General features: G+C 31.8%; 6 protein-coding genes and 3 long non-coding RNA genes across 12 annotated transcripts; 8 read left to right on the forward strand and 1 right to left on the reverse strand.

Annotated features, from left to right (window-relative positions):
- Positions 1 to 30,871: 30,871 nt before the first annotated feature.
- Positions 30,872 to 32,561, forward strand: LOC105804829 (transcription factor bHLH94). The gene is made up of 3 exons (XM_012637610.2): positions 30,872 to 31,603; positions 31,680 to 32,090; positions 32,177 to 32,561. The coding sequence occupies exons 1-3, from the start codon at positions 31,166 to 31,168 to the stop codon at positions 32,270 to 32,272; spliced, it is 945 nt and encodes a 314-aa protein (XP_012493064.1). The 5' UTR covers positions 30,872 to 31,165; the 3' UTR covers positions 32,273 to 32,561.
- A 10,257-nt stretch (positions 32,562 to 42,818) lies between these two features.
- Positions 42,819 to 43,505, forward strand: LOC105801259 (uncharacterized). The gene has a single exon (XM_012632579.1). The coding sequence runs from the start codon at positions 42,819 to 42,821 to the stop codon at positions 43,503 to 43,505; it is 687 nt and encodes a 228-aa protein (XP_012488033.1).
- A 4,414-nt stretch (positions 43,506 to 47,919) lies between these two features.
- On the forward strand, positions 47,920 to 51,993 carry LOC105804828 (kinesin-like protein KIN-1). Its single transcript, XM_012637607.2, has 15 exons — positions 47,920 to 48,033; positions 48,164 to 48,266; positions 48,353 to 48,396; positions 48,745 to 48,774; positions 48,865 to 48,987; positions 49,086 to 49,111; positions 49,296 to 49,377; positions 49,899 to 49,940; positions 50,020 to 50,053; positions 50,202 to 50,277; positions 50,348 to 50,567; positions 50,654 to 50,745; positions 50,870 to 50,984; positions 51,059 to 51,238; positions 51,386 to 51,993. Exons 1-15 carry the CDS (start codon positions 47,920 to 47,922, stop codon positions 51,515 to 51,517), a joined length of 1,413 nt encoding a protein of 470 aa, XP_012493061.1. The 3' UTR covers positions 51,518 to 51,993.
- Positions 51,994 to 58,515: 6,522 nt separating this feature from the next.
- On the forward strand, positions 58,516 to 59,429 carry LOC105801618 (uncharacterized). The gene is made up of 2 exons (XR_001136015.2): positions 58,516 to 58,772; positions 59,126 to 59,429. It is a non-coding gene; the product is annotated as an uncharacterized LOC105801618 (long non-coding RNA).
- A 4,243-nt stretch (positions 59,430 to 63,672) lies between these two features.
- Positions 63,673 to 67,826, forward strand: LOC105804827 (uncharacterized). Its single transcript, XR_008190957.1, has 4 exons — positions 63,673 to 64,060; positions 64,179 to 64,299; positions 64,385 to 65,094; positions 65,204 to 67,826. It is a non-coding gene; the product is annotated as an uncharacterized LOC105804827 (long non-coding RNA).
- A 9,156-nt stretch (positions 67,827 to 76,982) lies between these two features.
- LOC128034963 (uncharacterized) lies at positions 76,983 to 81,476 on the forward strand. 2 transcript variants are annotated; one of them, XR_008191335.1, is made up of 3 exons: positions 76,983 to 77,299; positions 77,400 to 77,522; positions 81,343 to 81,476. It is a non-coding gene; the product is annotated as an uncharacterized LOC128034963 (long non-coding RNA). The 2 variants fall into 2 exon arrangements; XR_008191334.1 differs by having other exon boundaries at positions 76,983 to 77,296.
- A 6,714-nt stretch (positions 81,477 to 88,190) lies between these two features.
- Positions 88,191 to 91,101, forward strand: LOC105804824 (GDSL esterase/lipase At1g54790). Of its 2 annotated transcripts, none has more exons than XM_012637603.2 (5): positions 88,191 to 88,824; positions 89,501 to 89,701; positions 89,784 to 89,950; positions 90,109 to 90,379; positions 90,559 to 91,101. In XM_012637603.2, the coding sequence occupies exons 1-5, from the start codon at positions 88,587 to 88,589 to the stop codon at positions 90,825 to 90,827; spliced, it is 1,146 nt and encodes a 381-aa protein (XP_012493057.1). In that variant the 5' UTR covers positions 88,191 to 88,586; the 3' UTR covers positions 90,828 to 91,101. The 2 variants fall into 2 exon arrangements, with proteins under 2 accessions (XP_012493057.1, XP_012493058.1); XM_012637604.2 differs by lacking the exon at positions 88,191 to 88,824 and adding an exon at positions 88,849 to 89,371.
- Positions 91,102 to 91,338: 237 nt separating this feature from the next.
- Positions 91,339 to 93,625, reverse strand: LOC105804825 (UPF0603 protein At1g54780, chloroplastic). Its single transcript, XM_012637605.2, has 3 exons — positions 93,041 to 93,625; positions 92,456 to 92,648; positions 91,339 to 91,731 (listed from the first exon to the last, which is right to left on the reverse strand). The coding sequence occupies exons 1-3, from the start codon at positions 93,485 to 93,487 to the stop codon at positions 91,484 to 91,486; spliced, it is 888 nt and encodes a 295-aa protein (XP_012493059.1). The 5' UTR covers positions 93,488 to 93,625; the 3' UTR covers positions 91,339 to 91,483.
- A 2,529-nt stretch (positions 93,626 to 96,154) lies between these two features.
- LOC105804823 (uncharacterized) lies at positions 96,155 to 98,639 on the forward strand. Of its 2 annotated transcripts, XM_012637601.2 has the most exons (8): positions 96,155 to 96,498; positions 96,908 to 96,987; positions 97,116 to 97,176; positions 97,475 to 97,532; positions 97,627 to 97,684; positions 98,049 to 98,121; positions 98,196 to 98,304; positions 98,442 to 98,639. In XM_012637601.2, exons 1-7 carry the CDS (start codon positions 96,205 to 96,207, stop codon positions 98,286 to 98,288), a joined length of 717 nt encoding a protein of 238 aa, XP_012493055.2. In that variant the 5' UTR covers positions 96,155 to 96,204; the 3' UTR covers positions 98,289 to 98,304; positions 98,442 to 98,639. The 2 variants fall into 2 exon arrangements, with proteins under 2 accessions (XP_012493055.2, XP_012493054.2); XM_012637600.2 differs by having other exon boundaries at positions 98,196 to 98,639.
- Positions 98,640 to 109,574: the final 10,935 nt, after the last annotated feature.

Raw genomic sequence — 109,574 nt, forward strand, 5'->3', positions numbered from 1 at the left:
ATTTTGAAAGAATTAAATTTCATACACCGTAAAAAAAAAGAAGACATGAATAATACCAAAGAAATTGCTTGTGAAATGAATCATGAGTAGAATGATAAAGAACTTAATATCAAATCTTTAATTTACACCAATTCCGAATCCAATCCTAAAAAAAAAAAAAAAAAAAAAAACCATTTTCTCTTTAAAAAAAGGTGCAACTAAAATTGATGTAGCTTTACGTGTGGAAATCCTAGGGGTCTGACGGCTTTGACAAATTAATCCAATTGTAATCATTTACAAACACAGCCCAATTTTAAGAACGTTGACAGATTGATGTTGCCATTTTCCATCCCTAATTAATTTGCATGCTAGTAACTAGGTTTAATTAAATTAGTCCATATTTGAATTTGGATTAAGTTGCGTAGTAATGAAGATGATTATAAATGTAAACACAAGCTGTCATCCCAGTAGACTAAATTATTTTTATAAAAAGCAATGAATGAGGCTTCAATTCAGTCTTGTCAGTAATCCAAATTGATTATGTTATAGAAGGAGTAGCTTCCATGCCAAAATATATGAATCCTCTCCTTATAAATCTACAATTTGTCTTCTTCTATACCATATAATTTTCTAATCTACTACTGAAAGTTAAAGCAATCTAGAGAAAATCCCATTCCAAAATTTTCCAGGTAAAACGTGGGAAAATTTTATTAACCAAACTGAAAATTTTCATCACCATTTTCAACAGTATTTTGTGGCATTGAGTTTTGGAAAGTAGTTAAAATCTTCAAAAAAAATTAAGAATTTTAAAAGATTGACGGTTCTAATCTGATTGTAATTTTGAGTTATTTCAATTAATTTTATGAGGTTTTCAAATTATTCATTTATTTTTAGTGGGTTACCCAAGGAAATGTTATTTTATATTAGAAATGTCAGTTTTAATCTAAAGTTGATTAATTTGAAATCAATCCTGATTTAATTATAAAATGTTAATAATTTGAAGTTGAATAAGAAATAATTTAAATTTGATATAATCTAAAATGATTCAAAATTCAAAATAATTTAAACAAAGCGAAACATCACCTAAATGATCTAAAATTAAATGAACTCGAAATGAAATGACCAAAGATGAAGTTAGGGTATTAATAATTTAATTTAAATACTTTAGGTATTTAGTTAAATGAAAGAAATATGCATTTTAACCCTCCTAAAAGTATATTTAAATTATTGCGTTTTAAATTTTATAATATTTTTTGTGTTTAAAAATTAAAAAGTTGAAATAAACTCAATCCAGATTGCCCGAATCATTGAATTGATGGGTATGATGACTATGTTGGCTTTAAAGCTAACATAAGTTTGGGCAATGATATTTAAGAAATTAATAAGCAAAGCAGCTATCTCGAATTAGAGTTGGGTAGTATGAAAAAGTTGGAGAATGATGAAAATCCCTATGATTGGTCACATTTGGAAGGCCATAGGACCCCGATTGATGTGGCTGAGGGACCCTAAACAAAAAAGGAAGCCTAAGAATAACTGTTCAAATGTTATTATTGCTTGATCATGTCTATGATCGAACCCTTGATTGCCTAGCTACTACACCCCCCAACGTATGTCAATTGTCAACGTCCATCACAATATAAACCCCCAAACACAAAGGCCAAAATTGGGCAACGAAACCACTCTGGTATTGAGGTCTTCGCCGTTGGTTTCTGGGTTTTCCATAGGAAAAAGGCTTTGGATGCCATGTGTATGGCCATGGATTGTCCATGAATGTTCCCTTTCCAAATGCATGATGACAAACTATGTTATCTTTATGTCATTTCAATCCAACAGGTGGGAGGTGTTATGTAATCAGGGCGAAGATTTTGTTTTTTCAACTATGGATTTCTTTTTGGTTTTTTTGTTGCTATACGGACTGAGAGTGGACTACTGACCACTGAAAATTTGTGAGTGATGACTAATACTAATTGTGCATGCATGCAAAGGCAGGCTATGTATGCTTTGTTTAAAGGTCTTTCCAACTTGTATTAGCTGATCGTAAGGTCCTGTGTTTAGAATGTTGTGGACAACTATATGTATTAATTAATCAAAGGGCTGAGAGAACGCAACGTGGCAGCTTCAACAGCACAAGTTCATGTCCATGGTACTTTTATGAACTTAGTTTGCCATAATTAATGATTTTAGCTGTGAAAAGAGGAAAAATACCACTTTTGAATTTTTTTAATATTATATATATATATATATATATATGTACCTTTCGGGGGAGAAACATTTAAATTTGTATCTAATCCTAAATTTCATCTCTCTATTTAAAAATATTTAAAAAGTAAATCCTTTACCTTAATTGGTTAAAATTTGCCGTTTAGGTTAAAAGTGTTAATTTGAAAATCAATAATTTGATCATTTATTTGTAAAAATTAGTAAAATTAACAGTTTAACAATTTATCTGTAGCAAATAACGAAAACTAATAGTTCATGTTCATGTGTTTATCAACAATTGAACTAATTTTTAATTTTGTGATATATAAGGACCAAATTTTAACAAATTAAAATAGAAGGATTAACTTTTAATTTTTGTAAATGGAAAAGGTGAAATTTAGAATTACACCTTAAATTTGCATTTTAAAGCGTATGGTTAAGAGCTGTTTTGGTGAATTGCATCATGAAATCAAATTAAGATATTAATGATGAAGAAACTAATGTAAATTAGATTGTGGAATACCTAAAATAAAATTATGTAACAAATATATTTATAAAATATTGATATAAAAAATTAATGGAATTTTGGTTAAAGTGATAAAAGTAAATATATTTAAAATCATAGTGTCATAAGTTCAAGTATTCTCAAATAATATTTAGTAATTACTCAACTAAGTTGATGTTCGATTGACTCATAACACCAACTCAATCAAAGGCTTAATATATAGTACAGAAACAATAATAATTAAACAAAACCATAAATATGTCATTAATGAATAAAAATAAGCTAGCGAGCGAAACCCCATACATTTTCAACCAATCAACTCAAAAAATGCTCTCATTTTCTTCACATTATCTAGAAAGAAACTAGAAAAAGAAAGAGAGATTAGCTACTATATTTATCTTTATCCCTATAGGTAACATGTGGAATTAGAGGAAAGTCTTGCAACTTAGGAAAAGGGCGAAGAATTTATTCGAGCATGTGGATGGCAAAAATACACGACCTCACCCAAATAGAAATTATTTAGTTGTTATTGTCTAGAATGCTATCAAGCTTAAAGATGACAAAGTGCATTGGCATAAGCTGGTATAGTTAAGTTTTATGTTCCTCAACAATCTATCATTACTTGGATGGTGATACAGAAAAGATTTCCAACCAAAGGCATGTTAGTTAAATTGGGCATGGATTTGGATAAAGAATTTATTCTTTGCAAAGAACATACACGAGATCTTGGACTTATGGATTCTCCAAATAACTATGGTATGGATTCTTGGACTTATGTTAACTTCAAACGAGAGCTCTCAATTGAGAAGAAAAATTGTGTTTGGGTCATATCCTAATCCAAATGCAAGGCATTAATTGTTAGAGTATACTGTATAAAGTTGGTTGTTGAACTAAATAACAATTATTAGTCTATTGAGTTGGTTGTAAAGTTGTTGATAGCAGTTGGAGAGCATCAAAGAGTACAATAAATATGTAATTCATTTCATTAGTGAATCAAGTTGGTTGATTATTCATTTTCATGATCATCATTTCTTTCAGCTTTCTATTTCTATGAATATTTTTCCATTATTTTCTTGCATACCAAGCATAAACTTTAGACTCTTATTTGCTTTCATGGTATTAGAGCGTAAATCTCTTTATTCTGGATTGTAAAAAATTATTTTTATCTTATTTTCTTTGATTGTTTCACTTAGAAGTTTCACTGAGCAAATTGTGGCACTAGTTTCTTTAGTGCAAATTATGGTTGATTCAAGTGTAGCCAATGAAACAAATGAACTTATTGCTTAGAATATGGATTGAGGTACTCAAAATATGGGCAAAGGTTTACATATTTCATATACTAAGAGTATTTCCTCACCAAAGAAGATAAATGTGATCTTGAACAATTCTAACTATCTACTACTTTTAACTATCAAAACTCATTGAATGTAAAAGTTAATTGAAAGAAATGTTAGTCCTCCATCTTAATATGTTATTAATGCTAATAGTATTGCAAGTATAAATCTTGAATTTGAAGTGTATGAGTAATAAGATTCATTCCCATCCTGATTCATTCTTCATTTAATTTGACACAACACAATCTATAGGATTTGGAACACATTGCATTAATTATATAACAATAAAACCACTTACAAACTCATGTTTTACAGAAGAATGTTGCACTCAAAAAAGAAAGGAGAATTGTTTATGAGAGAATTTTTAATGGAAGTTAAGTCTGCATATGATACTCTAGCTAGTCGTGGAGAAATTATTTCAGGACACTGAGTATATCACAACCATATTTAATAATTTTCCACTTGAGTATGATCCTATTGTCAGTCATAACATGTAACACCCTTCACCCGTTCCGGTCGCCAAAATCGTGCAATAGAATGTTACAAATCAATACCATTTAATACAAAAAATTTAATATTTAATATTTAATTTTAAACTACTATTAACACACAAATAATAAGTTATACATAATTCAGTAATTTACATATCTCTCAAACAATAAGAACCTATTTGTAATAACTTAGGCATGAAATGGGTTTAAAGAGTACAATTTCAAAGTTTAAAAGTTGGTATCGATACTGTATCGGTACCTTATGAAAAATTGATACCAATTTATGATTCTGTTTGCTATATCAAAACTTAGGTATCGATACTTATTATGTGGTACTGGTACTGTATGAAAAAAGTATCGATATTGAAATAAAAATCAATACTAATTTAGCATTCTGTTTGTTTAAAACATACCAAATGCCAAAGTAGCGTTACCTAATTTAAAAATGGTAAATTCTTCCTTTAAAAGATCCACTTTATGCCCAAAACTTGCCTAAACTTAATTGTTATACCTAGGCATAATCAAGGCATGCAATTCATCATCTAAACATACCTATTCATGTATAACCAAACATTCAATTCCATTTATAACATATACAACAAAACATTATCAACCAAATTCAATCATACCCCAAAACAATGCCTAACATATAAATTTCTCCACCACATATCATTTAGTAAATTATTAAAACCACCATTAAGCTATCAACAAATTGTTCATTGCCAAAACACATTATATAATTACATAGCTATCAAAACATCAAGATTCAAAATGCTAGCAACTTTGCTAGCAACTTTGCCACAAATATTCCAACACAAGACTCCCTAGGTACATGCCAAGAACCAAAATAGGAACATCACCAAATGTTGAGTCCGATAATTATCTTTGGATACTTAGTCAACGTACGAACCAAAAAGTGCCTAACCTACACACGAAGTTAATGCTCAACTAAAACTAGATAATGCTATGCTCCTATCAATTCAAATGTGAAATATCATACAAACATTATTTTACCTTAAACATTTTACTAATACTATTACATGGCAAACTCAATTCATACATTTCCATTTCTCTTTTGACTTCTAATACATATTTCATTTCATGTCATTTGCTATTTCAATAGCATTTTCACTTCAATAACATTTGCCATTTCAAATTCAATAATTCAAATTTACAATTTACCTTCCCTATTAACATGACTCGGACTCAGACAGATACATAAATTTAACCAACACACCAGTATGGCTGTAACACCCCGAACCCGGCCTAGACGTTATGGCCGAATTCGGAAGTGTTACGTAAATAGTTATAAATCGAAATTTCACTTTTTGGAAAGAAAAAAAAACATCATGAACCTTTGCAATTTAAAAGCCTGTTTTATTTGAAAACATTTGTTATACTTAAAAGTTAAACTGTTAATTGTTTACAATTTCTAAATACATCGATTAATTTGCAACGGAAGTTCTTAAGATGTTATATTTTGGAAAAACCTAGTTTGTTTTCTTAAAAATAGTTGACCAGAGAAACATAACTATTTTTCAAAAAACCATTTTATCAAATCTCATGCCAAAACCCTAAATAAAAGTCCAAATCCAAAAATAATCCTGAATGTCTAGAGAGTCCAAAAACGACAAAACGCTTAATCCAGAAATTTTAATTAAGTTTAATCAGTTTACGAAGGAATGAACACTACTGAGCTACCGTCGTACCGACCCGCCTAAGTATGAGGGTTACCTGAAATTATTAGACAAACAAAGAGTGGGTTTTTATAACTCAGTGTATGACTCGAAAGAAAACAGAGTTTCAGACTTAATCACATGATAGAACAAATATAGACATACACCTTATACAGTATCATATCAAAGTAGTACAAAATGCTGATATGTGTATAATCCTACCCCCATCCCCTACACACCAACTCCGACCATCTTAACACACCATGTGGGGTGCAAAAATAGAATATCGGTAATGACAATATATCACAAAGAAAAAAGAAATAAAAATAAAGAACACACAGATTTTACTTGAAAACCCTTTCGGGAAAAAACCACGGCCAGAGGAGAAGAAAATTCACTATGTCGAATTTGAATTAATTACAATAGGAGTAGACTATGTCTATTTATAGACTTGTAAAACCCTATTCTAATAGGAGTGAAACTCTTTATTCTAATCAATATCAAATAGATGGAGTTTAATAAAATTTTAAAAAACCTTATTCTAAAAGAAAATAAAAGAAGTATAATTCTATAGGGATTTTACTTTTATTTTATTTTACCACTGTATTTTATTTAAATAAAGATTCGGGTCACTTAATTCTAACAAGTTCTTCATCGCGAACCCTCAATGAACAAGTTCTTCATCGCGAACTCTCAACGAACAAGTTTTCCACCTCTTCCATAAAACCCTTTAAAGGTTTATCTTCAATAGTAAACACCAACCAAGTCTAAGCAATGCTCAAACTTGGTTATAGAAAGTGACTTAGTCATCATATCTGTAGGATTTTCATTAGTACTAATTTTGCTCACAACAATATCACCACGAGCAATAATATCACGAACAAAATGACGCCAAACATCAATGTGTTTTATTCTCTCATGAAACATTTGATCTTTTGTAAGGAAGATGGCACTCTGACTGTCACAAAATACTGTATTGATTTGAAGGTCTTCATCGGGTTCACTAAAGAGTCCCTTCAACCAAATAGCTTCTTTACAAGCCTCAGTAATCACCATGTACTCAGCTCCAGTGTTAGACAAAGCGACTGTAGTTTGCAAAGTGGCTTTTCAACTGATTGCACAACCTCCGATTATAAAGACATAACCTGTGAGAGATCTTCTTTTATCAAGGTCTTCAGCAAAATCAACATCAACATACCCAATGGCTTCATCTCTAGTTCCTCCAAACTGTAAGCAAACATCGGTAGTACTTCGTAAGTATCTTAAAACCCACTGAACTGCTTTCCAATGTTCTTTACCAGGATTCGTCATGTATCTGCTAACTAAACTAACTGCATATGATAAATCTGGACGTGAACAAACCATGGCATACATGAGAGATCCCACTGCACTAGAGTATGGAACATGTGACATGTACTCAATCTCATCATCTGGTTGTGGAGACAAAGCGATGAAAGTCTGAAATGGGCTACTAAAGGAGTACCAACAGGCTTAACATTCTACATATTGAATCTGCAAAGAACTTTCTCAATGTACCCGTTCTGACTTAGGTACAATTTACTTACTTTTATATCTCTGAGAATCTCTATACCAAGTATCTTCTTTGCTGGTCCTAAATCTTTCATCTCAAATTCTTCACTTAGTTGGACTTTGACCTTTCTTATCACTCTTTTATCTTTCGCTGCTATCAACATGTCATCAATATAAAGGAGTAGATACACAAAAGAACCATCACTGTTTTTCTTAAAGTCAACATAACTGTCAAAGCTACTTCTTTTAAAATTATGAGAAGTCATAAAGGAATCAAACCTCTTATACGACTGTCTTGGTAACTGTATCAAACCGTAAATAGACTTTTTCAGCAAGCAAACATAGCCCTCTTTTTCTGAGACTGTAAAACCCTCTGGCTGTTGCATGTAAATATCCTTCTCAAGTTCTCCATGTAAAAAATACAGTTTTTACATCTAACTGCTCAAGCTCCAAATCATGCATGGACACAATACCAAGCAAAGCTCGAATTGAACTATGCTTCACAATTGGAGAGAACACATCTGTAAAGTCCACTCTTGGAATTTGACTGTAACCTTTTGCAACAAGCCTTGATTTATATCTGGGTTCTTCAACTCTTGGAGTCCCCTCTTTCTTCTTAAACACCCATTTACAACGAACAATAGTTTTACCTTTAGAAAGTTTCACAAGATCCCATGTTTTACTTTTGTGTAGTGATTCCATCTCCTCTTGCATAGCAAACATCCACTTTTCTGAGCCTTCACAACTAACCGCCTCAGAATAATTAGATGGCTCTTAGTTTGTATTTTTATCTTCAGCCACATTTAAAGCGTAAGCAACTAGATCAGCCTCGGCGTACTTCTTTGGAGGTTTAATTTCTCTTCTAGTTCTATTTTTGGCGATAGAGTATTGTGGTGAAAAAGCAACTCTATTTTAAATTTTTGTACTGGCTTCAGTAGTCAACTCTATTGTAGATTCTGTATTAATCTGATGCTCTACCTGCCTTTGATTTTCTTTATTGGAAGAGTCTTTAAGAGATAAGTTAGGTAGCATAGCAGTTTCATCAAAAACAACATCTCTGCTAATCATAACTTTTCTATTTTTAGGACAGCATAACTTATACCCTATTACACCAGCTTTATAACCAAGAAAAACACATTTAATGGATCTCGGTTCCAATTTTCCATTATCAACATGAGCATACGCAGGACAGCCAAAGATCTTTAAATTAGAATAATCAGCAAGATTACCAGACCATACCTCTTGTAGAGTCTTTTTCTCAGTGGTAACGGATGGAGATAGGTTGATAAAAAAACCATGCACTAAAGGCTGCTTCAGCCCAAAATGACTTTGGTAAGTTGGAATTTGACAACATACATCGATCTCCATGATCATCCTGTTCATTCGTTCTGCAACACCATTTTGCTGTGGAGTATGACGAACTGTCAAGTGTCTCACGATCCCTTCTGACTTGCACTGGTCATTGTCTGTGCGGAGATATTTTATTTACTTTCCCGTCTATTTTTCAATCATGGTTTTTCAAGACTTAAATGTAGAAAACACATCACTTTTCTCCTTCAGGAAAAACGCCCATAATTTTCTAGAAAAATCATCAATAAAGTTAGCATATAATTAGCTCCACCTCTCGAAGACATTCTGGATGGCCCCCACAGATCAAAATGAATATACTTCAATGTTTCTTTCGTGTTATAGATTCCTCTAAATTTTAATATCAATTCCACTGTAAGCCAAATTTAATCCCTTAATTCTCATTTTTACCCCTAAATTTCAAAATTTTTACATTTTGGTCCCTATTTCTCGAAATCAACAATTAACTTCATAATTTAGTCCTTTTTCACTTTTAACCTAAAAATCTATCAATTTAATCACTAAAGCTATTCAACAATGGTAACATCTAAAATCTTAAGTAGTATTAAAAAAATTACAACATAGGTCGGATAGTTCTAAGTATCAAGATTCCGAAAACATAAAAATTATAAGAAATGGACTAAATTGACTAACCAATTGAAACTTGAATGCTTAAAACCCCTTGAGGCCGTTGGTTGTTTCTTTTCTTCTCCCCCCCACGGTGGCATGAACATAAATGGGAAAAGAATGTGTTTTCATTCTTTTAATCCCATTAACCAAATTATTTATTATTATTATTATTATTATTATTATTATTATTATTATTATTATTATTATTATTATTATTATTATTATAACTTAAGTTTTAACTTAAGTGTTTATAATATATAACATATAATATAACTTAACTTGCCATTATCATAACTATATATATAATGGTTTTTTTATTTATTTAGTCCTACATATTCAACTCTAATTATAATTTCTTTAATAATTAAAATTTTGACCCTTTTACAAATTAATCCCTAAACTCTAATTAAACATTATCTCACAAAAATATTTACGAATTTGATTTACAAAAACGGGGTCTTAGAATTACATTTTTTGACACCATTGATGTTTAGGTCGTTACATAACAACTGATCAAAAACCATATGATCTACAAGTTATTGTTACAATCTTGTAAGAAGCAAAAACTAGACAAGCATATTTGATGACTTGGATCAATGCATTAGCACATATTGCAATTCAACAACAAATCTATAATATGAGCAATATGAGTAATGGCATTACTGGGTATAATCGTCGTATCAACACCACATTTTCAACCTTATGTTGGTTTAGACAATAAAAGCTTGGTCGTGGTAGATATATATCATATAGACCAGAATGTCAACTTTGTGGTAAACTAGGCCATTTGGTTGATAAATGCTATTATAGATTTGGTGCAAAATTTTAAAATGTGCAATTTTATTTCAACTACGACAGATGCACCCACTCCTTATATGTACAATCTCTTTGTACAGACTTATACTGAGTGGCAACCTACTATTCACAATTATTCACTACCAAATCAAATAGCTACTTAGCAGTTTTGACAAAATCTTGGTTGATCACACATTACTAATGTCTTTATTACTACACCAAAAATTATTGACGATAATGCTTGGTATCCAAATTTATTAGCAACTCACCATTTAACTAATGATTTGAAGAACCTAAAAAGTGGTAGCAAATACATTGGTTCGGGTAAGATTGGTCAGATTTTTGTTTGGAAAGGCAATTCATTACCTATATCTAGTATTAGAGAGTCAACATTACTTACTAGACGTAGAAATTTGCTACATGTCCATACAAATACTAAAAAAATATTGTTGATTTCCTAATTTACAAAGGATAAACATGTGACTCTTAAGTTTTTCCCATGTCATTGTAAAGTCAAGGACTTCCATTCTAGAGTGGTACTGTAACGCCCCAAAACTTGAATGTTTGACCGTTAAATTCTGTCGTAATTAAGTCTTTGTATTTTTGGCTATGTGCTCTGTGTATGTGTTTGAGGTCAAAGGTTTTAGTAGTACTTTTAAGAAGTTTTGCTACTTTATTTTAAATTAACCTCTACTCTTGAGCTATTGACTTAAGTTTAATTTTGTGCAAATTTGTGTCAACGATGAGCTTAGTGGTTCAATGGATAAGCTCATGTATTATCTCTGGTCTTGTATTTGAGTCTCAGTGTATGCGTTACAAATATTTTGCTAAATGTTAAAAGTCTAATTGGTGGTTAAAATAAAAATGTAGCGACCCAATAGTTAGGTGTGTCCGAAAGTGTATTTTTGACACTTCGTTTCTTCAAACCGAACCCGTAAATATTTTTAAAAATAGTTACGAAGTCATATTAGAGACAAATTAAATTTTGGATAGGTGATGTGCATGAATTAGGAGCTGTTATGGTACAAGGACTAAATCACGTTAAAGTTAAAAGTTAAATTATAGATTGAAATAAACTAAAGGGGCTAAAGTAGTAATTATACCATTTAATAAATGGTTGTGTGTAGGTGGCCAGTCATGGGGTAAATGATATGCATGTGTATATTATATATATGTTATATATTAAATTAACTAATAATAATAATTATAATGATAATAAATAATAGTAATAAATACCAAAACTATTATATGCAAACATTAAAGGAAGAAAAGGAGAAGAAACTTACGGCAAATCTAGGGATCTTAGGGTTCAAACTTAAGTTGGTTAGTACAATTTAGTCATTTTTTTGTAATTTTTATGTTTTCAGAATCTCGGCAGTTAGAGTTACCCAACCTATGCTATAATTTTTAATATTGTTCAAGATTTTAGATGTTTCCATGGTTGAGTATTTTAAGTATTAGAGATTAAATAGATAGATTTTAAGTTAGAAGTGGAAAATGACTAAATTGTGGAATTAATTGTTGATTTTGAGCAATATGGACTAAATTGTGAAAATTTCAATATTAATGGGTAGAATTAGAATATAGGGAGCTAAATTTAGCTTAGAGTGAAATTAGTATAAAAATTTGAGGTTAAATATGGATACTAAAATTAGTCTCGGTTTAGGGACTAAATTGAGGATTAAGCAAAATGTAGTGTAACATTTGAAATTAAATGAAAATTAAGTTGTGTATTATTAATCCATTATAATTGTTTTATTTCATAGTAAATGTTACTCCGAAATCCTCGAGTAAGAAGGAAAAAGATAAGGTCAACGTCGAGTAGCTCGGAATATACGGTTTGTGTTTCTATAATCCAAACTCTTGTAAATTGTTACATTTTGAATTATTATTCATGGTAAGACATGAGGTGAGTAGTTTTATTAAAATTGGGATGAAACGGATTAAACCGAATTGATGAATGTTTATAATGATTTGAATGTGTTTATGGAGAAATGTACGTATTTGTATATATGATGAATTGAATATATGTTTTGAGAATTGTGATTATTAATGACTTGAATAAAATGCCTACATGTTACAAATGTATATATATGGAAATGAGACACTGGTTATACTGAAATGTGAAATGAAACCCTATTAAATGTTCGGGCTTAGTCGAATATAGATATCATGCCATAGGATAAGAACAATTCAGGGATTTTTTCGACCTCGATTCGATGATGCACTGGGTGTCAATTTACTTTGGTTTAACCAATGAGACACTAGCTGTCAACTTATAAAGCGATGGGCACAGTTATTACTTCAGATTTATTCGATGAGGTACTAGGTGCAAAATTGGTGTGTTGGTTAGATCCGTGTATCCTTCCGAGTCTGAGTCGTGTTAATAGGGAAAATATAAATGATAAAATCGATGTACTCAATATTGAAATTTTAATGGATGAAAATGGAAACAAGATGTGAAATAGATTATGAAATGATGAAATTGGATGTGCATATTAAAACGAAATTGTGAATTGAAAATAGATATGAACCATGCCATTACATGAGTTGAATCATCAAATGTTATATAAAATGTCAATGTTATGTACGTGAAAATGTGGAACCTAGTGAATGCAAATAAAGAATGAACAAATTTTCATTATTGATTTGATACACATGTTTATAGCATTACTTGTTACATTTATTAGATTTTAACTACTTATATCAAGTTTAAATTGTTTAGATTATAGAAATATCACTGAGTTCTACTCAGCGTTTGGTTTTGTTTCCTGTGCGCAGGTTAGGTTCTTTTCAAAATATCATCGAATTAGCATCCAACTTCAAAATCGAGCTCAAGTGTGGTGATATTTCATTTTGTAATGGCATGTACCTAGGAAGTCTTTGGTTGAAAGTTGGTTTGTCAATGTGGTGTTATTTTGGGTTGAAGTGAAATAATGATCACTTGTATATATGGTTATGGTAGAAACTAGGTTTTGGTATGTGTTTTTAACTTAAAGCTTGATAGCCTAAGTATCTAAGTGTAAGTTCAATATTGGTGAAATTTGTATGGATGAAAGTCTTTAATGGATGATACCTTGTTGATGTGTTTGAAGATATAAAATGTAGTACCAATGAGGGTACATTGGTTAGGCACTTAAGATGGTTGTTTTGGTATGATTTGAACATGTTTAATTGTGCTTTGGATAGGTTAAATGGCTAGTGAATTATTAGCTGAGTGTCCAAGTAATCACCATTTGGTAAACTTGAGTTCTAAGGTACATTTAGGTACACACAGCTTGGGACATGGTCTATCACACGGCCGTGTGACACATATAGGCATTCACACGGGCGTGTTGAAAAATAGTATATGTGTAGTTTCCACACAGGCTGACAGACGACGTGGGAGATGACCGTGTGATCCAACTTAGTGAGCTACATGGGTAGAGACACGGACTGGGACATGACCGTGTGTCTCAAGTCAGTGAGTTACACGGGCTGGGACACGACCGTGTGTCTCAAGTCAGGGAGTTACATGGGCTGGGACACGGCCGTATGTCTCAAATCAGTGAGTTACACAGGCGAAGACACGAGCTGGGACACGGCCATGTGTCCCAATTTCGAGAGTCACATGGTCTCAGGCATTTCAAACCGCCTGGCCACATGGCCGTGTGTCCCCTATTTTAAGGTATTTTTGAAAATGGCCCTAAACTTTCAAAATTGTTCCAAATTAATCCTTTCCTGTTTTTAGAATATTTTTAGGGTCTCGTACACTCGTAGTAGGGGCTGTAAGAGTAACTTTTGCTCTGAATTGAAATGAATTAGCAAACTCGAATTAGATGAAGTAGGTCATTCTACTAATATCATCGAAGGTAGTAATAGTCGGAGTATGGACCAATACTCTGATGCTAATAATTGGAATAGTCTTGTTATGTATCCACCTTCTAGCTTTCAAGAGGGGATAAATAGTGAGAAGAGTTTAGACAGTGGAAGACCAAATTTAGCATTGTATAGTATGATTCATTATTAGATTGAATAAGAGACTATTACGTAAATATTAAATTAGTATATATATTGCCTTGTATGATATAATGTTAATAGTTAGGACCTTTGATTTTGATGGAATTAAATGTTCTGATTGGTCAGTAATGCCCTTGGCCCTAATCTGACGACAAAGAGAGAGTTAGGGGTGTTACAAAAAAGTTAACGTATTCATTTCCTTTTTTATTTTCATTTCTTTTTTTCTATTTCTTCTTTTTGTATATTTTTTATTACATTAGTGAAGTGGCTATCGGAACTAATTGAGGGTTTAAGTTTTTTATTGTGTCGTTGGATGATCTCTATGTAAGTTCTGTTGTGATTTCTTGTAGTTTCGCGAAGTTTCTATTGATTTTTCATTTATGTATAGAAATGGAGTTTCTATGTTTGTTTCATTTGAATTCTCTGCTAAGTGATTGTTGATCTCTTTTCTTTAGGCGAGAATATCGAGGGAAGTGATCCTCCTCATGTTGTCTCGAGATTTTTCCGACAAGTTGTCGGTAAACGTTGGTTTTGTTGGAGGTTCGCGTCAAAGTTTCAATATAGTGTGTGTAAGGCTGGATGAGTATTAAATACTCAATTTGGTGTGTTGGGTTGTTCGGAGATGGTATGTAACGGATGAGTGTAGAAAATTTCGTCTATTCTGATCTGTTCTGTGTTTGGGAATGAGTTGACTTGTTATCTGATTGATCTATTCTGATATGTTAAATTAAACAGATTATCTTCTATATCTAATTTTGAATCTGAATTTGGGACATTATTGGTTTAACTTTAAGTCTTTTTGAATATATAATTGTTTCGTTATTGAGTTATTAATTCATTTTTTCTGTTGACTGAATTACAAGTAAACCACAGACTTGATTGGGTCGGCGGATCAGGAGCTCGGTCACACTTTTTATCAACTATTATTATTAGTTTAATTTCAATAGTTTCTAGATGTTTAACTTTCTAAATGATAATTTCTGGAGTAAATGTTATGTTTGTGAAATTTCTTTAGGTTGGAAGACTTTGAAACTAAGTTTTAGAATTTATGTTCTGAGAAATATTTGATGTGGCTCTCCAGACTAGGTCTTGTCATCTAGGACGGGTATTAGGTGTTACAAGTACTACTATAAGGTTCAAAAAGTAAATGCTTGTACAAGTTTCATCCTAAAAGGTACAATAATAGTTAGTGATGTTCATGTATTGAATCATAAGTTTCGAGGTATTTGTAATTTTTTTGTCACTAAAAATGTGTCGAAAAATTTGGCATAAAATGATTGGTCACCCAGCCACTGATACATTGACCAAAACTTGACTACATTGTAATGTTCCATTTGTAAGGAATAAACAACTAATTCTGTGCATTTCCTAATAGCTTAGAAATCATACAAACTTCATTTAAATGAGCCTTTAACAAATTATAATGTCCCTTGGAACTAGTTATTATAGACTTATGATGCCATTCATCAGTGTGCTAAGATGGTTTTACATACTATGTAGCATTTACAAATGTGTATTTAAGGTATTCTTGGGTATATTTTTAAATAAGAAAGACTAAGGTGTAGTTAGCATTTATGAGTTTTCATAACAAAACAGAAATGTCACAAGGAAAAAATTTAAGGCCTTACTGATAGATGATGGTAGAGAATTGGGTGCACTACTGCTATACCTCAAGATACATGGCATTACAAACAGATTAACACACCGCCACACATCAGGTCAAGAAGGGATAGTTGAGAGAAAACGTGGATAGGTGGTTGAAATGGGTTTCTCTTCTCACATAAGTTAGTATGCCATCAACTTACTAGGTTGATGCATTCTCTAATGTAATATTTCTCCTCAATATATTATCAACAAAGGCCCTAAAAAGTATTTCTCCTTATGAAAAGCTATTGAATACAAAGAATGTTTATGTTTTTTAAGAGAAATTTGGTTGTCTTTCTTTCCCAAACTCGTGCCCTTAAATTCACTACAAACTTCAATTTAGGTTCTATCATTGTGTATTTCGAGATATTCATCTACTTACAAGTGTTTTAGATATATTTCCAAACATGCCATTTTTGGAGAAAGTTTTTTTTTTTTTGCCTTTCCTCCCAATAGTTTAATATAAATACTAAACCTTTCAAACCTAGGAAATAAATTATAGACTAAATTCTTTCCCTGCAAATTTACTAATTCTCTAATCACAACAACATCCTATATGCATACCCACAACTAATACACATATACCATTGAGCTTTCCTTCATTAACCAAACATATAGCCACTACCGATACCATTTTCATTAAATATTCTTTTTTTTAACCAGACCTAATAACTAAAGTCCTATCACCATAGCATCAATTCAACCCTTACATTCATTACCTAATCATTCTACCATACTAGACCTCACTTCACAATCAATTTCCATATCTTTAATATCAAAACTCATAATAAGTCAAAACAATTCTAAGGTTATACATGTGTCATTACCTATAAACTATAATCCTCAAAGCATCTATTTCATTTTGCCATGGCTTTGCATGTGCCCCTACATCCTCCTCTTGGAAGGTGTTACATTCAATTCTTCATCGTCTTAACAATTCCTGCTGAAACACTTGTTGTTGTTCGAAACTAGCACTTTATTGAGCTATTTGCTCCTTCATCATCCTCAATTGCTTCTGCAAACCAAACAATTGCTATGGCGATGCTCCCTGATTAGAGGGAAATACAGTCTCTGACCAGAAGGAGTGTTGAGATCGAAAGAGTTGGATGTACCTGCATGGCTTGAATTACCTAAATTCTCTAGTCGGTCAGCAAGCCAACCAGTAAAAAGGTCTACCTCACTGGGTTGATTACAAGTGCCAAAACCTACTACCTGGCCTGATGGAAAATTAGTGGGAAAATTCTCATTAGGGTGAGTCATTTTGGTATTTTAGCAATCTAAAAATTTGAAGATCGGAAGTCTGTCCACACTCACTGCACCAAATTGTTGAGTATTTTTGGGTGTGTGTCCTCTTTAGATAGGTTGAACTATGTATTTATATGATATGGTTATTGTTCATGGATGTGATATCATAGATAGGTTATCGTGCACGTTGATACGTACCATACTTTAGCGTTAACACGTGTTTATACGAGGTGGGTTTGCCTATATTATGGTACGAAACCACATCGTGCGGTCTCATAGAAGGGTGCGGGGACCTTACATGTGAAGCCAAAGTGCGAATCGTGTAGAGTACGAGTCAGGACCCAATCGGGCAGCAGGTCAGTAATAGTGAGTAACATAACAACTCTAATTGAGCAATTAATAGAAAAAAACTTGAAGGATAAAATTTTAATATTATTTTATTTCAACCCCCGTAAATATTTATATTAATATTTATGGACACAATTTATAAAAATAGGGTTTCAAAACTGCCTTTTTCGGTACCACTAAAAATCGAGTTGTTACATCCAGTCTTGTATATTACATTGGTGTAGATTGGGCACCCTTTGTAAAAAACAAGAGGTCCACAATAAGCAATTGTGTCTAGGGAGTAATCCTAGGTGCTCGACAAAGCAACCAGGGATATCTAAATCAACCTATGAAGGTAAGTACCACAACTATACTTAACAAAAAAATATGATATATATTTATAAGGCATCTTCCACGTTTATTGTACCTTTCATGGAAACTATATCTTTTATAGTTCATGATTATCCTTTTCAACAGCATTATCTTCAAAACTCGACCCTAAGTACTTTTTGTAAAAATATAATATAATTTACTATTATAACCAACAATTAAAACAAATAATATTTTAAAATATCACTTACTTTTACTTATCCTTTTTCCTATAAACATTTCACATCAAACCAAACATTTGAAAATAGAATTCTTTATTGAATCCCTATTTCCTTATCTGCTATCTGGACACACACTCATGTCCTTGCTTGTGTGGCTCACACAGACTGGGCACATGCCCATGTCCTTGTTCGTGTGGCTCACACAGCCTAGGCACACACCCATGTCCCTGACCCTGTGGTTCTAAAGCGTAAAAAGTGAGTTACACGACCTGGACACATACCAATGTCTTTGCCCGTGTGGCTCATACGACCTGGGCACATGCCCATGTCCTTGGTTGTGTGGCATCGGTAGTCTCATTTTTTGACTATTGAAAATGCATAAAAAATTTTACGGCACCCATCTGACACGGACTCAATGTAGGAGCAACAATGATGAATTCCCGTCCCTAAACGACAAGCAAGTTCCCAACAAAACGATTGATTCTAAGTCAAATCGCTAAAAACGAACATTCCAAAATCACAATTATGTTGAAGAAATTTTAACATAAAAATTTTAAATCGAACTTACCAGTCAACGAATCGAACGAGAAAGATAAGTCAAATTTCGTACAGAATCAGCGCAACGTAACGTAACAAAAGGAACAGTCACTTTGAAAGGAAGAAACCAAAACGAAGGACTAAGTATCAGGAATGAATGACAGAAGAAATATGGCACGAAAGGAAAAGAGCAAAATGATGCAAAAACTTCACCGGAGGTTTCTGAAAGGTTTTAAATAACCAACCGACTAAATACCCCCTGCTGAAATGTAAAAATAAAACATTCCCTAATACACAAGCCAGGATTCGAACACATGACCAAACAGAATACAAAAACTTAACCAGTAAACTAGTAGGCTCATTTTTAACATTAATTGACTGAGTTTAACTTATAAACCAACATTCAAAGGTTTAAGCAAAATGACAAAACTTCCAGAAACAGGATTTGAACCCGGAACCTCACACACCTACCCAGAATACTTGACCACTGAACAAAACTAAATTACTAGTTAAGAGTTTCCAAAGTCTAAACTCAAATCGAGAGATGACCACTTTTGGTTCCAAAATGTGATTTATTCTAAGCCGATTTTTGGGATGTTACAACTTTCTACCCCTTAAAAGAATTTTGTCCCCAAAATTCCCATAATCTCATCAGTTCCTAAACTGCAAAATATATATAGTTCCTATTCTTACAAACCACTACATTGTCGCTGCGTAACTCAAATTTAATAAAAAATAAACAATATTTCTAACTACTTTTCATTTATTCACGTAAGTTATCACAATAACACATCACAAAATCACTAAGAATCCTTAGATCGTGGACTCCGATCAATGATTCTCATACTCCTCTTATAGTCCAAAGTCATTCAAACGCAGACTCTTGACCCACATATTTGAGTTAGGTCTCATCAAGCCTTGCTAATCACTGAACACAACCCGAGCACCGCAGCGCCTACATTTCTTAACTATCTCCCTTAAATTTGAGTATCCTTACAATTTTGTATATTCTCAGATTGGGCTTAGTGCCCCGAGCAGGGGACTCGACTTGAGTTGCTTGATGATTAGGACTACATATACTTAGTATACCAATCTACAGTTTGAAATATTTTATTAGTTAATTTAGGTTTATCAACAATCCTAAGTCTAAAGTTTTAGCAGAGGTTTTCATAGAGTTTTCACAATTTTAACTAGAACAGAGTAATCAAACACTACAACATATGTTAGCTCATTTAACATAGCTAAAGTGGAGATACTTACAGATCAGCGTTGAAATCTCGAATGTTCTGTTTACAGACTTGAAAATAATTAAAATCTAAACACACACGTTTTTTTTAAAACCTTATATCTCGAAGTCACTCAAAAGTTTCATTTACTTCAAACATTTTTCAGGAAGAGTTTTGAACCAAAAAACCATAGCCCGAGTTTTTCAAACTTGGCTCTGATACTACTAAATGTAACACCCTAAACTTGGCGTAGAAGTTTAAGTAGAATCTGGACGAGTTACACCAACGTAGTAAAAACGTATTCCTTTTCAGAGTTTTAACTTTAAAAATTAGAAATTTGTTTTAGTCGATTTAGATGATTTTGTAGTTTTGTTTTAGTCGTCTGATCCTAAACCAGATGTCTTCCTAACAGATAAAAGTAAGACAAATGGTGAGTTACCAAGCACCGCATATAACCAAACTCAAATACAAATAAACAGAACATAATATATAAATCATAGTAACGCAAGCATTTGATAATAGTTGTATAACCAGTATGGAACATATCTAGAGTATCATAGAGGTTTCAACGATGGTAGTACTACGGAATAAAAGAAAACAGAATAGAGCAAAACATCGCAATTCAAACAAAACAGAACTGAATAAAGCAGAATAGAACAGGATGGAACATAGTAAATCAATACTGAGCAGAGCATAACAGAATGGACTAGAGCAGGACAAAATAGAGCAGAACAGAACAAAACAGGGTAGAACAGAGTATGTATGTTTATTCAGATGCAGTATTTTTCAGGAAAACATAATGCCGACTTTTCAGAGATTTCCTACCCTGCTCCGCTACACACCGAATAGAGTTACCCAGAACTTGTCCATCCAAATCACACCAACAGACAGACATGGACAATGCCACCAGAATCACAGATACACTGTCAGAACAGATATGTGGTCAAGCCACTATAGTACAGTCGAACTGTCAGAACAGAAGTATGGAAACCACCAGATAATGCAAACCATTAAATTGCTAGAAAGTTCCTCCTTTTACTTCACCCAAGTCCCATGCAATGTGTCATGACATGCTTATGTAGAATTAGAGTAATGAGTATGTAAGTCATGCTATCTCTCAATAACAGAATCAGTAAATATGGGAGTCCATGTTTTGTAAAACAGACTTATCAAACCTTAATGGACCATATTAGATTTGCCATGAAGTCACATACACGGTTATAAATCATAATCAGTAACAATCAGTCAAACATGTTCAGATATCACATACTCTTCATCAACAGAGCAATGCAAAGGCATAACCGCTGAAATGCAAAAATAAAACATTCCCTAATGCACAAGCCAGGATTCGAACACATGACCAAATAGAATACAAAAACTTAACCAGTAAACTAGTAGGCTCATTTTTAACATTAATTGACTGAGTTTAACTTATAAACCAACATTCAAAGGTGAGGGAATAAGCAAAATGACAAAATTTCCAAAAACAGGATTCGAACCCAAAACCTCACACATATACCCAAAACACTTGACCACTGAACCAAACCAATTTACTTGTCAAGAATTTCCAAAGTCTAAACTCAAATCAAGGGATGACCTCTTTTAGTTCCAAAATGCGATTTCTTCTAAGCCGATTTTTAGGATGTTACATGATCAGAGACGTTGGGATCTCTTGTCTGACTTGCACAACAAGCCATATCGAAGGGTAGTCATTTTTTTATATATATTTTTCCTTGACCAACTGTCTTGGTCAACCTTTCTTAAATATGAGTGTTATATGTAATGATATATTTTATATATTTGATGTGATCTTCATGTTTTCTGTTGTGATTCTTTTTTACTTTACATTTTTCACATTGCTACTAACATAGTCATAAAGAGTTTTGGAAAGTATATTTCTTAAATATGAGTTGTTGTTTTTTTTTTTGGGGCGGGGGGGGATGGTGGGATCATAACTTCACAGTGCAATAGCAAAAAGGAATACATGCAATTGAAGGTTGAGACACATCGAGAGATTAATTATGATGCCGTAGCAAAAAGAAGTCATTGGTCCGCATTCATTTGAGAGATATAAAATACCCAAACAGCCTTGAGAAGAATTTGATTGGAAGTGAATGAAACATTTTTTTGGTGTTTAATGATTCATAATAATGAATCAATGCCATGGTATATTTGGGTAGGGTAGCCTTGGTAGGTAGGTAAGCATTGTGGCACACACTCTCTCTCTATATATATTGATTTTCTTTGTTTTTTTCTCTAATTGTAACGAAGATACATGTAGGAATTTGATTCAATGCAACTATCTTAATTAATTCATTTAAGAGAATTATTTTGCTAAAAAATATTTTGGAGTTTTTTGGATTATTTCATCTGGTTAAACACATAAAAAAGCTACTACAATTAAATCTATCTAGAAGTTTGAAATATTCATTACATTTTCAACTTGTCCCAACCAAACAACATGATAAGTATCATATTTTAAGAATCTAGTTCAATTCTTGATAATTAACTTAAAATAATAATATATATTATATAATATTTAATGTACTAATAATGTATAATTGGATGCATTGTTATTGAACTTGATCATCATGCATCATTACTAATTTTAAAATTAAATTCATTTTATTTTATTTTTAATAATGTATTATTATCTATCATCCATAAAATTATAGATTGTGACATCAAATCTGAATTTTTTTTCAATTGTTCTGATCTAATATAAGCAATTAAGTAGTGAAGAGAGAATAAAATTACAAATCATTGAGACCCCACAAAAAATCGAGTGGTGCTTTTTCTCTTGAAGAAAGGATTAAAAAGCAAAATGAGCCTTCATCACTCTCCATCTTCCGAATATCCTTGTGTTTTTCACATGAAGTAAAGCTAAAGCAATATCCCTTCTTCTTTCCTCTTGTCTCTAGCTAATCCCCACGACACTCATATAATATTTATATTACAAGACAGCTGGGGAGAGAATGCGTTGTGTAATCATTAACTTTTGTTGGAAACTTGAGTTTTGCACAGTATTTCAAGTAAAAAACGTTGTTTCATAAAGGAAGAGAAAGAGAGAGAGGCGGGGGACATTGGGCAGCCAAGGAAATGAAAACTTCCCATGTGTTTGCTTTTGGAATTTAATTAGATAGCTTTTCATGTATCGTTTCAAAGTTTGCCATTTAATTGATTGGGTTTTTTCTTTTATCAAATTAATTCTTTTGTTAGGTCTGCTCCCTCAAGTTTTTGAAAATATTATGTAATTAGGGGAAGAAACATTGTATTGGAAAAGTCACCAATGTGATGCTCCGAAGAGACAAATGAATCAAAAACAATTTTTTTTTAACATTCATCATATATGTTGACGTTGGATACCAACAACCAAGGAGATGCGAAAGAGGATGTAATGGTGCTAATAGAGGCCGATTTATTTAGTCTAGGTGATGAGCCAGAGGAAGTAAATGAACAAAGAGATTGGAGTTGCAAAGGAGTATGTTGAGGATAGAAAGGAGGCTTGAGTGCTCTAGGGTTGATCCTTTCTTCATCACATCGGGGTATTTTTAGAGGAAGTTACATATTTGGTGGCGTTGACGTGGTGGATCTGCTATCATACTATTGTAGGATGCATGGGAAGGATGTTTGTGATATGATGCATTTTGTCATTCCTTTTGAATCATGGTGTAGAGTAATCAAGCTCATGCAGGATTTAATGACCTAAAGAGTCGCATGTTGAACAGAAGAGCGGGTGTCAAGTGAAGACTTTCCATAGAAAGCGTGTGCCTGTCTCATAAGGATGGTCGACCAGGATCCTTTTGGGGAAGACAGAAGGTTGGTTGGAATCAGGCCGTATAGTCTATTGGTCTTTTGGTGACTAAATGACTAGTAGGAAACGGAGGGGCATTCTTCGGGTAGCTTGCGGTGTTACCATATGTCCCAGATCGAAAGGGATATAACAATATTTATTTTATAATTCATATTTAGGGTTTGAGATTACCCTTCTAATAATATTATTTTCAAAGTTAAGAAGGTACCTATACCCAAATCTTGTTGATCAAACTATTTCTTAGATAGCCTTTGCATGCTTTTAAGACTTCCAATTATATGTATGAAGGCTATTGATTCCTTTTTCAACAGTTGAAAATTTTTAGTATGGAAAAAGGAGAACTAAAGAACATATAAAATAAAATACGGTATGAAAGTCATCTCAAGGGGGGCAGCCAGGTGCACCTTAATCAAAATTTTATTTGACATAAAGTGCAATGGTGTTGGACACTGCTAATAATGCAAAAAGTAATATCAACTTTGTAGGGATCATATCATTAAAAAGTTTTCGCCTTATCTGTATCATTTTAAAACTTCAACTACCTGTCTTACAAATACTTAATTCATATGGCAATGCATGTTTTTCAAAGTTTACGGGATAGAGAGTATCAAGTAAAATTACAAGTAAGTATATCTAAATAGTTCTCACATGTATATTATTCATGCATGATTAAAAAAAAACCTAATTATGGGCTTTGTAATTTGTATCAGTTCCCAACATATATGATTACATGCTCAAATTTGGGAACAGATCACTTCCAGGCTTTTCTTCTACTCAAATATTATATATATTCTAGACCTACCAGCTAATGCATTCATTAAGAAAAATGCATGAACGCTGCTCTTTTTATAATAAAAAAAAAAACCTCTACACATGCGGCCAAGCCTAAGGGTAAGGGAATCAAATATTATATATATTTACACTACTAAGGTTGGTTTAATTAAAGGAGGATATGAGCTGTTATACAAGAGTGTCCCCTTGCTGTAATAAGTTAAATTAAGGGACAAACCCTAAAACCAGAGCTGAGAAATGGGAGGGTAAAAAATTATCTCAGGCAACAACAAAATCCAAATCCTTTGAAAAATCTGCCTCTTCTTTATTCATTTAAGCCTTGACCGGATACCGACAAAGTCGCCCGTATATCCTTTATCACTGAATCGATATATAATATGTATGCATTCATGGAACCAAATCAATGGAATGGCATTTGTTCAAACCCTAGATATGACCAAAATGGGCTAACCAATGGCCCCCAGTGATTTTAATGTCTCTTACCGACTCCCTTCGGAACGGGGCATAGTGTGTTTGAATTTGATTGAGCTTTCTCTTTCTCTTTTGCATAAAACCCTAATCTAAAGGGAAACCTTAACTGGTCCATAAATGAAATAAGAGAATTCAAAAGTTCAACCATCGTGTAATCTATTAATTCGTTTAGTTGCTATGTAGGTTGTAGATGATGCAGATATATGATTTTGACTTCGAAGAAAAAGATAACAAGTTGGACTTGATATTACATTAAATCCCCAAGTTCCATACCATGTATGCATTTGGTTTTGCCACGGTAGCAACCGGCCTAAGGTAGCCTTAACTAACTCAATGGTTGGGTACTTAGGTAAAGAGTTCAATGTTTCCTAAATATCACATCAAGTTTAAATTCTGTAAATCAAAACTCTACTAAGAGGTTTAAAATGAGTTAACTCTAAGAATGAATATTTTAAAAATGTAATGGAGTGAACGTATATATTTGGCAGCATGGAGTCATGTTTTTAGAAACTTGTCCCGGCATTGCCTGGTAATAAGGACAAGAAAATGGTCTATCAATTATGATAAGCAATTTCTATCAATAATGTTTCATTTCTTGATTTGATTTTAGTAGCACATATTAAGTTCCATCCGCTCCCTTCTTTAATTGGAGATTTTCCAGACTTTAAATTTATGGTTTTATTGTAACAAATATTTATTTTATGTTATATTGATTGAAACATGTGTTATTTTTAAAACTTATTTGTTGACAATGTACCAAGTAATTTTTATTAATAATAACAACAGTTATTTGATATACTAAGGTAGAGCTTTTTAACTTCACAAGGTACAATCTTAACTAATACGTAAAATAAACATATAAATGAGACAACTTTTTAACTCCATTGTTGTCAATGTAGGAGTGTGTTGAAACGCATTATCGTCCTATTTATGGGTTGAGAATGGGCTATGGATAGTTTTAGACATTGTGGCAAAACGCATTATCCTCCTAAACCTTGGATCTCGAACTCTAACCCCCCAATTCAAATCTTGAACTTTAAACTCAAGGTTTGGGTTTGGGTTTGGGGTTTGAGGTCCTAGATTCCGGGTATAAAAATTACCAAAATTATGTATTAATGACATGGAAAATATTACTGAAATGGCATTAAATAGTTGGAAAGGGACTAAGGATATCCATAAAATAATCTCTCCTTTTCATATTTCAATCAATTGATTTTTCATTACAAGTTTATATGAAAACAATTTAATGATTTTATTTCAAGATGAACATATACATGAGATACACTTAATAATTTTAATTAAAGTCAAATTTACTTAATTTTATAACACTTCAATATAAAATTAAAAATAGAAAAATAAATATAGATAAAAATTAATTAGTTATTTAAATAGATTTTAGATAAGATTATCTTCAAACTCGAACGTATAACCGAATATTGTTGAAATCATAAGCTTAACTTTCTTTAATTTTCTTACATAATCATTATGAGATTAATGAAAAAAACAAAGAAGAGGAGGGAATCTAGGTTTGTTTAATGCAAAGAGCCAAATTACAAGTGAGAGTGGTAGTAGGGATTAGCTAATTAAATAAACCTAATCTAAATATTGTATTGACCAACGAGGTGGATACACGAAGGCACAATATGTTGTTAGTTAAAACTTTGGTCACCATCTACTCCCTAATTAATTCATGTTGTATTGAGGACAAACACAAACTGGTTAAAGACTTAGAATAAATTAAATTAAGGTTAATCCAAATTAGGAAGATGCAATCTTCTTAAGCACTCATTTGTCAACGTATCTCTTTAACAACAAATGTTTTTTTTTTTTTTATAACACACTCAAACTAGACCCCAGTTGTGTCTAATGTTTTCTTTATTAGGTTTTCTTTTTCTTCTGTAATAAAAATAAAATTTGAAATAGTTTACCCTCTGATTAAATTAAATTTGGATGAGAATAATTTTGGAACAACATTCATCAAATTTTGATCCAATTTTTATTGTCATGAATCAAATGAAAAAGTTTGACCAGATGGGATTGTAAATTAGCAGCCATTAACACACACAAAAAAGCTTGCTTTTTAGAATTTTCAATTTTCAACATTGACTGTCTAATTTAAAATTTTGACTTTTTTTTTTTATGCATGCCTCCAATAATATTTTTGGATTTATTTTCTCTTTTTCTCTTTGATACAATCTTTTACTTTATTCTTTCATTGTAAATTTTGGTTTTAAGTTGATTTTACTTGTTTTGATTAGTAATTGCATTTAGCTGTGAGCATTTGATCGAATCGAATAAAAGAATTTCGAGTTTACGAGTTCTATTTTATCATCTTCATCTGATATGAAATTTTTTTTCGAATCGAGTCGAGTGAAATGAAATTCGAGTCGAATCAAGTGAATTTGTTAGAGTTAAATTAAAAATTAAATATGTCAAATTAAAATCTTGTTACAATATAACTAATTCCATGTTATAGCAGATAAATTTGAAACCATATATATTCGAAAACTTTTTCAAATCAAAATAATAATGATAATAAGATATTTTAGTACGTTAAACTTGAATCATTAATTAACTTATTTAGGCCCCAAAATTATTATTTTAGAAAATTTTTAAATTTATATATTCCTTAGTAGGGGTGAGCAAAACTCGATTCGACTCAAAAAAATCGAAAAAAATTTGAATTTCGAGTTAAACGAATCGAGTTATTCGAGTTAATCGAGTTATTCGAATCAACTCGAATTTTTTTTTCGAATTCGAATAACTCGAATAATTCGAATAATTCGAATATCAAACTATAATATTTTACATTTTTACCCCAAACTCCCAAACCTTTTTACTTTTCCCTCAAAACTTTTACTCCTTCCTACTTTCCCCCCAAAACTTTTATTCCCCTCCCCTCCCAACCCCCCAATCTATCCAAAATCCATTTCCCACCAAAATTTTACTCTCCCATTTATTTTTTCTCAAAATTTTACTCCCAAAAACCCTCAAAACATTTTATTTTCCCCCAAAATTTTTACTTCCTCCCACTTTTCCCCTAAAACTTTTATTCCCTTCCCATCCCACCTCCAATTTTTTTTTTAATATTTTCCCTCCAAACTATTTACTTTCCCTCAAACTTTTATTCTCCAAAACTTTTTATTTTCTCCCTAAACTTTTACTTCTCACCCTTTACTCTCAAATAAAAAATCAACATTATCCAAAAAAAATCACTAAACATAAATAGTAATAATTTTATTTATATCTACTATTTATATTATTAAATTAAATTTCACATTTTATATTATTTATATTATTAAATTGTTTAGTCATATTGAATATTTATATTAAATTGAATTATTAATTATGTCATAAAATATTCGTGTTAAAATTTTATATTGGTATCAATTTCACATTTTATTTTTAAAATAACTTTTATTAAAAATCATATTTTTACATTTAATATATTTTTAATTCTAAAATACATAGTGACAAGAATCTGAAGATAATTGAAACAACTAAGCAAGCAAAGAAGCTAATCAATATATAAAAAATTAATAAATAAATTATGAAGTGATGAAAGTTAATAAAAATTTTGATTAAGGTGGACAAATTTTATTACGATGGGTGACAATGGTTACAATGACCCAAAATTATTTTTTAAAATTTAACTCGAACAAATATATTCGATTCGATTCGATTCGAATTCCATCTCACTCGACTCGATTCGAGAAAACTTCAAATAAAGTTAGGATGATAAAATGATATTCGAAAACTCGATTAACTCGAAAATTTTTTATTCGATTTGATTCGATTCGATCGAATGCTCACCCCTATTCCTTAGATGTTTTTAGGCTTAATGACAAATTTGGCCATTAGCGTTTACATGTTTTGTCAAAATGGCCCTAATTGTATTTTTTAGCCTTTTTTGACCATCAATCTTTGTTCTTTTATTCAAATTGCCTTTTTTAACAGATTTGATGAAAGTACCGTTAAAAATGTTATCAGGTTGACGTGGAATTTCATACGTGGAATATTTCTAATGAGATATAATTTATTACTTTAGATAACCCAATAAAATAATTACATGTCGAAAATAATAAAATAAATAAATAATTTATGAAGTTAAAAAAACTCTTAATTGAAAGAAACTAAACGTGATTATTTAAAAATAGTTTCAAAATGAATGCACACATTCAAGATATTCATTTGATTTGTTAAACCTCTCAAGAAACAAACATAAGCATGCATTTTGGAGCCTTTTTTTAGATAATTATGTTTATTTTCTTTAAATTAAGAGTTTTTTTTAGTTTCATGTATGATTGATTTATTTTATTATTTTCATCTCATTGGGTTAATAAATTGCAGCTCATTAAAAATATTCCACATTATCCCCGTTAATTTTTTAAACGGAACTTTCATCAAATTTGTTAGAAAAAACAATTTGAAAAAAAAAAACAAAGGTTGATTGCCAAAAAAAGCTCAAAATTACAATTAGGGCCATTTTGACAAAACATGTAAACGTTAGTGGTCAAATTTGTCATAAAGCCATTTTTTTTATAAATATTTTGAATTTTTTTTGTAATTTTTGTCAAGAGAGATAAGTTTGCACATTTTCAAAATTATTGGGACCAAAAAATTTGTTATTCGAATTGTAAAATTCAACTCAAATAACTCGAAATTTGAATTCTTTTTTGATTTTTTTCGAATCAAACCGAGTTTTGTTCACCGCTAATTACATAATTTTATAAGATTTTTTTTAAACGCATTTGAGTATTAAAATATAATTACATTTGAATTTTTTTTAAATATATATATATAAAAGAAAAACAAGAAGCAGTTTTTTAAGAAATAAAAATCACATGTCATCTGTGACGAACAATGCCTTCTAACTTTCTAAAGAAAATTAAAATGAAGAAGGGTTAAGTGTGAGGCATTGTTCGTTGTTTTTCTAACCCTCTTTTTTCAAAATATGGCAAGAATCTCTGCAACTGTCAGCCTGTTCATTTCATTTCTTTATTATTATTTCTCTTGAATCAATGTAATTCGTACGTCCGACCGTATTATTACCAAATGACGAGGAGCAACTCCTCTCTTCCTTGTAATTCAAACCCTCTCTATCTACTCCACGCGCAACCTCATTTCGCCTCCTTCATGTTCATCACTGTTCTTAATAAGGAATAACAAAAATCAGGACTTTACCCATAAAACATTCCTTGAAAATGATGAACAAAATAGGGTTCAACTTGGGGTGGGTACTTCTGTTCATTTTATACAAGAGATTTTGTTCGAAAAAATGTCTAGAGATGTCATGGCATGGAATCGCTCCACTATAAAGATACACTCTCTATAATAGGAGGATAAAACTATGACGATTCTTAACGGGGGCGTAATCAAGAGGTAGGCAAGACCCCTCTTTACCCTCATAGCCAAATGGTAATGCAGTAAAGCCTTAAATTTTTGAGATGATAAGATTGGCTAATTTTTTCCCTAGACATGACATATTTTGTTCACACATATGAATGTGAATAGGGTGATAAGAAAAAAGATCTACTAGTTGATAGAATGTTATGAACAAAAAAGAAAAGGTGTTATCCATAATTTCTAAAAGGGGTTTTTATCCAAAAATTAATTAAATCTCCTAAATATCTTCCATCATTTTCATTATTTATTTCAAAGTGTCTTTTTCATATATTTCTTGAAAAGGATTTCTTTTCCTTGCAAAAATAATTTCCATCATTTAAGCCAATGGTAGACAAAGTATGGCTCACAAGAGGAGAGCATGTTGGCTTCATACCTACGATAAGTTCAAAAAATGAAAAATGATATTTTTTATACCCTTTTTTCCTTTGCTTTCTCTCTCTCTCTCCTATTTTTGTATGTTTTATTATTTTTCTTTTGGGGTTCATCAAATGCCTTTAAAAAGCTCATTTCTCCACCCCCAAAGTTGAACCCCTCAAGGCTAAGATCCCCAACTCTTTTTGTTTTTTTGTTCTTGTTTTGGCCTTTGGGTATCTTATTTAAACAATAATAATAAACCCTTTCTTCAGTTTTTTTTTTTTTTTTTTGACAGAGAAAGGAGAAAAGAAAAATGGCACTAGAAGCTGTTGTTTTTCAGCAAGATTTGTTTGGTTACAACAGCAAAGATCTATACAGCTTGTTGGGAGGGAATTTGAGCTATGAAGACATACATTTTCCTCATCACAATCAAAAATCTGATGAAGCTAATAATAATTTCGTTAATGGCGGAGATAGTTATTGGGTTTCTTCTTCTTCTTCACCAACTTCAATGGCTCCGCCACCACCACCTGATGAAGCTACTAATAATAATGTTAATGGATCATCATCTTCAGCTTTGGATACTTCAACTAGTCGTCCTAAGAGACGTCGACTCAAGACCCGTAAAAACAAAGAAGAGATTGAGAATCAAAGAATGACCCACATTGCTGTTGAACGTAATAGGAGAAGACAAATGAATGAATATCTTTCAGTTCTTCGTTCTCTCATGCCTGAATCTTATGTCCAAAGGGTATTTTTATTTTTTTTCTCTTTCTTAACCTTATGTTCTAAAAAGTTTTTTGCTTACCAAAAATGTTAATATTTAGGGAGATCAAGCTTCAATTATAGGAGGAGCTATCAATTTCGTGAAGGAGCTTGAGCACTGTGTTCAATTGTTAAGTGCTAAGAAAGAAACGAAGGAAAGACCAAATGGGAGTAGTAGTGGCTGTTCATCGCCTTTTGGTGAGTTCTTCACATTCCCACAGTACTCAACGAGCTCGACTCGGGGTGATAACAATTCCATCCCCATGAATGAGTCAATGGTTGAGACCCGATCTGCCATAGCTGACATAGAAGTTACCATGGTGGAGAGCCATGCAAACCTCAAAATAAGGTCGAAAAAGGGACCAGCACAGCTCTTGAAACTGGTTTCAGGGTTGAATAGTATGCGTCTCAATATCCTCCATCTCAATGTCACAACTGTTGATCAAACTGTACTCTATTCTCTCAGTGTCAAGGTTAGCAATACCATACATAGATACATACATACGCACATATATATACAGTTTGTAGACTTGTAGTAAAATTGGTTTGGAAAGTGCAGGTAGAAGATGATTGTAAGCTGACTTCAGTGGATGATATTGCAACAGCAGTAAATCAGTTGTTAGGTAGGATTCAAGAAGAAGCTGTGTTGAATTGAAAACAATTTCCATGATTTTAATTTACCATCCCACTGTAATTTGTCTTTCTTTTTTTCTTTTTAATTTCCACCTTCATATGTTACTTATATGAAAGGTTTTTCACCTTCGGGTTGTTTCCCTAAAATTGCTTAATATTTGCCACTAATCCTCTCTCTCTCCAATTTCTTTTAGTACTGTAGTTTGTTGTAGGCCAATTTACCATGAGCTGTATTAGAAAAAGCTTCTGTTGGTTTCCCCAGAATCATGTAATTTTCAAATAAACCAATTCTATTTTATATTTCCTTTTTATGCCTTTTTTTTTTTGATGTGGTTGCCAGGAATAATGAAAAAGTTTAAAAGTATTCTTTTTTATTTGATGCTTTTTGTGAGACAATAATAAGAACTAGGTATGATCCTTCCCTAATTTATAAATAGTAGGATAATATATTTTAATGTACTTAAACTCACATCTTCCTGCGTCCACTAACTGCATATAATACATCAACCATAACAAAAGGCAAGTTAATTCTAACTTTATTCTATAATACTAATAAGGAAATTATTCAATCCCATTACACTTGATGAAAAATTTGCTTATGAAATCTACAACCTCTAAAATTAATAAATAAATTTTATATGGAATAACACTTTTTATCCTTTAGTAGTAAATTTTTTTGTTATTTTCAAGCTTTATATTTAATAAGTTTCAATTAAAAATAAAAAATTATTAGTTATTTCAAGTTTGTTATTGAAGTTACAATATAATTATAATTTCAATTACAAAGAGTGTATCCGAATAACTACAACCGAATCATTATAAAAACAAGATCAGGCTGATAATCACAATATATCCATACCTATACCAAAATAAATATATACAAAGTCCACATATAGTGAGACATAAACCAAAATTGATATTAACTAAGAACCTACACATGATTTAGACAAAGTGATACTCAAACTTGGGATCTTAAAGTTCTCAAGCCTTAACCTTGACATTAGGCTAAGACCTTATTGACGGAGCCTGATGTGAAAGCATCTATCAAGTGCTTAATAAGGCAAACTATGCGGACACATAAGGTTCACCCATCAAGAAAATATTAACATTTGTTTTTGGTGGAATTTGAATCCATGTCTTATAACATATAGTATGCTTAAGGGTACTTGCACTACCACTTGGGCTAACAATGATAATTATATCTTGCTTTTATCAATCTCTTTTAGTACTTGTTTCTTGTTTTACAATTTTTTATACAAATACATGTTAAATATATAATTATTTAATTACACTATTAACTCTGGAATATTGTTTTACTTTTATATTTTAATCAAAATTTTAAGTAATTAAATTTATATAAAATAATTTAATGAGTACATCTCAAAGTTAATATATATTATATAACTGAATTGAAAATAAATACAAATTAAATTTCTATTATTTTGCAATTAAAATAATAAGGATCTACTGGTTTGCTTAGAAGAATTATAAGAAGTAAATTTACTCTTTCTTTTCTTTTCCCTACTAATAATGTATGTGTGATAGACTGATGTTGGGCAACTTAACATGGTTCCACCTTTTCATTTATTTACTTTTTGGATACAACCTTGTCAATGTCGCTAATATTGTTTCTTGTTCAATAATTTAAAGTGATTATGATTCAAAATCCACCCAATTTACAATAGCAGGTAGATAAAGGTCCCAAGGCAACTTACTAGTGTGTAATGGATACTCTTCAAAAAACACAAACGATTGATAATAAAATGACACAAGAATCAAGTTACATAATAATCATTTAATTTGGTTGGCCAGTACATTAAAGTTAAGTGGAGCATTCAAAGAACCATTGAGAGAAAAGCCTGGCTTCAAGAATTTTCTTCTCAACAGAAGTTCAAAGGAGACTATGACCACTTATGAAAGGTGAAGTACCAAGACAAAGGCTGTCATATAAACAGCTTTAGAAAGCCTATTTTCCTTTCTACTCCAACCTTGGTTTTTTTTAAAAATAAAGTAACCTTATGATGAAACACTAGACCTAGTAAATTAGAAGCCAAAATTATATATGATGAAAATTTGTTGTGAACCCAAATTTTATTAGTTTTTACCTAATTAACGATGATGGGTTATTTTTTTTCACACCAAATTTCAAATCAAAATCATTTGTGCATCGAGGGTTATCACGGCCCCGTGAAGTTTGTACGACGTTCATGGTCGAATCCCAATGCAAGAGAGAAATAAAAAGAAAAGGTGATATGTTGTGGGGTTTTGATTGTCTTTTAGACAGCAGCAGAACATAGAAATTAATAGTATAAAGCTTTTTTTGATTTTATTGGTGTCTTTCAAATCTTGCAACACAAGTGTATTTTAAGGAATGTGATTAGATGATCTAATTAATTTGAATTAAATATATATATATATATATAATCTAAGTGTGAATGCAAAAATTGGTGGTTTGGGTGTAGTAATAAACATGGACAACACTGTGATTGAAAGAAAGTAAAATGAACTAAAGAGGATGTTTTATTACTGTTTAACTTTACAGATGGACCACTAAATTAACCTATTTACAAAGTTAACCAAAAACCACTTTCAATACTAATCACTCTTCCAAAACTTTTAACTACTCATAAGCGCAAAGCAAGAAAATTTTTTTTATATATTTTTACAAAATTTTAAAAATTATTATTTTAAGGTCCTGCTGTTCCTATGAATCCACGTACTCCTACATTAATTTTGATAAATTAAACTAAGATTCAATCTTTATTGTGAAATTTTGTGAATATATGTCACTTTTTCAGTAGGGGAGTCTAAAAGTCCCATGTAGGTGAACCACAAAACCTTGTTTTGTTTATAGATTATACCATCTAATATTTATTTTTTTAAAAAGAATTCTATATTTCATATATTCCCCACTTTTCTTTTGTTTCCTTGTCGGTTTTATCTTCTTGTATTTTAGTGGGTAGAAATGATTCTAAGTTTCTCAACCCCAAATTCCTCTTTCTCTCCATTTTTGCAATTAATTGATTTTTTAAATTAAGTAAAATTAGTGCATTAAATGTAATTTAAAATTTGTAATTATATCTACCCCTTGACTAATGTTTATAGAGTATAGACACTATAGTCCACAATGGATGCTCATCCTATTTTAAATTAAGTTTAAACTTTCTTACTTTTAATTAAATTTGATAAATTTACGTTTTAACCGATTTCTAAGGAAATGCTCGATTTTTTACGTATAATTTTGGGGCATTTTTAATGGCTTAAAACTCATCCAACGAAGAGGCCATGACAAGGTGATAATCCAATCGGATAGTTTAGAGGTTGTTAAAGCCATACATGGAAGTGCTTTCAAGACTTCAAATTCTACTCTCATCAGAAGAATCCACCACATATTGTCTCAAGAAGGTCAATGGATATTAAGATTAATTCCTAGGGAGCACAATCAAAGCGAGGATTGTTTAGCGAAATTGGCCTTTGCAAAAAAAGGAGGTTTTACAACTGTTTGAGACCCTGGAAGCATTAGAATTTCTTGAAGCAGACAAGAAAAGAAGTATTCGTATCCTTCAATCTTTTTCTATGTAATTTAGTATAGTAATGTTTTTATATTAACTCAATTTTATCTCAAAAAATAACTTTTCTGGTTTCACCTCTGCTTTCAGTCATCCTAACTTTAGAAGCAAATCATTATGATTTTAGTAAACAAAGCATTACGAACTAGATTTTTTTTTTAAATCGAAAAGTAAGAGGAAATTGATAGACAAAATTTCAAATGTTGCTAAATACAAGATATGATAATATATTTTCAGAGTAAAAATACCAAAAGAATAATATACAATGGGACCAAAAAGTTGTAAAGGAAAAAACATAAAAGTTAATTATAGTGAAATCCTTCTATCAAACAGAATAAAGCAAAAGAGAAACTAATGTCACCAACAAGAGAAAAGTAAGAAATTACCAAGAAAGAGGAAATTTGAAAAGGAAACTTTTAAACAACAATATATGATCTTTGAATAGGAATGAGTCGCCGAAAGATATATAAAGAAAATGGAGATCAATATTAAGACGGGGACCAAAATAATGTCCAATGATACAATTTTTCACTTGGGAAGAAGGTTTATGAGCTTTTCTTCGTTGATATTTCTTGGTAGACATCAACAATGACTAAAAAAAGGAAAAAAGTTACCATCAACATATATAAGTTTACAAGCAAATAAAGATATATGAAGAGAAATATGAAAGCAATGTATTTGCGAAGTTGAATCAAATAATGCATGAAATCATCAAGTTGCAAAGGGAAATAAAACCGAATATTGGCTTGATTATTACCTTCTTTGTGATGAAATGATATGATATCAGAATAGGGAAGTTGTTCGCCATTAAAGATGTCAAAAAAGCTAAATCATTACATAAAAGAAGGGTCAGTAGAAAGGTTGAATCGAAATTACAGTAAACATCAAGAATCTCAATATCAGTTATCTACAAGAAAATGATAGACACATCCTTGGAACAAATAGCTGAATTTCCATTTGTCATATCCACAATGGATATTTCTTGATCTAGCAGTTTCCATTGTCATAATAATCTATAGATCTCAATTCCACTTTAGACTGCTGGCAATGTCAGGGGCACCCAAAACCATACTTCTTGCACCGATGCGTTGAATTTTATGAATAGCATTAACCCAAAACATTGAATGCTAAATAGTATCACTTCTTGAAATGCAACCCACGTATTGATGTTGATTTTTTTTATATATATATTTACGTTGTCTTTTTTTTTTTTGGTTATGACGTAACAATAATTGGAACAAGCGTTAGGGTCACGAGACGGACATGTTTGTTGTTGTTGTTGCAACTAGAGCCCATTTCAGCACTTCTCTTCTTGTCGCATTATTTCCCTGTGTCGATGTCTGAAAATGCATATCATTCGATATTCATCCGATGTCATCGGCAAGAATATTGCCCCGATCCTTTTCTGTATTCATTAGCCAAAATCGCTTAATGCCCTCCTGTTGCAAGCGAGTGAGGATTGTTTGAAATAGGCTTATTTACGTTGTTATAGTCATGCTTGAAATATTATAGCCAATGATAACTGACTTGGTCGGAATGTCAAAGTTGAGACACTGAGATTTGAGGTTTAGGTTTCAGCTGTGTAAAACATGTGCCGGTGAGTTTCTTTGTTGAGTTAATTATTCAATTCAGTGTAATACAGTATACTGCAACCATGGGACCCGACTTTCATCGTAGAGCAGGCATATCTGCACAATATGATTGTACTTTGGATTAGATTATGGAGTTTGCTACAAGTGATATACAAGAAAGCATTCTATGGGGCATTGGCAATACCATTGGTCGAGTGGTTCGGATTGACTGCAATACAGATAGTAGTGGCACTAAGGGAAGTTTGCTAAGATGGTATTTTGCATTGATTTGCGTAATCCATTGATATCATAGATTTGGATTGATAATCACTTATAACCGGTTGAATATGAGATCATGCCGTACATTTGTTTTTAACTGTGGTCGTTAGAGCCACTTGAAGGAAGGGTGCCCCGAGAGCCTAAAGGAGGTGAATAATGAAAGTAGCTTTGAGGTAGAGAAGCTACCAGATTGTCCATTATTCCGTGGATAGAGGAAAAAGACTATGGCTCCTGAATGGTGAAGAGAGGCGGCAATAAAAACGGCGAGTTAGTCAGGGAGGAGTTATCGAAAAATCAAATTTTGATGACCTAATGTCACTACAAGATGGCGATTTAACAAGGATTAACTTGCCTTTGGGGAATTCAACTTTAAATGGGAAAATTAATGGTTAGAGCAAGGTTTGTGGGCATTAAAGCTAAAGGCAAAGGTATGGAGAAGGGTAAAGCTAAAATGGGCCATAGAGTTCAAGCCCAAGTAAAAGGGACCATTACGGAAAGCATTAATAATTATACACTAGAGGTGCTCATGGGCCGGGCCGGGTTCGGGCCTGGCCCAGAAAAATTTCGGCCCGGGTCCTAGGCCCGGCCCGCCCGAATATGGGCCTAGAATTTTGCCCAGGCCCGCCCGGAAAAAATTATAAGCTGCCCGCCCGGCCCGTTTTTAAATAAATACCAAAAATTATTTTAAAATTAAAATAAAATTAAAAAAGTATTTTAAAAATATTTTAAAATTAAAAAAGTATTTTAAAAAATTTTAAAATTTAAAAAATTTAATAAAAGGTTTTAAAAGTATTTTAAAATTAAAAAAATAAAAAATAATAAAAATATTTATTATATTCGGGCCGGGCCAAAAAAGTTGTGCCCGAGGCCTGGCCCGTTTTTTAATCGGGCCTCGTTTTTTTGCCCAAGCCCATATTTCGGGCCTATATTTTTACCCAAATCCTCCCATATTTCGGGCGAGCCGTCGGGCCGCCCGGCCCATGAGCACCTCTATTATACACAAGTGATCTGTAATTAATTTTACCATGTGATTGTGGTAGTGTTATTACGCAAATAACTTTAATATGTGCTATTACTGAAAATCTTTTAAGTGATTGTTTAGGTGAATAATTATTCTTTAACCATTGTGTTGAAATCATGAGAATGTAAACTTTGATTTTTTAGTTTAGTCTCACTTATTAATTGAATATTATAGTTTGCTTAAATTGCTTCTAATTACAATTATCATGTTTTTAAAATTTAAAATTTAACTTATTATGTTTTAATTTTGCAATCATATTAACTCGATTGGCATGGGTATTGTTGCCAATACAGGAGGACGTGGGTTCGAGTACATTGAAGCACATTATCCTCCTATTTATGGATTAAGGAGGGATTATAGATAGTTCTAGATATTATGTCAAGAAGAACACATATGATCATAGATTATAATGAGATTATTCAAAAAAATTGTAATCATATTATTACCAAAATCTTAATAAATTAAAAAATTTGTATCATTTGAAATCATAACATAGAAATCACACTTGGGAGGGGTGGACAATTAGCTAGACCAGCGGGTGCTGTTGCGAAATTGATTGCAAAGGAGGGGAAATCAGCCACATTAAGATTACCTTCTGGGGAGGTCCGTTTGATATCCAAAAACTGCTCAGCAACAGTCAGATAGGTGGGGAATGTTGTGGTGAACCAAAAAAGTTTGGGTAGAGCCGGATCTAAATGTTGGCTAGGTAAGCGTCTTGTAGTAAGAGGAGTAGTTATTATACGTGCATTATTCTAGAGAAAAACTAATTTAAATAAAGGTTTAACCAACAAATTATTACCTAAATTATACCCCTTTTCCCATATGGGTACCTAAACTTTCTTTTAGTCACAACTGGTACTTAAACTACTTTTTTTCCCAAGTTAGTACCGTTAGTCATAGTATTAAGTCTATTTTAAAAAAATAACCAATTAAAAATTGGCTTGTAGCAAGAAAAGACAAAGTATTATTTTCTTTATATATTTAATAAATTATTAAAAATAAAGAAAATCAATTCAACCAATTTTTAGCTCGGTTTAACTAATTTGTGTTAGTTCATGAGTCAACTGATTCCACCCTTATCTTAGGACTGGTTTCCAGTCCAACCAGACGGTCTTAAAACACTAGTTTTGATTGACAAAATAAATTTGTTAATCCCGTTAGGTTGAGCAAGTAGGCGGTAAAATTCGAAAAGAGAATTAATCGCTAGCATCTCGACCTCGAGAGGGCCAATTTGGAGTATTGTCGACATTGTCAAACATTATAAAGGAAGAAAAAAGAGAACAACTAGAAAAAAATAAAAAGAGAGAAATAATGTAAAAGAAAAGAAAATAATTAAAAAATATTTTTTAAAAGTTTATATGATGTGGTAGTTTATTATTGACTGAATTTTTTTAACGGATATAACAGTTTGGTGTATAATGAGTAATTGAAGAATAGCTTAAGTATCACTAGTGATAAAAAAAAAGTATTTTTTAGGCACCAACTTGGAAAAAAAAGTAGTTTAGATACTACTTGTGACAAAAAAAAATTTAGGTACCAATATGAGAAAAATGACATAATTGAAGTTATAATTTATGAGTTAAGCCTTAAATAAATAATGTATGGGGTAAGCTACCCCAATATCATCTAAAATATGATTTGTTTTATTTCAGCTGTTAACACCATTTTTTTGATAAAAACGGAGTCGACTTGGATTTTGAAAACGAAAACGAAAACGGGAGTCGCCACCAATCTTTTTTGATGAGGTGTGATCGGGTCACCTCGTAAAAATGGTTATTTTAATAAACAATTTGGTTTTTTTCAAAACAACGATTTTTGGTCTACGAAATTCAGGAAAATGAGTTCGGGAGTCGGTTACGCACGAGGAAGGATTAGCATCCTCGACACGCCCAAAATTGGTACCCTGTTGATTAATTAAAGTCTTAGTGCCGAAAAATTGAAAACTTTAAAGAAATTTAAAATATGATCCTTTATCAAAATTTTGAAAAATTTAAGGAGAGAAGCATATTTTCACGTTAATCGAGAAAAAGAATTACGTCCCATAAGTTAGGACATAATATCTAAAATTCCTGATACAAGAATGAATGCCGAAAATATTCATTTATTTGGAAGAGTTTGACTATCTCGGGTTTAAAAGAGATCATATCCCGTAAGTTAGAACACGAACTTTTATTAATTCCCGAGAACATTTTAAAAAATTTTATTTGAAATGATTCATGTATTTGAATTTTTCGAGAAAGTCGAAACCCTGTAAGTTAGGGTACGACTTTCTTGAGTTTCTAAATACAAAATGCTTTATTTTGAAAATTTTCTTTTTTGAATTTGAGTAGGAATTAATGAAGTATAACGAGATCTAAGTTTAATTTATACAAATATCGTGTGAAGGCAAACAGGCATAAAAATGGGCAAGAACACGAAGAAAAAAAATGAAAATAAATACTTAGATCAACCTTTTTTACTTCTATTCTGCTTTTTTATTTCACTGGTTGTTGTTAAAAAATACAAGCATGATTTTTGCTCTCTTTTATAGCTGATTTCAACAACTTTATTACTATATTTTTTTCTTCTATTTATGTTGCTCTTTGTGTGTTTGCTCTGTTTTGCAGGGTGATTGACGAGCGGTGGCAGAGTTGGTGGCAGAGTAGGTAACGCGACGGTGGTAGAAGGTCAGGGGTTAGGTGCGGCGGTGGCTGAAGGCAGTAGGCTAGGGTTTCAGAAAACTGAAACCCTAGTTTGACTATTGGTTGGGTCTGAATTGTTAATGGGCTTATTGGGCCAATGGCATTGGGCCGTTTGGGTTAGTTTTAAGTGGGTTTGACATTTGGGCTTGTAATGGATTATTTGGGTAGGTTCAGTTTGAGGGTTTAATTGGTTTGGGTTTTGGGCCCCGGGCTAAAATTGGGCTTGTACATCAGCTCCTCTAAAATTTTTTTCTCAATTTAATCACTTTAAATAAGATAATTATTCGAGCAGGTCATTACCATTAAAAATCCATTAATTCATTAACGTATTGCTAATATGATACATTAGCAAATTGAATGACAACACTTGACTTTTGACTAAAACTTAATTAAGGGTCTGTTTGATTGCCAGTAAAATATTTTCCGTAAAATAATTTTTGGAAAATGTTTTACTTTTCTCAAAATGATTTATTGGAAAATATTTTCGGTGTTTGATTGAATCTGTAAAATATTTTCGTTGTTTATGCGATTTTTGAAAATATTTTTATATTTTAAATTATTTTTACACGATTTATTTATAATAATACTCAATTATAAAGCTACAAGATTAATCGTTATAAATTGAAAAAACTAATATCAACTAAATTATTTGTAATTGTGTTAAAAAACAAGTATTGAATAATTAAAAAACAAGTTATTGGAAAATCGATAAATGTAAGCGCTTTCTCCGGAAATGAAGGAAGGAATGAAGGAGGCGATAGAGAGGAGAACACGGAAAATGTCTTACGGAAATTGAAAGGGTAAGACATTTTCCCTAAAATGTAACTCATTTTCCCTTGTTTTGGAGTTCATTTTCCAAATGGAAAATATTTTCCGCCAATCAAACGCTGGAAAAGTTGGAAATGATTTTCCGGAAAATCAATTCCGTCAATCAAACAGACCCTAATTCTTTGTAATTATTTCAAAACCTGGTAAATACCTAATACCTAATGAACACCTTCTACACGGTGTAGTTGACCCTAATATGTAATTATTGTCAAAAATTCAGGGAGAAAAACAGCACTAGTGGGAAGGTAGTTCCTTGACCTTTTTTTCAAACATCGTACTGAGTTTGACCGAGTCCAAAATCGGCTGTTTTGGAAATTTGGACGCTTGTGAGCAGAAACACATATTTGACCAACTTTTCTGTATACTAGCTTTGATTTTTTTATATGAACTATTCATTTGACCGAGGTTGACTATAGAGCTAATAAGCTCAAATCCTTCTTGTAGTATGCTTTTGCGTCTTTCTTTGTCGTTGTAATCGACTTATGGTACCTACTACCTTTATTTTTATAGAACTCCCTTATTGCTGAACAAATATATATATATATATATACACACTTCAAACCCTTGTTTCCTCTACAATTTTATTCTAATTCCCCCATCGTTCGCCATTGTCGAAGTTATGTCATCAGCTCCAATTTGTTACTTAACTTCATGCAAAGCTTGGGACGTCGATTTGCAATGCCCGGAAGACCACTTGTGGGCATCTAAGATACTTGACATTAATGTTAAGGCAACTTTCATTGCCAGCCAGAAAACAGAACGAGAAGATGAAGAAGGAAAGAAGTCGGGCATGGCGAGAATTATCGTCCAACAGGAATCCCACAAGCTACGACTGGAGCAGTTGCTAAACGATGTCGTAACCAAAGACTGGAACGACACCAACATCTATGACGTATTGGACTCAATGCAAATCCCCATTGGTCGCTCCACGGTAGACGAAATCGTCGGCTGTGCGCTGGGCATGGTTGCGAAGGAGAGTTATAAGAACCGGAATGTGTTGAGAATGCGGGTGGAGATTGAGGTATTGGTAGACGAACAGCCAAATTTGGCGGAAGGGGATGCGTATTGTATCGATGCGGAGGCTGATGATTTTTGGGAGACGGCGGAGGCGTTTAGGAAGCTAAGGAAAGTGGTGGTGGAAGAGCCTGTTGAGAATTTATGTTCCATTTGTTTGGTTGGGTTCTTGGAGGGATCGGAGATTAGTGCTACACCATGCTCTCATGTATTCCATGATCGTTGTATTAGAGCTTGGCTAAAGAAATGCAGTAAGAAATTCTGTCCTAACTGTGTTACCAATTTGGCCTAAACTATAAAGCATTTCATAAGCCATAAGGTTTATATCGCATTTCACGTCTTGTTGAAAGCTTTGAAGGTTTCAAATGAGGTTTATATCGAGATTTTCAATGTTTTTTTTTCCCCCTTTTTGGTTGACATTTTTGGTTTCTTTGCTAAATTCTACGGAACTTTTTAATCCGAAGTAGTTTGAGTTCTTTGTACCATTTTTGGCCTTATAATAGTTGTTTGTATCTTATTTTTGCAGTGAAATATTAATAAAATTCTCCTTTGCCTAAGTAATTACAATAGTAAATTTATTTATGTAATTTTAACATTACTATAACCACATCTTTTTATTTATACTTTTTGATAAATAAATTATTTACACAATTTTAAAAATTAATTGTGAAAAATTAGATAATTCATTTTATAATTTATTGTATGTCACTAACAACTTCATGACGTATGAACGCCGAGCAGAGAATCAACACAAAATTATAAAAAATTAGAGTGGCTTAACTTCAAGTATGGCAGACCGAATGTAATATTTATGTGTTACAACGAAACACGGAGTATTCCGATGATCAAACCCAAGAGAGATCGAGTGATAAAGTGACTAACAATGAAAATGCATGCAATTATGAAGTTTAGCTAGCTACTCCCTAAGTATTATAGCACGACAAATCATCATAATAGATTAATTACACTAACTTACCCTAGGAGGACTAAATTGCAAAGCAGACAAAAGTGCATAAATATCAATTCAATGGATTAAAGTGGTCGGTTGACTTCTATGCTGCTAGTCAATTCTTGGATTAGAGATCTAAATTGTTCAAATTCCTAATTGGTTCAATTTTACCTTTTAGTCATCATTTTACCTAATTAGACGATTTAGTCTAATTTATCTCTCGATCTCACTAAACTAAATTAGGACAATCAAATTGGTTCTCAATAAGCTCTCCCCTTGGTCTCACTTATATAAGTGTTCACCTAGAGGCGTCAATTCTAGGTCTTGAAGTCTATTCAATTTAGTTCAATTTTTACGATTTAATCTCTGACCCAAAAACTAACCATACAACATTTCCATCTACCAACCGCCATAAGATTTAGTGACTACCCATCATCAACATACAAACATCAGTAAAGTTCAGGCTTAAATTGTTCATTAAGGAAAGCATAAAAAAAAAAAACAAGGTTGAGAAAATCTTAGTAACTCTAGATGGAGTCTTTGTGGAAGATGATAGCAACACCAATGGTGATGAAAGCACAACCAAAGTTGAGGTTTTTACACTTTTGCAATTTCACGAAGTTGAAATCTATTAGATGCTTTATAAGGAAATCAAAATACAAAGAAGAGTTTTTGTATCTAATTGCAAGAAAGTTAAAGCTACAATAGAACTAAAGAAACTAACAGTTATCAACTAACTAAGCTAAGAAAGGAAAAAACTCTAAACCTAAAAATGATGAAGAGAATAAAAGAGAAACTAAAAGGATGATAAAAGATGACTCATTTATGTTTGACATCAAAAGTGCCTTTAATACAGCCAAATTACAATCCTAAAGTTTGACAAAAATGTCATTAGAGTGTATGAGCTGACTTAAGTTAGTGTTGGACACAAAATTACCCTTGAAGTATTTTTCACCTCGTTAGACTTTAGTGTTGTAATACCCTCGACAGTGGCACAACGTTGGCTTTGGAGGTTCTTGATATTGCGACACAGGCTAGTTGGTGTCACAATATTCTCAATAGTGGCCCTGGCTCTTTCACTTCAACCATCAGCAGTGGAGTTGTAACCTTGAAGGCTTGACGTCGGTGACCTCAGGCTCGACAAACTGTTCCAGGTTGGCTTCTTGTTGAAGTTTTGCTCCCTTAAGATGATGGAGGCTCAATGTCGCAACATCCTAACATTAGTGTCATGATACCCACATCAGATGCAGTTTTCCTCAAGGTTTGGCTATAGTTGTCTCCCTACATAAACTCAAATACACTATTAGACTCCTAATGACACCATTTTGTCAATTTGGGTCTTAAAAGGATTAAAACTAAAACTAAAAAAACGGTCATTAATACTAAAAACTAAAAATCAACAAAAAACATAGAAAATACTCAACAAACTCATTAAGTGTTTTAGAGAGCCTAATTTGTGTGTTAAATTATGACAGATCAGTCACCAAATTTTTTTATTTAAGTTTAATTATACTTTACTGCCTAATGACTATCAATTTTTTAATGGCTTCAGGGTGCAAAAAGCCCTCAAACTTTTTTTAAAAAAAAGCAATTAAGCCCCTGCTTTTTTTTTTTTACACTCATTTGGGTACTTGAACTTTCAAAATGCATAAAAAATATCCTCAAACCTTTTTTTAAAAAAACCAATTAAGCCCCTAATTTTTTTTTGCATTCAATTGGGTACTTGAACTTTCAAAATGCATCAAAAAGACCCTTAAACTTTTTCAAAAAAAGCAATTAGGACTCCGCTTTTATTAAAAATTAGAAAAAATATAAAAATTAAAATCAATAAAAGCTATAAATTTTATTAAATTTTAATAAAAATTCAAATATTAAAATTTATTAAAAATATAAAAATATAAAAATCATAAAAAAATTGTTAAATTTTATAAAATAGTAAAAATTATAAAATATATAGAAATATACAAAAATTTAAAATTTTATAAAGTTGTAAGAAAATTATACAAAATGTAAATAAAAAAATTTTCGTAAAATTTTTTATAAAATTATCGTACCAAAAGAAACATTTTATAATTTTTCTATAACTTTTATTGATTTTATTTTTTATAATTTTTCGCCACATGTCACAATTGTGTTGTAATGACTTTAATTGAAAAAATTAGGGTCGCCATTTTTATGATTTTATAAAATTTTACAAATTTTTTATTTTTATGATTTTATGAAAAAATAAAATTTTTATATATTTTATTAAAATTTAATAATTTTGTAAAATTTATTATTTTTATAAATTTTTTCTAATTTTTAATAAGAGCAGGACTTAATTGCTTTTTTAAAAATTTTGAGGGTCTTTTTTATGTATTTTGAAAGTTCAAGTACTTAATTGAGTGAAAAAAAAAAGCAGGGGCTTAAGAATTTTGAAGGCCGTGTTTATGCATTTTGAAAGTTAAAGTGCTCAATTGCATGCAAAAAAAGAGAGAAGGGGCTTAATTGCTTTTTTTGAAAAAATTGGAGGACTTTTTACACCAATAAACCTTTTTAATTTATGTATAATTTCAATATTATTAATTCTTTTGCATGCAATTTTCCTTGTTAACTCTTAAAAGTTTATATAAAATATTAGGTGATGTTGATGAAAATATATCATAAATTCGTATAAAAGTTATCCTTTTGATTTTTTTTAAATAAACATTTATTTTTGTTATCAATTTATTAATTTTATATGCATGCAATAAATATACAGAGACGGATTGTCTCGAGATTTGAAAAATTACTAGAAAATTTCAATCATGCCTTCTAAAAATTTGAAAATTTTCATTAAACTTTCCAAAATTTTAAAATAATTTAATTTACATCTTTAAATTTTTTTCAATTATCATTCAACTTTTAAAATTTTCAAATATTTTAATTTGATCTACTAATTTTTTTTAAAATCTCATTAAATCTCTTAAATTCTTTAAAAGTTCTAATTAATCCTCTCAAATCTTAACATCGAGATCCCTAAATGCAAATATAAATATTTTTAAATATTACTTTTATCTTTTACACTTTTGACCCTTTAACTATTTTATCACTTAAATAAATGTTCAACGACTATTTAGATTTTCTATTTTGATAAATCAGCATGGTTATTTTTATATTTTATTTAAATTGAATTTTTTGGAGTATATATGAGATATTTTCTTCCTATATATATATATATGGTGCAATGGTCGATTGAATTTTAGCTCGATTGACATAAATATTGTTGTCAACGTAGGAGAATGTGTGTTCGAGTATGTTGAAGCAGATTATCTTTTTATTTATGGATTGGAGAGAGAGGTTATAGGTATTAAATTGTTTAAAAATAAATAAATATGGTGCACTGAAAATTTTATTTAAAAAAATACTATTCAAGAACTTTTTCTTTCCCGCCTTCAGTTACTATAAAACCGAAAATACTTTTGCCTCTCTCAGCTCAGCTCAGTCCCTTTCTATATCCAAACTGAAATTTCAAAAAAAAAAAAATCCTCTAATTATTAGCGTTATACTTTAATCTGTAAGATTATTTTAAAAGTTTTCGCGAGAATTCGATATACTGTTTGGATTCTCAGAAATTTGGAAAAGAAGCCCTCATTCAAAGTAGTTTTATAGCTAATTTTAATGGAAAAGTTTCATTTCTCGAATCCAAACAATCTACTTCATTATGTAGTAAATGAATTTTTAAAAGCTTTCAACTGATTTGATTTTGTTGCAGATTTGAATCAACTTTCGAGTAGAAATGTCAAACGTAACGGTCTGCGTACGCTTCAGGCCTTTGAGCTCAAAGGAGAAAAAAGATCTCGGTGACAATATCTGTATTCAAAGCATGGACTCCGAAACCGTCATCATCAAGGTTTTAATTTCTCTTAATTTTATTTTTAACTCCAATTTCTTGTTGCTTTTATTTATTTTTTTCAAAATTTTGATAGAAAAACTATAAAAAACAGCTGATCGGTTCTGTAATTTGAGTTTGTATATGATAGGATGAGAAGGAAGAAGGTTTTGCGTTTAGCTTTGATAAGGTTTTTTATGAGGAATCTAAGCAAGCCGATGTCTATGAGTTTCTTGTTCTTCCAATTGTCCGTGGTATGATTAGAAAAGTGTTCATTGATTGATTATCTTCATTTTCATGATCAACTGTTTTATGTGTTTATTCTTTTTACTGTAAACAGATACTGTCAATTCTATAAATGGAACAATCATCACTTATGGACAGGTAAAAAATCTTGCGTATTTGTGTTATTACTATTACTACATGCCAGAGCTTGCAGTACTTGATGATCTCTCACTTAACTAAATGCTGCGGTTAAGGATTAGTTTATAGTATGACTGATCACTGTTTAGAAGATAAAAAAGAACTTAATGGTGAGAGATACAATCCGAAGCTCTTCAATGAATAAGGCTAATAGGACCTTTAAATCTGATGGTTTAGGTTTCTGTTTCCCATTCATTGTTAGTAACTAGTAGATCACGCTGCTAACGCAACACATTGTCTTCACCTTTAATTAACTTATGGATATGCATAGTCTTATTTCTTTGATTAACTTTCTTCTTTTGATGACAGACTGGGGCAGGGAAGACATATAGTATGGAGGTGTGCTGATGAAAGCATAAATGTAGCTCCGTTAGTTAAATTTTATACATTAAATTGATTTCATTGATGATATGTACCTCGTTGTATCAGGGACCAAACATCTTGGAATCTGATGAAAAGAAGAAAGGGATACTTCCAAGAGTGGTGGACGGACTGTTTGCGTGTATCAAAACTTCTGCTGACTCAACAAAGTACACCGTCAAGTTGTCAATGGTATGAAAACTTATCGTATTTATTTAGGGCCCTAAATTACTTCCTTTTTTTATTATTAATGCTGTATGATTCATGAAAATTTCTGCTCTTGTCTATAGGTGGAGATCTATATGGAGAGGGTTAGGTATGTATAACCTTAAATTCTATTTGTTGTTGGACTGAGAGTTTTGATTCTCTTTGTAAATGTTTCTGATTGGCCTTTCTGTACCCATGATATTCGAAAGCTCAGGCTAATGAAATATTATAAGAGTTGCTTTTTTAACTGTTTTAGTATTTATGTTAAATTCACACGCATTTATTATCCCCAGGGACCTTTTTGATTTATCAAAGGACAATATTCAGATTAAGGAAAGCAAAACACAAGGAATAGTGTTATCCGGAGCAACAGAGGTAATCTATTTCTTACAGAAATTACTATTTCCTTTAGGCTTGACATATGTACTGGAGTAACATTTTCCATCTTTATACTTGACATCAGTCGGGTTATTTTTTGCTAGGCTTTTTTCTTTCTAGTTGAGATTAACTTTGAACTTGTTTACTTCAGACTCTCATATTTGTTGAGAATTGTTCTGTTGACCTGTTTTAATTTTCTGTTTTCCGTTGAGCATAAACTGCCTTTAATTGACATCCATTCCATGTATGCATATTTAATGCAGTGATTCTTCAAGTTCTCCATTTAATTATTTTCTCAGTAATGATGGTTTGGTCTAGTGGCATGAGTACTTCTATTTTGAACATACTCAATATTGTGTACAACTTGAATGATTTAGGTGCTAAATTCGCTTTCCCCTACAGCAAATTAAAGAGTTTCATATTATTTATGTTGGAACTATACTTTGCTTCACTTAGATATTGTTGCATGGCTCTTTCCTTAATGAAGTTTCTATTTTATGCACTGATGTTGTTCCCAGATCTCTCTTTCGGACACAGCCGAAGCATTGCAAAGCCTATCTGTAAGATTAAGACTATTTAGAACATAATCTTCCATTTTGTTCATAGGATGTTGTTTCTAATATCGGCCTTGAAATTTAGAGTGGGATAGCTAACAGAGCAATTGGAGAGACCCGTATCCCTTTCGTATTTTTCTGTTCCTATTTTTTCCACTAATTTCTTAATCATGGTAAAGTAGAACTTGTATTACAGATTTCACAGTTATCACTTTTACTTAGTTAAAGTTCTCTTTGGAATTTGTTTTGGGACTTAAACGTAGACAGAAATGAACATGGCAAGCAGCAGGAGTCATTGCGTTTACATGTTCACACTCAACCAAGAATCAATTTCAGAAAAGAGGTATAGCTTATCCCTTGACTATGTTCAAGGCTTCAAATGAACTGATTTATAAATTTCACAATGTGACCAGGGTGAAATCTGGGAAGTTGATTCTTGTGGACCTAGCCGGGTCAGAGAAAGTAGAGAAAACCGGGGCTGAAGGAAGAGTTCTTGAGGAAGCTAAAACAATCAATAAATCCCTCTCAGCGTTAGGGAATGTGATCAATGCTCTGACATGTGGTTCACCAGCAAAAGCAAACCATATTCCTTATCGTGATTCCAAGCTCACTCGAATGTTGCAGGATGCTCTTGTTCGTTCTCTAACTCCTAACTTCATCTTACAGTAATGTCATCAAATCAGTTCGATGATCTCTTGGTTTTCATATTAAATCTGCAGGGTGGGAACTCTCGCACTGCATTGCTTTGTTGTTGCTCACCAAGTCATTCAAATGCATCCGAGAGCCTGTCCACTCTTCGTTTTGGTGCAAGGTTCATGAACTGGAAATATGCTATTATACATATTAACCCGCGAAAAGAGGAAGTTTAAGCATTAAGGCCTAATATCACTCTCCATCTTTTCATTTCACTTTTTGGGTTGTAATTTTCATTGCAGGGCAAAGCATATAAAGACATCACCACTTGTTAAGGTTAGTGAAGAGAAATGTTCTAAGAAGAATGGAGATGCTTCTGGTACCAGAGATGAGTCATTTGAGAAAATTCTAGAAAAGGTTAGTTTTATGATCCGACATTTTCTTGATGAAACATTCTTTGTCACTTTCTAATATGGTTTATTCTTGTTTAGATGAGTGAGAGACTTAATGACGAAGATATAAAGTTACTTGAGGAATTATTCATTCAGGCGGGACTATTTGTAGATCCTGATTCAGAAGAAGACTTGGAATCAGCCATTCAAGATGTTGTTCAACAAACCATTTCTTCATTGATGAAAGCTGTGGAAGAGCTCAGATCTACTGTTGAGATGGTAATATTTTTCACTAAGCCATTATTATCTTCTACTAGAGAAACAAGGGTAAAAACAAAGAGGGATGGAAATTATTTTCCAAACAAATAGGAGCTGCATATCATGCAATTTTGGTTGATGCAATTGCTGAGTCTACCATCTTTGCAGCTTCAGAGAGAGAACAATGCCATGAAGGGAAGGCTTGCTGTTGCTGAAAGATGTGACGCTTTGCCTGGAGAAAATGCAGATTTTCTTCAGAAGATTTTTGGCTTTCTCAGCTCCTTTATTCCTGGAATGTAGAGATGAAACTTTATTCCACTCCATGATGCTGGTTTACAGGTATTGATAATAGAATCCAAATAAACACTATCCATATTTTGAACTACTTCAATTCCTTTGAGCAAAAATCATATCTCCATAACCAAGATAATGAGAAGGTTAGATGTAAATGCTGAGCACCTATAAGGTTTTACTGTTTCTTTAGAAGGAATGAAATCACTGTCTCCATAGAGCATGGTTTCCTGAGTGACATGCAAATTCAGAATAAATTGCCATGATATGTAGTTAGTCATGAGTTCTATCATTTAGCAGTTATAATTGTAGGTCTCATGGAATTCAAACAGAAACAGGAGAATATCGAACGCAGAGTAAGGGCCGATAGTTCCTTTTTTGTTGATATTTTGGGTAGTAACTTTTTGGTATAAGAACATTGTAAATTCGTTGATTCTTGTCTAGTAGCAATTCCTTCAGTTGAAACTGGAGAAATAGAAATGGCATTCACGAAATTTTTTATATTTGTAGTAACTCACTCAAGAGCAATTCACTATCAAACAAGTATAAATTGTGATTTAAATTCAAATCACTCATTAAATTAAATTACAATCTTATTTTTCTTTCTTTTTTTTGATAAAATGATTGGGATCTTTAAAAATAAAACCAAAAACAAACAAAGCCCAACATTTTAAGGCCCAGTGTCAAGCAAAACGAATAAAACAATCAACAGCACTAAAAGCTTCCTAAAAAATTAAAGAAAAACAGAACAATAAATGAAAAAGTAAACAAAATCAACCCCAATCAAATCTTGAGACGGCTGGCATCCATTTCTTTCGTGTAGTCAAATCTTTCTCCAGCCTTCTGACATAGACTACTCTTACTCTAAAGCTTTACTCCTAAAATTTTTAACTTAATTAATTCAATCTAGTTTCTTTACAAAATTGCACTAAAAGACAACTCTTAATTGAATAAAACAAAGTGCTCTCAAATTCATACATTTAACCTACCCAAGCCACATAATATAAAAGCAAAGTAGATTTGTTAAAATACAATCACTTATGATCACTAGTTCCTCCAAAATAGTTACTTAAAAAGGTTTTTGAATAATCTTCATATCAATAAAGATTCTCAAAATTAAACTCTTTTAAAAATTAAAATTTTTATTTAAAGATACTTTGATTGCATTGAAAGTTTAAACCCGATCCTTACTTAACTCTTTCACATAAAATATTCGTTAATATGTAATTAGTAATCCTCAAAAATTAGCAATTAAATGATTAATTATCTAAGTAAACTTAGTTAAAATATGCCAATAAAATAAAGCGAGTCTGTCAATATTTCTTTAAATTGTAATTGACGTCGTAACTGACACTAACAATCTTTCCTTTTTGACATTTTAAACAAAAACTTAATAGAGAACAAGTAAGTCACCATTCCCCTTCAATCTATACACTCAACAACGAAAATCAACTATTAATGCAAAATATTAGAAGCACTAACAATTAAAACACAATATATTAAAAGTATCATAGTAAAGAACTCTATATGATGGTTTGATGGTTAAGGGTGTTCACTATCATAGGTGTGGTCTGAGTTCGAGTCGCGTTAATCGTATTTGTTGTTTAGACTTCACCTTATTATTGTAATTCAAAAAACAATTATATCATAGTAAAGTTTATAGTCCTTTAGCATTAACAGTATGGGGAGGAATCGGTTTAAACAGTTGGTTGGATTGATTAATTCTCTTACCGATTTAATTGGCATACATCTCAAAACTTTGAATTGACTGAATTTATAGTTGAAACCGATAAAATCCAGCTGAAATTGGTTCAGTCGATTTTTTATTATCTTTTGTTTTCTTTCAGTTGTTGTCCAAAAAATAATTCATGTCATGGAAAATAGATTTGGGTAGTTGAGCAGAAGTCTGATAAAAGGAAATAACTTATATTTTTTAAGTATTAATAAAATATTTTCATATCTTTTATTTTTAAATATATACAATGTTATTATATACTCATGCGCATATAATAGCTTCTCTAATTTAATTTTAATTTTAATTTTAATTAAATTACTTAAAAGAGTTAAAATTTTGAAAATAAATATACATTATGCTCAATGTCACTAAATTATTAGTAAGTTTACATTCAGTCACTCAACTTCAAAATGTTACAAAATGATCCTTGAACTACTTTAAAATTTTTATTTAAGTCATTGGTTGTTAAATTCGTTGTTGTGTGGCATTTTCTGTTTGCATCACCTGCACTAATTGAAAACTCTCATTCTCCTTCTCTTTTACAATTCGATTTTGTTTTTTTTTTACAGTTCAGTTTTTTTTCATGAAACAACTTTAAACGTTACAAATCTGCGAACCAAAATCCAAACAACTTTCTTCTCCAATCTCCGACACTGATCGTCAAATCAACTTGGATCTAAGGTATACTCTTCTACTCGTTGATGAGTGCTGATTCACCGTATTGATTGTTGAATTGTCACTTGGAGCTCGTTATTTGAACTTATAAAAGAAAAAATTAACTTAACAACCCAGTGACTTAAATAAAAACTTTCGAAAAGTTCAGTGACTTAAATAAAAACTTTCGAAGAGTTCAGCGACTTAAATAAAAACTTTTGAATAATTCAGAGATCATTTTGTAACTTTTTGAAGTTGAATGACCAAAACGTAAACTTACTAATAGTTTAGTAGTTTAAAGAAAAACATGTTGAAACTAAAAGAAATCATAAGCAAATTAAAAGCTAGAATTAATAATAAAAAATTGAATTTTTCATAAAAATGCTTAAAAAGTTGAAAATGAATAAACAACCTAAAACTAATAATTAAAAATTAAGAAAAATTGAAGTAAAAATGTTGTTGATGAGTGGGACCAATAAGGAGGAGATAGAGAGGAGGATGTGGTGGTGCTGATGGAGGTCGATCACCCTATCTGGGTAGAGAGCTGAAGACTAGAAATAGAGTGAGATGGTGGAGGTGATTGCTGAGGGTAAACAAGTAGAGTGTAGGTAAGTATGCTGGAGAGTTGATCCCTTCTTCATTGTTTTGGGGCTATTTATAGGCGAGGTTCGCTACTAGACTGTGTTAATGTAGCGAACTCGCAATCAGGTCATCATTATAAGATGTGTTGGGTGGATGTCTTTGATGAAATAAGAATATTTGTGATGTGACATGTTATGTCATTCATTTTTATTCAAAGTACGAAATAGTTTGACCCACCTGAGGTTTGATAACCAAAAGAATTATATTCTTAAGGTAGGATGCCTGGAGGAGCGAGCGGTTAGCCTCCTTGAACAACTACCTTCCGCATGCTTGGGTGGTTGAGATGGGAAGTGAGTTCTAGTGACCTCTCGGTCTGCAATGGGTGAGGTATGCTCTAAAGGTAACTTTCTATGTTGCGACGTGTCAAGGAGGTATAACAAATATGTTAAGAAAAAAATGAGAATTGAAAAACCATACCAATGATTGTGTTATCAAACTTTGGTATTTGATTAAAAAATTCACTTAAAATAATGCGTTCCCTATCAAAGAAACTAAAAAAATAAAAATCTTATAAAATAAATAAAAGACTAATAAAATTTGAAAAGGAAAATTAAAAATAATTTAAATTATAAAAGAAAGAACACCTCTTTGTTTTTTTTTTCAAAATTTTAACTATATTTAAATAATTAAATTAAATTAGAGAAGTTATTAGATATGAATGAGTGTATAGTAACCTTTGAATTTTTTTTAATATTAATATCATTTTATGTTCGTATCATATTCATTCTTTTTGATACAATGCCTAAAACTACATATAGCCACGTCTCAACCCTTAAATAAGAGCATAATTCGCTTCAATGCACTCGAACACACGTCCTCCTACACTAACAACAATCTCAATGCCAATCGAACAAATACTCAGTTGAGACATTTCAATGTATTTAAAAATTGAGGATATATCACTATTTTATTGGTATCTAAAAATTATATATTTTAGGATCATACTAATGTAAATTATTCTCAAATGATAATTTTTTTTTCTAATGGTTTTTTTTATTATTTAATTGGGTTAGATGGGTTAAATTTATTTTGATTTTGTATAGTTGATTTAATGAGATATTGGGTTATTGGGTTGGGTTATTATAGATATTTATATTTTATATATTATAATATAAATATATTTTAAATAATTAAAAATATTAAAAATTAAGTCAATTTTTTAATTGGGTCGGTTTAAGAATTTAAAAACCGATAACCAACCAAAAAAACCCGACAAAATCGAAGGCACAATAAAAAAAAAACATGTACCACTCGATTAAACTGATGCCAACCAAACTGATTGGATCGGTTTAAACCAAAAATCGCTCCCAGTAATTGAAAGTGCATTGATTCTTACCTATCAATTATTTGTTAAGTTGTAACTGGACAATGTAACTACTAGTAGAAAAATAAAGATGGACACCATAAATTATTCATAGACTAATTCATTATCAACAAGTATAAATTGTGATTTAAGTTCAACTCACTCGTCAAGTTGCGACCACACCTATATACTTCAATTTAGATCATTCTCCCTCTAAGACTTTCCTTCCAAAAGCTTAGATGTAAACTTAGGGTGTGTTTGATAAACATAAAAAATTAAGTGTTGAAAAATTAACTACTGATTTTTTTTGAATATTAATCTCATTATAAGTTCTTATCTTTTTTATACCTAAAACTACCCATAGCCCCTCATCAATCCTTAAATAGGAGGATAATGCGCTTCAATGCACTTGAACCCACGTTCTCATGCACTGGCAATGTAACACCTCTAACTCGTATCATGGAGCATTATTGGAGTTTTCATTCAAAACAATAAAAAATTTAAAGCATTTAATTCACATCATCAATCATAGCAGAACCAGTAAAAGGCATACATATTGCTCCTTATTCGAGCCATCGAGGCCCTAAAAAAACACATTAGAAACAAATCGGGACTAAATCGGAAACATGTCCAAATTACTCCAAACCATACAACAACAAGCTATCCAAATAAGATACATATGCATACAACCAATATGTCCAAAAAGGCACCTCAATCACAACAATTAAAATTGTATAACCATATGCATAGTTGATCACCTTGCTACCATTTTAAAACATACTATGCTTAACTTATACCTTGTCATTAGAACTTATCATTTGAACTATAGTTTTCATGCATCCCAAATATACATATATCTAACTTATACATATTTGACCATAACTTATCCATATATATATAGTTTAATTCCATACCAAGTTATACCATAATTAACCACATACCAAAATCACATTCAAACATACCAATTTGGTTATTCAAAACACAACTTCAAATAACTATTTCAACTCCAACCATTGTCGAAACCACTTTTAAGTTTGAAAAAACGGGGATCGACTTTTAAAATGAAAACGGGAGTCGCCACCGATCTTTTATTGTGGTGTGATCGGATCACCTTGAAAATAACTTTAGGTCTGCGAATTTTGAGAAAACAGGTTCGGGAGTCGGTTACGCACGAGGAAAGGTTAGCACCTCGTGACGCCCAAAATTGGTACCGAATTGATTGTTTAATGTCTTAGTGTCGAAATTTTGAAAAGATTTTAAAGTTCGATTCTTTTAACTTGAATCAATTGAATAATAAAACACTTTTATTTCAAAGAAATAAAATGTCACACCCAGTGAGTTAGGGCGCAACATTTTTAATCTTCAAAATTAACTTTATCTTTTAACTTTTAAAACCTATGCATTTTTGAGAATGATATTTGATCATTTGGGTCAAATGAGAAAATCAAAACCCAGTAAGTTAGGGTTCGATTTCACAAAATTCTTAAATATCGGACATTGCCTTTATTTTTAAAATCCTCGTCTCGAGAAAATAACATGTCATATCCAATGCGTTAGGACACAATGTATCGAATTCCCGAGAATGGGTTTCTATTTGAAATTTGTATGTTTGAAAAAATTTCGATTATTTAGATTCGACGAGGAAAATTGGAACCCAATACGTTAGGGCTCAATTCTCTCGAGGATTCCAAACTTCGAGTATTTTGAAGATTTTTGAATAAATTGGTTTTGATACTTAAATGATATTAACCATAGTCTTTTGAACAAATAAAACGATGAAATAATAATGTAGAACGCGAAATGGTATTCGTAAATTAAGATGCACGCTAATGAACAACAAAGAACCAATAGATATGAGCAAGCAATATAATACACATAAGCAATTATCTCATATCATGTACAAATAATAACTAAATGAATTATTAACCAATTTTAAAGATACAATGCATAAATAATAACATTTTAGATGAATTTTGAAGCAAATATTATATAAGAAGGAAATTAAAATATATAAAGTGATATACATATATACAACAATATATGTAAAACTTGAAAATGGTAAATTAAACAAAGTAAGTTTCCCAAAAGAAATAAATTATATATGTATGTAAAAGAAAATGTTGGTTTAAAACATATAAACATATTTACAAGACAACTTTAAGGTAAATAATTATAATCAAAGGAAATCTATTATATGTATGTATGAAAATAGTTTAATATAACCTGTATGTATATATATATATATAGATAAAACATTGTATAAGAATATTATTGTATAGTGAATTTAAAAAAATGTATTATAAAATAAAACCATTAGACAATGTATAAAATATATTGGATTAATAAAAAGGGTTTAAACATTCAAATAATATTAGACTTTAAATTAAAAATATCATAATAATAAGTAATTAAATAAATAAATAAACAAGCGAATTTAAATCAACCAATAAGGATTGAATTGAATTTGAAACAAAATTAAAGGAAAAAACAAAAATAAAACAAAGCTGAGGGCCAAAATACGACACGTGGATAACATGAGGGCCAAATGGGAAATATTCCCTTCCCTCAAAACGCAGCGCCTTGACATGGACCAAATTGGAACACATTTCCAATGCGGAGGGACCAGAGGGATAAATAACCCATTTAATGAATAACACGTGGATCCCCCATGGAGCGGGTTGGGTCGCGCGCGGGTTGCTGGGCAATACGATGCCGTTTTGGGAGCCACTGATTCAGGCCCCAAACGGCGCCGTTTAAACACCCGATAAGAAATAACCTTAAAACCCTAAATGAGGTTGATCTGCCATTAAAACATAGCAAAAAACTTTATCTCTCCCCCTCCCTTCGCGCCGTTTCGATCATGAAAACCCCCATCTAAACCCCGATTTGGGCGGAGTGGACGAGGGCTCCGTCGGCGTGCCCTTGCGAAGGTAAAACTCTCGTCCTTTTCTCATTTTATTTAATTATATTGAAAAAAAGAAACAAGAATAGAAAGATAGAAGAAAAGAAAAAAACTTTGAAGAAGGAAATCACCTTCGAAAAAAAACTCCTTGTTTTTTCTTTTGATTTTTTTGTTATTGTGTGTGATACAATATGCGTGTGTGTGTTTTTGTGTTCGTCCCCTCTTTTACAATTTTTGATATCTCCTTCTCTTGCCGAAAAAACCCCCCTCAAAAGAAATAATCAAAATCCCTATTTTTACATTTTCTTCTTTTCCGCTATTTTTTTGATTTGCTATCGATTTCTGCCCTTTTTTTGTTGCGTTCTGTTTGTTGCTTTGCAGGTGTTCGTTTCGAGTTGTTACAGGTATCGTACGAAGACGTGGCATGGCTCGGCGCGGCGCATGAAGGCTACGGTTGCGGCGGCTGGAAAGAGCGGCGGCTGGAGCGAGTGGCGCTGGGGGCTGCTGTTGCGGCGCTCATGCTAGGGCTGAATGCCTAGGGTTTCTAGCATTTGGTTTAGGCCAGTTGGGCCAGGGTATTGGGCTTAATTTTGTAATTTGGGTTTGAGGCTCAATGTAATCCAGGTTTGGATTCTATGTATTACTGGACTATATTGGATCTTTATTATATTTATTATATTTATTATATTTGGGTTTTAATTTTGGGCTCGGGCCGGGCAAATTTTGGTTATTACAACCATCAAGGCCATCTAAATGACACAAATCTAACCATATTTAGATGGTTCCAACAATTAACATGTATAAAAACCATATTTCAATCATGCACATCTATGCAAAACCTTTCCAAAGCATACCATATCTTGATCATGTTGAGGTCAATTCATCATTTATCAATTTGGCCATTCTAACATGCTTTAACACATTATCAAATTAACACATATCAATAAGGCACCAAATGTACTAAGGCTACGTCACCCAAAATGTCATATACTTGCCAAACACATCAACCAACATTCAACTAATCATCAACCATAAGTTCACCTATACATGCCATTATAACATTAACCAAGACATCAAGATCTACCGATATAATCGTTGGATAGTGTGATGGTTCTCCGACTAGCTTCTAACCCGATTGAGCTTCCAAGAATCTGAAAAGTAAGGAAAAACAACTACGTAAGCAATGAATGCTTAGTAAGCTCGTATAAACTTTAGTCATATCAACCCATTTCAAATATGAATTTTATACATGTCAAGAATAATCCTATATCGATAGCACATGATTCATGAAACCATATTCAACAACTAACAAAGTGGAAAAATCCACAGCATCACTTATACATATCATTCCTAGCATATTAGGAGTTTATAAAACTTTAAACCTTTCTAATTTTCTTATTTTTATTTGCATTTCATTACTTTCCATTGCATTTACTATCTTTAGCTTAAATAACAACATTAATTCAACACATAATTCCCTTTTTCATCATTTTACACTTCAAGTATGAACTTACTATTTCATTACCCTTTCCACACCCGTTTCATATGCATAACACATAATACATAAGCATATCATTCAACCATAGCCACAAGCTAGTAAATTTAAACATAGCTCTTTTCGAATTAGTCACATTATAAACCATTTCATAAGAAATTGCATAATTTAAACCTTACCACTCTTTCATGAACACAAGCATATTTCCATTTGAGCACTTACCATTTCAATGCAACTTATATGTAAACATAATATCATTCAATCAATAGCTTGGCAGATGCCTGAGTATCAAACAACAACACGTGTTAGCATACTTGAACATATTTCATATAAATTCAACATTGATAGCCATTTATTCTCAACATATAACACTTGAGTTTATTACTCATCTCAACTTACATAATTTCCATACATCATCATATCAAAGATGTTCATATATGTACATTTCATAATACATATCATTCTCTTATCGTTTCTTATCTGAATAATTCCCGTTGAACCATTGAGAATACCGTTGGATACCCGGGATAGCTCACACATAGTATGCTAAATTATATAACTGTAATTTGTCAATTCCTGTACATGTATGCTCACATGAGCTGTGAATCAGAATGCTCACGCGAGCTGTGAAAATGGGCCTGCTCGCACGAGCTGTGGGTCAGAACGTAGGTACACAATGCTGCTCACACGAGCTGTAGAGCATCCACAACATATGTCGGACCTCAGCCATCGGGAGGACATTCAGGACCAGCACCCGAATCATGTAAACCCTAATGACATGTCATTTGTATCCTATGAATTCCTAAGGTTCAAACGGGGCTCGGTAATCGTCGTACATCGTTGGATTTACGTCGTTTCATAACACGGTAAATTTCATACTAATATTTATTTAATCACAATATAATCACATATTAACATTCAATTTAATCAAAATTATACAGAATACAGTTCATACAAACTTATCTGGCTAAATTGCAGAAATACCAAAGTTTAAAGGCATTTTGGTAATTTTCTATTTTCCTCGATTTTCCACTCGATCTTGATCTAAATTAATAATTTCATTCAATTTATAATTTACACAGTAAAAAGTGTATTTCATGCAATTTGGTCATTTTACAAAATTGCCACTAAAGTTTTACTTTTATTCAATTTAGTCATTGATCCCAAAGCATGCAAATTAACCATTTTTAATGCCAAATTATAATAGACAAATATTCATGGTACCCATATCAGCCCATATTTGTATTAATTTCACATCAAATCCTTGTGCTTTTACTATTTTAACAATTAAGTCCCTAATAAAAAAATTATCAAAAATCACTTAATAAAATACTTTTAAATACCAACCAATATTTCAAATTCATCATTTAACATAAAAAATCACTAGATTCATCAATGGAAACATTCACAATCTTTAACAGTTTCAAAATCGAATGTACGGGCTAGCTGGGCCTCGTTGCAACTATATCAAAAATATAAAAATTATTAAAACCGGGGCTAAAACGAGCTTACATGCATCATTTCAAGGTAAGCCAAAGCTTCAAGGTCTTCCATGGATTTTTTTCTCCACTCAAAATTGGTGAAGAAGACATTAAGGTGATGATAAACATTTTGGTTTTATTTTATTTTAATTTATATACCAAATTATAACCTTGGTTAATAAATAAAACACCAATTTCATGCCCATAGTTGTCTAATAACTCCTTGAATGTTCTAATTACCATTTAAGTCCCTTTTTATTTATTCAGTTAACCGTTTAATCACTCAAGTCAAATAGTGACTAAATTTTACATCTTTTACAATTTAGTCCTTTTTAATTAATTAACTATCGAAACGTTAAAATATTTCAACAAACTTTAATACCACGTTAATAACACTCCATAAATATTTATAAAAATATTTACGGCTTGGTTTATACAAACAAGTTTCCAATACCTCATTTTCTAAAACCACTTGACCTTAGGTCAAACCACTTGAACTTAATAACTCGCTTATATAACAAAAATCACTATATAAAAAACCTTTTTAAAATCATATTTGACTTATAAATATTAAATAATGATATTTACGAACTTACTCGTTAAATTTGGTGGCCCTAAAACTACTATTTCCGACACTACTAAAAAATGGACTGTTAGAGGCAACTACTGAAATTTTTAGTACTGAACTTATTTTATAAAATTGTGTTGATATATTAGTAAATATTAAGCTTTAAATATATTTATTTTGTCTGATAATAGAAAATTTGGGTTTTTGAAAATTCATTATTTCATAATTTTAGTATTCTAAATAATATAGTATTATATTTTATTTTTGAATATTTTTGGATAAAAGTTAAAGATAATAACTTGAATATATTTTTTTTCAATATGAACCGGCATGCATTTATTAGAAATAGCCAAAACAGTAAAGCAAAAACTTTGGGGACTCCACCAAAAAATGTGCAACATATCCCACGAAGCAAAGAAAAACAACAGAAAAAACAGAACTAAAAAAGAAAAGAAAAAGCCAAAGTAGAAACAGCTGAAGAAACCCATTCATCTTCCATAGCTAGAGACGCATGTCCAGAAAAGCTCCAACGTCGTGCGAACCTGCCACTGATCAACGCTCACAATTAAAGCCACATCAAGAACTGCTAGTATGGATTCAAATCTAGCAAGCACCCCCGATTCTCGAAATTTTCAGCAAACTCAGCCCCTCCCCACATATCTCTGTCTGCCACTGCCAGAATCGATGTTGGTCCTTCCACCACCCAACAAACATCCCTCCTTCAGATAAAGCATTCACGGGCCAACAAGTGACTAAATTTTATATCTTTTACAATTTAGTCATTTTTAATTAATTAACCATCGAAATGTTAAAATATTTCAACAAAACTTTAATACTACCTTAATAACACTCTGTATATATTTATAAAAATATTTATAGCTCGGTTTATAGAAACGAGTTTCTAATACCTTATTTTCTAAAACCACTTGACCTTAGGGTCAAACCACTTGAACTAAATAACTCGCTTATATAACAAAAATCATTATACCAAATATCTTTTTAAAACCATATTTGACTCATAAATATTAAATAATAACATTTACTGAACTTACTCATAAGATTTGACGCCCCAAAACTACTATTTTCGACACCAATGAAAAATGAGTTGTTAGAGGTAATTACTGAAATTTTAGTATTGAACTTATTTTATAGAATTGTGTTGATATATTAGTAAATATTAAGCTTTAAATATAATTATTTTGTTTGATAATAGAAAATTTGGGTTTTTGAAAATTCATTATTTCATAATTTTGTATTCTAAATAATATAGTATTATATTTTATTTTTGAATATTTTTGGATAAAAGTTAAAGATAATAACTTGAATATTTTTTTTTCAATATGAACCGACATGCATTTATTAGAAACAATCAAAATAGTAAAGCAACAACTTTGGGGACTCCACCAAAAAATGTGCAACATATCCCACGAAGCAAAGAAAAACAACAAAAAAAAAAAACAAAACTAAAAAAGAAAAGAAAAAACCAAAGCAGAAAGAGCTGAAGAAACCCATTCATCTTCCATAGCTAGAGATGCATGTCCAGAAAAGCTCCAACGCCGTGTGAACTTGCCACTGATCAACGCTCACAGTTGAAGCCACATCAAGAACTGCTAGTATGGATTCAAATCTAGCAAGCACCCCCGATTCCTAAAATTTCCGGCAAACTCAGCCCCTCCCCACCTATATATGTCCACCACTACCAAAATCGATGTTGGTCCTTCCACCACCCAACAAACATCCCTCCTTCGGATAAAGCTTTCACGGGCCAATAGGTGAGCCACCATATTACCTCATCTTTTAATGTGTTGAAACTTGAATCGTTCAAAAACCATTACAAGTCGTTTCGCATCCTAGACAAGCGTGCTCACTTTTTATCTGTCTATATCATAGCTGTTTAGCTTGGAGATAAGCACTACTGAGTCGCCTTTAAGTTCAACACATGGAAACCCCAGATCCCGGGCAAATCCAAGAGCTCGCATGCATGCCAGGGCTTCCGTTGTCAACAAGCAAGGTATGTCTTCCTACTCAAAATAAGCCATCCCCATTAGCAACCCTTCAGAATTTTTAATAGCAACTCCCGTGTTGGCAACCTGCAGGTTATCAAAGAACCTGTCATAAAAATTGACGCAGACCCAAGAATCAACAGGAGGCCTCCAAAGTAGTGACTCAGTGGCCGCGATGTTTCCAGAGCCCGATGGAAGAGATTCCAAGTCACGCAGATAGCCTAATACAAAGATAAGTAGAGACCGAACCGATTGATAAACTCCCTCATAGGTGATTTTATTTCTGGAGGTCTAAATAGTCCATACAGTAATAATAAAAAGCTGCACTTGTCTCATATGTTTAGCAGATAGTTGCCCAACCCAGTGGATATGTGTATCTTCAGAATCTGGAACATTATCCCAATTGATGCCTAGATTGTGTGTCAAATTTGCAAGACACTAGGACAATCCGAACAGACATGAAGAATGGTTTCAGGACCACAACCATAGTGAGGGCACATTTGATCTAACCTGAGTATACGCTGAAATAAATTAACCTTTATAGGGAGAAAACTGCTTATTTAACACTAGCATGTAATTTTCATTTTCTCGGGCACTTGAGCCCCCTATATTTGTTTGTAAATAAGTCTCGTGGTTTGTGTTATATTTCTGTAATAATCATCATCTGTCTTTGAGAAGCCTCGTAACAGCAACTTATATTCGCTCCGGACCAATTACTCCCTATTGTCCTCCAAGAACCATCACCAATGATCTGCCAAATCATGAACGGTTAACGAGCTACTTAATATGCATCGCACGATCAGGTCAGGAAATAAAGCCCTTACTAACTCACCCTTCCACTTTCATCGATCCATATCAATTAAATCGACCACCTTTTCAATCCCACTAACATGATCAATCTAAATCTTGCAGGGCGTTTACCTAGGAAGCCGAACATCATCCCAGACCGAGATTGAGAGCCCATTGCCCACTTTCCAACCACAACCTATTTACAGAAGGCCTTTAGCGGCCCAGATACTTTGCCAAACAAAGGAAGGTTGATGTCCTAACTCTATTTCCATAAAATTGCTAGTAGGGTAATATTTAGTTTTAAGCACACGCGCCATTAAAGAACTCAGACTAGTCGTTAGACACCAACCTTGCTTGGTTAGTAGAGCAATGTTAACCTTCAATAGATCACAAAAACCCAACCCACCAACCTCCTTCAAATCACACAATCCCTCCCAAGAACACCAATGAATCCCCCTCCTCGTGGTTGACTTACTCCACCAGTACCGACACATTAAAGCCTACAACTCTTTATAAAAGGAACTAGGAAGTAAAAAAATAAAACATCGAGTAGATCAGGATAGCTTGCAAAATCGGATTAATAAAAATGACTTTACCCCCTTGTGAAAGGCATCGATTATACCATCGACCAATTCGTTCAAGAAATCATTCTTTAATAGCTCGAGAATCCCACTTTTTATTCTTTCCAACAACTATAGCAAGCCCAAATAATTCCCAAGATCCATAGTGCTTCGGACACCCAACACTCATTCAATAGCATTGCGCAACCCATGATCAATGTTTCAGCTAAAGTAAACAATAGACTTTCCAAAATTGATTTGTTTCCCTGAACACAACTCATATTCCTATAGAATGGCCACTACATAACTCGCCCCCAAAATAGTCTCGCCAAATATCAAGTTTTCATCGACAAAGAATAAATGAGAAACCCGAGGCTCCCCACAACTCACTTAGACCCCCCTTAAAAGGCCATCATTACACGCCAGATTCAACAAAATAGGAAGGCACTCACTACAAAATAAGAACAAGAAAGGGCTTAATGGATCACCTTGACGAAGGCCACGATATGGTACAATAAAACCTTTAGCCTCTCCATTCACAACAACTGAATATCTGACTGTTTGAACACACCATATGATCAAATTAACCCAGCTCACATCAAATCTCATTTTGATCATAATCGTCTGTACTAAATGCCACTCCACCTTATCATAGGCCTTGCTCATATCCAACTTTAGAGCAACAGTTCCCCGATGGCCCATTCGCTTCCTTTTAAAAGAGTGTAACAACTCAAAAGCAACAATGGCATTATTAGTGATCAGCTAACTAGAAACAACGACATTCTACCCCTCATCAATGTAATGAGGCATAATCTTCTGTAACCTATTAACGAGCACCTTAGATATAATCTTAAATAACATATTACATAAACTAATAGGCCGAAAGTTTGTCATGTTCTGTGGATTACATTGTTTAGGGATGAGAACAATATTGGTGTCATTAATTTCACTAAGGGATCCACCATCATTAAGTATATGTAAGTAAAAATTACAGACATCCTTACCCACTATATGCCAAAATTTCTAATAAAATAAAGTAGGCATACCATCACTACCTGCTACCTTATCAGGTGTCATCCCCCAAACAGCCAATAGAACCTCTTCCACAATGAATTCAAACTGCAAAATAGCATTCATATCGTCAGTAACACGAATCAAGATACAAAATAACAGCATACGTATATCTCCTGGACCTTGAGTCGTAAATAGATTAGTAAAACACAAGTAAGCCACTCTTTCAATCTCCCCCTCCCCCTCAATCATACCCCCATCAGCATTTGCAATTCGATCCACAGCATTAACTCGTCAACGTTGCATAACAAACCAATGAAAAAAACACAGTTTTACGGTCACCATGTCGTAACCATGTAGTTATAGCTCTCTTTTCTTAGTACTTTTCAACCTTGTCAATTTCAAGGTTAAGATGCATCTTAGCCATCACTATCTCTTCAAAGACATCATCTTTTGGAGCCGCACCAACAAGAGCATGAAGGCGATCCTGAAGCCAACGAACACTCATTTTCGATAAACCTCGCACTCTCTTGGCCTAAGCCATCAAACCCTTACCCATAGATCCAATGAGAGTAGGAACATAGCCCACCGAAACCTCTCAAAGACGCTTAAGTTTAGCCTCACAAGATTCTTTTAACAACCAAGAAGCCTCAAACCAAAAGCTCCTAGTCCTATGCCCTGTATATACGTAACATCCGTATCAAGCAGTAATGGGCAATGGTAAGAGATGGAATGCACATAGTGGATGAGTTTGTAGTTAGAAAATAAATGTCTCTACGTCGTTGGATGAGTTTGTAGTTAAAAAATAAATCTCTCTACGCTGTTTGAGCCACCTCCTATCAAGCCATTCCCAGATGTTGTTATGATGGAATTTGCCCCTCTCCTATGTATACTAATGCCCAACAAACCCTAGATCAAAGAGCTCAACATCCTCAAGCATAGAGTGGAAAGCATTCATAAGTCATTCATCCCTCAAACGCCCTCCCTGCTTTTCTTGCGAAAATAGAATTTCATTAAAATCCCCCATAATTATCCAAGGATAATCGAAATCAACAGCTAGTTCTTGCAAAAGATCCCATGATTAAAAATGCCCACTCTGAACCGGTGAACCATAGAACCCTGTAAACTGACATTGATTGCCTTCAAAATCCTCCTCTACCAATACATCATATAACCAGAAAAGTAACTGCGTAAGCGAATTTTACATGCCTCCTTCCAACACAAAACTAAACCTCCCATCGACCCATCACTACTAACCTCAATACCACAAGAAAAACCCAACCTTCTATGAACCTTCTCCATCTGACTACTCTGTAGCTTCATTTCAATGAAAAAAACCACACTTGGGTTCAACCCCTTCAACATATGTCGAAGGCGTCGTACTACCCGAGAGTTCCCCAACCCTCAGGCATTTTAACTTTGGAGTTTCGTGGTGCCCAACTACTCTGTCTACAGAGCTAGTCGATATTCCAAAAGCATCAAAAGGTAATATGCTCAACAAAGGTGTCCTTAGAATCCATTCCTACAGAAACTGTGGAAAACCCAGACTTACGCGATCATCTCTTCCACTCCCTGACTTCCATTAAGAAATCCTTCTCCACCAAGTTCAGATTTGGGTTGTCATTTTCTATACCCTTAGTAATACAATTTTGCCACCTCCCGAAATTCAACCCCAAAGTAATATCAATATGAATTACCAAAGTACTCTTTTGGAAGAAGCCTCGAACATCCTTCAGACTAACCACTGAGCCACTATACGAAGATTTCCGCACTTCATTCATCTTGAAAACAACACCCTTGTCCTTAAGCCAACAAATTTTCCCAATCTTATCCTTCCTAAGAGTAGCTTTAATCGACAGATCCTATTCTAGAGGCAAGTCTCTTTTTCCATGAATTATCCTTATAGGACAGAACCTTCCGAGTACCCCAATCAGCCACATAGAAAACAAAAGATAGACAATCATTTGTATTGAAATCGAGCATATAGACTGTGATTTTGTGATAATATAATTTTCTTCCTCCGCTTCAAAAGTCCCCTTACATCAATCCGAACCCCGATCTGTATGAAACCCCTATAGCCAGTACCCATCATTTTCATATAATTGTCTAAAAATGTTCCTATGAAATTGCCAAACTGCCTAGCCATGACTTCCAAAACCAACCCAGATGGAAAATCGTGGATCTGAACCCAAAAATCCACAAAAACTAGTAGAATCTGTAGAAGACCAACATATGACCATTAAAGGTCCAGGGACTCTCTGCCAAGAATCTGTCAAAATCAATTTCATAATAGAATTGGCATAGAAACCTCTTGTCCCTCATATCAAAAATTGTCATGCCATCGTGAAGTTGCTAAAGATTGTCTACGGTCGTCTTCATGGCCTGAAATTGAATAACACTTGCGGTTAAAAATCTTCCCACCATACACAGATCGTCCTCAACCGCCCTTTGAGATCCACCCAAATCCACTTTCCATCCCTTTTCTCCCCCATCAAGCGAAAGCTCTATCATAACTCTCTCCATCTCACCATTATCACCACCACTGCCCATCATGCATCCACTCAAACGAGATCTACCAGAAAACAAAACCAGTCAAAGTGAAAAACGCCATAAGAAAAATCGTAAACCCCCCCCCCCCCCAAACTGTGCCAAAATAGTAGACAAAAGAATCGTGCCAGAAAAGCAAACTAATAACTTGAATGTTTTAATTTTTAATAAAATAAATAAATAATTTGTTTCAAAAATAAGACTTTAAAAAATAAAATCAACTTAATATTTTCAACATTAAATGATAAGTAGCTATCTACTAATCATCTTCAATTCTTTTTATCGAAAATTTTACATTAGGTAAAAATTAATATAATTATCAAACACAATTAAAATAATTAAATGTTAAAATTTTCATTTTCATTGTATTATTAAACACATTACTTACAAAATTGAACTAAAAATTGGTTTCTAATTGAACAAAGTAAAATGTTCTCCAATTCATAAGTTTTAACCTAAACAAGTCATAATATATAAACATATACAACCAATTATAATCATTGCTTCTTCTAAAATAACTATTTAAAAGATTTTCAAATAATCTTCTTATGAAAATTTTTTTATATAACATAACGTGTATAATCTAATATCTAGTTGATTCGATAAATCTTTAAAACAAACACAAAATACTAACTATTAATACGAAGCTATATATATTATATAAATCTTTTGAAATCGTTAGATGTAGTGCTAAAATTATGATCTCTAAAAATCATGTTTTTTATTCATTTATTCATTAATTGATAAGGGTTTTTTATAAATTCATAAAAATCATACAAAGACATTTTAATATCAAATTTCTTTAAAGATTAACTCTTCTATTTAAGAATTTCGAGTTTGCCTAATTTAATTTTTCCATGTAAAATCTCTATTAAGATGATAATAGTAATCTTAAAAAATCAACAATTAATTATGATCAAAATATTTCAATTAAAAAAGAAGTTATTGTTATGAATATCTTATTAAGTGGACATCCATCATGATCAAGATAAAGTTTTGGTATACTTTAAATTCTAATAGTTATTAGAATTAGATCTCTACTTCTTTCATACTTCTTATGCTTATAAATAGAGACTCTGATGAAGCATTATAATCATCCCTTTTGATCAATAAAGTACATTTACTATTGCTTTCATATTTTCTTTGTTCTCTCCATCTCTATTTATTTTATAACACGTTATCAGCACAATCTTGCTCAAAGTGATAGTTTCTTTTATCGATGATTAAAGTTATCCTCCATGATTTCTAATATCTTTGACGGCAAGATGCAAAATTTTTACAAGAAGTCTCTTTTATTTAATGTTTCATATCTGATTATTATTTTTCATTCTTCTTTCATTATACGTTATCATTGTTTTGATTAACTTATTTTACTTTTTGTTCTTAATGATGGTGAAAGATTTGATACCGTTATCTATATGAAACCGAGAAATAAGATCTACTCTCAAAGTTTGTTTTTGATATTTGCTTGAGATGATCTCTTTCTCTTTATTATAAATGATGTTTATAATCACTACTTCTCATCCATGTAAGTCAATCTAATCAACTTCTTTTGAAATTTGATTTGATTTCTATTAAAAGTTCAATTTATATAATTCACTATTCGTATCTCTATAAATTTATAAAACCCTTCACGCATCTAGTTATTGGGATTTTTATGTGGAGATAAATATTTTTTTATTTTTAATAGAATTGACTGGTTTGATTTTAATTTTGATTAAGATATATGATTATTGCGGAATGTGAGTAAAAATACTTACTTGTAATGAACTTTGAGATATTCACTGCTTTGTGATAATTTCATATCATTGTAAAATTTGAGATGAAATAATGTCATAAGAGGTGGATGTTAGAAAATGTTGATGTTTAAACTTTTATAGCTGTAAAGTTATTTTAATTTGACATATATAAAATATATTATCTAACCACAATGATTTATTAGTGACATGAATTTATTATTTGTTACGTTTAATATATGTTTTATTTATACCTATTCATTTTATTTTTATATGAATAAATAAAATTTTATTTAAAATAAATTAAACATTCATTAAGGTTATACAATAAAATTATTATATGCTCTGAAGAGCTAATATTGCATCAAACGTAAAAAACTCTTTAATAGCTTATATTTTAGTTCCTATGATGCAAAATTTTATAAAATATAATATTATGTTTCAGATCAAGAAAATATATGTTGAATAAAACATTCATGTGTTTTACATTAAAACCATATATATATATAAATAACATGAGATACTCATGTATTTGTATTATATATATTCCACGAAGGAATACATTACACTATATGATTGAAATATCTAATGTGCTCCTGCAGTAGCAATATTATGAAAATGACTTTAACAGTATTTTCGAATGATCTCATACCTTCTAGTGGCTAAGCAAAATAATAAGTTACAAATGAAAAACTATGAAATTCTTCCCACTAGTTTTGCTTCATTCCCTGAAGTAAATGTAGTAGTACATAACAATTTTGAAAAATGAAAATATAGAAATCATGATTGTTGTTTTAATTGAGGGTGTGATTGGAGACTAATCATGACAACATGAATAAATAAATTTTGATTTGAAATCCATACATGTTTTGCGATGGTGATTATGAAATAAAGAATTAATGGATGCATTCCCTGAAGTGAATGCAAACATAAAGAAAATAAAAGATATAATCATGGACCACTAAAAGTTGGAACATAATAATAAATAAGAGAACAATGAGAGGTTTCAAGATAACTCTTCAAATGGTAAAGATAACTTATGTTATAAATGTGATATGAAAGATTATTTGTCACATATGTGACGTATGCCCAGATATTTTGTTTACATTAATATTCTTTAAGGAAAGATATGAGAATGTAGTAATAAATTCTATCATTATAGATAGAAAATATTTATCTTATTTGGTACTAAAACAAACAAATATTATTCAAATATTTGGTAGTACAAAATTAATCAAAAGCTCTAGAAGAGCTAATATATTGATATCTTGTAATGGTTAATCCATTGGTTTTAAAAGATATTTATAATAGATCTTATATTGAAATTGTGAATGAGGAAAATATTATATTTCATATGAATCACTATTGCTATAAATATTTAATTTTGAAAGGATGAAAAAGAGAGAATTGTGTTATTAATTTATATTTATTTATAATCTTTGTGTAACACCCCTTACCCGTATCCAACACCGGAATAGGGTACGAGGCATTACCAGAACACATACACTTGTAAATGTATTTAACCGAGTTATAAAATTTCATCTAAATTAAAAACTTCAAAATTATTAACATGCTTTTATAACTTTTCACAATATATCCTCAAAATATTATAATCTTAATAAATATGGCCTATGAGACCCGATACATACTCATGCAAGTCAATGTTTCATTTCCATTTCATTCAATTTGCAATTTCTCATGCTCACAATTTAAATCATATCACTAGCAATTTTCCATTTAATTCACGTACAATTCAATGTCACTAAGTTTAACACTAATACGTAATTACCATTTAATTCAATGTTTATTGACTATACCATTCATTAACACGTTTATGAAATTCTCAATTCAATAACTTATTCTATTTCATATCTAAACCTTACAACATTAGTTTTTAGTAATTATTTCACATTCATTTCAAATTATTTCATTTTCACTTCTCATTTTACATCATTTTATATTATCAAAATCTATTTCATAAAATTTATCATTATCGACATTAATTCACACACATACTTTTCATTTCAATTATCACTACTAATAAACAATTCAATCTTTTAATATTATCAACTAATTATATATAACTATCATTCTTATTTCTTTATTTCAAATTTCACTTTTCACATATGTCTTATCATTCAGATTTAGTTTTATCAGTAACTTTATTTCATTTGCCCCTATTAACTTGACTCGGACTCGACGGATACACGAATTCCAACTAAACACACCAAGATCAAGAATGTCGATAACGGTAGCGATAGAATGATATTCAACACACAAAGTGCTGAATGTAATGATAATGATAACGATTCGACACACAAAGTGCCAATCGATAACAAGATAAGATATCGTGATGACCGATTTCGACCCTAATCGGACATAGTGGTTTCGGGACCACAAATCTGAGTCAAAAAATATTTTAATATTACTTTGGGAGTTTACTATGTGTGAATTTGATTGTGTGAAATTTTCGTGTTTAAATTTTGTTGTTTGAGTAACTGGTTAAATAAAAAGGACTTAATCGCGTAAAAATAAAAATTTAGGGGTTAAAGCTAAAAGTATCTATTTGTTATTGTCTTTTTATTTGGAAGTTTAAACATGCAATTAGACCACTAAATAGTTAGTGGTTGGCTAAGGACAAAACTAACCTATTTATATATATAAGTTATATTTATTTAAATAAGGCTAAATTAGTAATTAATAAATATTATAATATAAGATAGTTAAAAGCATAAAAACATTAGATTATTATCATCTTTCTTAGCAGAAACCAAGAAGGAAGAAAGCCATTAAAGCTTAGTCAAGTTTCGGCCATATTCAAGCTTAAATTCAAGGTTCGTTTTTGTTCGGTTTTCGATAATTTTTACGTTTTTGAGATTGTTGCTTCGAATACTTTAAAACCCATGCCTTAATTTTATGAATTGTTGATGATTTTGAAATGTACCATTGATGAATGCTTGAGCTTTGTGATAGTTGATGATGAAATATGAAAGATATGTGAAAGATTAATATGTTTTGTCTTTGAATTTTTGATGAATTTGAGTAATTAGGGTTAAATTGTAAAAATAAATTTTTGAGGGGTTAAAGTGTGAAATAAATGAAATGTGTGGGCTTGTAAAGATACTAGGAATATTCGGCCCTAAAGGAGTGTAGTCAAATTTTGTGTATTTTGTGTTTTGAGCAAAAAGGACTAAATTGCAAAAAGTGTAAAATGTTAGGGGCAAAATGGTAATTTTCCCATTTATGTATTTTTGGATTTAATTGAATGTTTTGATGAATAAAAAGGTTAAATTTGAATATGTTTAGATCGAGAAACGAAGAAAACGGATTTGGATTGGGGAAAAATGAAAGTAGTTGAATAGTCAATCGTGTCCGTTGATATCGGAGGTAAGTTTATTAGCTATTTAATTTTATTAAATCAGTTTATATTACATGTATGAATATCAAATGTATTTATGTTGAGTTAAAATTAAAAGTATATAAATCGAATGAGAAGTATGAAAATTATGTATATATATGTGTTAGGTTCGAATGAGTATGAATATACAAATATATATACATCAATGTCTTTGTAAATAATTTAGGTATGGAACTATAGGCATGTGATGTATTTGAACATAGGTATGTATATATGTCAATAAAGTTTTAATTTAGTTAATGTTAATTGTTTTATATGTTTACATGATGTTGAATAGATATATATAAAGATATATATATATATATATGTATGTATCAAATATTTGTATAAGTTGGATTGAATAAACATATATATATATATATGAATAAATAATTATATTGAGTATAGTTATGAAATTATATTTATATATATGTGTGTTAATTTGAATATGTATGTGTATAATGTATAAAAGTACAAGTTCTTGTTTGAATATAAGCATAGAGTAATATATATTTGTTAGATTCAATATGTATATATGTACATGTATAAGATCTTGTATTGAAAAGGTATATGAAATTATATAGGTATTTATGGAATTCAAATGTTAAAAGTACACAAGATATTATAAGTTAAATCTTATGATATTAGTAGTGGAATCTAAAGTATGAGGTTATATATATATATATATATATATATAAATGTGTTTCGTTGAATTATTGAATTATTTAAGTTAGATTTGATGATTGTGATTTATATATATCCATGTGTTTTAAAGATATAAGTTATGAATATTGAGCTGAATTTTATGTGGATTTTATATACAAATATGAGATACAACTTCTGTGAATTGAGATTCTTTTGTTAAAGCTCAGTACCAATCGGATTTATTGCCAGTGAAATTATTCAGACTATACGTCTAGCAAGCTAAGTGTCGGCGATCTGAATCAGGTTATAAACCTAGCAGGCTAAGTGCCGGTGATCTGAATCAGGTTATAAACCTAGCAGGCTAAGTGTCGGTGATCTGAATCAGGCTATAAGCCTAGTAGGCTAAGTGCCGGTAAATCTGTTAAATTAAGTGATTATATGCATTTGATATATATATATATATGATTTTGGTTATATGTAATGGATAAGTATATGAACATTTATTTATATGTATTTGATGAGCATATAAATGTTTGGATCTATGTGTTTAGTGAATAGGCACATATATTGGTTGTTATGAAAATTGTTGAATATACATGTATGCATTCAGCACATGTGGATTAAAAGTATAAATGTGCATTTGGTTCATGTAGTTGATAAGTAAAAATATAAGCTTTTGACTTATGTATTTGAAAGATCATAGATATGCATTCGATGAAATGCAAATGATAAGTATATTAGAAATTAGTATATGCAATTAATGATTATGTTCAGAATTTGATTATAAACATATAATGTTTATACATATGTTCGTTTATATGTATTTTAGATATGCTATAAACTCTTTTTTTTGAATAATTGATAGGGTATTATAATATATAAAAGAAAACACAAGAAAATGACCCATAACATTGCTTACTGGTCTAAAAACAAAGGCATAGTCTGCAAATTAAAACAACCCATAAACCAACCGACTAAAATGTTCAGACTTTAAAAAAAAACCTAATTAAATAACAAATAAAATAAAAGAAGCATAAAAACCAACCGTCATTTCCCCAGTCACTTCAAACAGCCTATATCCATTACTCTTCTAGCCTTTTCATTTCAAAAGAACATCAGGTCTGTTTCAAAAAGATAGCAACAACTTCCAAGAAATCTCCTTCTTTGCTTTCTTTTACCGTTTCATTTTTTCTTCCTCGTCTCTCTTCAATTTGGATTTTGTGCTCGTCTTTCTTCTGGAGCTATCAAGTATACCTCTTCCCCTTTTGTAAGTGCATCTTTTGCGAGAATATGAGCTTGGCCATTTTCTGTTCTTTGAATAAATCTGAAAGCAATTTTCTGAAAACGAGATCTATTACTCTGAATATCATGAATAATCGTCCCGATAACAGATTTGTCCTTTGTTGTTGATTGACATTTGTGAATAACTGTTTTCAAATCCCCCATAATCGTGACTGATTCTATCCCCATGCTGATACCTAACTTGGTTGCCTCCAAACATGCATATGCTTCGGCAACAAACGGAGATGAAATGTTGAAGTGCAAAGTTGACTTTGAGGCTCTAATCACACCATCTTGATCCCGAACAACCATTCCTGACGCCGATCTAAAGTTCCTGATATCAAAGGCTGCATCAAACTATATTATCTCCCTTGCTGTATCTCTGTCTCGTCTTGCAGCTTCAGTAGACGCGTGAGAAATCCTACTTCCCCTACTTCCTTCAAGTTCCATTAGATAACTCTGTATTTTCTGTGAAAGATCTAATCCTGATATGGCTTTCTTCTCATGTATCATCTGATTCTGCGAGCCCCATAAAACCCATGGAGCACAACAAAACAATCGAGTCTGCTCCTTTGTTCCTTTATCAAAGACCCAGGTGAGCCAACTCCAGACATTCTGACTTGTATATTATGTTACCCACGTCATATTGAGTCTAATCCATACTTCCATGCTTACAGGACATTTTCGAAACACATGATCGCTATCTTCTTCCTCAGATTCGCAACGAGGGCATCTGGAGTTTGCAGTTACTCTTTTATATTTCAGATTAGCCAGGGATGGGATATGGTTCCAGGAAATCCTCCATATAAGGATTAAAATCTTTTGTGGTAGTTGTAAATTCCATAGGTTCTTGTAAAATTCTTTAGTTTTGGTATGTACTAAATAACTATTAGGCTCCAGACTAGCTTCTTGTAATAGTTTGTATGCGCTCCGAACTGAGAACTCACCTGATTGTTCACCTTTCCACACCTACATGTCTTCACAGTCTATTCTTGCTAAAGGAATCTGCAGAATTCTCTGGGCGACATCCCTTTGGAAGGTAGTTGTAATTGTTTCTACTTTCCACGTCTTGGTTGTGCTGTCAATTAGGTCTGATACTAAGTTTAACCCTCCATTTCTTTCTCTGTTCTGCCATATCTCAGGTTCAATCCCTGGTATCCATCGATCATTCCAAATGGATATTGCGGTTCCTGCCCCCACTCTCCATCTTAGCCCTTTGAGAAGGGTTCCTTTCGTTGCCCAAATGCTCCTCCAGGTAAGAGATGGTAAGTTTCCCAACTGTGCATTTAGATAATTCGTCCGTGGATAATATTTAGCTTTAAGCACTCTTGCTAAAAGGGAATCTGGATAATTTATTAAACGCCATCCTCGCTATTAATAAGGCAATATTAAACTGACTAAGCTTTCGGAAACCCATTCCTCCGTTTTCCTTTAAAAGACAAAGGTTTTTCCACGAGCACCAATGTATACCCCCTTTTCCACGACCTTTCTGCCACCAATATTTTGCAACAATACTTTCCAGATCTTCGCATATTGATTTTGGTATTAAAAAACATGTCATTGAATATGTCGGTATGGCTTGAAAAACAGCTTTTATGAAAACCTCTTTTCCCCCTTGTGACAAAAACCGGTTACTCTAATTCTCAATACGCTTCTTAAATCTATCTTTCAAGACCCCAAAAGATTGTTTCATTTTTCGTCCAACCATATTCGGCAAACCCAAATAACGTTCCGGCTCATCTGAACTTCGAACACCCAGCAAATGTACAACTGAACTTCTTTCTTCCTCTGAAGTGTTTTTACTAAAGAAAACGGTAGATTTAGAAAAATTCACACACTGACCCGAACATCGCTTATACTCCTTCAGGATCTCCTTAATCGCTGTAGCTCCTTTACTTGACGCTTCCCCGAATAAAATGCAGTCATCTGCAAATAATAAGTGTCACATGTGGGCCACTTCTGCTTGCCTTGACTCCTTTAATTGCCCCATTATTTAAAGCTATTCTCATCAGACTAGATAATCCCTCTCCACAAATTAGAAACAGAAATGGACTCAGTGGATCCCCTTGTCTCAGTCCCCTTTTTGGATTGAAAGTTTCACCCATACTACCATTGACCACAACTTGATAAGAGACAGTCGACATACAATTCATAAGAGAATCAATCCATTTTGTGGCAAAACCCATCCTCAGCATTATTTCCCGAATAAAATCCCATTCAACCCTATCGTAGGCTTTACTCATGTCAAGTTTAACTGCCATAAAACCCTTCTTCCCTATTCTTTTTTGTTTCAGTGTATGTAATAATTCATAGGCCAGCAATACATTGTCTGAAATTAATCTTCCCGGTACAAAAGCACTTTGGGCACTGTCAATACATTTATTGATAATCCCTCTAAATCTATTTGCAATAGCCTTAGCCATGATTTTATAAATAACACTACATAAACTGATTGGCCTAAAATGCGTCATATTAACAGGGTCATTAATTTTTGGAATAAGAACAATATGCGTTAAATTGATTGAACTAACCTCCATTCCGCCATTTAAATGAAGTAAACAAAATGCCATAACCTCCTCTCCAATGAAGTGCCAACATTTTTGATAAAATAGAGCCGGGAAGCCATCTTCACCGGGAGCCTTCGTGGGATGAATTTTAAATAATGCCTCTCTAACCTCTTCTTTTGTATATGGTTCTGTAAGCTTTCGGTTATCTTCTTCAGCAACACATCGATCAATTCTCGTAAGTAAATTATCAAAATTCGCCTGATTGGCTGTATTAAATAAGTGCTGAAAGTAGGGCCGTGCTATGCTTCCCATTTCTTGAAGGTCGTCTGTTACCACTTTGCAATCGCTTTGTAATTTGTGTATCGTATTTTTCCTCTTCCTTTGCGTTGCTTGACTGTGAAAGAAGGCTGTATTCCTGTCACCTAGTCTTGCCAGTTTTGTCTTGCCCTTTGTTCCCAGTATCTTTCATCCTTTTCAATTTCAAAATTTAATTGAATCTTTGAATCAATCAGCTCAGCCATATTACTATCGTCCCTTTCCTCTTCCATCAGTTTTAATAGCTTTGTTGATAAAATATCTTTTTTCCCCTGCTTCCTTTTCCTTACTCGTCCCGCCCAGTCTTCCATTCCTGCTCTTAAGCTTTCCAATTTCTGTAAAAAACTCCCAGAAGCTGTTTCCCATATATGTTTGGCTTCATCCAGAAAAGAGTCTTCCAATATCCACCAGGCTTCAAATTTGAAATGGCTTTTCGGTCTTCGTTTATCTTCTTTAGCTGTGTTAATTAATAAAGGATAGTGGTCAGAGAAAGAGTGAACCAGATGTTGAACCTTCACCATAGGGAACATAGAAATCCAATTTTCGTTTGCTACACCCCTGTCCAGTCGTTCTTGTATGCATGTTTCCGGTAAATTGCCTCTTTCCCATGTAAACCATCTACCAGAATATCCCACGTCAGTCAACTGGCAAAATTCTAAAGTTTCACGGAACATCTCCATTCTTTTTTCATCTCTCAGCAAACCTCCTTTTTTTTCAAAGCCGTACATAATCTCATTAAAATCTCCACACACAAACCAGGGGATTTCTTCGTTTTTTCGGAGACTTTTTAGCACTGCCCATGAATCTTCTCTATCGTGCGCATATGGTGACCCATAAAACCCAGTAAGTCGCCATGAAGTATCTCTTTCATCATCAGCCACCATCACATCAATATGTCTTTTAGAAAAATTCTGGAGCGTAACATTAGTATCATTTTGCCACGACAAACACAACCCTCCTCTAGTACCCTTTGAATCCACCTCTATACCATTCGCAAAACCACATCTACGACGAATTCTTTCCATCCGATTTCTACAAAGCTTGGTCTCCATGAAGAAGACAATTTGGGGATTATAATTCTTCAGCGAATGCTGAAGTCTTCGAACTGTCCGTGGATTCCCCAATCCACAGACATTCCAACTTAGTATTTTTATTGTGTCCGGTCGGCTTGCCATTTGGCAGCCGCCGATGTTAAATGATTGATTTCCACCACTTTCCTGCTTCTTACCATCAAACTGTCCTTCTCTTCTCTTCCTGCACAATCTTCAATTTCCCTTCTAGATCTCTTTTTTCCTTCCTCACCTATAATAGCAACTTCCTCCAAATCATGTTCCATCATAATACTTGTGCCATTTCCATTTCCTTGGCCTACGCAGCATATACCTCATTCCAGATTAAGACCAAGGATTTGATCAACAATCTTCCCAAATCTTAATTTTCCCCCTATCTTCTGTTTCTCCATTTGGACCTCTGTATTTTCTTCACCAAGACCTCCACTATCATCATCTGTTTCCTCCCGTAACCAGATACTCTTCATTGATAGTGACCTTTGGGATTGTGCTTTGATAGAAAGATCCCATCCCAAATCTGCGATTTCTACTCTAATATTCATTTTTGTTTCGCAGAACGAATCCCTATGGCCCAATCTTCCACAGAAAAAACAAAAGAGTGACAATCTTTCATACTTAAAAGTGACGTATGAACGTCTCTCCCCATATAAAATTTGTTTCCTCCTTTTCAAAGGACGCCTTACATCAATTTGGACCCTAATTCTCATAAAGTTCCTATTTTCTTTCCCCAAGTTTGAAACGTCATATTCCAAAAAATTCCCCATCTGCGTAGCTAAATTTTCGGAATATAGGCCAATTGGCACCTCATGGATCTGAACCCAGAAAGGTGTGAAAACTAAAGGGACTTGTAACGGATCCTCTCCAACTTTTAATTTGTAAAGAATCAGCAGATGGTTGTTAAAGGTCCAAGGTGAACCCTTTAACACCCTGTCCATATCCATAGCATGAAAAAATTGAAACAAAAACCTTCTTTCCCCCAGATCTCGAATTCGAACACCCCGAACCGGATGCCACAAGTTTGCCATTGTACTTTCCATAGCAGAAAAATGAATCATACTAGCTGTGAGAAAACATCCCACAAGTTGAAAAAACTCACCCTCTTTTTCCCGATTTGGATCTGTTGGTATGAGAATTGCATCCTCTTCTTCCTCATTGATTGACAAGTGGGCTAATTCATTCTCCATCTTTTCCAGGTCACTACTATGGATCCACTTCCTGATGCGGTAAAAAAAACAACTGGGAAACACAGAAATCAAAGAACAAAAGTTCCACACGAACAAGAAAAACAAAGACTTCTACCAGCGGCGGCAGACAAAGAAACGTGCTAGGGTAGCAAACTTGTAGATATGCTATAAACTTACTAAGCTATAAAAGCTTACTTTGATTGTTTTTGTCCATTTGTTTTATAGTTAAAAACCAAGCTGCAGACTCGGGGATCGTTAGCGAAGATCATCACTCTATCTACTATCTCGGTATTAAAACGTTTAAATTTTAACTTATGGCATGTATAGGCTAAATAAAATTTTAGGGAGTCGTACTTTAATGTACTGTATATATATAATTAATAGCCATATGAAACTAGCTTATTTTTCTTACGGTTTAACTGAACTGAACTATTATGTTTTGTTATAAAAGGTTAAAGTAAAATTTATAATTATACTTACTTCATATTTGACTAATTTAATATAAATGTAAAATTCTTGAATTCTATTGAATGTCCGTGTTAAGTTGCGTTTTATCTGGTAACGCTTCGTAACCCTAATTTATCGACGTATACGGGTTAAGAGTGTTACAGTAATAGTATTCGACACACAAAGTGCCGAGTCGATAAAGATAAAGAATAAAGATTCGACACACAAAATGTACCGAAGTCGATAAAGATAAGAATAACGATTCGACACACAAAGTGCCGAATCGATAATATAAGATGAGTCGGCACATAAGTGCCTAATCGATGGCAAGCAATTACCCGTACTCTTCCATACCCTATGGCATGCCAACTATATCCGACTAGCCCGACGAGTTGATAGGGTATTTAATTCACTTTCAGTACAATTTTTCATCTTAGTTCAGTATCAATTATAAATTACTTATTTCAATCAGTTTCACAGTATTACAATAATTTATTACTTCAGTAATTTCACAATTCAATGCAATATACATAACAATATTCAAGATTCGTAATTGATTCGATGTCGTCTCACATATCAATTTGCACTTTCTCAGTTTCAATTCCAATAAAATCCATATCACTCACCAATTTCAATATTCCAGTTCAATTCAATAATTCAATTCAAACCATTCATGACATTATTTCATTCCAAATCATATACCAAATATATCGTACACACATACAATGAAATTTTATTTTCACACATGAACTTAAACCATGACCAATAATGCACAAATATAAGCATCATCTCTATTTCATCATTTATCAATTATAATCAAGCATTTGACCAATTATACACCAATCATTCATATATTTTCCAAATTTTCCTCCTCCTCCTCTCCATTCCACATCCTTAATGTATATAACACACTTAAACAACATTAACTATAATTTCACTATTCACTCACATGTATATTCAAAGCTGTTTATTCGAGTCAGAGTCACTAAATTATTTTTATCCGGAGCTACAGAGCTCCAAATTAAGATCCGCAAATTTTACATGAAACTAGACTCACATATCTTCTTACTATAAAATTTTAAGAATTTTTGATTCAGCAAATTAATACAGTTTATTCTTTAAAGTTTCCTCTGTTTTGCTGTCTCACAATTCCGACCACTATTCACTAAAAATGAATTATCTAATTGTACAGAATTCAGATGATGTTTTCGTTTGTTTATTCTAAAAATAGGCTCATTAAGGATTCTAACCATATAAATTATAACTCATAATCATTTTTGTACAATTTTTAATGATTTTCCAAAGTCAGAACAGGGAAACCCGAATTCATTCTGACCTTGTCTCACAAAATCCATTATATCTCATGATTTACAATGTCATTGCTTACACCGTTTCTTTTATAAGAAACTAGACTCAATAAGCTTTAATTTCATATTTTATTCATCCTCTAATTAAATCTATAAAATTTTTGGTGATTTTTCAAAGTTAGACTACTGCTGCTGTCCAAAACTGTTTTAGTGCAAAATGTTGATTTCTATTTTGCCCCAAATTTCACAGTTTATACAATTCAGTCCTTTCTCAATTAACCCCTCAATTGATATAATTATCACAATTAATACTTTACCTACACATTATAAGTTATTTCACAACTATTGAAATTCAGAATTTCCACATATAGCTCTAACTTCAAACTCTTTTACTATTAGGTCCCAAACATTCACTTTCTATTCAATTCTTTCAATAAAATCAGCATATGAACAATTTAAAGCTCTAATTTCATGCTAAATCATCATATACTTCCAGCACATATTCATATCAACTTTCAACTTCTTTTATAAAATCAAAAACTAATGAATTCAACAAGAGGGTCTAGTTGTAAAAATCATAAAAATACAAAAATTTCAAGAAATGATCAAGAATTGAACTTACTTGCAGTAAAAATATGAAGAACCAGCTTGAAGAAACCCTTCCATGGTGTTTTAGCTGATGAGAATGCAGAAAAAATAAAGAGAAATCTAGATAATTCCACTTTGGTCCTAACTTTATTAAGTAAATTTTGCAATATTCCAATTTTGCCCTTAATTCTCCTGATTTTCTGCCTTTTCCGTCCAGCCCAAATAGACCTTGGGTCTATTTTCCTTTTAAGCCCTCTTCCTTTTATCATTTAAGCTATTTAATCATTTACTATAATTTTGCATTTGTTACAATTTAGTCCTTTTTGTTCAATTAATTATCGGAACTTTAAAATTTCTTGACGAAACTTTAATACCAACTTTTTAACACTCCATAAATATTTATAAAAATATTTATGGCTCGGTTTAAAATCTCTGAGGTCTCAATACCTCGTTTTCGATTCTAATTATTTTAATATTTATTTCTAGTGCACTATTCACTATTTCAAAATTTTTCCTAACTTCACATTTAACTTATACTCACTAAATTAATAATATTTTCTACTCATTTGTCGAATTTAGTGATCTCGAATCACCATTCCGACACCTTTGAAAATTCAGGCCATTACATTTTTTTTTCTCGTCGGATTTGTGGTCCCGAAACCACTGTTCCGACTAGACCCAAAATCGGGCTGTTACACTTTGTGATCTTCTTTTGTTATTACCCCCATTAAAGGGTTGAAAGTAAAATATTTGACGGTGAAAGATCTATTTATAAGAAATAAAATATGATAATTCTATCTAAAGCTCGTTATGGTTGGATGCACCTGAAGTTGAAATTTCTTTTTTAGATATTTTAATATTTTGGTATATTCCCTGAAGCGAATATTGCATATAATTGTTTGAAAATTATATTTATTTTGTTAACTTAGTGACATTATAATATTCACATTGATTTAGACATTTCTAGTAGTAAATGTCACAATAGCATTTATATGTGGATACAAAGTAAAATGAAAGATAATAAAATTATTATTTGTTACAATTAAGTACAATTGAAACACATGTTAAAGTAAACCGGAAGTTTACTGATACAAATGCATTTGCTACTTGGCGTGACCAGTTAGACTACCTTGGATTATTTATGATGCGAAAATTAATTAAAAATTCATATGGACATTGATTAAAGAACTAGAAGATTCTTTAATTTAAAAGAATTCTCATATGTTGCTTGTTCTCAGTGAAATTTGATTATTAGAAACTCACTAGTTAAAGTTGAGATTTAATGTCTTGCATTTCTTAAACGAATATGGGCTTATTCATCCACCATGTGGATGGTTTTGATATTATATGATTTTTGGTAGATGTATCTACAAAATAATCACATAAGTGTTATTAATTTGCAACCTATCGTTTGCAAGATTGCTTATTTAAATAATTAATTTCAGATCACGCAATTAAGACAATTCATCTTGCTAATACTGATGAGTTTGTATCTCAAGCTTTTATTGATTAAGTTTAAAAAACTTTTGTAAAAGTTTGCACATAATGGTTTAGAAAAATTATTGATTAAACACATTTGATTAATGTCTAAACCATTACTTCTGAGAACTAAACTTCCAATTTCAACATGAGATTATGTTGATTTACGTGTTGTACACATCAAACCAATAAGTTATAAATACTCCCCACTACAATTGGTTTTTGATCAATAGCTAAATATTTCTCATCTTTGAATTTTTGTATATGCCTATATATTTCAATTGCTCTACCACAACGCACAAAGATGAGTGAATCCTCAAAGAAAGTTGGGAGTATATATTAATTTCAAGTTTCTTTATATTGTTAGATATTTTGAATGTATTCGAGATTCAATTATGAGATGATTTGTTATTACAATTTTGATTCAATAGTTTTCCCGACATTAGGGAGAGAAAAATAATAACTTGTAATGAGTTAGGGGGAGAGTAATTTGAACCAAAAGTTTAATAAGGATAACTCATTACAAGTTAACTGTTAGATGTATTTATAAAGTTAATGAGAATAACCAAGTGTTATATACCATCTAATATTTTAATTTGAGTCAAAGTCCCAATAGGACAATCAGTTAGAATAAATAATAGATTGATCGATTCCAAAGATGAAAATTCTTCTAGATGGTCATATAGTGGAGAAGAGTGCTCTAGAAGAGACCCAAGACATACCTAATAAGTAAAACTTCAGAAGAGATTCAGGTACCTGAAACTGAATTTGAAAATAATAAAAATAAAAAATCTCGATAAGTTATGTCAATTCGAGAAAATGCGAAACTGAATAATAAAAGTGGTCGACAATGATTTTGCATGCAATATTATTATTGAAATAATGAAATAGAGGGAGGATCTTGAATAAATCTATTGAGAAATATAAATATGGAGTAAATTGATCAAAATAGAAAGACGTAACTCAAGTACAATTAAATTCGTGGAGTTTTTGGAATTGTAGTCCAAATATCTAAAGGTATAAATCCAGTGATGGTGCAATTGAAGTAGTTTTGCAAAAGCGGAATAAAAATATGAAGTTTTTTGCTAAGTCCCGACATTGATTATGAAAAGATATAATATTCTTTTGTGGTGGATGCAATAACCTTTAGATATATTATTAAATTGACAATTCATAAAAGATTTAACTTGCGTCTAATGGTTATTGTTACAATCTTTTATGAATCACTATATAGTAAAGTTTATATTAAAATCCTTGAATGATTTAGGATGCTAGAAACATATTGAAATTCTCAAGAAATTGTTCATTTATATGAATTGAAATAATTTGAACATATGTGATAAATTTGACTTAGTGAATAGTAGTTGAATGAGGATTATAAAATGATCCAAAATACCTATTTGTGTTTTTATAAAAGAATCATGATTAAAGTTTGTTATGATTATTGTTGAATCTCCTGAAGAGATCAAAATATATTTCCCCAAATTTCCCTCACTCATGACTTTTAAAAGAATGGTAATATAAATGCTTAGCAAATACATTCAAATAGTCAGTTGAAAAACTAGTATTAAAGATTGAATACGTAGAATATGAGAAAATATGTGATGTTTTCATGAGGGGGAGTAACTACGCGTTGCACTCTTTTTCTCTTAACCGAGGTTTTGTCCCATTGGGTTTTCCTGGTAAGTTTTTAATGAGGCAGCATATTATGTATATTATAGATTGTGTACTCTTTTTCCTTCATTAGATTTTTATACCACAGGGTTTTTTCTAATAAGGTTTTAACGAGGCACATTATCTATCCATAGGCATCCAAGGTGGAGTGTTATAAATATCTTATTAAGTGGATGTCCATCTTAATCAAAATAAAGTTTTGGTGTACTTTAAATTCTAATAATGATTAGAATTAGATCCCTACTTTTATATTTCTTCTTCTTTTATACTTTTTATGCCTATAAATAGATACTCTGATGAAACATTGTAATCATCCATTTTAATCAATAAAGTACATTCTCTATTGCTTTCATATTTTTTTTTGTTCTCTCTTTTTTTCTCGACAAATTAAAAATATAATTTATTTATTTTATCCAATCTCATTTTTTTAAGTCTATATTTTTATCCAAACATTTACAATTTTTGAATAGATCTTCTACACTCAACAGATGATCCATAGGTATAATCACAATATTGCTAAAACTAATTCCAAAATCCTAGCACATGTGCTGTTGGGATTGCATTATTGGAGAATTTATCACTGCCTATATTTAGTACAATGTAATTGCATGTATAATAGAGCTTGCTGTGGCTCCATTAATTATTCAAATTACTGCATCTCTACTCCTGGATACTTCTCTATTGTTTGGATGCATTTCCCTGCAAGTATCTGCGGAATCTGGCTAGCTGTCTTTAAGTCCGGACTCTGATCTAAAGCTTGCTCTACTGTATTTATCCTAAAATGTTATGTAGTTTCTGACAGCTATTCTCTGATGGTCAGATTTGTTAGAATTCCTGTGATAAGACCTTGATTCCAACCCGTGAAATGCACAACTTTTGTAGTTTTGTTTAGCTTTGAGATGTGTGAACTGTGGAGAAGGCCCATCTTTAATTTGTCAAAACTCATGATTTTACAACCTGGTTTTTCTTTTTGCCCCAACACTGCAGTGGGTAAGTCTCGGGCAGGATGATCTTCAGAGTCAACATCATTCGGCAAATCCATGATGGAACAAATCTGGGTCCGTTCTTAACTTTTGTAAGAGTGTAAGAAGATGGAAGATGTCCCCACTCCCTCAATTGCCCCAAAGTTAAACAAGATTCGATATCGGGTAATCGTATTGATTCTCAATTATATTTAAAGTGGAGTTAAATCTTTAAATTGGTGATAAATTATCTTAAAATTATTTTTATCTATAAAACTCGAATCCCTTCATTGAATATCAAATTCTTTATCACTTAAACCAACAAATCCATACATACGCGTATTGGTTTGAGCTATAGAAATACAAGAAAACTAATGGAGTAAGGACGAGGATAACACAAAAGAGGCATCAAGTAAGCATGTTAAAGACCACCCGTGGAAGGCAAATTCCACCACATTGCTTGCAGAACGGTGCTCATTTCCCTGCCACAATCTCTCCCTCAAACAAACCTCAGGATTCCCATAATTTTCACTCAAATTATCAATAAATTATAATCAAGGCTTTGCAAGTTTCGAGGTCTTCACGGGCTTCATCAAGAGAAAAAACACTTTTTAGATAGTTTTTATAAATTCCTTTTGATTAGAGAGAGGCAAGAGGATAGCCAAACCCAAAACTTTGCTTTTTTTAGTATTTCCCCTTGGCTTCTAAGTAAAACTCATAAAAAATTTGCCCATAAAAAGCAATCAAGAAAGACCTTTTTCTTTCATCATTGCTTGTTAGTTTTGGACAGAAAGTCATGGCTAACACCAACACCTTCCTTCTCCAAATTACAACACTGTTTTGCCTGTTGTTCCCCGTAGCAAACTCAGTTGTTTTCAATTACCCTGCTGTTTTCAACTTTGGTGATTCAAACTCAGACACAGGTGAACTTGTTGCAGCATTGGGAGATATCCTGGATCTTCCTAATGGTCAAACTTATTTCAAGACTCCTTCTGGCAGATTTTGTGATGGTCGCCTCACCATTGATTTCCTAAGTAAATGCTCTCTCATCCCAACTTCAAACTATATATATATATTCATAAAAGTGAGACATGGGATATGTCCCAAGGCCAATCTTCTAGTTTACAAGAGATTAAAAAAATAAAAAAAGAAATTGATATTGTATTGGTGGTAGTATGGTGGTAGTATGGGCAATTTTTTTTGTGTTACCACAACTGAAAGCAAACTTCCACTGGCTTGGGACACATATGATCCACCAACCAAACTAATTATTTATTTATAGTTGGCATTTGGTAACCAACATAAAAAAATTAGTGTAAGCTACAAGCCTAAACCCTGGTGATTCATGTTTGTAAACCATGGCTTCCAAGCCTTACATTCTCTTGGTGTTCATCTTCTTGCCTTTTGCCAATTCCATTCACTTCAAATTCCCTTCTATTTTCAACTTTGGAGATTCTAATTCTGATACTGGTGAGCTTATTTCAGCCGGTATTGAGAGCCTTGAACCACCTCATGGTCAAAGTTACTTTCAAACACCCTCTGGGAGATATTGTGATGGCCGTCTAATCATTGATTTTCTCAGTTAACTTTCTCACTATTTAGAATTTTCTGTTCTATCTGCAGTTTTATTGATTAAGTTATGGCAAATTACCAATTTTCTATTGTATCTGCAGTTTTATTTTGTTTGTTTGTTGGGGGTATTTGCTACAGTGGATGCAATGGATCTGCCATTTTTAAATGCTTACCTGGATTCAATTGGCCTACCAAGTTTCCACAAAGGGTGCAATTTTGCAGCTGCAGGCTCAACCATCCAACCAGCTACTGCACAAAGTGTCAGTCCATTTTCATTTGGTGTTCAAGTGGCTCAGTTTGTAAGGTTCAAAGCTCGGGTTCTTGAATTGCTAGCCAAAGGTGCAGACATAGATAATCATCTAGAGAATACCTGCAATATATATAACTGTTGGAAATGTTAATAGATATCCATTTATTGCAGGTAAAAGACTTGGTAAGTACCTTCCAGCACAAGATTATTTTCAGAAGGCGCTTTACATGTTCGATATAGGCCAGAATGATCTTGCTGGTGCCTTTTATTCCAAAACTTTGGATCAAGTACTTGCCTCAATTCCCACAATCTTGATAGAATTTGAAACTGGAATAAAGGTCAGCTTCGAGAACACTTCAGTTTAAGAATGTTTTTCATCTTCGAGGTTCCCATGTTTTCTCATGGAATTCCTCTATATTGAAAGACACATTTGATTATCTTGATGGGTACTTTGAGCAAGCACTTTAATACATGAATTCTTTGGGTTTGATTGTAGGCATTATATGATCAAGGGGCAAGGAACTTTTGGATACATAACACAGGACCTCTTGGATGCTTAGCTCAAAATGTCGCCAAATTTGGAACTGATGCATCTAGCCTTGATGAGCAAGGGTGTGTTAGAAAGCATAACCAAGCTGCCAAAATCTTCAATCTGCAGCTTCATGCCCTTACTAAAAAATTGCAGGGCCTGTATACAGATTCGAATTTTACATACGTTGACATCTACACGATAAAATCGAACCTTATAGCAAATTATTCTAAACTTGGTAAGTATCATTTCCTACATTACTGAGAATTTCCCCCCTCTTAATTTAGTTTTAGTAGCAAGAAATCCTACAAGGGTTTCAACTTATGCCTTAGTGTCTGATATCTGAGTGCAATAAGAGGTAAATGAAGGGTACATGAATAGAATAGAAATAATTCTTGAGTGCTTACCATTTTGAAGGATTTGAGCAGCCTAAAATGGCTTGCTGTGGATTTGGTGGTCCACCTTTGAATTACGACAGCCGAATCTCATGCGGGAAAACTAAAGTCATTAACGGAGAAACAGTTACGGCCAAAGCATGCAATGATAGTTCTGAATATGTTAACTGGGATGGAATTCATTATTCAGAGGCTGCGAATCAGTATGTTTCATCTCAAATACTCACCGGAAAATACTCCGATCCACCCTTTTCAGACAAAATGCCATTCCTTCTCAGTCTCAAGTTCTGAAGGCCTAATATTTACTCAATGCTGCGACTCTCTTTGTAATTTGTATTGACTTATAGCAGTCATTGCAAATGTTATTGATCAAAAGTTACTGTAGAGAATTATAATTTGTAACTGGAAGTCCATTTTCCAGATATTGCACTCTGCCATTCAATTACTTTATTGACCCCAAGGTAAACTATATATGTGCAGAGTGTATAGGCAGCAAAACTCCCTTATATGAAACTGTGGCTACATTCTCAAACAGGAATAATTTACCATGCTTCGATTTTCGGTATCCGGTATTTGACTTAAGCTATGCATATTGGATTTACATGCTAAATGATAGGCAGATAAAATCATTCATGACTGAATGAATGAAAAGTATGACAGGTCTCAAAAGTAAAGTTCTTGTGTCACCTGAGGGGAAAACATATTTCACTTCCCTTTTCTCGATTAGTGGCCTAAAGCATTCTGATTAAGCTGATCATAGAAGTCGGTTGTGTGTTATAATCGAGCTTTGGTTTTCTAAAGATAAACCAAAAATCTGTACTACTGCTTGGATTGCAAGTTTCTCATCAACCATATTTAACATGAGTGATGGTATAACTAGATGTTATACATGTTTCCTCATCCAAAGGAAGGGATTCGAAAGACAAATCTTATAATACAGATAACCTTTACTTCTTGGAGACATAGGCATAGTATTGTGCCATAGGAACAACAAAAGCAATCACCAACAAACCTCCAACTACAAGACTGAATTGTCCTCTTTTCTCTTCGGTCTCTTCCCTGGATTTAAAATTCGATTCCCGCTTGTTGTCCTTAACCTGGGGGCCACCAGGATCTGGCAGTCCATCAATGGCAGCAACTAGCCTTTTGGCACTGCTATAAACCGCTTCATTGTACTTTTCTTCCGTAGCCAAAACTGCAATCACAAAGAACAGTACTATGATCAGTAAAGTTGCAATAAACGAAATGAAAGGAAAAGAAAGATATTTATGCACATGAAACTTCAACCCTCACTGTAAGCTATACCATTGATGAAAAAAGCCAATATGGTTTAAGACTGAGAATAATCAAATAAATTCGTTAGGTTGGAATGAAAACCAAATAACTCAGGCTATCTTCCTGTTGGCATCTAGAAGTCAAAGTCAGCCATTCTTGGATAAGAGAGCAAGGCCTAGAATAGTAGAATGTACTTTGAAACAATGGAATCAAACAAGAGAGCTCACCGGTGAAGAGTGGTAACTAAAATTGCACCATGAATAAATGTATACCACTTAGCACTAGCAACTCATATGCAGGGGCTAGAGAAGACAACTAAAAGCTTATACGGATAATTTGTGCATATTGATCACACAACTTGTTGATTGTTTTAGTTTTATCATCGCACAGACAACAAAAAGAAAACCTCCAACAAGTTCAATCAGGATAAATGTAATTCTACAGGGTGTTGCAGCAAGAACCTATGATTCTTTCCATGAAACCTCTCCCTAGTAATCTTTGAATTCTTATTTTTTTCGAGTTTTGGACGGTCTTATCGTTGCTATGAAAATGTTATTGTGTAGATTTCACATAATGAGCTACATTATCAACATTTCCAAGCACATGACAAAAGAATATAAGGTTTCAACTTCAGAAATATTTACCAGGAAGGTTCTCAGTTACAGTAGCATCGAGAATATTTTCTCCGACAGCTTGTACGAATGCAGGTCCACCGGTGACTGCCCCTTCTTTTTGGCTCGTGACAAGCACAACAATCCCTTTATTGCTACCCTCTTCAAGTGTAGGATACCAACGCTCCAGAACTTGGTCAGCATACTCAAAAGCATCAGCTTTGCTCTGCAATCAAATCTTGTCAATCTTCAGTATCAAAAATCACAAAAATCCTGGTTGATTTACTTCTCTAATTTACTTCTTTACTCATAGTTCTCACTGTTTACTGAGAAACTCAAAACAAAAGAAGAGGAGTTAATGGTATTATCACCAATCAGCTTCTCTACAAATTGAGTTAGATTTAAGCTAAACAGCCAAAACTGCCTACAACTTTTTACTTGATTTTCTAAGTGACCAAACAGACAGTTAATGACTACAGCTTCTACCCTATCTTCTCATTGCAAATTTCATATAGTTCAACCAAAGAACAACAATAAATCAACAAAAGGTATCTCATAGAAGACAGAAACTCACAATCATACAAGTAAACAAGTAAAAACATCAAAACAAGATCTTACAGTGAGTTTTCTAACAGTAATAAAATTGATGTGGAAGTTCTTCCTTGACTCCAAATCAGACAAAAGGCGCTTCAAATCAGATTTTGTCACTCGACTAAGCACATTAGCATCATCAACTACATAAGATTCCTTTGGTGGTCCCTCATTTATCACATCAAACTCCGATGCAATTGCATTGCCAGTGTATAGAACTGGAGAAAAATTGAGTGCCAAAGAGATAGCTAATGCTGCTAGCCCTTGCTGTGCATGAACAAACCAATTTCTGGGTTCTGCCAAAGATGGCTTTACTAATTGGGAAGTGGGTTTGTTGGGGGTACAAGTAATGGGTTTTGAGAGAAAGAGAGAGGCTGGTCTTGGTTGCTGTGAAGGTAACAAAAGGTTCTTGGAAATGGATGCTTTGGGATTCAAGATTGGATGAAGGGAGTGAGAAGAAAGAATTGTTTCCATTATAATTGTTCACCAGATCGGGGATAGCAGAGAGATGGAATTTTTTTCAAAGAATTTAAGAGAGAAAGGAAAGATTTTTATTTTCATTACAGTTTCAATGTGTTTCTGGTTGTGTTTTAGTTTAGAATGGTTGTGTGGTCTGGATGTTGTCCTGTTTTGGATTTGGTTAGCCACATTTTTTCCCTGGAGGATAATGTATCTCATCCATGTAGATAAACAAAGGGTATTTAAGTAATATTGTGCTTCATTTAAATATTTGTTTTTTTATTTATAATATTTTGGCCAAGACAACATGATTTTTTTATTAAACTAAATCTATATAACTTACAAATAGAGTTTGGGTAAGGGGTGGGTTAGCTTCTTTTTTTTTTTATTAAAATTTCATGATGGAATCAAATATAGATTTAAGTAAAATTTGTCTAATATATTTACTAAAATGCCATTGTATGATTATTATTTTTTATATTTTTATTTTTAATAGATAAGTGTTGAGTTACTTATCAGTTGATCAAAATAGTAAAGTGTAGATATATAGACACAATAATTGGTGACTAGTTTGGAACACTTTACTAACCCTTTACTTCAAATGTATTCTACTATTAAACAATAGCGCAAGTTATAATTTAAGCTTAACTCATTGTAACCTCACATCTATACATCAATCAAGATCACCTCTATTAGGACTTTCCTTTTAAAATTTAGCTACTGAAGTGAACATGAATATAGTTTATATACTAGTATTTTGCACTAAAATAATTTTCTCTCAATGAGCAAAATAAGTGCTCTCTAATTCATACATCATCAAATAAATAAGCCTTCTTTAAATAGATATTATAAGCTTGTAAATCTCCTAGTAGTGTAAACGAGATATACTTTAGAATTGTACTTCAATTAAAATTCTATATGGCATCAAAATAAGTAGTGATATTCTTTAATTAAACTTTTATAGAAATTGGATCTCCTCAAATATGATAACTTGATCACACATAAATTCTTCAAATAGAATTCTTGCTTGGTTGATATTTAACAAGTCCAAATCCATAAAATTACAACTTAAAATCTTCAAAGAGATGTAAAATTAAACCAAGTTATTTCGGTTAAAAGTATATCAGCATATATGATAAGTTACACAATCATCCAATTGCAAAATGAGTTGCAACTAAGAATGCAACTTGCAAATCAATATTATTTTCTACCATACCCTTACTCTTCTTAATCTTTTCAAGATTTATTTTGAAGTTTTCTAAAGATGCAAGAGTTCATAAAAAAATGCTCAAAGAGACCTAAAAACCTTTCCAACTAGTTTGACATTCTAATACTCTTTACCAAGAGTAAAGGCTTAGTTAGAGATATCACTAAGTTTTGTATAAATATCATACAATGATTCATCATCAAGCATCTTGAGAGTTTCAAAACTTGGTCATTAACATTTGGATTAAATGCTACGCTATATTTTATAATTTTTTCTTTCATTTTTATCATGAAAAATTTATACATTACCCAATTATTTTTGTTTTTAATCATGTATTAATTTATATTTAAAAATATTGTTTATAATTACAATTTTTTTATCTTTTTTACAAATAACAATATAAGATGAAAGGCTACACAAATATGTTTTCTCTATAGAAATATAGAGAGTACTCTAGAATATATATTAAATTGAAAATAAGAAGATATGAATGTAGAGAGTTATATTTTGTTTTTATATTGAAATTTACTTATTTTTAATTATCTTGTTGAGTTCATTAATTCACTTAATTCATAACTAATTTTGGAGTTTTAGTTTTGTGTAAACACTAATGAAAAAGTATGATATGATCCCGTAATTATCACTAATAGCCATGTTTATTTGATTTATTATTATTATTATTATTATTATTATTATTATTATTATTTTCTTTTGAATTATATTTTTATACAATTATTGTATAAAATAAAAGTTGGAATAAGCAACCTTAAAATCATATATTTTTTATTAGATATTTAAATTTTTTTGTCAAAGAACGATCTAAACTATAATTTCATAACTATTATGGTCTATACTATTATATTTGTTAGAAAAATTCTTTCAACTAATTAAGAGTTGAGACATGACATTTTAATAATATTAAAAAATTAAATTAAATTGAATTACTATTTAACAATATCTCTCACACACACATCTTCACTTTTCTCTCCATAATTCACAACACCAAACATGGGGAAAGATGTTGGTATAAGAGCAAGTAATCCTACATTGTATAGGAACATGTTACAAATGAATTATGAATCTATATATACACATCTTATATCCACATCGCTTAAAAAAAAGAAATGAGACTTTAGATCTATATAAATGCCTATTTTGTAAGTTTTATTTTCACATTAATAGTTGGTACTAAAAATAAGAAAAAATTATTTGTGTTATCACTTTTAATGCTAATGTAACAGAAAGTGTTTCCAATTGGAAGTATTTTTTGTCAATATACTATAAATAATTTACGTAAAAATATTTTCATAAAATCAGCCTATTCTCATAATTCTTCAAAAAAAAAAACCCCTAAATTTTTTTTTGCATTTTAGTCATAAGTAGATATTGGTTACTTTCAATCACATGAAAATGACTACAATGCCCTCCTGTTAGTATTAAAGTGTGGGACATGACAGCCACAATTAACTGTCCCACACTATCTAGTTTGTCTATTAACAACCATGAACTTTATCTTCCCTCTGCCATGGCCTTTCTACTCTCCTTCTCTCCAAACCCTCCTCTAAACCCTAAGCTTTCCTCTCTAAACACCCCACTTTCCTCCACTCTCAATACGAAGAGACATTTCATCATTCATACTACTTCATTTTGCTTTATTCTTTTGGCCCAACAAAACCCAATCCCACAATCTTTAGCTCAAGCTTCCACACCTTCCAAACCGGCTTTGAACCTTGCAAACACCAAATCGTGGTTCCAATTCTATGGTGATGGTTTTGCCATTAGGGTTCCTCCTGAATTCGAGGACATCATGGAGCCTGAGGTACTTTTTATTTATTTATAATTGTTTGTTCTTTGCAATTTGGTCTCAATGGAACTGGGAAATAAATGATGGTATTGTTAACTTATCTGGTTTTGGTTTTATTCCCCCCCCCCCTCCCCCAAGTTTCAAAATCTATTGGTAAAATCTAATAGGCTTCTTTCATTGTTCTTCACCAGAAAAGTAGTCCTAACTATGCCATTAGTTTTGATGCATTCTAGCTAAATCTAGTGCATTTTTATAATTGGCACTTTTTATGTGATTAAACTGCAAAAAGAGATTATTCGATACTCATGGATCAAAAATGTTAGTTGTTTCTGGAAAATAATGTTAATAGTAAGTTATGATCAAGATATGTAAAGATAATTAGAGTTTTGTTGATAAACTTTAATGGATTGCTCATTTTTTGTAGGATTTTAATGCTGGAGCGTCTTTGTACGGGGACAAAGCAAAACCCCGGCCATTTGCAGCACGGTTTGCATCTACTGATGGGTATGCAGTACTTTTATGCCAAGTTCCTTTCCCTTACCTTTGATTCTTATGTTTATATATGTTTCCTATATGATAAAATATGCAGAGACTTATGGTGTTTGATTTCTGTCATATTTCCATATGTGCAGATCTGAAGTTTTAAGTGTTGTTGTTCGCCCAACCAATCAACTCAAAATCACCTTCCTAGAGGTTTGTTTCTATAAGTTTTATTATTAGAGCTAGCTTTGCTCCAAAAGCATATATGAGATGTTGCCAATGATAAATGCATGCCATATGTGTTAAATATAGATATCGAATCATATGTTGGTATAAATTTAGATCATAGAGCTATCTTAAATTATCACTATAATCTCATTAGTCATCTAGGCTTCCTCAAATTAATGTAATGTTTGCCATGTTATCCTATCTCTTAATTTGTTTTTATCTATTTGTAAGATTTTGCTACCAGCTCTTTGTAGAACTTGATGTGATCTTTTCTTATGAACAGGCCCAAGAAATTACTGATTTGGGTTCCATAAAAGAGGCAGCCAAAATCTTTGTCCCAGGTTGATTTTAGGCTCCTTAAAAAATGATAATTCTAGCTGTCTTCTTGATTTCTGTCATCTTTATTGTTGGTTTTCTTGATCCTTGCAATGGCAGGTGGAGCAACTCTTTACAATGCCAGAACCATAAAGATAAAAGAAGATGAAGGTTTCAAGTAAGCCATTTCGAGCATTCCGGGGTCTGTTATAAACTGTCAATTATTGATTCAATTAGTTAAGCATAGACTACACAATTAATGAAAGTAACTTAAGCAAATCCTAATCATCTTCTTTCAGCATATATTATTTTTTGCATCATCTACTGTTAATGGTGGTGTTTCTCAGAATTTTAAGTGTAACCTTGGGGAAACATGCATGTTAGATAACAATAAGTATTATGTATGTTGCAGTACAAAGTTGCAAAGGATAAAGAATATAATATGGAAGAAAAGTTATTTAAAGCATGTGCATTTTGATGTCAAATGACTATCTTTGCCTCTGAGTCTTAATATTTGCTATGAAATGCTTGATTCATGTCAGGACTTACTATTTCTATGAATTTGAAAGAGATGATCAACACATTGCACTAATGGCTACCGTTAGCAGTGGAAAGGTGTGTTAATCAATAATACTCCTAAATGTATATCGTTCTAATTTGCATATCACATCGACTAACACTTGATGCAGGCTATTATTTCCGGAGCAACAGCTCCGTGTTCCAAGTGGGATGATGATGGAGTGAAGCTACGTTCCGCAGCAATCTCATTGACAGCTCTGTAGTTCTTTGCACAAACAGGTTTTTTGAGTCACATATTCCACTTTGTACAAGAATCAGATTGGTTTTGGCATTGGTCTCTGGTCATTTATCTTGACATATGCTGAAGAATTTTCGACTCGACACCTAATTCATAGCAATTTACCTTCTTACAACAGCTTGTGAACAGCAGAAAGCTTAGAGTCTGAACTCAAGTCCTGATCTGAGCGCCCCATTTTGTTCTCCAAGACCTTTTTATCTACATACAGGATTTATGATGTCTGAAAGTAAACATTAACCATGACTCCATATTTTTGCTATGGAATATAAAAGTGTACTGATAAGAAATTTCAACAACTTAATTGGCCTTGCATTTATCCTTTGTTTTAGCTTATATGAATCAAAGGTTACCTCTTTTTTCTTTGCAATCTGTCTATCTAAACTTCAACATAAATACCCTTATAATTTCTAATTTTTATTAAAATGAATAAAATATGAATTAAGTCCCAACTGTATCACCTCAGTATCGACACCTATAACAAAAGCAATAAACATCATCATACAAATATAAGAATGCTCAACAGCCAGTAAGCCAAAAATCCACCATGTCCCAAAGCCAATTTGTCCAATGATCAACATATCACCATTTAATTCATTTTCCTTCAAACATCCTCTTGATGTCCAAAATGGCACACCATTTTAATTATATTCCGAGTATTTGTTGGTATATTTTAATTTGATATTTTAGGAAATATTATATCACTGGAATTAGTAACTTCAAAAATAAAATTTATCATGATTAAATATATTGAAATTTTACTCACTTAAATAAGAAAAATATCATTCTTTTTAAGCATTTTAGTGATGGATTATAATTTAGAATAAAAATATATCAGTTACTACATATATTAGCATATTTAATATATTTCGATATATTACAAATATTTTATTCTAAGTGCCTATCTATAAAATTTACCCAAAGTACTAATGATATGGATGATTAAACCACGAGGTTTAAATCGAAAAAGTGACTAAATCTCAAATTTAGTTAAACTATAGGATGGATGGCGTATTTTAACCTTCTTTATTGAAAGTAAAGGCCTCCCTGACCCTCCCAGTCCCATTTATTTTGGTGGGTGAAACTCACAAGTTATTAGAAAAAGAAATAATCTAAATTAAAATAAGCATTGTCAACATGAAGAGGTTGAATGAGTGTTTCATGTAAATTAAGCTGCAAATCAGATATGTAGTTATATATATAGTTTGGAGTGTACCACTTTTGCAAGTAACATCTATCTTCCAAAATCATCAACATGAAATGCAACATGGGGTCATATATGATCACAATTTTCCATAAATCCTCATTTTCTTCATATTTGATTAAGATGACGTCCTTCAACTTTAATTTACAGATGAACTAAACCTTTCAGTCTTATTCATGTACTAAAGATGTTCACACTTCCCATAGAACTTTTGCGATACTAATGAGCTCTACAATTTTACCCACATATCTACACCTTTAAATGTTTCAGAAGAGTGGTTCGAAATTTATTTTAAAATTAACTAAACTCCCAAAATGTTCGTGAATTAGTTCGATTTATAAAAAAGAGCATTTGTCTTTTCTTTAGCTTTTCATGTATGCATATATATATATATATATATATATATATCAAAATCACATTATTCCATATTCAATATAGCATTCTATTTTTAGATAACACATAAGAGAAAATCAATTTTCAACTTTGTTGATAAGTTGACTCTTTTCGATAAAATTTTTAAAGTGTCATCTGTTGGAAGGTGTCATTATTGATCTCGATCGGGGTTGTCTACTAATTTTATAGAGAGCCCAAGCGTAAAAAATTATCTGAAGAGACTGTCGAAACTATTTTTTGAAAAACAAAAATTTAGTTGTCGATGAGAATTTGGATTTGCCACCAATCTTTTTTTAAGGTGTGATTGGACCACCTAAAAACGACTTTAGGCTACGAGTTTTAGAAAAACGGGTTCGGGAGTCAGTTACGTTCGAGGAAGGATTAGCACCCTCATAACGCCCAAAAATTGGTACCAAATTGATTAATTTATGTCTTAAAGTCGAGAGTTAAAAAATGCGATCCTTAATTAAATTAAATTATTTATTAAGACCCTCTCATTTTGAAAAAGAAAATATCACACCCAATGCGTTAGGGCATAATATTAATTTATTTTTTCCAAGATGAGTTAGTAAGAAAAAAAACTAGTGTAATAAAATTTAAGAGAATATTCATTTGTTTAAAATTTATAAGGAAATCGCGGCCCAATACGTTAGAGCACAATTTCTCAAAATTCTAAGCATTGAATATTTCCTTTTTTGTTTTTTTTTTTAAATTTCATCTCGAGAAATCAACGCGTCATATCCAATACGTTAGGACACCACATGTTGAATTCCCGATGACAAGCTTTATTTTGTTTGATTAAAGAGCAATTCTCGATTGTTAGATTTTACGAAGAAAATTGGAACCCAATACGTTGGGCTCAATTTTCTTGAAAATCCTAAATACGAGTATTATCTCTATTTTGAAAATTTTTCATTTTTAAATTCGAGTAAAAAGATGACGTAATGTTATATTGAAGTATGTATAAATGTCACAATAACAAATACAACAATGGCAAATAAATAAACGAAATGAATATATGTAAAAAAAATAATAATCCATGACATGCAAAATATCCAATGAATAAAAATTAAATGTAAGCACAATTAAATAGCGAATGAAGAAAGCAAGCAAAATAAATAAAGAAAAGAAGGTATATAATATACATATAGACATTATGAAGATATACATATGATTTACATACAAAATTTTGGGTTATAAAACTTATATACATAATGCATTTATGAAAACAAAAAATATGTATACATATACACATAAAATATATTAAAATTAATTAAATAATAACTACATTCTCAAAATTAATTAAATGAAAAAGATAGATATTTGTATATATATATAAATATGAGGAAAATATATAAATGTACATAAAAATAAATATACATATATATAGATTTTTTTAAAAAATAATTATATATATAAAAGTTACAAAAATAAAAATAAAAATAATTACACTATTAGAATTAATCAATTTTAAGAAAAAAATAAATTGAACTACAATTAAAAAATCTGGGGTAAATCCGCAAATAAATAAAGCCCAAAGGACAATATCGAACGCGCGAATAATCATGGAGGGACTGCAAGGGCAATTTACCCTTTTCTTTTAAACGGCGTCGTTCCATAGGGACCAAATTGAAATTGAAAATAGATTAAAGACGAATTTTAAAAATAAAATAAACTTGATTGTAAAAATATTAAAAGGCGGAGGGGCTAAAAGTGCAATTTGCCCATCTGCATAAAAACACGCGAATCCTAGGCCGGGTCGGGTCGGTTTCGGGTCGACCCATTCCTAAAACGGCGCTGTTTTAGTTGGCTATTTAAGCCAAAAACCTTTCAAAAAAAATCAGTTCTTTCACTTCTTTTTAAAAAAATAAAAAAAGCTCTTAACCCCTCAATTCTCCGACGTCCAGTCCGGCCATCACCACCGCACGGCCGCTTATCTCCCAAGGCAAGACATTGCGTCTGCGATGGTGGCGAAAAAGGAAAATTCCCCATTCAGTTCCTTCGACCTCTCTAAACCCAAATCTGGGTTTCCGGCCACCGATCCTCGGCGTGGCTCCCTCAAACACTTTAGCGCCGCTTCAAAGTCCAAAGAAAGGTGATTCCTTTCTGTTTTTCTTTTATATTATTCGTATATAAAAATATGTAATAATAATAATTGTAGATTAACGAAAATAAAATAACATAAATGACAACCTTGGACTGATTTCTGCTCTTTCGGTGCTGAACTAACTGTCTTTTAGCTGTGAAAATGCTTGCTTTTTTATTGATTTCTCGATTTCCCCCTTCTTACAGTATATTCAATGGATTTTTATAGCCATTCTCAAAACAATATAAAGAAACGAATCTGTTTAATGATTTGATTTGCAAATCTTCGCTTTTTCTTTCCATATACTGTTCGCTTCTTTCTTGATGTGCAGGTATGAAGATCGCGTGGAGATTCAGCTTGTGTAGAAGATTTGGGTTGCGACGGCTGAAGCTTACCTCAGAAACCCTAGGGTTTCTGCCATTGCTTTGGGCCACTGGATTTGGGCCTCTGTTTTTGTGTTTTGGGCCTTGTATTCTGGGCTTGTTTTGTTCTGGACTTGTAAAAAAACACTGGACTTTTCATTATTATTTTTGCTTATTAATGGCCGGGTAAAATTTAGATATTACAGAGACAATGGGAGTGCCTAATTAGATTGGACCTAAAAGGGCATGGGTTCAAACTCTATCAAACATAGATGTTCATGTCCCTTTAGTAGGTGATTGTGCACCACACATAGTCTAATCTGATGAGGCACTCTCACTCTCTTGAACCCACTCTCTCTTTAAGCAATTTCAGGTACTTAAGCTCTCTATTAGTTTTGATTTTCAAATGTTTTTATATAACAATTCAATTAAAAAATTCCTTTAATCAAATTAGCAAAATAAATGTAAAAAACTCAAAAAATTATTTTCAAGTATATGATTTAATATATTTTATGAGTATAAGATCCCCTTTAAAAGGTCATTAAAATACTTCTAAACATTTTAAACCAAGTCTCAGGCTTAGTATCGGTACCTTGACCTAGTTATATCAATACAACAAAGACAGAAACCAAAATTGTGAAACCATGAAGAGTAGTATCGCAACCAACGTAAAAGTATTGATACTTTCATGGTTGTGTTGGTACCAATCTGGGGTTGTATCAGTACCAGCTTGGGGTTGTATCCCAACAACTTCAACAGTTTACTCTCTAAGACTCCCTTGAGGACTTGTACCGGTACTAACCAGGAGTTGTATTGCAACAACCTAGACAATTTACCCCTTAAACTTCTTTTGGGGACTTGTATTGGTACCAACCCAGTTGTGGCAATACCATTGACTTTTAACAACTATATTTTTAAAGGGTAGTACCAATACTAAAACCTTTGTATCGATACCTTATGTCTGTTGACTGCAATTAATGCATAAATTGAATGATGCAATGATTCCAAAATGCCTCCAATGACCCCAAACTTACTAGAGGGTATAAATATAGATCAAGGGCACCCAAATAAATATAAGAAACAAACCTTCAAAGATCAAAGAGCAAAAATCTAATCTTTCACCTTGTTATTCTTATTTTCACTTGTAAACACTTTGTGGGTTCAATTCTTATTCATGCTTTCAAGTGTTGTTTTGTACTTTTAAGAGTTATGTCATTGTTTATCTACCTTCTAGTCGTGCTTCTTCATTCTCAATTGTATTTCTCAAATTTATGAGGGTTTAGGTTTTGGATAGAAAACCTTAAGGAGAAGTGTGCCTAATTGAAAAGATAGCATTGTAAAAGTTAAACATTGTCCTTAAAATGTTTCAAATTAAAGAATTTGGGGAATACTTAGTGGTGTTAAGCTAAGTAATGAACGTAAACAATTGGAGTCGAACCACTCTAATCTCTTATGTCATTTTTCTTAAGTTCTTTGTTTTAAAATTTTTAAACACAAATTCATCCTCTCTTGGTGTAAATTGATCATAACAATTGGAATTAGAACTAGATATCTAAAAACAGTGTAACACCCTTAACCCGTCTCTATCATCGAATTAGGGTTACAGAGCATTACCGAACAAATCAGAACGTTTAACTTCAAAACAAAAAATTATTAAGCAATTTAATATCAACATCTAACAACTCGATATAGCTATAGTAAAGATAGATTATCAGGCCTTAAATTGAACTTATTGATCCCTAAAAACAGTTTGGAAACAACCCGGAATAAAATCGAAATAAAGCAAAAATTTTTAGAAAAACATGAAAATTTAGGAAATAGGGGTCACACAGCCGAGTGACATAGCCCAGACCATATGGATATTGGAAGTATAGAAACATGGTTGTGTTCCAACCCGTGTGAGTATTCGAAATAGGGTCACATGGTCATGTCGCAGGCCATGTGCCAGACCGTGCTGCAAACTGACTTGAGACACACGGTCGTATCACAAGCCGTGTGAATCTTGCACCTAAAACAATAAAGACACACGGCCGTGTAGGGTGACCATATATGGCACATGACCATGTGACAGCCCATGTACCAGGCCGTGTGTAGCAAAAGTTACCCTTAAAACAAGGCATTTCAAAACCAAAACTTGCACACCAAGACACACCAATTCTAACAACATTCACGTGACCAAACACACTTAAAACACATTAAAAACATACTAATTCAATTATCCTACAAGTTCTAACCAATATACCATTCAAAAGCACTACAATTCATGCACCAAAATCATTCAAAAACAAAATGACAATACCAACTTCAATCAAATAACAGAGATACTAAAAGACCATTCCATCTCAATTTAGACCACCACAACTTACCATTTAGATAGAAAGAACCAAAATGACCATATCAATAAGTTTAAACATACAAGCCAAACCAAAGCCATATATACAACTAAGCACAAGTAAGGCCAAAACATACCACATGTTCAAAAAAATCCAAAATACCTATTATATCAAAGTCCTATACATGTCATTTATAACCATTTGACAAAACATCCAAAAAATACCAAACTAGATGACGGATAGTGTAATAGAGCTCCGGAAAGATTCCAACCGAACAAGCTTTCTAAAGATCTAGAAGATAGAGAAAAGAAAGCAACTACGTAAGCAAATGTTGCTTAGTAAGTTTGTATAAGAGAAACTCAAACTTGCCAAATAAACAAGTTCATAATTAACCATTCAAGCATTGTTGAATCTCTATATGCACATTTCTTCCTAAACACACCATTTCATAAGTTAGAAAGTAAATACATGTATAAGAACATATAATTCATAATATGTGACATTTCATGCATAAGATCTCAATATATAAATCATCACTCACACAATAAAAAAATCTTTCTTTTCAATTCAAAAGTGCATAACCATTTCAAATTACATACAAACTTTTATTAAATGGTTCATTCCATGATTCCCTTTTCAACACATCCTTTTCATTTGTCATCCTTTTCGAATAACATCCTTTTCAACCTTTTCATTTGATATCCTTTCGAATACATCCTTTTCAACCTTTTCAAGGATTCGAAATACCAAATATAATGCCATGGTGTTTTTCAACCATGATCTTTTTCTTTTCGAGTATAATACCATGAGGTATTTCAATTACGGTCATTTTCTTTTCTCAAACCAAAACAATATTAATCATCAATACATAAATACATATAAGAAAACTATCAATTAATCTTATAAATTCAAATGTAATATTTTAAAATAAAATACGAACTTACCTCGATAAAAATTATTGTAAAAACGAAGCCATTGACTATTCCAACACTTTAGCTTTTCTTCAATTTAGGTCTGGTTGATTCGTTTCTTGATATGCAAGATAGGAGCTTGGCCGAATACTCTAAGCTCTACTCTAATGGTGTTTTTGGTTTTGAAGAGCTAATGAAGAAGAAGAAGATATCATTTTTTTAACCTTTTGTTTTATTTAACTTATCATTTAATTATTAGATTACTAAATTAACCTTTAAAAACTATTAAAATTACACTAAAACCTACTCATATTTATCCACTAACTTAGGTTATGGTATAATTACCATCCAAGTCCATTGATAATCATTTCCACATCCATTTGATCCTTTTAACTAATAGAAATCAACCTTTACACATTTTTCAATTTAGCCCTTTTACTTAATTAACTATTTAAACCTTAAATTTCTTAAAATTCAATACGACCCTAATATAACCCTATAAACATTAAATAAATATTAAAATATTAACTCACTCATTAGAATTGTGGTTACAAAACCATTGTTTCGACACCATTGAAAATAGGCTATTACAGACATGATACAATCAAGAGAAAAGATCTTTAATAAGCTTAAGATGGAAGCCACAAATTAAGATATTTGCCTTATGTCTCTAAATTTTGAGGATTACAAAAATTATGAGAGAATGCCAAAAAATATATGGAAGTACTAAAAGTACCAAAAATTATAAAGGAGTACCTAAAACTATTACAGTACAAAAAATATGAGGGAATACCAAAATTACAAAGGAATACCCAAAAAAATATGAAGAAGTATAAAAATTATAAGGAAGTACCAAAAAAATACAAGGAATATAAAAGATACGATGAAGTACAAAAGTTATGATGGACTAAAAATATTGGTTCATATTAAAAAGTTTGCTTTATTAACTTAATTTTAAATATTTTTATATTTATTAATGTATATTAGAATGTAGAAATAATATACATTTTTACTACCAAAAATCGATTTCTCATGCGAAAACTTAATTGGGAGAATACAAAAAAAAAAAAATTATGAAGGAGTACCAAAAATGTATAAGTGCACGTACCAGCAAATTATGAGGGAGTACAAAACTATAAGAGAAAATAAAAAAATTATTAAATATTTTGTTGCTAACTTATAACCTACTAAATTGGTTAAAGCTTAGGTGTGTTTGATAAATTAAAATTCAAGTGCTGAAAAATTAAACATTGATTTTTAATACTGAATTTGATATCTCTGAACTCACATTAGAAAATTGCTTGGTAAATTAGTAAATATGAATACTTAATATAATTACGTTGTTTGATAAAAGTAAATATTAATTTTAAAAAAATATTTATTTCTTAATTTTAATCTTATAAATATAATATTTTGTTTAGATAGTTTTATAGTTTTGGATAAAAATAAATATATTCATTTGAATATCTCTACTTTTTTTTAAAAAATAACAATTTATTTCAATCTTTTAATAAAATAAAATCAACTTAGTATTTTCTAGCTCAAGTGATAAGTAGCTTATCTTGTTCAACATTTTTTTTTGTTGAAAATTTTATATTAAGTAAAAATTTAAAATAATTATCAAACACATTTAAAATATTAAAGGTTAAAATTTTCTATTTTCAATGAAATGAAAATTTTTAATGGTTTATCAAACACATCATTAGATAAAAGTACTAGAAAAGCCCTTATACTTAGGGCTAGATTACATTTTGACCCCTTTACTGTAAAAATGGGCAAATTAGGCCTTATACATTTTGAAACATGTAAATTGGCCTATTTGTTAAATTTTTTCTGTTAAATGATGACGTGTGACGTTAAATCAATGCCGAAAATTATTTTTTATTGTTTAACTATAAAATGGTCACCCAACTATTAAATTTTTTTATTTAGTCACTAAACTTTTTGAAATTAAATACTTTAGTCACCCTGAGTAGATGTGGACTTTTTTATTGGTCTAATAACAAAATCAACCTCTAATTTTACACATTCTATCAATTTGATCCTAAATATAAAAATTTAATAAATTTAGCTCTCATTGCTTACTAAATTTTTCATTTAGTTCTAATTCTAAAAAAATCAATAAATTTGGCTCTCAACATTTACAAAATTTGTCAATTTAGTCCTAACTCTTTAAAAAAAAATCATTTTTAGCCCTTTATAACTCATCGACTAACCCATGTGAGATATTAAAAAAAAAGGTACTATTTTTCAAGCCACTTGTAACAATTTCTTTTACTATAATTTAGGCTTTACAGTAGACCAAACCAATTGATTTAGAACCTATCCAAAATAATTGGTTGCATTACTACCCTAACATATAACGCTTTTAATGCTTTTATTTTCTTTTGGAATCTTAATTTTTTTTGTGTGTGTTTTATCCTAGCTTTTTAGAGTTCTTTTTCAAGTGACTTGAAAGAGGACAGTTTTCTTTTCTTCTTATTTTAATATCTCACATGGGTTAGTTGATGGGTTATAAGGAGCTAAATGTGTTTTTTTTTAAATATTTTTAAGTTCTTAGAGTTGGGACTAAATTGACAGATTTTGTAAATGTTTAGTGTCAAATTTATTGAGTTTTTAGAATTAGAGCTAAAATGAAAATTTTTGTAAACATTGAGGGCTAAAATTGTTGAAATTTTTCATATTTAAAATCAAATTGACTGAATGTGTAAACATTATAGGGCTAATTTTGTTACTAGACCAATAAAAAAGGCCACATAAGCTCAGAGTGACTAAAATATTTGATTCGAAAAGTTTAGTGACTAAATAAAAAAAATTAATAGTTGAATGACTAAAATAGAATGAAAGCATAGTTGGGTTTTAACAGAAAAATTTAACGAAGGACTAATTTACATATTTTAACCGAAATGCATAAATGTTAATTTATCTATTTTTTCAGTAAAGAGACTGAACTACAACCTAGAGGGGCTTCCTTGGTACTTTTACATTTAGTAGCAAAACTGGGAGGTTGTTGGCAAAACATCCCTTTTAACTATTTTATAAAATTAAATCGTTAATTAATTAATCTATTTATTATTGCATATAATTGTCGTTAGTGTTGAGCCCAAAGTTGTGACCACATAAATGAAGTTTGCCTACTTTCCCCATTTTATTTTTTATTCTTAAATTGTGAGCTTATTATTTAACATATCTCTAATTATACTAAATTCTTTTTTAATTAAATCAAATAATTGTCTTTTTACGCAAGGCGTCATGGACTAAAATCATAATTTTTATAATTTATAAAATTTTAAGATAGTAATAATAAAATTATATTTTAAGATAAAATTTTACTTAACCCTTTAAAATTATATTTTAAATATCATAAAAATATATAATTTAATTCGATCTCTCAACAAAAATTTCTACTGCATGTAATTCACGCAATAATTAGATTTTCTTTTTCTTTCTTCTCTTTTAGTCCCAACCATTCCAAATATTTTGGGAAAGAAAATAAATCTAACTAACGGCCTTTTATCAACTGTCAACCAAGCACACACTTCTGGAGCATTGATCTCCTGTGGGTGGACTCACTTTATTTACCTATTTCCCACCTGTAATTTCTTGACATGCGCCCACTAGTTCAAGATTCGCGTCCACTTTTGTCTTTTTGAATTTTTTTTTTAACTTGGTAAACTACACCATTAGTCACTAAATTATGGGTAAATTTTTATTTGGTCACTTAATTAAAAAAATATAATTTAGTTATTGTACTATTCAAAAATTTTCATTTAAGTCATTGGACTGTTAAACTTGATGTTATATGGCTTTTTTTGTTCACACTTTTGCACAAATTAAAAGTTTTCTTTCTCCTTTTTTACAATTCAATTTTTTTCATGAAAACAGCTTTAGACATCACAAACATGTGGACCGAAATTTAAACAATTTTTTTCTTCGATCTTCGGCATGTGATTGTCAGATCAACT

Source organism: Gossypium raimondii, chromosome 11 (genome assembly GCF_025698545.1).
Source record: "Gossypium raimondii isolate GPD5lz chromosome 11, ASM2569854v1, whole genome shotgun sequence".
NCBI lineage: Eukaryota > Viridiplantae > Streptophyta > Magnoliopsida > Malvales > Malvaceae > Gossypium > Gossypium raimondii.

What these genes read in the sequence shown, in the direction of transcription:
- LOC105804829 (XM_012637610.2), top strand. Translation starts at nt 31,166, where the DNA reads ATGGCACTAGAAGCTGTTGTTTTTCAGCAAGATTTGTTTGGTTACAAC. An exon ending in CTGAATCTTATGTCCAAAGG is followed by an intron (nt 31,604 to 31,679) that starts GTATTTTTATTT and finishes GTTAATATTTAG; the next exon opens with GGAGATCAAGCTTCAATTAT. An exon ending in TCTATTCTCTCAGTGTCAAG is followed by an intron (nt 32,091 to 32,176) that starts GTTAGCAATACC and finishes TGGAAAGTGCAG; the next exon opens with GTAGAAGATGATTGTAAGCT.
- LOC105801259 (XM_012632579.1), top strand. Translation starts at nt 42,819, where the DNA reads ATGTCATCAGCTCCAATTTGTTACTTAACTTCATGCAAAGCTTGGGAC.
- LOC105804828 (XM_012637607.2), top strand. Translation starts at nt 47,920, where the DNA reads ATGTCAAACGTAACGGTCTGCGTACGCTTCAGGCCTTTGAGCTCAAAG. An exon ending in ATCTATATGGAGAGGGTTAG is followed by an intron (nt 49,112 to 49,295) that starts GTATGTATAACC and finishes TATTATCCCCAG; the next exon opens with GGACCTTTTTGATTTATCAA. An exon ending in CAGAGCAATTGGAGAGACCC is followed by an intron (nt 50,054 to 50,201) that starts GTATCCCTTTCG and finishes AAACGTAGACAG; the next exon opens with AAATGAACATGGCAAGCAGC.
- LOC105804824 (XM_012637603.2), top strand. Translation starts at nt 88,587, where the DNA reads ATGGCTAACACCAACACCTTCCTTCTCCAAATTACAACACTGTTTTGC. An exon ending in CCTCACCATTGATTTCCTAA is followed by an intron (nt 88,825 to 89,500) that starts GTAAATGCTCTC and finishes TATTTGCTACAG; the next exon opens with TGGATGCAATGGATCTGCCA. An exon ending in AATTTGAAACTGGAATAAAG is followed by an intron (nt 89,951 to 90,108) that starts GTCAGCTTCGAG and finishes GTTTGATTGTAG; the next exon opens with GCATTATATGATCAAGGGGC.
- LOC105804825 (XM_012637605.2), bottom strand. Translation starts at nt 93,487, where the DNA reads ATGGAAACAATTCTTTCTTCTCACTCCCTTCATCCAATCTTGAATCCC. An exon ending in TTACTGTTAGAAAACTCACT is followed by an intron (nt 92,649 to 93,040) that starts GTAAGATCTTGT and finishes ATTTGATTGCAG; the next exon opens with AGCAAAGCTGATGCTTTTGA. An exon ending in TGTAACTGAGAACCTTCCTG is followed by an intron (nt 91,732 to 92,455) that starts GTAAATATTTCT and finishes TTGTGATTGCAG; the next exon opens with TTTTGGCTACGGAAGAAAAG.
- LOC105804823 (XM_012637600.2), top strand. Translation starts at nt 96,205, where the DNA reads ATGGCCTTTCTACTCTCCTTCTCTCCAAACCCTCCTCTAAACCCTAAG. An exon ending in AGCCAAAATCTTTGTCCCAG is followed by an intron (nt 97,533 to 97,626) that starts GTTGATTTTAGG and finishes TTGCAATGGCAG; the next exon opens with GTGGAGCAACTCTTTACAAT. An exon ending in AAAGAAGATGAAGGTTTCAA is followed by an intron (nt 97,685 to 98,048) that starts GTAAGCCATTTC and finishes GATTCATGTCAG; the next exon opens with GACTTACTATTTCTATGAAT.